This window comes from Tasmannia lanceolata, unplaced genomic scaffold (genome assembly GCF_043159265.1).
Source record: "Tasmannia lanceolata isolate RefF3 unplaced genomic scaffold, GAP_Taslan_0.1 ptg000003l, whole genome shotgun sequence".
NCBI lineage: Eukaryota > Viridiplantae > Streptophyta > Magnoliopsida > Canellales > Winteraceae > Tasmannia > Tasmannia lanceolata.
Window position 1 is genome coordinate 57606367 of NW_027518680.1, and position 110325 is coordinate 57716691.

General features: G+C 38.0%; 4 protein-coding genes and 1 long non-coding RNA gene across 16 annotated transcripts; 1 reads left to right on the forward strand and 4 right to left on the reverse strand.

Moving 5' to 3' along the window:
- Window positions 1–9989: 9989 nt before the first annotated feature.
- On the reverse strand, window positions 9990–65328 carry LOC143856551 (regulatory-associated protein of TOR 1-like). 6 transcript variants are annotated; one of them, XM_077366830.1, is made up of 24 exons: window positions 65209–65328; window positions 63941–64245; window positions 61460–61562; window positions 59288–59370; window positions 59044–59202; window positions 58829–58945; window positions 58204–58364; window positions 45455–45609; window positions 43350–43494; window positions 43189–43267; window positions 42932–43033; window positions 36761–36844; window positions 36555–36662; window positions 35735–36091; window positions 35414–35603; window positions 33999–34625; window positions 26437–26766; window positions 26197–26320; window positions 24178–24302; window positions 23655–23800; window positions 23402–23503; window positions 11124–11209; window positions 10821–10902; window positions 9990–10412 (listed from the first exon to the last, which is right to left on the reverse strand). In XM_077366830.1, exons 2-24 carry the CDS (start codon window positions 64235–64237, stop codon window positions 10071–10073), a joined length of 4104 nt encoding a protein of 1367 aa, XP_077222945.1. In that variant the 5' UTR covers window positions 64238–64245; window positions 65209–65328; the 3' UTR covers window positions 9990–10070. The 6 variants fall into 6 exon arrangements, with proteins under 6 accessions (XP_077222945.1, XP_077222927.1, XP_077222936.1 ...); XM_077366812.1 differs by lacking the exon at window positions 65209–65328 and adding an exon at window positions 65096–65208 and having other exon boundaries at window positions 58204–58361; XM_077366821.1 differs by lacking the exon at window positions 65209–65328 and adding an exon at window positions 65096–65208 and having other exon boundaries at window positions 10821–10884.
- LOC143856593 (uncharacterized) lies at window positions 15668–29340 on the forward strand. The gene is made up of 3 exons (XR_013238288.1): window positions 15668–15791; window positions 23330–23514; window positions 29144–29340. It is a non-coding gene; the product is annotated as an uncharacterized LOC143856593 (long non-coding RNA).
- LOC143858824 (uncharacterized) lies at window positions 51458–56927 on the reverse strand. The gene is made up of 3 exons (XM_077369542.1): window positions 56325–56927; window positions 51593–55611; window positions 51458–51485 (listed from the first exon to the last, which is right to left on the reverse strand). Exons 2-3 carry the CDS (start codon window positions 54406–54408, stop codon window positions 51458–51460), a joined length of 2844 nt encoding a protein of 947 aa, XP_077225657.1. The 5' UTR covers window positions 54409–55611; window positions 56325–56927.
- Window positions 65329–72222: 6894 nt separating the features above from the next.
- LOC143863622 (uncharacterized) lies at window positions 72223–77406 on the reverse strand. Of its 4 annotated transcripts, none has more exons than XR_013240917.1 (6): window positions 77166–77395; window positions 76422–76520; window positions 73091–73266; window positions 72861–72977; window positions 72546–72671; window positions 72223–72377 (listed from the first exon to the last, which is right to left on the reverse strand). XR_013240917.1 is itself a non-coding variant. In XM_077374348.1 (4 exons), the coding sequence occupies exons 3-4, from the start codon at window positions 74640–74642 to the stop codon at window positions 73689–73691; spliced, it is 870 nt and encodes a 289-aa protein (XP_077230463.1). In that variant the 5' UTR covers window position 74643; window positions 76422–76520; window positions 77166–77406; the 3' UTR covers window positions 73273–73688. The 4 variants fall into 4 exon arrangements, 1 of the variants encoding a protein (XP_077230463.1); XR_013240915.1 differs by having other exon boundaries at window positions 73091–73261; window positions 77166–77389; XR_013240920.1 differs by lacking the exon at window positions 73091–73266 and having other exon boundaries at window positions 77166–77392.
- Window positions 77407–79378: 1972 nt separating this feature from the next.
- Window positions 79379–90145, reverse strand: LOC143856600 (uncharacterized). Of its 4 annotated transcripts, none has more exons than XM_077366871.1 (10): window positions 89886–90145; window positions 86205–86290; window positions 84410–85029; window positions 83886–84023; window positions 83466–83558; window positions 83229–83355; window positions 82437–82667; window positions 82189–82313; window positions 80491–81404; window positions 79379–80354 (listed from the first exon to the last, which is right to left on the reverse strand). In XM_077366871.1, the coding sequence occupies exons 1-10, from the start codon at window positions 89892–89894 to the stop codon at window positions 79908–79910; spliced, it is 2790 nt and encodes a 929-aa protein (XP_077222986.1). In that variant the 5' UTR covers window positions 89895–90145; the 3' UTR covers window positions 79379–79907. The 4 variants fall into 4 exon arrangements, with proteins under 4 accessions (XP_077222986.1, XP_077222982.1, XP_077222992.1 ...); XM_077366867.1 differs by having other exon boundaries at window positions 89984–90142; XM_077366877.1 differs by lacking the exon at window positions 89886–90145 and adding an exon at window positions 85211–85403 and having other exon boundaries at window positions 86205–86258.
- Window positions 90146–110325: the final 20180 nt, after the last annotated feature.

Sequence of the window (110325 nt, forward strand, 5' to 3'; positions counted from 1 at the left end):
AGACAATTGCAAACAAAGAGAGGAGTGCAAATAATAAAACACGGGGGCGCTGATATCATCTCCACTAGTAGAAATCCATAAATTGTAAGTAAAGGACACCCTTCCAAAACGTTGGTAGTTCATTGTCACCTTGAAATCCTAAGGAACTGAAATCATCTGAACAAAGGTTTGGTTAAATAAAGGGTACTGATATCGGCACCCCCATGTTTTAGTATAATTGCACAAACTCAGCTACTCTTTTCTTTTTTTAATTGGATTCTGAGAGGCTTTTGGAATTTGTAATAACCTTTAACAGCTGTTTAAATAATAAAAGATAAGATGAGTTAGTGCAATTATCAAAACATGGTAGTAGCCAAAATAAAGATCACTTAATTTCCAAGACAATTTCCTCAACAGCTTGCCTAGAAAAGGTTGCGCAAGAGAGAAACATGCTCATACTCACTTGAGTATTGTCTTCTCATACTCAAGTCACTTGAGTATTGTATTCAATAACTTGCCTACAGATATATATATCCTCATACTTATTGTGTGCCACTATTTAAGTGGCTCTTGTACCATGGATAAAAATATTGTAACCACACAGAATTATTACATTTTCAATGATCCAAAGTCATAGTTTCAAAACTCCCTCGCGTCATAATGGACTCCCATGGATCAACTCACTTTTGCCTTGGCCGTGTTCTTATCTAATTTTGTGTATTGCCCTACAAAATCAATCAAAACTTTGGGAGATGATTTTATCTCCCCATTGTAGGATAATGCGCCCCCCGTTAATGTGATTTAACGTAAAAAAGAAAACGTTAGAGTCTGCCCACAATTCACGTTAAAAGGCGTGTGTATTATCCTTCGGAGGGGGCGAAAAAATCATCTCCCTATATATTACCATTAAATAGAGAAATTGATATGAAGACACACATGAGTCTGGAGATTCCTAACAGCTACCTAATTGGGACTGTTCTACGATAGCAATATGAGGGTTTTTTTTTTTTTTTTGAATGGCTCAATACATGGTTTATTTTATCCTTGGATAGGCTTGCTATCAATCCTATAGGCCCTGTTTGGATTGTAAGAAAAACATTTCTGACGGGAAATTTTTTTCTTGGTTAAAAATTTTCTTACCACAATTTTAAGTTGATATAATATGATTGTTGTTAATTTAGAGGGATATCATTATAAACTGAATAGGGTGGGATCAAGTTATCTTTTTGTGTGTGTGTGTGTGTAAATAAGGTAGGAAATATTCGAAATATTTTTCCTTTTCAAACTTTTCCAAAAAAGTCATGCATTCCAAACACGGCCAGGTTTATTAAGATAAAAGGAAATTGCTAACGTCCATCGCAAAAGGCATTTTGTCACGCCCCAAACTGTATTCTTAGGCCGATGCCCGTAACAGCCACCGCAATGTCCATAGAGTTACCCCCACGAACACGCAAGGCTCAACTTCTAACAATGCACTAATTTACTCTTAGTAGAATCACTTTAAAAGGGTACACCTGTCAGATCATTTACTAACTATTGCGGAAGCTAGATTTACTTAATTAAAATAATATAACATCTCAAATACAAAAGTCATAATAAGTCTTCTAAATACATCAACATCAAATCGCCTCACTACGCTAAATACCAGAGTAGAAAGTTAAAGACTGAAGTAAAATCTCCGAATCAACGGCGTGGCAAATCTCCATTGCTTAGCGGACCTACTAGTGATCCTCATGGTCTGAAAAATGGTAAGCAACAATAATGAGCACAACGGCCCAGCGGATAAACCATAACCGACTAGCTAATACACACACACACACACACACACACACACACACACACACACACACACATATATATATATATATATATATATATATATATATATATATATATATATATATTACGATGCAATGTCTGAATCTTGACTTATGCAAATACTATAAATGACATGCTTTTCATGTTTCAAATCAACAATATTCAAAGAAAGTTATTTGGAAAGTTACTTGTGAAATAAAGTACATTATGAAGTTTTCAAATCCATAACTTGTTTGAAATCATTATCTATGGGTCTGCCAGTCTTCTCTGAGGCCAATGTCACACCTCATTGGCAAACAAGTACCCAAACGAATGAGGCCACACCACATTGACCAACGTTTACGGGACCACAGTCCCAAGTTCGCGCAAATATATAATCAATCGTCCTCACCCCGAAATCCATCAGTGGTAGCCTGCGCAATCCATTGTCTATGGCAAAGGACACAAATAACCAAGCGAAATCCATCGTCTTATAGTAAAGGACACAAAAGTAACCCAGTGAAATCCATCACTGGGGCCCGAGCAACGTTACGAGCTCCGTCTCAACCATGAACTACGTGATCACGTCCAGTGAACAGACTTGCTGGCTTGTAGTTGGTACCAAATCAGCGAAACACAACTCATACTGACAATTCCATACCAAGACTAGGGTAAGTCTCAATTTGAAGATTATAATTAATTTTAGAAAATCTTTAGGTCTCAAGGTACTTAGGGTATCTTTCAACCCCTTTTCAAGGGTATCTTCCAAACTGTATATGTCAAGGGTATCTTTCAACCCGATCATGTGATTTACCCAGGTTATACTCAGCCCAACCAAATTTAACTTTTCTATCCATTTCAAATTTGGATATTGTAATCAAGCTAATGAACATATGTATTTTTGTTTCCAATGTGAAATATTCTTTTCAAGATTTCCTATGCAATTTGCGCTTATAGTACAATATAGTCACTTTAATTCCCTTACAAGTCTTTGTTTCCATCTATATGAAAACTATGTTATTTCTCACTTTGAAAATACAATCAAATTTCAAATGCTTGAGTTTCCAACAGTACATGCACTGTCATAAATGAATCATGTAATTAAATAAAATAATATTTACAAAACATCATAGAGTACATAAATGATCTATTCCACGTGGTGTTACTAAATTCATTTTCTTTTCTAAAATTCAAATGCATTCAACATACTTTATTAAAGGTATAAATCAATTAAAACAAGATTTAATGCCTTGTCATGTAGTTTGCTTATATCATAATTTAATACCCTAATCTAACCATAAGAAAAAGATGTAATACACTAGTGGAGAACGGTCTACCTACCTCAATTTGCACTCCCTCCAAGATGATTCCGATGGCTCTAGGACAATTTTCAAAGTCCCGACTCCTTCCCTTCTTCTCCCTTGAATTAACAAGATCCTCCCCCAAACAGCCTCTCTCTCTCTCTCTCTCTCTCTCTCTCTCTCTGTTCACAACCTCTTAATCTCTTTCTCAACAAAGCAAAGGTAAGGAGCATGAGGTAGTTGACTTCTTTAAATAGGGATGGAGAACTAGTCGTGTGACCCTCCATCTCCCCTTAATGCAAGACATAAGTGCTTTGCACAACTGAAAACCCATTCATTTCCCCTTTTTAATGCAAAACAAAGTCCCCCTCATAAATCACACGTTTTCTCTACTTAAACATGTGCCCCAAGGTCTTCTTCAATATAGGTGAATTTGTCTCATGAAGTTATTCTCAATAAATTAAGAAGTAGGGAGCCACACACATCTATGGTTTTCACAAGACTCTCAAATCATTGAAGAAAGTAAGCATCTATGGTGGTTTTCTATAATTAATGGCTATTGGCTATTTACGGAAGACCATTCACGTTCCAATATGAAATTTAATTTTCCCTCAAACCTTGCCAAAGTGGCACCGAACGTTTCTATGCTTTGAGACTCCATTAAAGATGAAAGCCCTCCCTTTAATGGGTAATTAAGGTTAGTCTTTCTAAATTCTCTCTCTCTCTCTCTCTCTCTCTCTCTCTCTCTCTCTCTCTCTCTCTCTCTCTCTCTCTCTCTCTCTCTCTCTCTCTCTCTCTCTCTCTCTCGTAGTAATTGGTAGGCCTCTCTTCCTATTTCTGCAACTCAAAGAGTAGATGCCCAACGTAGGCTAGAAATCTTGAAATTTTTTATCCAAAATTCAATTTACATATAAGTTTATTTTTTATAACGACACTCCCATACAATAATCTAAAAACTAATGCCCATCTTTTGATAAAGACACTCCTAAAACTTCCTAACTTGGGGCCGGGTATTACGCATTTGCGGCTAGTCTGTCGCATGTCAGACTAGCTGCGAAATGCCTTTTGCGATGGACCCCAGCAATTCCCAAGATAAAATTATTCAGTTAGGCCTTGTTTGGACAACAGGAAAAGCATTTCTTGTAGAAAATTTGTTCCTAGATTTTTTTTTTTTTCTGGGGTTTAGAGGGAAATAATAAGGCTATGACTTATTTAGAAGGATAATATTATAAATTAAGGGAAATGATTTCAGCACTCCAATGTTTTGATAAAGATGCGCGAAGCATCTTGTCGTTTAGTTTTTAAAGGCTAGTAAGAGCTTTTTTGAGAGATGTAATTTCCTTCTGACAGCCATTTAAACACGAAACGACAAGATGTTGCGTGCATGTTATCAAAACATTGAAGTGTTGATATAATTTACCTAAATTAAAGGTCATTGTAAATAAAACTTGTTTCGCGCTGGATCAAGTCAATTTTTTCACGAGTAATCAAACAATGGAAAAACATAGAATTTGTGAAAAGATTTTTTTTTTTCCAAACTTTTTCAGAAAATTTCTACAATCCAAACAGGGTCCAATTCGACTTCGGGAATCAGATTCAGAATTGGAACCAGAATTCAGGAACTTTATTCGATTTCAGGATATTTATTCGATTCTGGGAGTTTTAGGATCCAGTCAAAATGGGGTGTCTACAGTAACGAATGATAGTTACACTTCCTCATTGGCGGGGCTGTGAGGAAGAGTAAAAATTGATCTGGGGATGAAACATAATGAAACAATAACTAGTAATTTGATCAGCGGTGGAGGCACATGTAGCATGAGGAGGCTCATGCTACATGTGCATGAAAAAAATCCTACCTCTCTCTCTCTCTTCATCCTTCCCTTCTTCACTGGTGATTCCAAAGGAGGAACCTGATGAGTTGGTGCAGTTGGTGCGGCCTTCTTGGATTTCTTCGAACTGGCCATTTTGCCTTAAGATTGGAGGGGAGAGAGTTTGATGAACAGACGGAGTTTGATGAACAAATGGAAGGCAAGGTTAAACAAACAATAGAAATGAAAGAGCTGGAATGAAGAAGATGATGAATATAGAGAGAAGGAAATGGTTGAAATGACAGGGGAGCAAAAATGGTGGGACAGTTTTTGTTTAAAAAATTCAGTAATGCCGACGATATCATTAGAAGATGCAACCGTTCCATATTGATGTCCACGTGTCGTGGATCCGACCGTGTATGCATATTGGTTACGACCAAGATTTAAAGAAACCCAAGGGACTTTGGGTTCAAAGGAAAATATCAAATCCAAACCAAACCAGCTGTGTATAGACTAGCTGTGTATAGAGGCGCCACCGTTCCAAAAAGTTTTTAAACACGTGTCAAGCATCAGCATCCATCTGTCTCTGGTTATTTCCGACGGCCAAAATCCAAACGAACCCAAGGTTCTGTCAGTTCAAATACACATTCAGACGAACCAAAAGAAGTCTTGCGCAACACGAATGGGGTGAGATGCATTAATACAGGGGGATTTTCTCTACAAAAAAATACTGAATTAATGAAAAGGAGAATCACGGAAGCACCAACATACGAGGAGTCTATCTTCGTTTTGATAATGTCAGAAGGGTATTGGGGTCCTTTTCCCACCCGTTTTTGAAGAATCACCTGTGTTTGATTATTAATTTAATTGGTACCCAAAATCCATTTTTTCCGTAATTAATGCCCACATTTCGTACTTTTCTCCAATATCTTTTCGCAAAAGGCATTTGACCAGCCACCAAGGATCACTTTTCAGCAGATTTTGTCATCATTCACGAGGTGTTGGTCTCACATGCAACAGACCATCTGAGAAATGCCTTTTGTGATGGATGCTAGAAAATCCCATATCTTTAACCAGTATCATAAATCTTTGGTAAAAGAGAAATTATAATTTTACCAAAATACCGGGAGAAGACAAAGCATTTATCTAAAAATGTAGGGAGAAAGTAATTAAAATGTTGAGAAGTTAGTGCAGTTTTATCATTTTATAAATTTTAACCCAACAAATTGAAATATGTTTATTTTAGGGACTTTTTGGCAATTGTTTTCTAAAAGCAGGACTATTTGAAGAGTTTTTATATGACGTAACCCTTTTTATATGGTGTAAGCCCTTATAGTCACTTATTTTTCAAAAAGTAGTGTACGGACCACATCATAGGATGATCCAAACCGTCCATAGGATGAAACACAATGTAAATAGGTTGTTCTCCTAAAATCATTTCCATAGGATGATCCTAGCCCTCCGATCAATAGAGGTTTCCACAATATGCAGTTCTCTATAGATCGGAGGGTTGGGATCATCCTATGGAAATGATTTCTGGGGAACAACCTATTTACGGTATGTTCCATCCTATGGATGGTTTGGATCATCCTATGATGTGATCCATCTTATTGACGGTTTGGATCATCCTATGATGTGATCCATCTTATTGACGGTTTGGATCATCCTATGATGTGGTCCGTACAATATTTTTTGAAAAATAAGGGACTATAAGGCCTTATGTCGTTTTCAGCTGAGGCCGAGGCCGAAACTGGAACCAAGATTTCAATCTTCGGTCAGGATATCTGCAATTTCTTGAGAGGAGCAAGTAACAAGAGGTCTTTGTGTTAGCCAAAGGGAGCCCAACAAAAGCCACAATCTATTGCTTAAGCACTTGGCAGTAAAATTTGAACCCAAGAAAAGACACTATATCTATTGCTTCACTGCGCACACACTATATCTATTGCTTTCCGCACTAAGGATGTATAAATTGAGCCCAACAAAACACTATCATGTGATTGAACCGATGATAATAAGATAACCCACTCCAATCAACATCAAGGATCCGTTCAGTTGGTTCACTTGACTGGGAAAGGAAATGGAAAGGAAAACCTATGAGATGGGTGTTTAGTTGTCAGGAAACTATGAAGATAATAAACAAACAAACAAAATAATGCATTGAGTTGGAGCATTTTCGAAGTTTTTTTTTCCAAAAGGAATATTTCTAAATTCTTTCAAGACCCATTAAAAAACCTCAAACCCTGATGTCAGTCATAGAACTGGTCAGTGTAATTAGAATAACTTACTATGAACATGCTATGGTAGTCCAGTGCTTCAAGATGGTGCTTGAAACTTGTCTCTTGATAGGACTTGCCATGAAAAGAAATGGGCAACAACTGAAGAGACAAAAAAATGAAGGATTCTACTCATCTGATTTGCAAAATAATAGCTTAAACAAGAATGGTTAGCAAGAATTCATTCAACAAACAGGCCAAGAATCCATTGATTGTGATACCATTTATGCAGTAGTTCATCTACAGCCAACAATGTCTTACATAAGAGATTTCGGCGAAGATTTAGAACAATCCAAGAATCTACTGGTGGTGATGAGATTTCAGCAATATGTCATAATAAATCCAACAAGACTGCGAGGCAATGTTCAGTTCCACTTCAGAGATCCAAAGGCTCGGATAAAGCCTACAAATATCAGTTGTAAAAATGAACACATTGTCTGCTCGAACGGTTAAGGTAGTAGGATCACCAATTCTGTTTGGGCCAAGACATTTTCCAGAGAAGGGTCTCAGTCACAAGCCATTACAATACAGACCTTCCACATCGGGACCAATTTTCAACAGACTATTGCCCCTAAAAACAAACCTCAACCATAACACTGAAACGAAAGCTTCACAATCCTCACAAGATACTATTACACCTTTGTTCTTCTTTGGCTTGAATCATTGGTGGTATATCCACAACATAATATTGAACAGAGGAACATGTTGGGTAGCAAACCCAATTTTGGACTCAAATTACAAAGTGATGGGTGGGTGTGTTCAGAACCTGCAATTGCCAGGCACTAAGAACGAAACCCCCAATTCCAGTCACTTTTACAAATTGAACAAAGAGGAGGGGAGGGACAGGAAATATTTAGAAATCAATATGGAGGGATATACCCTAAACGTGGAAACGTTTTTGAGGGGGGGCATTTTTGTCCCGGAAATAATTTCATTTATTTAATAAAATAAAGATAAGGGGGATAAATTAGTTTCCTAGTTGGAATAGGTTAGGGTTTCTAAAAGATTGCTACTTTAGGACTCTTCATAAGAGTCTATAAATATACAATTAAGCCACATATTTTAGAACTTCAACCGTAAAGAGAAGACGTGTGGAGTTTTAGGAGAGGGGAACGTGTAAAAGCTTGGGGATCCATCTCCTAAAGAGGCATGTAAATCTAATTAAAATACAATTATAATTTATTCTTCTCTCTACGGAGATTCAGATCTCTTCGGAATAAAGATTAGAGTTTGCTTATAGTTATTGAATCAAGTTTTGTGTTATTCTAGTGAAGAATAATTGATTAAGGTCGAGGGAATGGATTTCCTGAAGATCTTCGCGTTCGATCCGTGTTTGATGCCCAAATCAATTGAGGAGATCAACAAGAAATTTATTTAAACTAATTAATATGCTTAAAAGAAGAAGAAAGAAGGGTTTTCGAGTAGAAAACCAGAGAAAACAAGTGCTCTCGTGTGAGTTGGGACAACCCAAATCTCGATGATCGCACGCCCGAATACACATACTGAGAGTTACCGAGAGGGGAAAAATCTCAGAGGCACCCGAATGAGAGGCTCGGACGTCGGAAGGGGGTTCTCGGAGGGCACAGATTTGCCTCGGAGGACTTAGATATTAATCCAAAGCGTTAATTAGTGATTAATATGGACAGTAGGTGACATTACACACTTATTAAAGATCTTGTTCGTGTGAAACGATTCAACCCAACATCACAGGTGAGTAGACATGTTCTACCACAGTTATTTTAATCTTGAATATGAATTATTATGCAAAGTTTGTGCATGTCTTGATTGATATTGACTGTGTTAGTGTACACGAGGGTCAATATTCACAGTATGGTATGACTCCTAGTTCGGATCTACTATTGCACGTATGTGCCGGTTAGACTTTATAGTCACAATTTTGCATCAGGACATAGTATTGTCCAAGTAAGGATGTAATGGTTAATATCCTTTGAGACGAAGTGTTATTGCTTGGTTGCTAGTGTATGAGACTTTTCTAGGCGGTCGAAGGAGGTCACGGATCAAGCCGCAGTTATGGCTCTACGCAGTAATTTCGAGAGCTTCACCCTGCGCAGTATTTTCAGGGGTGTAATCCCGAATGAGATCGTTGGAATTCGGCTTCCTACGAGTTAGTAGGCAGGTTCTGTTGACCACATAGTCTAGCAGTACTAGTCTCATTACACTAGGCATCATGCACGGTTATAGTCACAGTTACAATTCTATTTACAATTATGCATGTTTATGCTAGCTACACAGTTTTGCTAGCTAGATTGCTATGCCAGTTACAATTATTACATAGATTGCCAGTTATTCTGTTTCTATTGATTGATATCTTGTTAGTAGTGTAGACATTTCTATTTCACTGGACGTTGGCTCATTCCACACATTCTATGTTACAGGTAGAGAACAATATGATACTTGTTGAATGGGCTTTGGGTGTGAGCAAGGGCGACAGTTTAGGACTTTATTATTTCCAGTTATTCAGTTAATTAAGACAATAGTTTAGTAGGAATGAACATCTAGTTATTTCATTTGGTTTAATTGATGTAGTCCGTTGGACAAAGAGATTTAGTTTCCGCATTGATTACTCTAATAGTTAATTAATTAATTGGTTATTATTTTTTGTGGTTCTGTTTATAGCATAGTTCCAGTGAGAATGCCTTACATATTCGTGGTTTGATGAATATGTGACGCTGTTATGTGCCTAGACCGGAATTCGGTTAGGGGCGTGACACACACAACCTTATCTTGTGGAGGGTAATGAATATATAAGATACACATTTCACACGGGCTGCCGCTAGCCCATGTTCCGGATAACTAGGAACCAGTGGACACACTGATAAGGACGTTCCCATAACCACATTAGGGAGATTGAGATAGGTGTGTGATTACTATAAAAAATTATCAGGGTGCATTTATCGCGCTTGGGAGCTGTCATCGGCATAGATGGAGACACAAGCATCGGCGGCACCTGCGGCAAGGAGGATTTTATAAGGATGGAAAGAGAGGCAGCTGACAGAGCCAATCTTTTGGGCCATGAAGGTGGGGTAATAGCGGATGAGGCTAAGTTGTTCTGCTGCTAGGTTGAAGACTTTGATGAGTTGCTTGGACGAACCACTTGCGATAACAGGGGCATGGCGGTGAATGGCCAAGGCAGTGAGCGAGCCCCGGTGAGCATCAATAGAGAGATACGACGGATGGCTGAGATTTCTGATATCCAGAAACTGAATATCCCCAGCTTGAGATGCGCTCACAATCTGCATAAGGTTAAACAAAAATAAGACTCATGTCGTACCTTCATTCAACCAAAAGTGCACATGCTGGAAAAAAGATGTGCCATCAAAGATTTAAAAAACCAAGGTATACCAATGGTTTTAACTTTCAACCGAAACCAAAACTACCTGGAACCGAAATTTCAGCTGAATTTTACTTTTTTTTTTCCAAAATTTCAGCCGAAATTTCGGCACAAGTTTGAAATTGTTTTTTTCTTTTTACAGAATTTCGGCAGAAATTTTGGTTTCAGCTATGTCCGAAACCGAAATTTTAAACCTTGGTATACCTTACTTCTTTTTGAAGGCACAGCTAACTGGTTTAGAATAAAAGGAAATTATCCAAACTGTTGACACAAAATCACAAATCCTAATAATAAGTCAAGGTAATGTTACCTTTGCTGGATCTAATCCAGGTTGAAAGCCAATTCCGACAACTCTTTCTACTTTCTTATGTGGCCTGGTTGTAGAAACAGGCCTACAAGTTAAAAATAACACACAAAGGGAGCTTAGAAGCATGCAAAGAAAACTAAATAAGTGCCAAGGTCATGGAAGGCTTTACTCAAGAGGAAGCTACCAAAGAAATGTAAAACAATTTATTGAACATCTTCCAGAAATAACCATTCAAAAAAATAATACTAAAAATAAAAATAAATCTTCCAGAAATAAATGCATTCGCAATGAGATGAAATAGCTTACATGTCAGGAGTACGGATGTCAATTAGCCTGACAGAACCATCGACAAAACCAGCCACAAGCTGACCCCCATGAACTTGAGAAGCAGACTACAAAAAGTAAAGAATTAAGCAAATATTCTATTAAAGGAAACTGTTGCAAATAGAAACAAAAAGCAGTTGACCACAATAATAGAAAGGAATTTATTAAAAAGAGCAGAGGGGACGCTCTAGTGAGAGTAAAACCACACGTTGAGGGGCATTCCTAGACTATGGCCTCTTTCCCTTTTGGAAGACCACCCCTCCAATCTGAAGACTGCAATTACTCTATCGAGTTAGCTTTAAACTACATACTGATATTAGGGAAACAGCAACCGCCAAAAATACAAATAATAACACGTGTATCGAGTGTCCGATTCGGCAAACCTCAAAAATAAGATTCGTGGTTTCTGCTGATTTTAATTCTTATAAATGATAATATGTGTTGAGAGTAGAGAGAAGAAGAAGAAGAAGAAGAAGAGTAAAGTGTGTTAGGTTCTCCTCCTCACACATGAGTTTATATATAAAGGTGAAACATACACAAAAGGCTACTATGCCCTTAAGGCCAATACACTAGCTTCTAACAATATGATTATGGAATGTGAATTTCGGTAGGCTAAGTAAATATAATGTTTTATTTCCATATAAAAACTTACTATTGGGATAGAAAAAATATGTGATCATAAAATTATTGGAGTATTCAGAAAAAAAAATAGATTAAAAAAATCTAGAAGTTTGACCGTGAATCCTAAAGTATTGGAATATGACACGTGTCCAACACGGGTACTTTACATACCCAGAAGAATCAATGTATAAGAGTCCTTCAGGTAAGGAAGCACCTTAAGGTAACAGAGAAATGTAAGAACCCAATGTACTCTCTCTCTCTCTCTCTCTCTCTCTCTCTCTCTCTCTCTCTCTCTCTCTCTCTCAGTAGCGGCAGTGAGAGTGCAACCATTATTGAGGGCCTATGGTCAATTTGTTAACCATAAAGCTTGCTAAACAACAATCGCAGACCTAGAGGAGTAATGGCATGAGGAACCATATGCAATCTTAAGTTCGTAACTTCGTGCAACCAAGCACAATCGATACACAACAGATATGACCTGCAACAAATTGGAGACCCCAACACTATCTTTTCAGAGGATTTCTTTACTAATTCCGACGTAATTGCTACTGATTCATGAGAAGTTGAGAGCCATGATATCATCTGCAAAGAATGAAAACTTTCAAGCCGGTACTGGTTGTACCTACGAAAGGGTAAGATACTGAGGCTACCTCAAAGTGTGAACCTGATAGCCGATAACTGTACCTTTCAAAGCATAAAAACATACCGACGCTATCTTAAAGAGCGACCACCGCCTAACCAATGTAATAATCAGTGCTAGAGCTTCAAGACGAGGATGCGGGTCAAAATGTAGCCAAAGCAAATCGTAGTCGACTTAGCACAATGCGGTCAAGTACTCGGTTAACATGTTCAGCACAATGATGCGAGAGAGTTTTGAAACTATGCCCTGGACACATCAGTTTTTTGTCATTCCAATGCACAGACATTTGGACACTCAATGCACTCCTCGACATAACAAGAAACATGTACATTAAGCATCCTAGATACATGAATTTCCCCGTTGCAAATAAAAAAAGATGTGGCCCATCGTGAAACTGTCATGTTAGCATTTTTAGAAACAAAATTTCTGGGAGTGATATCTGAACTTAAAAATGCTGAACACAAGTCCTGCTCAATGAAGAAGATTTCTGTTATGTTCCTTGCAAAGAAGCTCACCTTCAACATTACACCTGTCCTGTAACATTGTTTAAAATTGCATAGCTCAAATCCATCATATGAAAACAATGTTATCCAGGAACATATTGGAATAAGTTTCTGCAAATTTTTTTGGAGAGGAAGTAGTAGTATCCACTCGGACACAACAGTGGAAGTGTGTTGAATCAAGAACAGACAATAAGTGCCTTTCATATGGACGTTTCATTCTGTCCCCGCTTAGACTACTACCAAAAAGCTCCAATGAAGATTCGCTCAGGTAATCCATCCACGAATGAATAACGCTTCCCTTTTCTTTTTGGAAATTTTATATAATTACATATGTTTTTTAAAGGTTTCATTAAAAACCAACGTTACTTTCTCCATTTTAAACTTTAATCTAGTTTGTTTTCTTTCCTGGTGTCATTTTTATGTAACTAGAGTCCTTTTGATAGAACACCGTTCTATCAGAAGAGAAAATAAAGAAGAGGATGATAGAAAAGGGGAAAATAATGAGTTAATTCGAGGAAACTCAGGCCTCCAATGAGTTAATTCGAGGAAACTCGACCTCCAATATGCAAACTGCACTTAATTTGATTATTCCTTGCTGAATAGCCATACGGCATCTACATTATATAGAAATTAGGGAAAGCAAAATAAGGAAACATAAATCAGCAGAATGTGAAAAGGAAAATAAGGAAACCCTAAATATGGCAATAACCTAAATAAAGAAGACAATCTAAATTAGCAGAATATGAAAAAGGAAAACTGATTCTAACATTCCCTCGCCCTTAATTTTGACCTTGTCCCCAAGGTTGGAGATTGATCTTGTGCAAGACTTCCCAAATTTCTTCTCTTTTCTCCTTTTTTTTTTTTCCTCCCTCCTCCTTGCCTTTTCTTTGTCTTGTAATTAGTCACGATTATGCCTGTTATCATCAAGAGTTGAGGCCACTTCAATTGCAAATTGATCATACAATGCCGTTCATCAAAACTCCTTTGATGTATTTTTTTAGATTTATTCACGGATGGTTTCAGGTGAGGATCTTTTTTATGGTGTTGGAAAGGTTGAGAGGCATGACAGATTTTTTGGCGTCGACGTTGTTGGACTCGAGAATGTTGATAATCATTAACCTCTTTCTTTTGTGGTTTTTTTGCTTTTTCTTCAATATGATTTCTTTCTCTCTTTTTTCTGTTCCGTCTTTTCTTTTTTATTGTGTAAGTCTTCTCAACGACGATCTCGCTGAACTCTTCACTTAGAGGCTCTCCGAACTTCACGCCAGGTGACAGTCGTGTTCGCAGAGGAAGATCCATGATCTTTTGCAACTGCGTCTCAATGTTGTCATGGAATTGCGTCAAATCGTGCCTGATAAACCGCATCGAGTTCTTTTCTGATTTCAGCTTTCAAGGCATCTGTCATGGAATAGATTTGGAGGTCGGTGATGCCGGAAAACTCTTTCTGATGGCGAGTCAGTACCATGCACCAGGAAAGTGCTCTGATACCAAGTTGATAGAACACCGTTCTATCAGAAGAGAAAATAAAGAAGAAGATGATAGAAAAGGGGAAAATAATGAGTTAATTCAAGGAAACTCAGGCCTCCAATGAGTTAATTCGAGGAAACTCGACCTCCAATATGCAAACTGCACTTATTTTGATTATTCATTGCTGAATAGCCATACGGCATCTACATTATATAGAAATTAAGGAAAGCAAAATAAGGAAACATAAATCAGCAGAATGTGAAAAGGAAAATAAGGAAACCCTAAATATGGCAATAACCTAAATAAAGAAGACAATCTAAATTAGCAGACTAGGAAAAAGGAAAACTGATTCTAACACCTTTGTCTATCTATATCACTTAGGATAGTTTTCCTATTTCCCCGTCATTGTATATTATTCAAACTCACTTAAAATGGATATTTGTAACTTGAATTATCCATGATGTAAAGAGGGGAAGAGAAAATTGTAAAGACTGAGCCTATCAAGGTCTGTGATACGTTTAAATTTTAATAAATTTTGTCCGTAGATCACTCTTGATCGACGACCCACAAGTCCGGTCTAAGAATTGAGTCTCTTGGACTGTCGGATAAAGCTTAGGATCCCTCGGATCATCGATCAGACTTATATAGATGACAAATCATGTCATTCGAGTGTCGATCTCCCTTGATCTTTCCATGATCGAGAGATTTAGAAAATCGATGGCTCTTATATTTTCTTTTCTTAAAATCTTTAAATTGTATAACATAAAATTTTCCGTGAAACTCAAGTAAAAGAATTTCCATGGAAATTGTGAATTTGTAGCTTAATTACAAAAATGAGGAAGATATTAATTAGAAAATTATGTATTTTCGTCACTTTAATTGTAGCTTAAATTTGGGGCATTAAATCTTGTCCGTTTGACTTGATTTTGGTCCATTAGATGGGTTTTTCGATTACCTATCCAACGGGCCCAGGATTTCGCGATTTGGACATGATTTGGTAAAGTTATGTTCCATTTATGATATGGGTATGGGTTAATTACGGGATTTGTATATTTAAGATGTTTTCTAGGAAAAGTGGGCCCACTAGTTCGATTTAAAATCTTTAGCCGAGTTAGATTAGTATTCTCTTTTTAAGGAATCCTTACCACATCAAAACTCTCTTTTATTAAACAATAGGAACATGTCATATAAATTAGTGATATAATAAAATAAAGAATTTAAAACGAAGAAGGAAATCTAATACAAAACAAATATATAACTCACGTTTGCATACACTCCCAACACGTGAGAGTAGAGAGAGAGGGAGAGGGAGAGAGGGAAAGGAAAGAAAAAAAAAGGAAAGAAAAGAGAAGAAAAGAAGAAAAAGGAAGAGGAGGAGGAGAAGATTTTTGGGACTTTTCAAAACCCTTGACCATCCAAGTAAGTTTTGTGAAATTTTATGATTTTAGGGTTGTCTTTCTTTTCTAAAACGAAACCCTAATATTTAAAGGGTCTTTAAGAAGTGATTTAAATAAAGAAAATCCTAATTATATATGATAGATTTCTTGCAAATGGATTTTTTTTAATAACTATTTTCTTTCGGATTAAATCTAGAACAAGATATGTAAGTTACGAATATTGTTTTCCTTTCAAATCGAGATTTCTCGGTGATTTTATAATGAGGAAGATTGTTTTCTTTTAGACCATTTATACGAATGAAATTTGAGTTACTTTTGATTTGTTTTCTTCGAAATCAAGTATTATACGTAATATGTAAATTTCGCATGTGTTTTATTCATTCGAAATGAATTCTATGATTGATAAATCAATATTTGTGATTTGTTCTGTCTAAACAAGATCATACGCATGATCTGTAGGTCATATAAAATAATTCTTATTCAAAGTCGGTCATGCGTGTGATCTGTAAGGTATAGAAAATAATTTTTCTTTCGAATTAGTTTATGCGTGTTATCGGTAAGGCATAGATCATTGTTTTACTTTCAAATCAGTTCATGCGTGGTAATTATTGGCCAAAGAACATTATTTTCCTTCAAAACAGTTCACGTGTGCGGCTGCTTTGGTATAGAAAATTATGTTTTCTTCAAAAAACAGCCCACGCGTATGATCTAAATAATGTATATGATGTAAATAATTGGGATCTCTCAAGATCAATCGTCGTAAATGATATTTAGAAAGTCAATAATAGTTTTCTTTCGAGGAACAGCCTGCACGCATGATGTTTTCAAAGTAGAGAATAAATTTATCCCTAAAATAATTTATACGCATAGAACTATAATTAGGAAATAGATTCTTTTAAAAAAACTCAGCACCTTTGTACGCTAATATAATATATTGAATAGTATCTTTTTTAAAAAAAATTAGTTCATGCGTGTTATACTCGATGCTCGCATAACTATTTTCCTTTCAAAGAAAGACCTAGGTATATCTAAAAATTGTTTGTACTAAAAACAACCCCTAACATGATTGTTGCCCAAGTACATATATACATACAGACATATATATATATATATATATATATATATATATATATATATATATATATATATATATATATATATGAGAAAACGGTTCCTACACATATGTGTAGATAAGTTATCTACACACTAGCTTAAAATAGAGTGGGGGCCACATTATTTGGGTGATCCAAACCATTCATTTTTAAGGCCCTCACACACACACACACACACACACACACACACACACACACACACACATATATATATATATATATATATATATATGATGCAAATAATTAAAAATTTGATCAGCATATGAATTCTGTATAGGTATTAATACCCATGAGTGTATCTTTTGGATGTATGAAACTGAAATCTTTGGGAATAGAATTTAAAGAACAAAACCTAAAAGTTACAACTCTCTAACTATCCTAGGGTCAGAGTTCAAGTATAATTTAACGGGAAACTTAGTGTGTGTACATGATTCTTGTTTCATATTTGGTAGCACATTCAACTCTGACATAAAGGACTTCTCACTCTTTCACACCACAAGTAATTAAGGTAGGTGACGATACCCTAAACTTGTACTCTTGAGCAATGATTGATTTATATGCATGCAATGAAAATTCTTAGTTGACATAAATGTTGTTCAATAATATGTATTTCACTCTCTTGTTTTGCCATATTAATATAATGCAATCGATTTAATAATGACATGCCAATGCTCACAAATGATGGAATGCTATTTAGGATTCCTTGTTAAAGGAAAATACTTTGGAAGCAAGAAAATTTATAATGGATATCTTAAGGATATTGAAAATGGATGACATACTAAGAAAAACTGGTAGTGAATAAATGAAATAAATGGCATGTGGAAATATGATTTGGTGGATTGAGCGGAGGAATGAGTCGTCCAGGAATAATGAAATTCCGCGCGGCCATGGGTTTTTAGCGCACCCCATGGTGGCAAATGCATCCTCTTAGACCGTGATGTCAAGAGGCGGAGTGGCCAGTAGGCACGTCGTAAAAAAAGTCCCTCATGCCCCACTACCTGTAGACGAGGGTAGTAGAACGTATTGGGGGCGGGACAACAAGCTAAGAGAGCTTGATTGCCTTGGGTGAGTCATCTCATGCATTAATGATAATAATAATAACAAAACATAAATTTCTCACTTGTAAAATGTTGTTGCCTTGCTAGAATAATGGTTTCAAATTGATTTAGTCCATACTCCATAGCATGTCCCCTATTACCGTTCATGATTTCTTTAGAAATAAATTATGCTACATGTTCACCGATGGAATTAAGTTGTAAGCCTTTAAATTCAAAAGTTGTTTAATTGTGTATGTTTAGGTACCGAATGAGTCTACTTAGTTCGTTGAATTGACCCCTATAAATCCCCACCGATTTTGCTACAATGGATGACATCGAGAATAAATGGGGAGCGTAGGAAGAGTGTGCCAAGTTAGTGGAGTGTCGAGTTTTTTCATTTATATTACTGATGTCAGTTTACTTTTGCTAAACCAGAGAAGCAGGATTTGTACCTGGAGTTGGGGATTCGCGAATCCGAACCGTGATTCGATTCGAATCCCCGATTCTCGGGAACCTCGATTCCCAATTTATGAAAACCCCGATTCCCACTTTATAGGAACCCCGATTCCCAGGCGATTCCCTGCGAATCCCAACTCCCCAGCGACTCTCAGCGATTCCCCGGCGATTCCCCGTCGAATCCCCGTCGACTCTCTGGCAAACCCACGATTCCCGCTTCCCACCATCCCAGGAGCCTTCGATTCCCGCTTTCGAATCCCACTTTCGATTCCCGCCTTGGCAACCTTGTGCTAAACTCTAAGTTTGATTTAGGTCAATATTACTTAGTTCTATGTTATATATCAAGAAAAAAAAAGTATTCCTCATTTTTCATATGAGTTGCATTTAATTCCTGTTTTTTGTAGTGATTCGGGTTTCTATGAAAAATCCGGGTTGTAACAAAATGAAGGGCAAGAATTGAACTCCAACATCCAATATTGTGGTTTGAGTAGTGCTCTTAAAAAAAAATAAAAAAAAAAATAAAAAAAATAAAAAAAAATAAAATATATATATATATATATATATATATATATATGAGAAAACGGTTCCTACACATATGTGTAGAGAGTTCTCTACACACTAGGTTAAAATATAGTGGGGGCCCACATTGTTTGGGTGATCCAAGCCATCCATTTTAAAGGCCCTCACATAGATAGGGTGTCTACAAAAAATCAGATCCATAGGATCATCCCGACCCTACGATTTGTGGAGGTAAAATGGATGTCTTTAAACGTTCACAAATTAGTCCATTTTTTGCCTCCACAGTACGAATGATTAGGATGATCCTATGGATCTGATTTTTTGTGGACACCCTATCTATATGAGGGCCTTAAAAATGAATGGTTTGGATCACCCAAATAATGTGGCCCCCACTGTATTTTAAGCTAGTGTGTAGATAACTTATCTACACATATGTGTAGGAACCGTTTTCTCTCTCTCTCTCTCTCTCTCTATATATATATATATATATATATATATATATATATATATATATTGTGGTTTGAGTAGTGCTATTTTCTTTCACTTTTCTCCCCTGTTTCTTCTCTTCCAAGATCCAATGAATGTTGACACACAGTTCAATAACAAAGACAAAACCTACTTCTGAATATAGCTCCTCGGGAACAAACATTGAAAGAGGATATTTTTATGATTATAATATGGTAGGCTACTATTCGCGTCAATGTTCATTGAACTAACTTTTAGTATGTTATAGCAGCTAGGGACTATAGAAAAATCTCTAGAGCTTTATTGAATAAATTCTTCTCCTTTGCTACTTGATTCCTGCAGAACTCTTCTCCTTTGCTCTACTAGATTCCTGCTAGAAATAGTGAGTTCTCTTTCTGGAATGCATCAAATTGCTAATAATGCCTTGTGAAGGTTGAAATTCCTACTTCAAAGATCATTGAACGAGGAAATTGACAGGGCCATCTCAGAAGAGAGTAATTTCTTCAAATCCGTCGCAAAATTGAGCAATGAAGTAAAGCTACCAATCATTAAGGACGGCTAAAAGCCTTTGGAAAAGTGAGAAAAATGGGCACTTTTCTGAACGTTGCGGCGTGGATAAAAAACAAATAGAAAACCTACTTCCAAATAAAGTTCCTAGGGAAGAGGAATACAAAGAGGATATTTTTAGTCTGAATATTAAGTTCTTGATCGAGGTTACAAGGATTTCCACAAACCCAAAGCAAGAGTGCAAAGATTAAGATTTTCAAATCGAAGATTAAGCAAGTCATGAATGTTTTTTTTGTTTGAATGATGAATAGTATTAATATAAGCGACCAAAGACCGAGAAGGTATGAACAGATAATAGAAGAAAAGCCACAAGAAAAACGAAAAGGAAAAAAAAATCAAGGGAGGATAATCAAACTGCTCCAGCCTTTCCCTGAATACCCCGTCTCTAGCTAGCTTATCCGCTATGCCATTGCAGTCCGTTTCACATGATAAGCATTTAAATGTGCCCCTCCTACTCTATCTTGGATTTAATAATAAAAAAAGCCTCAAATCTCCACGGTATTGAGTGTATCCCGTTAAGCCAGCTTATCACATTCTTTGAAATCTCCTTCTATTCAACCTTTTCCAAACCAACATTGCTAGAAGCTTAATACCATGCTGGATGGCCCGCACTTCCGCCTCCAGAAACTCCTATAGGACCCAAGTAAGTCCCAAATGACATTTCCTTGATTACAGAAATGTGTTCTAAAAGATGATAGCATCATGTCAAGAAACATCAGGGTCTACAAAGAAATAGGAAAATTTTGAGAGGGAAGACATCGAAGAGGAAGATATTGGCTAAGTTTGAGAAAGACTTCAAACAAATTTTGTGCATCTTGAATGAAGGCACTTTAAGCCTTGGAGATAATACCTCCCAGCACACCACGAAGTCTATCAACTAGTACTTTTGCCTGGATCTTATAGAGGATCTTATAAACACTACTGACGAGACTCATGAGGCAAAAAACAGCCACGCTCTCCGCTCCATCCTTTTTAGAGATAAGAGCGTGGATGTGGCATCAATGCATCTACCTAGATTACCACCAGCGTAAAATTACTTAAACAAGTTCATAATATCATTATTGATAACCTTCCAACAAACTTGATAGAAAGCGATGTAGAAAGCATCATGCCCAGAGGCTATATTACTTTCAATGAAAAAAATGACATTTTTGACTTCCTTTGAGAAAGGTCTTTCCAGCCACGTGCCCAAGAATCTTCAGGTAGAAACCTAAACTGTAACTTCTCTGAGTTAGGAAGACTCGCGCCTCCAAAAAGTACAACTATTTAAAGCGCAAAATTACCTTTGAGGAAATAAGAGCCTAATCCTCGACCTTTATGCCATCCGCAACTTGGGAGAGTGAGTTCTGTTGCTACATCTCTTGGAGCTAACAATGCTATGGAAATAGGTTGTATTCCTATCTCCCTCTTTCAGCAATTTTGTAATCGATCTATGGTTCCACTTTAAATCTCCCTGAAAATAATTCGATCGTGCTCTTCTTGAAGTTGGATCCTTTCCAAGGTCTCTCCCAAAGATAGATGTCTCTCTTAATCTCTTCATTAATACCCTCAAGCCAGCTGAGATTCTCTAAGATGAAAGACTTCCTATGCTCTACTTCTCCAGACCTACCAGGCCTAATTTTAAGTTTGGATTAATGAATCTTGAGCTTTCGGGACAGTCTTACATCAGCCATCCCAAAACCCTCAGCCTTCATCCCACCAAGACCTAAGCTTGCAATCAAAGAGGGCTCCTCTAACAACGCCAACTCAAATCAATAAGGGGAGGGCCCCCGCAAGCGCTGGTTAGTATCAAGGAGGGGCTGTTGGGCTGTTGATCTAAGACCGCTTTGGGAAGGAATATCTATAAACCCACAAGTTACTTTTATTTGGGTTCTTCCTTTTATTTTTTTTACTTTAATTTGGCTTCTTTAGTTGTTGGCGTGAGTTTAGAAAGTGTGATTTAGTTGGGAAACTAGCATATTAGTGGGAAATTTTTTTCTATTATGTTTTGTTGAAGGTGGATACTGCACAAACAGTTCTAGAGTTTATTCAATAAATCCCTCCTTTTTTACTCGATTACTACTTAAAATTTGCATTTCTCTTATAGGTTACATCAACTGGGAACCTCATTAAGAAAAAGTAAGCACTTCTCTTATAGATTACATCAACTGGGCAACTCAATGAGAAAAAAGTAAACTCTCAACCTAAGTCAAGATTTCATCATATCTAATTTAGTTTATTTACTCATTATGTCCAAGAACAATCTGTCCAAATAGTGAAAAAACGGGACTAGAATGGATTTTCATTAGCAGGCCTTTTTCCCCTAAAGTTAGTGTCTCATCAACTTTCTCAAGAGAGACGATAAGCAAGCATCCTGTTTTTCACATGAATGCCTAGAGTGTCATTTGGTTTATATGGAACAAGAAATAAAGAATAAAGAAAACAAACTTTGTCATTAATTTTTACTCACTAGAGAATCAAGAGGGAAAACAAGGGAGGAAAAAGAGAATGAAGAAGTTACTTCTCATGATTGAGCTCATAGGCTAAGCTTATTGGTATTAAGATTTTTGGTAAATGGGCCGGGGTATGGATACCACTATGTTTTCTAATTTATCCGACACTTTGAATTTATTGCCGACAGACTTGTCCTGACGTGTCCGATACGACACGCGTGTCCACACGTTGACACTCATTTGGAAACTTTTAAATGTACTGCTAAAAGTGTTAAGACTCAATATAGACGTGCGGACATATTTTTGTACCATGTCAAGTGTGGCATTATGTTTTATTATTGAATATTGTATTTAACTCTTTTATTATTAATTCTTCTTTTACTATGAACTCTCCTTTTAGCTCTTCTTTAACTAATATTTGATGTGATATACTCTCCCCTAAACAAACTCTTTTCCCAATACTATATTCATTGTATCATATTCGTCTCCCTTTCTCGTTGTATATTGGAGACGGAAGAGAACTAGATTAAATTCATGAATACATTATTATTTGATTATCTCACGTTTGTTTTTAAATTATAGTTGATTAATTCTAAGATTTATTAGTTTGTTAAATGAATACAATGTTTATATTGTTAAAAATTATGTAGGAATCAGTAATTTTATATGTATGTATGTGTCACCATTTCTAGATTTTTAGATGCTGCCATATTAGACAACTCGTATCCATGTTGAATCTAGACATAAGAATCCGTACCCACAAATCATGATATATATACTTTCTATTTTAGCCAAGTCCCTGTTTGTAAATTTTGGGGGTTTGCCGTGTCCGACACTCGGTGTCCATGTCGACACTCGACACTCATGTCTCTGTCCACAAATCATATAGCTTAATAGCCTCCAAAATCATCCTATGACCTTCTATCCTTATCATCATGTTCTGCATTCCTAATCATTGAAAAATGGTGACAGGATTTCACAGGAATTTCCATCAGTAATGGAACAATAGAGAGAAAATAGCATATAAATAGGAGGCACACTCACCAATGCTGAAACACTGCTGTCGGATGATGAAGGAATAGAAGCAACAAGCTGCTCTTTATCAAGATCCCAAAGCATGATAGATGACATCTCACCAGAAGAATACTGCTTATACGGTAACAAATAACAAACAATAGATGAATCAGAACATAGTGAAAAATAATGTCAAGATAAGAACAAGGGTTTTTTTTTTTTTTTTGAGAATGCGAAGATAAGAATAGTACACAACTAATATAGCTATCCAAGGAAGACTTACCAAATATCCAGACTGCTGCTGCCAATCCACAACAGCATTTACACTGTGGATACCAGGTCTATGACCTTGAATTGACGAAAATGCGGTTACAAGCTTTTGTTTACCCTTTACAGTGTAATCTTTCCATACTCGAACATTTCCATCACCTTTATAGGATTTTGTATCATTAGGTATCAATGAAAAACAAGACATCATATCTGGAACTGGCTCACTAACATTACTTTAAATTTCAGCCGAATTTTCAGATTTCGGTTGGGTCTGAAATCTGAACATTTTGGATTTCAGCCAAAATTTGGTCATTTTGACCGAAATTGTAAAAATTTCAGCCGAAATGACTGAAATTTGAAGAAAAAAAAAATCGATTTCGTTTTTTTTTTTCAAATTTCAGCAGAATTCCCAACCAAAATCCAAAATTTTCAGATTTCGGACCCAACTGAAATCCGAAATTTTGGACTGAAAATTAAAACAATGCTCACTACAACGACCACAACTGTTTATAAAACATACCAGCAACGGATCTTACATGAAGCAACAAGGAGCAAGCTGTCATCGAGCTCGTTCACAAGACAAAGCTTGGAAATTCCTTTATCAGGAAAATCATGGTTGTCAAAACTGTTTAGCAGTGTAGTTTCCTCATAGTTCCATACCCTGAGGTAAGATACAAATCAAATTTATGGAAAGATTAGTTTGAATACAAATTAGCTGCAATGAATACCAACAGGGAACAAAAGAAATCCCAGCACAACCAGCGGATGGTTTGACGTGGGTCCAGTGGAAAAATGGTGATGGGGAATACTAGGCAGTTGGAAGGATCAGTGGGCCACAAAATTGGAGGCCAAAGGTGGATCGTATTTTTCTGAGTGGGTTCAAAGAATGAGTTCTGAACGTTGTTAGGTTCGATTAACTTTATAATTGATGGGCCTTATTTTCAATTCAACGGAAGGGGGGCTAATGTGTTTTCATGTCATATAGAAACTCAACCAATAGATACATCTATATGCGTACATATACAGGAATACAAATACAATAAAATTACTATTAGATATAATGTGTTACATAAAGAGCACTTTATGATTGGGTGCAAGCCTCATGGCAAAGGTTCAGTATGTGAATCTCCCTTCACCATATATCAAATAGGGAGTTTCCTTCTGTGAATGTGAGAACGTGAGGCATCCGTTTAGACAAGGCTGCTAGATGATGATCCATTTTATTGATATTGGGAAAAAAAATTCCATGATAGAGGATCATGGTTGGCGAATATCAACCACGAACTCTCCGATAATCCATATGAAAGTGTTCAACCACGTTCAGTCAGGCTTATGATCCAAAAATCAGGATGTGAATATTTGGATCTCCGAGGTGCGAGAGCTAGACCAATACGAGGTTCACCATTCATGACGGGATTCAGGGAAGATTTCTGAATGAGTTCTTATCTGTTTTGTATTTTTGTCAAAATACCAAAGACACTTCCAAAGATCTGATGGCTTTAACATGCAGCCTGATTCTTAGAATCCATGGGAACTTTTGATTCATTATCTGCTATTTTTTATTTGGGTTAATGGTAGCATGGCAGGATTCTTTCAGTCCTTGTGGGTCTTGACAAGAGGATCCTATTTCCTGTTTGCTCTTCACACTTGCAGATGAAGCTTTGAATAAATATTAAGGAGAGGGGAGGAATCTGTTCTCTTCAGGGAGTTTTGTTCTACCAACATTTTATTAATATGTGAGTTTCCCTTCACGTCATTAAGATCCTGTGAGATGTACTTCTCCATATCCACAATAGATCAAGCTCAAGTTATTAATAATGTGAGTTTCCCTTCACCTCATTAAGATCCTGTGAGGTGTACTTCTCCATATCCACAATAGATCAAGCTCAAGTTTCAAAGAAGCAAGCAGTGTGTCGTCCAGATGGCATTATAGGTATGGCAGCAAGTTTAGTACTATGACAAACAAATATGGGATGGGAACTCTTTCTTTCACCCAACGAGATGGTCCTGCTCATTCAAATGAGGCACAAAGCTCGGCCACAGGCCCTTACACTTCCGTAGTTTCAACTATATGACCGACTGATAAAACGTGATGATAAGCTAATAATTTCAAGGGACGGTTGAGGACAAAATGTCCCCTTGCATATCTGCCACAACAGATCACAATATGTTCACAAAGAGACAAGATATCACAGAAACATATAAATACTAATCTCATTGCCAAACCAGGAGATACATAAATATTTGATGTTTGAAAACTGAAATCTTTTAGTCATTCACCATCTTTACATGCAGTTGCTGTCCTAGAATGACATAAGGAACTAAATGTTTAAAAACATGCATTTGGATAAAGATCACCCAAGGTAAAACCAAATCAACTCAGGTGAGTCAATGATTGACCCAGGGAGTTCTTAAACAATGACAATAACCCCTCATCTATTAGTGGTATTAAAAAAACATCTCTTCCTGTCATGGCAAAAGACATTTTCATGGCCTACGGTAAATTAAAGACAAACAAGAATACTAAGAGAGAAAATTAACCCCTTTCAAATTACCTGATCCGTTCACTCTCGTCTGCGGCAATTACGATGGGAGAGAACGGTTGTAGCAAAGCTGTTTTTGTACCCGATTCAAACTTTGTATCCCAGATAGCAATTTGATTGCTAAGCTTACTCAAGGCTGAAAAAAGCAAACTCGCAATATTAGCACAAGAAAGAAACGAGATACACGAGATTAATAATAAGGAAAAAAGCATTGAAGGAACAGATATAAGCATAAACTGTTCAAAAACTCACAGGAGTGCTGGCATTTGGCTATTCGATCCAGTGCAAATTTTTCCTTTTCCTCCCTTCTAGATAATATTTCTTCATTATCATCCATTGCAGTAAGGAGTGGCCTAGAAAAATGACCGCAACTCCAATTATATATGGTTGATTGAGGAAGTAAACTACGTTCTGAAACCCCTGAAGATCCAACAGAACCTATAAGTGGATCGGCCAATCCTGAATCTGGAGAATTTAGTTGTTGCGGTCTGAACTCTAAAGACAAAACTCGTCGCATTCCAGTAAGGTAATTTGGTCGAGGGGGGCTAACAGGAGGAGTTCTAAAAGTAAGTGGCAAATGACCTGTAAAAAATTCATCGCACAAATGTTACCAATTAAAAAGAAAATAGAAGATCAAATAAATGAATGCTGCAGATTTACAACAAGCTAAGTGGCACACATTACGGATAATAGGCATTGGATGACACTGAGACTTTATTAAGTTCAAGAGGAAGAATAAGTACAAACCTTTTTAAGAACTTTCCAACGTGGCTTAGAACACGGCAAAGTCAACCCGGTTTTCAATGTGGCACATTTATGGTTGATGCATTCCCGGGAGCATGACACATCAAAGCGAACACATGCCCAAGGAGACTAAGGGGTTTCTTTTTGAAATACCCCAAAACGTTGGGACGTTTTTGACAGGGGTATTTTGTCCCGAAAATATTAAAATTTTATTGAATAAAATAAAAGGGGGATAAATTAGTTTCCTAGTTGTAATAAGTTAGGGTTTCTAAAAGCTTGCTACTTTAGGACTCTTAACAAGAGTCTATAAATACACACTTAAGCCACAAATTTCAGAACTTTAACCCTAAAGAGGAAATGTGTGGAGTTTTGGGAGAGGACAACGAGGAAAAGCTTGGGGATTCATCTCCTAACGAGGTATGTAAACCTAATTAAAACACAATTGTGATTTATTCTACTCTCTACAGAGATTCAGATCTCTTGAGAATAAAGGTTAGAATGTATTTATATTTATTGAATCAAGCTTAGTGTTCTCCGAGTAAAGAACCATTAATTAGGGTTGTGGGAATTGATTTTTCCAAAGATCTTCGAGTTGATTCACGTTTGATGCCCTAATCAATTGAGGAAATTAAGAGATAATTTATTAAGACGTTTAATATGAATAAAAGAAGAAGAGAGAAGGGTTTCCAGGCAGAAAATCAGAGACAACTAGTGTTCTCGCGTGAATTGGGAAAACCCAAATCGTGAGGCTTGGACGCCCGAAGGAGACGTTCGAAGGGGTCCTCGGACGCCCGAAGGCACATACCCGAGGATTGCTGAGAGGGGGAGAAATCTCAGAGACGCCGGAAGAGTTGTTCGGACATCCGAAGGAGTCCTCGGATGCTTGAACACACTATTTAGGGTCGATTTTGGGAATGTCTTCCCGGTCAGTTTTGAGGGCACAGATTTGCCCCGAAGGATCTAGATATTAATCCAAAGTGTTAATCAAGGGTTAATATGGATTGTAGGTGACACTACGCACTGATTAAGGATCTTGATCATGAGAATCAAATTCAACCAAACATCACAGGTGAGTAGACTTGTTCTACCACAGTTATTCTAATCTTGAATATGAATTATTATGCAAATTTGTGCATGCTTTTGATTTATTATGATTAATATTGACTGTAGTGTACACAAGGGTCAATATTCACAGTATGATATGACTCCTAGTTCGGATCTACTATTGCACGTATGTGCCAGTTAGACTTTTATTAGTCACAGTTTAGCATCAAGACATGGTGCTGTCCGAGTGAGGATGCAGTAGTTAGCGTCCTTTGAGACGAAGTGTTTTTGCGTGATCATTAATGTATGAGACTTTTCTAGGCGGTCGAAGAAAGGTCACGGATCAAGCCGCAGTTATGGCTCTACGCAGTATTGTCGAGAGCTTCACCCTACGTAGTATTTTCGTGGGTGTAATCCCGTACGAGATCGTTGGGATTCGGTTTCCTACGAGTTAGTAGACAGGTTCCGTTGACTATGTAGTCTAGCAGTATTAGTCTCACTACACTAGGCATCAGGCACAGTTAAAGGTGACAATTTTGGCTCGGGCTCGGAAGCTCGGCTTGGTAAAAGCTCGGCTCGAGCTCCTTAACGAGCCGGGCCGAGCCGGCTGGCCAGGCTCGTTAAGGATTTAATATACTTAATATATATATATATATATATATATATATATTATATTAATATATACACTAAAAGGGTTGTCCAAGGAGTGAAAGGGGGAGGCAAAATATGTCACTTCTTTTTTCGAACCCCATTTGTTACTTGGACCACCCCCCGTAGTGTAAAAAGAGTAGTCAAATTACACTAGATAGGGCTGTCCAGGGAAGATGAGGGGTGAATATATAACTGCCCTTAATATAACCCGAGCTCGATAAGGCGAGCGAGCCTGGCCGAGCCGAGCTCTTAAGCTTAACGAGCCGAGCCTGGCCAAGCTCAACTCGGCTCGTTTACACCCCTAGGCACAGTTACAGTCACAGTTACAGAAACAATTACATTTATTGCATGTTTATGCCAGTTACACAATTTGCTAGCTAGAGTTTCTATGGCAGTCACAGTTATTACATATATTGCCAGATTGCCAGTTATTCTGTTTCTATTGATTAATATCATATTATTAGTGTAGTCATGTCTATTTCACTGGGAGTTAGCTCATTCCACGCACTCTATGTTGCAGGTGATGGAGAGTAGGACGCTTGTTGCGGGACATCTGAGTAAGCAAGGACGCTAATTTAGGAGTTATTATTTCCAGTTATTTAGTTATTGAGACAACAGTTTTTGTAGGGATGAACATCTAGTTATTTCATTTGGTTTAAATTGATGTAGTCCAGTGGACAAGAGATCTTAGTTTTCACATTTATTTCTCTGATAGTTAAATTAATTGGTTATTATTTTAGTGGCTTTGTTCATTGCATGGTTCCAGCGAGAATGCCTTACATATTCGTAGTTTGATGAATATGTGGCGCTGTTATGTACCTAGACCGGAATTCGGTTTCGGGGTGTGACACTTTTATTGGAGTTTTAGAAGCTAAACTGTTCAGGGATTTACTTTTATAACCCTAGAGGTACTTTAAAAAGAAATTGGTTATTCTTTAAGGGTATTTCAGTCTTCCCGATTTCATTTAGGTGTGTTTTTTTAGTGATATATAGGGGTGAAGGGGCACGAATTGCACTATGTTGGAAATAGGGAACTTAGTTCTCTATCTTTTCTTCTGAATGATGATGAAATTTTATTAGTAATAAGGGAAAACAAACAAACAAACATGACTGAGGAACTCAACAAATGTCACACAAAAGAAGGCAAATAAAGAACATAAGGAACCAAAGATCCTTAAGGGTAGCAGGCGCAGTCTCTAACCCAATGAATACCTTCTCTTCTTTATTTCCATGCTCTAGAAATCCTAATTAGATCATAAATCAGATTTCTTATTATTGGACAGTTCGGACATCATCTTGGGCTGTTTAGAGTGCGTAAATCTTTCTAGTAACTGCATCAATGGTGCACATAAATGGAAGAAGTTCATAGTGAGTAGCCAATTTTGATAATAATCCTCTCTCAAATTTAGTTCATGTCGCTATTCCTGGGTCAATGGGGAGTATGTCAGATGCAATAATTTCTTAGATGCATTACCGTATCATCAATGGTTGGACTTAGTTTGAGGACTCGATGATTATTCGTTCGCCAGACAGATTTTGGAGGATAGGGATCCCATAGAAACTTCTTTTTAGGATGAGATTCTTCTATTATTTGGATAAGGAGTATGTCGGATGGAATAATTCCTTTGATGCATTGCCGTATCCCTAATGGAAGGGCCCACTTTGAGAACTCAATGATTATACGTTCGCCGGCCGAGAAGTGAAGATTTTGGTGGATAGGGATGCCATAGAAACTTCTTTGAGGATGAGATTCTTCTATTACTTGGATGATATTTTCATTTTTCCTCGAATTATTCTCACTTAGATCTTGTAGGTCTTCTGTAGCGCCCCAAACCGAGTTTACGGTCTAGGCACATAACAACGCCACATATTCATCAAACCACGAATATGTAAGGCATTCTCACTGGAACCATGCAATAAACAGAGCTGCTAAAATTAACAAATTAATTATCTATCAGAGTAATCAATGCGGAAACTAAAATATCTTTGTCCAATGGACTACATCAAATAACTAAATTAAATAACTAAATGTTCACTCGAATTTAAAGCTACTGTCTGAATAACTAAAAATAATAAATCCTAAATTGTCGCCCTTGCTCACTTCCAAGCCCGCGAAATCAAGCATCTATTGTTCTCCACCTGTAACATAGAATGCGTGGAATGATCTAATGCTTAGTGAAATAAGGATGTCTACACTAATAACATAACACCAATTAATAAAAACAGAATAATTGGCAATATTTGTAAATTTGTAACTGGCATAGCAATCAAGCTAGCAAACTGTATAACTGGCATAAACATGCATAACTGTCCTGTAATTGTAATTGTATCTTGTAACTGTGCCTGATGCCTAGTGTAGTGAGACTAATACTGCTAGACTACGTAGCCAACGGAACCTACCTACTAACTCGTAGGAAGCCGAATCCCAACGATCTCGTACGGGATTTCACCCTCGAAAATACCGCGAAAGGTGATACCGCGGTTTGATCCGTGACTTTCCTTCGACGGTCTAGAAAAAGTCACGTACACTAGTAACCAAGCCCAACACTTTGTCTCAACGGACATTAACTGTTGCATCCTCACTTGGACAACACCATGTCCTGATGCAAAATCTGGGACTAAGAAGTCCAACTGGCACATACGTGCGTATTAGGGGTGCAACTCGGGTAGGGTTGAGGCCAACCCGACCCAACCCGAGGAACCCATTTTCCCAACCCGACCCGACTCAACCCGATCTGCAATTGGGTCAACCCGACCCAACCCGATTTCCAATTCATGCACATGTTTTTTGTGGGCCCCGTAATTTTTTTTTTGCTCACATTCCTGCACAGGCATCCACCATATAAAAACTCTTTGTAACTGAACTGAAGGATAAATTTATGTTGAAATTTAAGCACATTTCTAGCTTCAATGGGAAATGTGTTAAGTTAAATCGGGTTTTAAGCACATATCGGAATTGAAAATCAGGTTTAGGGTCGGGTTGGGTTGCCCGACACCCCAACCCGACCCAACCCGATTTCCAATTCGGGTTGATTTTTCCCAACCCAACCCAACCGGATTTTAAAAAAAACCCAACCCAACCCAAAATCGGGTTCAACCCGTAGGGTTTGGGTTGAACCTGACCCAAGTTGCACCCCTAGTGCGTATGGTAGATCCGAACTACGAGTCAATACCACACTATGAATATTGACCCTCGTGTACACTAACACAGTCAATATCAATCAAAACATGCATACTTGCATAAGAAATCATATTCAATATTAGAATAACTGTGGTAGAACAAGTCTACTCACCTATGGTACTTGTTTGATTTGTCTCCCACGAAGTAACTCCTTCAATCACTGTGTAGTATCACCTACAGTCCATATTAATCACTAATTAATACCTTGGATTAATATTTAAGTCTTCCGGGGCAGATCTGTGCCCGCAAAACTTATTGGAAAAATCTCCAAAAATCAACCCTTCCCTGTGTGTTCGAGCGTCCAAACCGGGCGTCCGAGCCACCCCCTCGGGCGCCTCTGAGATTTTTTCTCCCTCTCGGGAATTCTCGAGTATGGGTGTTCGAGCGCCCGACCCTTGCCCTTCGGGCGTCCGAACCAAGGAAGCAGGATTCTTCCCTGGGAGCCTTCGATTCCTGTTTTGATTCCCGCTTTCGATTCCCGTTTCGATGCCTGCTCTGGCAACCTTGGTCCGAACATCGCGATTTGGGTTTTCCAAAACCCAAAAGAACACAAGTTTCTTTTAGATTTCTCTATCCGAAAATCCATCTTTAACCATATTAAATATCTTAATACATTATTTCCCAAAACCCAAAAGAACACAAGTTTCTTTTAGATTTCTCTATCCGAAAATCCATCTTTAACCATATTAAATATCTTAATACATTATTTCTCAATCTCCTCAATTGATTAGGGCATCTAACGCGAAAGAACGCGAAGATCTTTGGAAAAAACCAATTTTTCTCACCCTAATCAATGGTTATTTGATCGAAGAACACAAGGCTTGATTAAATCTATATAAACATGATCTCTTCTTTATTCTCAAGAGATCTAAACCTCTGTAGAGAGTAAAATAATCACAATTGTATTTTACATACCTTTCGGAAGACGGATTCCCCAACTTTTCTTCGTTCTCCTCTCCCAAAAGCTCCACAAAGTTTCTCTTTAGGGTTAAAGTTCTAAAGTCTGTAGCTTAAGGGTTTACTTCTAGACTCTTGCTTTTAAGAGTCCTAACTTAGCAAGCTTTTGGAAACCCTAACTTATTCTAACTAGGAAAGTAACTATTTCTAATTTTTATTTAATTATTTTATAATTTAATATTTTGGGACAAAAATACCCTCTCTCCCCAAAATGTTTCCACGTTTGGGAGTTTGGGGTATTTCATCTTCCATATAGATCAGCGCTCGATATGATGTCAGGATTGTTTTCCATGCTCTAGAATTCCTTATTGCAAATTACATCAGACCAGTAATCTTTGGAGAATCCAAACATCATTTCCGGCTCTTTAGACTGTAAAAATCTTTTCCAGAATTGCATCAATGGTATGTATAAATGCAGCAAGTTCATAAGGACTAGCAGACTTTATGAAGCTCAAGTTGTAAAAGAATGGAAAGCACAAAAACAGAGAGACAAAGGGGAATTCTTCTTCTTTATTCTAATCTTTTTTCATTCTTTCTTCTTCATTATTTTCTTCTTGCATGAAACCAGTAAAATTACCACTTTTAGAGGCTTGCAGCACAGCTGCATACTTTGTTTTGTACGACGAAGAGAGGCAAAGAGGTTAGTAAGAGGAGATTTGTGAAAGGGCATAAAAATCTTGGCCGTCCGTATCACCTCCCCTCGCTAAGATCACTTGCCATTTTATGTACATACTAATGTGTGAGCGATACCTGCTGGATGACAGCTTTCCTTTGCCTTTTTTTTTGGCCAAGAATCATTTTTTTTTTGGTAGGTTACAGCTTTTCTTCTAGAGAGGGATAGTTATACATAACTGATACAAATATATGTTAACAGGTACAAATATAAAGTATATGCCTGACTTAAATATAGTAGTATCTTTAGTTTTGAATTTGAGTTCTGAAGCATCCATAGGAAGTACAAGCAATAAGAAAACAATATAATCAGAAGCATGGTTTGAAATTTCAACCGAAATATCGAAATTTCGGCTGAGATTGCGGATTTCGGTTGGGACCAAAACCGAAATTTTGAAAAAATGTGATTATTTTGACTTTGTTTACAAAATTTCGGTGGAAATTACCAAAATTTCAGTACAACAATGAAATTTGCTTTGATTTTTTACCGAATTTCAGTTTCGGATATGTCCGAAACGAAAACCAAAATTTAAATCCATAATCAGAAGCATAGGTGAGAAATTACCTGCATTCATGTCAAACCATGATGACGATCGTGCTAATCCAGAGAGGTTCGGGGTTGGAGATGAATCGGTGGGATCATCCTGCCGAATACTTATACCACCAAACCTCAACGTCTTTGTAACTACTTGTTCAATACCAATAATAGAGAGTACCCGACTGCCCAGACCAGCAATGCGAGGAGATGGATCTTTGGCTAAAGCGTACATAGCAAACACACATTGAGTATATAATGCATTGTCTAGAGCTCCTGGCCTTGAATAGTTATTAATGACCCCATTACTACAGCTTTCTTTTAATAATATTCCAGAATCTGAATGTTGAGATGAGTCATCCGATAATGGGGAGCCGTGCATGATTCCAGAAGATGCAAGTGGGCTACTGCTTGTGACCCTTCCATCTCGACCTAGGGCTGAGTTGCCACTGCCAAGTCTCAATACAGGGCCAATTTGCGAAGGAATGGCAGATCCAGACTGTATGTATTGGCTTGTGTTAGTATAGCCACTACTTGGACTTCTAATATTAGTCAAAGATGGCAATGAAGCGAGTAGAGAGTTAGACTGCGGCTTCCAACATGCAGCGGCAATTGACTTCAGGTGCTTGTTGTGGCCAAAGGCAAAGCGCGCAAGAGCTGTTAAACAAATACACCCATCGCATTCACAATTCACAATTAGAGCACACAGAAGTAAAGAAAAAACTTCCTACAAACGGCATAAAAAATGAATAAAAAAGATTAATTCAATATTAATTATCTTATCTATAATGGGAAAAATGTTTCTACTCCGACGGGCTAGATAAATTGTCTATTCCGTCGACCAAAAATAGAGTGGGCCCACGTTGTTTGGGTGATGCAAACCATTCATTTGTAAATCCCTAACATAGATAGGGTGTGCCCAAAAATCATCCCCATAGGATCATCCCAACCTTCGAATTGTGAAGGTTAAAATGGACGGGTTTAAACCTCCACAAATCGAAGGGTTAGGATGATCCTATGGAGATGAGTTTTTGGGCACACCCTATCTATGACAGGCCCATAAGATGAATGGGTTTGATCACCCAAACAATGTGGGCCCACCCTATTTCTGGTCGACGGACTAGATAACAAATCTATTCCGACAGAGTAGAAAATGTGAGCCCACCATCTATAATTATGGGGAAATAAAATTGAAATATTCAATTTTCAATGAAAATATTCAATGAATAACAGAAATTTCACAGAAACATGAAGATAAAGAGTCAGAGAGATGAATGAACACAGACATTCACACAAACATGGACATTTCAAATTCTGACGGTTAAGCAGAGTCCAGGAAAATGTTACAGTCCCTGCTCCAGACACTTGTCTATATTATTGAGAACACTTGGAAACAATATAAGTTTAATTGTCTGCCTGGAAATTCGACGAATTCTTTCACATACCTACAGAAACTTCAGACCTAACCAGGGGGCTTCCATCCGAAACAACTTTCAGAAGGCTTCTAACAATATTTAACTCAGCTTTACTCTTTTCATCATCATCACAGTCCTCATCACCACCAAGCCCATCTCTGAACAAGTCAGATCCAACATTTATAAGGGTACCAAGAGCAAAAACAGCAGAAGCCCTGACCTGACACAAACCAACTTTATTGCTATAAAGATATAACCACTAAATTGGGACCATTCAAAAAAAAAAACAAAAAAAACACCACTAAATTGGGGAGCTGTAGAGAACTATTCAATCGAAAAGAACGTGTATACCTCAGGTCCGGGTGGTTCAGAGAGTAGTGGGGCAAATATTGCAGGGGCATCTGCTTGCAACCCTACCATTTGTGCTTCTGGGAAATCCTCCCACAGCTTTCCAAGACAGAGGCAAAGCCACTGAAGGAGTAAAGGCTCTGGTAACTGGTCATGTGGATTTGCAAGTTGGAGATGTCTCAAGCACACGTGCATCAAACCCGCTTGGATACAGGCTTCTTTTCCCTGCTGATGTCCATCCAAAATAACTGCCAAAACAAAAGCCGCCATTGCACGCTGTTCTGGGTAAGCATCCATGCTGTCAAGGAAATTGATGAAATATATGTGGCCCCCATCCTTCACCAGATCAACCTGACAAGACTGATTTTTGGCAACACAGATATTAATACTTTTCGTACCAGAATATTGATGAAGGGAAAAAAAGAAAGACGAACTTGCCAATAAAACTAAAGTACATTCCTTTGTTAGTTATGTGATGAAACCATTTGCTTGATCCACAGAAACTAAGTACGATATAGTACAGATCATAAAATTATAATATAGCAGTACACTACAGACAACAAGAAGCTTATACCCAGGTCTGTGATGGCAAAGCAGAGAATGAGCCAAATATAAGACAGCATCCAAAGCCATGGATTTAAATTTAGGTTCCGGTCATTTCGACCAAAATTGATAAGCCATGGCTTCGGTCCCTACCGAAACCATTTTTTTTTTTTAATTTCGGTCATTTCGGCCAAATTTTTTACAATTTCGGTCAAAATGAACATATTTCAGAAGGAATTTAAAACCATGTCCAAAGCAATGCCAGTGTGAAACGGAATACCTTATCCACGGCAAGGATCTTCGTCCATATGAATACAAGAATTTGTCGCAATTCCAACGCTGTCGTCTGCAGCAATTTCACATATGGAAAGATTCCAACTGACAAGGCCTATCAAACAGCAACACTTACAGGTAAGTTGGACAGAATGATGGAACATTAAAAGAATATTTAACAAATATCAGTACAGTGACAATGCAACAAGTTACCAGATCCACAGCCCAAGGTCCCATATCCAAAAACCTTCCTAGAAGTACTAGAGCTCGAAATCTATTAGATTGACTAAGCAAAACCTGAAATAGTGACATTGTAAAATTTAGGGATAAGGAAATCAAAAGTGAATCATAAATTAAGATAAAAGAAAATCCTGAACAGAATGAATCAGAACTAAATAAAGAACATACCACAAGCAATAAATAAAATTATTTTAGAAAACAAATTACACAACCATTTAAAAAGCAAAAGATAAACACTATTACAAGAGACAATGCTGAAGAGCAGCTTCCTAATTGGGCGACGGAAAATACAGTCATATCCTTTGGGGTTTCTCAAGAAGGCTTCGTAAAAGGCATTTATCTTGGTGATCATAGCCTCAAGGGTCACAAAAATATAGTCAGTTTGATATCAAGAAAGCTCTAAAGTCTAAACCACTTTCTCCCCCAAATGACAAGATACTAAAACATGTTCAAAACCGGTGTCTTCTCATAAAGGGTCTTCCACTATCTCTCAAAGTTTCAACCTATGTATAAAATGCTTCCACGGTTGGCAAAATGTGCAGTTTAGGGCAATTGGTATAGGGCTTGAAACAGGGACGGAAACAGACTGTTGACAAATTCCATAGGTGAGATGGATGGCCCATTAGGAAGGCCAAAGGAGGACAGAGGAAATGAAAGAACCCATTGAACATGGTTTAGACTCTTTCTATGGTTAGATTGGGTCGTTAGGATAGCCAAAAGGAGGGCTGAAGGGGGACCAAGCAATCAAACAAAACCATTGAAGAAGAGTTAGAAGATCTTTGGAAAGACAGGGAGTGCAGAAATGAGGAGGTACACTGGTCGTGTTAGCCTCGATATCAGGAACCGTTTCAACACCCTTGGAAGGGGTACTGAGTACTAGCAATGCCTCTCAAGGTGTTGGGCTGTGACTGTCGCTTCCCCATAGTGATAATCTCAAAATGTCAACAGTTAGATTAGCACGATTATGCGAGTTGGCTTCTGCAATCAGTTTTAGAAACTCAAAAGTTTTTTTTTTGTGCTAAATTAATAGTTTTCAATATGGCACGATCATCCTGCAATTGAAGATGAGCAGACTTGCCTGAGAATGTGTGGCCACATCACATGCAAGGTTTTAAGCTACGGTTTTGGTTTCCGTTGTCATGGAAACGGAAACGTTTTGGTTTCGACTTGAAACTACGATGGAAATCAAGTAAAATGGTGGAAATGTATAGAAACATATGTTAATGATAGAATTTATAGATGAAACTTCAGGGCATACTACAATAAGCACAAATACACTTAGAACCCATCACATAAACAAGATAGCCATCCATAATAGTTTAACAACATCGAACACCTATGGACATGCACTGCCACATGTGTCTGATAATTCGGTGTTTATCACATTTCACATGTAATCCAAATAAATATGTATACATAATAGATACACCACATTCTACATGCAATTCATATAAATATAATGTAGCAAAACATAGTATATTGCTAATGAACTTACGGTTTTGGTTTTGATATGCCTTCAATTTTGGCATCATTTTGGTGGTGATGGAAGTGGAAACATCTTGGTCGTTTCATGTCGGTTTCGGTGGAAATTTAAAACCATGATCACATGAAGGGCTTCCTATGTTCATGGCAATGACCAAGGTTTGTTGTCCACAATCCCTACACCATATGTAGGGAATAGGGATGAAAAGGCAGTGAGAGAGGAAGAGATACATTAAGAGAGAGCATACCAAGGATTGACATTGTAGGGAAAAATGATGACTGGGACGAGAACATGGCCAAGGTAAAAGGGAGGTGACTAGAATTTGCTAAATTGTAGCTTTAGATAATGTCCGTTCGGGAGTTCTTCAATCGCCGGCAGACGAACCCCCCATTGGGCCGGGACTCCCCAACAAATCAGTGTGTTTGTGGTTCCAGCCTTGATTGGGTGGCCCCAACGTTCCTTGACTTGGTAGAAAGCGGATACTCAGCTCAGGAAGCTTTCTATTCATCTGGAGTTTTTAACAGCTGCTGTCGAAGGTCTCTGATCTTGATAAGTCAGGGGGAGAGTGGAGGGAGATTTCCATGGTGTCCTCCTAGATCCTTTCCCTGATCCTTTCCCTGATCGGTAGGAAGTCAGGTGGATCTAGATTTGATAACAAGAAGATTTGACTTTCGAAATGGATATACTCGAGGAAGGTGGACACAACCAAACCAAAGATTAGCTGACTGGAGGTGTTTGAAGTGTAGCTATAGCAATTATGAGACTCGTCGCATCTGCAGAAAATGTTCGGGGCAGAAGTCTACTAAAAAGGTTGAAACTGCTAAGTCTTGGATCCCTAAGGAGATCCATACGGAGTACCACATACCTAGAGTGGATGAAAAACCCCCCGTGTTTACTATCCCAAGCGATCTGATCACCAATAGGAAGAAGACTTTAAAAAATTGTTTGATAGGTTCTTTGAGGAATAAGTCTTTTTTGGAAGAAGTTTGGTCTTGGGTGAAGAGGAAATGGGCTTTGCCGCTTTTAAGCAAACCATTTTGCATTAGTCCCTCTTTGGTTCTCTTTTGCTTTGAGTCTCAAAGTCAGGCCACCTCTATTCTTCGGCGGGGAGGTGATGCTTTGGGTGGATACCTAGTTTCTCTCCATCCGTGGTCACCTGCCTTAAATACTGGTGCAAGAACAGTGACACTTAAGTTCTTTAACATCCTGCTCCATGCATAGTCTTTTTCCACGGTGGAGACTCTGGGTCAACATTTTGGTCAAATTCTGGAAACTATGATGTCGGGTAGTCATGACCACTGCCTGGAATTTGCTTCTGTTAAGGTTCTAACCTCCTTGTGGAATTGTTTGCCTGCTTTTATTAATCTTCTAGTAGATTCTAGGGTTTATCCAGTTGGAGTTAATATGGTGGATGAGTCTTTAATGGCTTTTAATAATCCTTTAGCAGAGTTAGAAATTCTGCTCCTTTGGCCCCTTCTCTAGATGTCTCTGCTAACCCTCCGCCGGTGACTGACTCGCCCGTGGTTGGGCCGCTGGAAATCTCTGGGGGTAAATCTGTCATTCCCAGTTCAAAAGAACCGTTGGATAACTCTGTCCCAGAATTTGAATTATCTTCTACTTTGGGAATGGAGAAGCCGGCAGAAGCCCCAAAAAATTTAGCCTCATCATTGAAGGGGAAAGTGGTCAGCCCTGGGGAAGGACCGTGTCAGAAGACCCCAAAAGTTAAACCAAGTATTTTCACTGGAAAAGCTTCCAAGAAAGATATCTCTAACTGTAGTAATCTTCAGCCCAAGTCAGTGGAAAAGGTGGTTAAGAATAAAAATCGTCTCTTCAAGAGCAATAAGTATAAAGGAAATTTAAAAGCATTGAAGGACCCCAATAGTCACATCAATAGGGTTCGTGTCAATCCACCCAAAAAGGGCTCGTCGTTTCAGACAGGTAAAGTCGACCAGAAGGGGAGAGGCGAGTATCCCGACAATTACCTTTTAGCCACTAAAGGAGGTCTTTCTCTTTTTAAAAGAAACCTCTTGGGTTCTCGAAGAAAAGAAGAACCAAGAAAATCTAAGTTAGCCTCCAAATTTAGTCGCCTCCTCAAAGACTTTGATAAGCCTTTCAAGAATCCTTCAGCCTCTATGTCAACCGAGTCTGGTTCTTCATCCAGGAAAAGGAAGCGGTCACATTTGAGATAGATGATCTGCAGTTTCTTAGGGCTCTACAGTATGATGAAGCAATGGCGGAAGAAGTTTGTCCTACGCCTAAGGAAATCTCCATGGGTATCTGGAAGAGACAGTGGAAACAATTTAAGAAGGATGCTTTGGCGAACAAGGATAGCCTTCTAAAGGTTTCAAGTAAGTCCGACCCAAAAGAGGCCTTCGTCAGAATCTATAAACTTTCTTTCTTTAAGGATGCTCTAGAAGAGGAGCGACGAGCCCATCGTCAGCGTTGGGAAGAGGTTAGAGCGGCAAAGATTGAGCGATTGGAAAAACTGATGGATTACTCAGAGGATGTACCTCAGGAGTCATGGGATTCCTTGGATCGGGAGGTAAGTTTGGAAGTTCAAACTCGGATAGGAGAGGATTTGGAAAGACAAGACGCGGATTTAAGGCTGATAGATTTTCTGGAATCAGAAGAGCAAAGTGTCATTCCCACTGATGAAATGGGTGAATTGTTGGCTATTGGGAATGTTTTCGGAATAGGTTTCGATGATGATTTGGAAGCCACAAAAAATCTATTTCAGTCAATGGCCATTAGGGATTTGAAGGAATTAAGAAAGGTTGGTAATGAGAAGAAAGATGAGGAAAAAGGGGCCGAGGGTAGTAACCCTAATTGAAAGGCCTTTCGGCCCAATTTTATTTTTTTCGCTAGGGGATGAAGGACAAGAGAAGAGGGATAAAGGAAATAGAAGAAGAAGGAATCTGCAATTGATAAGATAGAGAAGTGTTGGAAAAAGGGAGATACAACTCTTTTTATTGATGTAAAGCACTGAGAATGGATTTGCCGTTATCCAGAAATTGTCACTTTCCATAGCCATAGCTTAAGAGATTCGTTCTTTCACTTGGGCTATCCTATCTGGATTCTTTTGGGGTGCTTTATCTTTTGGGTAGTTTCTTTTACCTTGTCGTGGAGCTCCTGGATGCAGTTCTAGTAGGTTCTGATGTTTTCACCAATTTGAAGGTGGTTTTAGGTAGTGTCTGATCATTCGTTTAGATTGAAGTCTCCAGAGGTTTTGTTTAGGAGGTCTATATCTATTTGAGAAAAAAAGGGATATGAGTGATAGTTCTAATCTGGTTATAGAAGTTCTGAAGAATGCATTCAGTAGAAAACAGAAACGGAATGCTTGGGTTCCATTGTAATTTTGGATATTTTGTGTAATTTAAACTGGTCTCGGGTACGCCCGTTCCAATTCACCTTAATATTTTGTACGGCAGGCTGGTACAGCAGGCTGGGACTCCTGGTATCGAATGCTATCTGAATATTAATGAAATATGTCACTTTTCAAAAAAAGGAGAGGAAGAGATACATCATTACTGTTATCCATAGGAATTTTGAATTATATATTTTGTTTTTGTAAAGAAATGGAAACTAATATCCACCCCAATCAGTGGCAGACAAAAATGACAACCGAAAGGAGCTACATGGGTATGTGTGTATACCATGTGTATGTGTGTATACGCGAACAAATACATACATAAATATATAAGGTGCATAGGACCAAATTTATAGTGTGTAAAACTTACAGCCCTATATAAATATATAAATTAAAGAAATATAAGTTCATGAATGAAATATCCTTGAAATATTGAAAACGGGTAAAAATACAGTAAGGCCTACTAGTTCTACGATCCAAAAAATTCCTCTATTGAGCCCTAGTATTCAACAGTCAAATATGTGATTTTTTTGTGGCATTTTGATCATACAAAAGCCCCAATCTATCCTGAGATAAATTTTTGAAAAAAAAAGATGGGTTCAATGGGGAACAAATATAAAGCACACTTCTCACACAAGTAAACTGCAACTTAAGAGGCAGTAAAATCATGCCCTAGAAGTCAAATTCAAACATCTCATAGAAAAAATGATCTGGCATAAATTTAAAAGTAATAAGAGGACGACCACAAAAAAAAAGAACTAAAAGGATGAAAATGGCATCGATATAGAAGCAATCTACAATCTTACCTGAAAAGTTATTGATTTTTTCGATGCTACATGAAAAGCTATGATTTGTGGACACGGACACGAGTGTCTCCGTGTCGGACACGGCAAAACCCCAAACTTTAGAAACAGGGACACGGCTAAAATAGAAAGCATATGTAATCATGATTTGTGGATATAGATTCGTGTGTCCAGTTTCGGCATGGATACGAGTTGTCTAAATGAGGCAAAAACAATATTCAATAAAAAAAACAGAATGTCACACTTGACATGGTACAAAAACATGTCCACACACCCACATTAAGTCTAAAACTTCCAGCAATAGAAGTAAAAGTGTCCAAAGGAGTGTCGACACATGTGGACACGCGTGTCGTGTCGGACACGTGTGTCGGCAATAAATTCGAAGTGTCGGCCAAATCATAGATGAAAAGCTATAGGTACTACGAAGTACCATAGGCACAGAGTCAAGATAACAAGAATCCATAGGATACTGTTACAAATAAGAGTCTCACCTGCAGAACTATGGGCAATTGCTCTGGTGGCTTTTTGTGTTCAGATCCATGGTCAAGCCATACTTCAAACGCTGTTAGCTGTTCCGTGAAAAAAGGGCTTGGCTGAAAATGAAAATCAGAAGATAGGAAATTGAAAAGATGTAAGAGAGGGGAGAGATATGGACATCATTTCTTACTAATTAACCATGAATGTTGAATCATTCCCAATCAAAATATAGAAGTCTTAGTATATAATGTAAGCTAAGTGTATAGAAAACCTGGAACTCAGCATCAGGTTTGACAGTCAATGATTGAATCTGAGAAAGGCAGATTTCTGAAGCCATGTCCCATGCATCCCTATAAAAGAAAATGCTATAAAATGGGATAAAAAAAAGCAGAATTATGACAAATATATTCAGATAAATGAACAGATGGCTACCACATATGATGCTGATGAGTTGAAGGCAACACCGGAAATGAAACTGGTGAACAATTTGCAGCTCGCATAATTCGCTCAGCAAGTAAGAAATTACGGAACAGACTAGCAACCAACAGATCCTGCCTGAACAATCTCTGAAACAAATCTGAAAGACCCATGTCCATGTCAGCGACAAATTGACCAAAATTAGAGAAGGGAAGGGAAATAATATAAATTCCCTACCACTTCCCCCGAATGAAAAAACACAAAGTTTAGCATCTGCCCGCACCACCCTCCATCCTAACCTCGGATAAATAATAATAATTTTCATTATTTTGTTGTCCACAGAGTTAAACAATATTAGTGTTTATATTGTTGGTTTACTGTTTCGTCTTCCCTGGCCGACTTCTTGCCTCTTGCTTTCAAAGCTCTGTTCCATTAAACAGAATGAAACGTTTGAAAATTCTCAAGCAACTGAAATTTAAAATGTTTTTTTAATGGAAAATTTGATTTTGAAGTAAAAACCAAACTTTATGAATCTAGGAGTTGAAGTATGATTAATTGTTTTTGTCTACGAATTCCACCACAATGCAGAAGAAATTGCTAGATTCTGGAAAAAAATTAGAAAAAATGAGTTGCCCAACGGAATTTCAAGAAAATGCACTTGATGGATGTCTCAAGAATTTAGCAGAGGATATCATTCAAATAAAAAAAGAATTTAGCAAAGGTTTTGAATATCATGCTAGTTTCATCAACAATTGACTTCAAAACATCACCAATTATCAAATAATTCTTGGGTTCAATTCTGGGTTCTTCACACCACTTTGCCTTCCATTTCTAGAAACCAAAACTGCATACATCCTACCCACACACCATCTTCTTTAAACCCCCTCAGCAAAATTTCTTCTTAACATTGTCACAATCCTTTCATGTCTAATTTGATTTTGCAGTAGATTGACCAATCTAATTTTCACAGGATCTGATTTTTCTTCCCAATAAAGTAATATAAATATATGCTTACAGTTATGGCCATGGTTTTAAATTTCGACCAAAATCCAAAATTTTGGATTTCGGTAGAGACCGAAACCGCAATCCACAATACACGAAACGTTACATAATTTCGGTCGAAATTTCAGGAGGAATTTAAAACCAAAAATCTCGATTTTGTTACTTATTTAATAATCCCCCGAAATTTTGTATTAATAAAATATTATTTTAAATGATTTTGTCGTATTTCGGCTGAAATTTCGGGTTCCGGTGAGGACTGAAACGCATTCTGAAACCGAAATTTGAAACCATGGTTATGGCTAAACTTTATCTAAACATTCCCTTAACAATCAAGTAAAATTTTCTTTCTATGCAATTCACATGGAAAAACCAGAAACTGATATATTACCTAGGAAGGAGTCGATAAGGGAAAGGAAAGAATTAGTTTAAAAGTTACTATTATCTAACTGAGGTTAGAAAGGAGGGCTAATTTGAGGATAAATGGTTAACTAGGAAGGGTTTGCAATTAGTGGATAGGGGGGATTTATCATTTTCCCAGATAAGAATAGCTGATTCAAAACAACTGCAGACAAGTTGGCTTCGGCCTGTAGATGAACTGGAAGCCATGTCTCATCAGTACGCGTATGAGTGTCAGAATCCGACACGGGTATCGAGTGTCGGATTCGGCAAACCTCAAAAAGAAAGATTCGTTGATTCGCCAAAATATTTTAATTAATTCTGAAATTTTAATTATAATAAATAATATATTAAAAATTTTAGTAAATTGAGTAAATATAATGTTTTATTTTATTCATGGAAAAAAAATAATGTTTTACTTTCATATAAAAGCTTACTATAAAGATGGATAAAACTTATAGCATGCAGTAATTGTAAAGTTGTGATAGCAGTATTCAGACAAAAGAAAACAATTAAAAGAGACCTAGAAGTGTCTCCGTCAATCCTAAAGTATTGGAATCCGAGACGTGTCCGACACGGATTCTTTGTCCATTCAGAAGAATCCTTGTAACATGGACTGGAAGGTGCTATTTCCCAACCATGAGGTCGTGGGTTCAATCCTAGCTTACCTGCCAGAGAAAAACAGTTGTAGACAAGTAATAGGGTTTAAAACAGTTATTTACCATGTGGAAGGACATTCCAGGCAATTGTATCAGTCACTGCAGTGAAAATCCAATTCAGCTCCCCCAGAAGTGTTTTCCGGTCATTTTGGTGCCCAGGAATTTTGTCTACATCAGCAGGATCAAGGGAATCACGAAGTAATGAACGAGTGCAAAACCTGAGAAACATACAGACAATTAATCAAAAGGCCAGCAAGCAGGTATTAAAGACCTTAAGAAAGAAAAGATACAAATATTATAACAGCCAAGGACCATAGATGATCATTACTACCAACCATCTCATCAACTCGAATTATGTCAATAAAATCAGTCTTGAGCAACCGACAAAGTATCCAACAGAGACAAGTAATACACATCAATACTGAAAATTCAAGGAAGTTTTCTCAGAACATACGAATGCAGTGTGCAAAAACATAAACCGGTTGAAGTTGGTAGCTTAAAAGAAACAAGAACGTCGAATAAATAGAGATTTTCATATAGTATTGACACGATCTCACTTGACCATTATCGGTTAGGTGTAAAAATGAAATGACCCAAACACCAGCCCCCAAATCCTCACCTTATTCCATTGAATTGCCTGAGACACGCAAAGGAACAAGCGTTTCTCATGATAATTTGGCGTTGATTATCATGAAAACACTTCCAAAATCAAACCCAATTGGGTCAGTTGCCGTAACATGCCTCCAAAATTGAGTGTGATACACTAAACTAGGGATTTACGGAACAATTTAGGCACTAACTAGTGGGTCGAACCGGAGAAGTAACAACACCAACATAATGTCTAAAAGGATTAAACTGACTTTTATACTAAAAGGGAATAAATGACTGAAATATGTATGATAAATTGTATAAGACTACTTTCTAATTCCCGCAAAAAGTTGATATGTTCCCAAGAATATTCACAACTTTTTCATTGAACATACATGGTGATCTGTAATGAGTCTTTTGTCGAACATACCGGCAATTTAACTGTAACCATGGATTTAAATTTCGGTTTCGGTTTCGGTGCCAAAACCGAATTTTCAGCCGAAAACCGGTTATAAAAAAACTATTATTTTATTATTTAGGAAATTTCGGAAATAATAAAATATTAAAAAAATCCATTTCTAGAAATTTAGGCCGAAAATTCAATTTCGGACAAAATTTGTGAAATCCGGTTTCGGTCCCAAGAATTTCGGATTTCGGCCGAAATTTAAAACCATGACTCACTGTGACTAGAAACATGTAATAGAAAATTCAAAATTCACTCACCAAAAAAAAAGAAAGAAAATTCAAAATTCTGATCTGTCCACCTTTCCCCTGACTAAGTGGAACTGTGGAAGTCAATCACGATAACATGACATTATGGATTCAGTGACAACTTGACAATACTTGGTTGTCACAAAAAAAAAATTAGATCCAATGTAATGTGCATCTTTTGTAAGAAACATCTAAACCATGGTTTTAAATTTCCCTTTCATTTCAAAAATAATAATTATCATTTCAAAAAATTTCCCCAAAATTTCCCTAAAACGTCCAAAATGTTTCCATTTCCATCCCCACCAAAACGAAATCTCAATGAATACCTTCCACGTCATTATTTCCATCGAAATTCCCGAAATTTGACCAAAATGGTTGCAACAACAAAAAACTGGAAAGATGTTATGATATGCATTTCATTTCATTAATATAGAGAATGATGTTTGGTAGGCAACCTCATTGAAATTGAATTGCACAGTAAAGTAATCTTGAATTGCACAGCAAAGTAACTGCAATAGATATCAAATCAGCATGGGACCAATAATACCTCGTAACTGTAACGACCCGATTTCCGTCGAGCCGCTACAAGCAAAAGAAAAACCCGCTGAAAAATACCATAATTTTTTTTTTTTTTATAAACTAAATTATTACATTTTTAAACTTGCCACAACCGCAAATCTTATTCAAATTTGAAACCCAAGTAAAAGTCGTAGTCTGAAATTAAACATAAGTCTTGCAAAATAAAATAAAATTTAAAGACAATGACATAGCACGTCATCGGAACCCAAGAACCAAACTCCACTACGCTCTCCTCTCCCCTTTCTCCTTCTAGGTCTCCTCATCAGCAAAGGCAGCATTCCCAATATTTTCGTTTCCTGTGGTTTAAACAACGTAAGCAAGATTTTCCAGTAACTAAGCTCAAGTACATCAAACAATAATGGTGAGAGGTAATGTAGAAGATCCCATGAAGAATATGCTGTTAAATGAAATATGAAACTATAAAGAAATAATATAAACCATAATGAAATAATTAAAGGAACTCACATCTTTAATGTATAAACTCTATAAATGACAATTCTATAAATGACATGCGACGGCTACACCCCGGGCTCATCTGGCATTTTCCCCTCTTTGTTTTATTCTTTCATTTATTTCCGTCCAGGTACCCTGCCTCACGACTTATCCACTACCCCCGTCTAAAGGTAGTGGCGGTTTTGGACTTTTGATTACGGATGACAGACATCATGTCAAGCCGCCTTAGGGATTATTTTCCCTTCGGTAAGATTATCAACACAAGGCTGCGCACTCTGATCGTGTTGACTTTTGACCATTTTGGTCCAAGGACGACACAACGGCCTCCCTTATATCCCCAACTATATGCCCATGACAAAGCAGAATAAAGCATAAAGTAATCCATTTTTTTGACTTTTGATAAACATCATGCAAAGCTAACTAGAATCAATCCAACATTAACAAGCCCATATTGAGAGATATACAAGAATAGTATACTGTCACTTGCCTTACACTTTTGCCGGATGAGAGAACCCACGAAGTCCTAAATAAGGATAAAGGATCACTCAACCTGAAAGTGAGACCAACACCCGATCACACTTGATTCACACCATATTACTATATCTAGCTTATAGAGGTTTTGGGGTGTTAAATATTCTTTCATTTTGGGGTTTTAAGTCATTGCTGAAATTTCAGATTCAATGAGTTAAATTTCATATTTAATGAGTTCATAAAAGTGCTGAAATTTTCGTTTTAAAAGGGTTCATAAGTGCTGAATTTTTTTTTTGTTTTAAAAGGGTTCATAAAGGTGCTGAAATTTCAGTTTAAGTTGCTGAAATTTCAGTTTTAAAATGGTTTATAAGTTGCTGAAATTTCAGTTTTAAAATGGTTTATAAGTTGCTGAAATTTCAGTTTTAAAATGGTTTATAAGTTGCTGAAATTTCAGTTTAAAAGGTAAGTTTAAGTTGCTGAAATTTCAATTTTAAAAGGGTTTATAAGTTGCTGAAATTTCAGTTTTAAAATGGTTTATAAGTTGCTGAAATTTCAGTTTAAAATGCTGAAATTTCAGTTTAAAAGGTAATATCTTCGTTTTAAAAGGATTCATGAAGTTGCTGAAATTTCAGTTTTAAAAGAGTTTATAAGTTGCTGAAATTTCAGTTTTAAAAAGGTTTATAAGTTGCTGAAATTTCAGTTTTAAAAGATAATATCTTAACGTTTTAAATCTTGATCAGAGGTAATATCCTAACGTTTTAAATCTTGATCAAAGGGTACAACACTATGATCCATTTTTTTAGGTTAAGCAATATAGGGTACTTACTTGGAGTGGATTGAAGTTGGAATGGTTGGATCACCCACCTTCTTCACTTCTCCTCCTCTCCTTCTTCTTCTATTTCTCACTTTTTCTTTGCAAGGGAGAAATGAGCACACATTCTATTTGAAAGGAAAAAGAATGGCCAACTCAATTGGTTTCTTTCTTCCTCTTCTTTTTTTTTTATATTTTTATTTTGATGGTTAGATTCCTCCTCTTAGGTGTCATTTTTATATTTGTTGCAATAATAGGTAGTTGTTGAGTTTTTGTTTAATAGGTAGTTGTTGGTTGTTGAGTTTTGTTTAATATGTAGTTGTTGGTTGTTGAGTTTTGTTTAATATGTAGTTGTTGGTTGTTGAGTTTTGTTTAATATGTAGTTGTTGGTTGTTGAGTTTTGTTTAATAGTTAGTTGTTGGTTGTTGAGTTTTGTTTAATATGTAGTTGTTGGTTGTTGAGTTTTGTTTTGTTTTTATATTTGTTGCTAAAACAAGGACCCTTGATTCTTAGATCATTAGATCCAAGATGGATTGATGATCTAGGCCATTGATTTGACAATAAGGATAAAAATTTAGATTTTACAAAAATCATAAGGGAGATTGAAAAAGGTGGTCTTTACATTCTACCCCCCTTGTAAAGGAATTTCGTCCCCGAAATTCAACTCCCACAAGTATAGATTTAAAATCCTAGAGGTAAAACTGGAAAAATCCTTTTATCTACAAGCATAACTTGCAAAAGACAAAGACAAATCAATCTACTCTAAAATTTATTTTATTTTATTACCTTAGAAGAGTTCCGGAAATTTTTTCTGAACTTCCGACTCACGCTCCCAAGTAGCCTCTTCGACGCCGTGGTGACGCCAAAGCACTTTGACTAAGGGAATTGTCTTGTTCCTTAGGACTCTCTCCTTGTGCTCCAAAATGCGCACTGGCCCCTCGGAAAAGGACCAATCTCCCTGCAGCTCTACTTCGTCATCCACAAGAATGTGAGAAGGGTCGGGATGGTATAAGCGAAGCATGGACACATGAAATACATTATGCATCCGATCAAGGTTTGGAGGCAACTCCAGCTCATATGCTCGAGTTCCGACTCGCTTAGAGATACGATAAGGTCCGATGTAACGAGGGCTTAATTTTCCTTTTCTTCCGAATCTCATCACTGCCTTGAAAGGTGAGATCTTTACAAACACTTTATCTCCCACAGCGAACTCGAGCTCTCTACGCCGCTGATCAGCATAGCTTTTCTGCCTACTCTGTGCTACCTTCAATCTGTCTCTGATTAAAGTCACCATCTCTGCAGCCTCTTGTACAATTTTTGGCCCAAGCAAGTGCTTCTCTCCGGCTTCTACCCAACACAACGGGGTTCTGCAAGGACGACCATACAATGCTTCGAAGGGGGCCATCTGAATGCTCTGCTGATAACTATTGTTATAGGTGAACTCAGCCAAGGGCAAGTGCTGCTCCCAGTCTCCTCCAAAATCAAGAATGCAGGCTCTCAATAGATCTTCTATAATCTGATTTACCCTCTCCGTCTGGCCATCAGTTTGAGGGTGATAGGCAGTGCTAAAGTTCAACTTCGAACCCAAGGCCCCATGCAATTTACGCCAAAAGTTGGAGGTAAATCTGGTGTCTCTATCTGATACAATAGATGAAGGCACACCATGCAATCTGATGATTTGCTCAACATAAACCTCTGCCATCTTGTCCAAAGTCCAAGTCTTCTTCATGGGAATGAAGTGTGCGGACTTGGTAAGACGGTCTACTATCACCCAGATGCTATCAAATCCACGCTTAGATCTTGGCAATCCCATGACAAAATCCATGGACAGACTGTCCCACTTCCATTCAGGGATTTCCAAAGGTTCAAGAGTACCCCCAGGTTTCTGGTGCTCGATTTTAACCTTCTGACAAGTCAAGCATTTAGAAACATAATCAGCCACATCTCTTTTCATTCCACTCCACCAGAAGTTCCTCTTCAAGTCTTGATACATCTTAGTGCTACCCGGATGGATGGTGTAGCGAGACTTATGAGCCTCATCTAAGATGCTCTTCCTGAGATCTTCCTTAGCCGGTACACAAATCCGACCTTTAAGATAAAGACAATCATCTGGTCGAATAGATAATTCTGGCCTGGAATCTATAACAGTCCGCAACTGAATAATCTCAGTATCAGCAACTTGAGCTGATCTGATCGACTCTAACAAGTCCGACTGTACTCGTAAGTTGGCTATGAACGAACTTTCACCAATCTCACAAGTCCCCAGTGATAGATCCCTAAATTGTTCCAGAAGTCTCCATTCCTCCATCATCAAGCAAGCCATTGAAGTACGACCCTGCCTGCTAAGGGCATCTGCCACAACATTGGCCTTCCCAGGATGGTAGCTCAAGTTGAAATCATAATCTTTCAGGAACTCGAGCCACCTCCTCTGGCGCATGTTTAATTCCTTCTGATCAAAGAGGTACTTGAGGCTTTTGTGATCTGTGAATATTTCAAATTTTACCCCATACAAATAATGCCGCCAGATTTTGAGCGCAAATACCACCACTGCTAGCTCCACATCATGAGTGGGATAGTTTACTTCATGCCTCTTCAATTGACGTGACCCATAGGCGATCACCCTACCTGTCTGCATGAGTACACAACCCAATCCCTTGATGGAAGCATCACTGTACACAACATACTCCCCTCCTTCAGAAGGAAGAATGAGAACTGGCGCAGAAGTTAACTTCTTCTTCAACTCCTGAAAACTTTGCTCACATTCATCATTCCAGACAAACTTTGCATTTTTTCTAGTCAACTTTGTCAAGGGACCCGCCAATGTAGAGAAACCTTCCACAAACCTTCTGTAATACCCTGCCAAGCCCAAGAAGCTCCTGATCTCAGTCGCATTGGTGGGTTGCTTCCACAATGTAACTGCCTCAATTTTTGCTGGGTCGACTGAGATACCATCTTTAGAGACCACGTGACCTAAAAATGTCACGCTCTCTAACCAAAATTCGCACTTGGAGAACTTGGCAAACAATTGATTATGTCTTAAAGTCTCAAGTACTTGCCTCAAATGATTTACATGATCATCCCTGGACTTCGAATAGATGAGGATATCATCAATAAATACTACTACGAACAGATCTAAGAAGGGCTTGAAGATTCTGTTCATCACATCCATGAATATTGCCGGGGCATTTGTCAACCCAAACGACATCACTACAAATTCAAAATGGCCATAACGGGTCCTGAATGCAGTCTTAGGAATGTCATCATCCCTGACTCGCAGTTGATGATACCCTGATCTGAGGTCAATCTTGGAAAAGTAGCAGGCTCCTTGCAGCTGGTCAAAGAGATCGTCAATCCTCGGTAAGGGATATCGATTCTTAATGGTGACTTTGTTCAGCTGTCGATAATCAATACATAGACGGAGGCTACCATCCTTCTTCTTAACAAATAAAACAGGAGCACCCCACGGCGAAGAACTTGGCCTGATGAATCCCTTCTCAAGTAATTCAGACAATTGCTCCTTCAGTTCCTTTAGCTCAGCAGGGGCCATCCTATATGGTGCCTTGGATATAGGCTTGGTCCCTAACTCGAGGTCGATGGTGAAGTCAACCTCTCTGTGGGGAGGTAGATCAGTGAGGTCCTCGGGAAAGACATCGAGAAACTCCCTCACTACAGGAATATGTGCCGCTGAAAGTTCAAGTTTATCATCTTCTTTTTTTACATAAGCGAGATAGCATTCGCAACCCTTGCTTATCAATTTCTGAGCCTTGAGCGCTGCAATTATTCTGATCTTCTTAGGGCATTTCACACCCTCAAATACAAACTCCTCCTCTCCAGGAATACTAAATTTGACCAACTTATGGAAGCAATCAACACTGGCGTGATAAGATGCCAGCCAATCCATGCCGAGAATGACCTTGAAGTCATTCATATCCAATAAGACAAGGTCTCCCAGAAGCTCCCTATCCCTTATCTTAATTACACAACCCTTACATACTAAATCTGTAACTACTACATCCCCTATAGGCGTAACAACTCTTAAAGAATTCAGCAAAGGTACAGGGATTAGATTTAATTCTTGAGCAAAGACAGGAGATATGAAGGATAGAGTAGAGCCAGAATCAATCAAAATATGAGCAGGCACATGGTTAATAAAGAGCTGACCTTCGATAACCGCATCTGAAGCCTCTGCATCCTGCTGGCTTAGGGCAAAGACTCGATTCACTGGTGTCTGAGGTGCATTTCTTCCCTGGTTCTGGGTACGGTTCTGGTTTTCCCTCCACAGGATTTGCTGCTGTGCAAGTGGGGGTCGAGGCTGATTCTGCTGCTGCTGCAGATTTCCCATTGTCTTGCCATTCTGATTCACATAGGGCGGCACAAATTTCTGATCCCTCCCTGTTGTTCTAAACTCCTGGCGCTTGATCCTAGGACAATTTCTCTGCTTGTGCGAAGGATCTCCGCAATTAAAACAAACATTCATAGTCCTCCAGCACTGACCACTATGAGCTTTTTCACAAATAGGGCATACTGCTCTAGATGGAGTACCACTATCTGTCCTTTGCTTCTTAGGGGGAGGCATCTGACTTCTATTTGCAGAAAACTGAACTCGCGTCGCCTGCACTAACTTTTCACTGCGCTCTGCAACTTCAGCCATCTCACAGGCTTCTACCAAAGTCTGAGGTCTCAGATTGATGATGTTCGCCATGATAGAAGGGCGAAGACCATCGATAAATTTCCTTACCTTGTCTTCCTCGGTAGCGGCGTACCCGGGTGCATACCTCGACAATTGTCTAAATTTGGCCCCATACTGGGCCACAGTCAATACTCCCTGACTCAACGACGCAAACTTAGATGCCAATGCGTTCTTCACATGAGCTGGGAAATACTGATTATTAAATCGTACCTTGAATTGAGCCCATGACTCATCCTTCGCTGCAGGATAACTTTGCTCAACCGATCCCCACCATACACCAGCGTCAGCTTTCAGCAAGAAGGTGGCAAGACGAATCCTCTGAGCATTGGAGCAATCCATGACGGCGAAGATACGCTCAACTTCTACTATCCAATGGTCCGCCGCCAAGGGATCCCCTGCCCCGGAGAATTCAGGAGGGTGATAATCCCTAAACTGCCGATGAAGTAAGGAGGAGTCTACTACTGCCCTCAGCTCCTGACCTGCTACTGCCCTCATCTCCTGACGTCCTGCAAGTGACGCCGCAATGTTCTGAAGCGCAGCCTGATTGGCTTCCTGAGCCTGTGCTAAGGCAACTTGATTGGCGGCTTGCGTCTGAGCCTGTCCTCTCAAGAGCTCTGCAATCATAACCAACGGGTCCTGACCTTGACCTTCCTCATTCTGGTCATTTGCTGAGCTAGCATTCCCTCTTCTATGGTATGTCTTGTTTGGTTGCATCTGTAAGATGAACAAACCAAATTAATTGTATACATAAACAAGGAGTATTCCTTGTAAGCTTCTTGCTAATAGCATAGTATTTTAGACTCTTATATCTTGTCCTACTACCCCTTTCCTAGACGTACCCAAACTCACAACCCAAGTTTTTCGAAAACCTAGGGCTCTGATACCAAAACTGTAACGACCCGATTTCCGTCGAGCCGCTACAAGCAAAAGAAAAACCCGCTGAAAAATACCATAATTTTTTTTTTTTTTATAAACTAAATTATTACATTTTTAAACTTGCCACAACCGCAAATCTTATTCAAATTTGAAACCCAAGTAAAAGTCGTAGTCTGAAATTAAACATAAGTCTTGCAAAATAAAATAAAATTTAAAGACAATGACATAGCACGTCATCGGAACCCAAGAACCAAACTCCACTACGCTCTCCTCTCCCCTTTCTCCTTCTAGGTCTCCTCATCAGCAAAGGCAGCATTCCCAATATTTTCGTTTCCTGTGGTTTAAACAACGTAAGCAAGATTTTCCAGTAACTAAGCTCAAGTACATCAAACAATAATGGTGAGAGGTAATGTAGAAGATCCCATGAAGAATATGCTGTTAAATGAAATATGAAACTATAAAGAAATAATATAAACCATAATGAAATAATTAAAGGAACTCACATCTTTAATGTATAAACTCTATAAATGACAATTCTATAAATGACATGCGACGGCTACACCCCGGGCTCATCTGGCATTTTCCCCTCTTTGTTTTATTCTTTCATTTATTTCCGTCCAGGTACCCTGCCTCACGACTTATCCACTACCCCCGTCTAAAGGTAGTGGCGGTTTTGGACTTTTGATTACGGATGACAGACATCATGTCAAGCCGCCTTAGGGATTATTTTCCCTTCGGTAAGATTATCAACACAAGGCTGCGCACTCTGATCGTGTTGACTTTTGACCATTTTGGTCCAAGGACGACACAACGGCCTCCCTTATATCCCCAACTATATGCCCATGACAAAGCAGAATAAAGCATAAAGTAATCCATTTTTTTGACTTTTGATAAACATCATGCAAAGCTAACTAGAATCAATCCAACATTAACAAGCCCATATTGAGAGATATACAAGAATAGTATACTGTCACTTGCCTTACACTTTTGCCGGATGAGAGAACCCACGAAGTCCTAAATAAGGATAAAGGATCACTCAACCTGAAAGTGAGACCAACACCCGATCACACTTGATTCACACCATATTACTATATCTAGCTTATAGAGGTTTTGGGGTGTTAAATATTCTTTCATTTTGGGGTTTTAAGTCATTGCTGAAATTTCAGATTCAATGAGTTAAATTTCATATTTAATGAGTTCATAAAAGTGCTGAAATTTTCGTTTTAAAAGGGTTCATAAGTGCTGAATTTTTTTTTTGTTTTAAAAGGGTTCATAAAGGTGCTGAAATTTCAGTTTAAGTTGCTGAAATTTCAGTTTTAAAATGGTTTATAAGTTGCTGAAATTTCAGTTTTAAAATGGTTTATAAGTTGCTGAAATTTCAGTTTAAAAGGTAAGTTTAAGTTGCTGAAATTTCAATTTTAAAAGGGTTTATAAGTTGCTGAAATTTCAGTTTTAAAATGGTTTATAAGTTGCTGAAATTTCAGTTTAAAATGCTGAAATTTCAGTTTAAAAGGTAATATCTTCGTTTTAAAAGGATTCATGAAGTTGCTGAAATTTCAGTTTTAAAAGAGTTTATAAGTTGCTGAAATTTCAGTTTTAAAAAGGTTTATAAGTTGCTGAAATTTCAGTTTTAAAAGATAATATCTTAACGTTTTAAATCTTGATCAGAGGTAATATCCTAACGTTTTAAATCTTGATCAAAGGGTACAACACTATGATCCATTTTTTTAGGTTAAGCAATATAGGGTACTTACTTGGAGTGGATTGAAGTTGGAATGGTTGGATCACCCACCTTCTTCACTTCTCCTCCTCTCCTTCTTCTTCTATTTCTCACTTTTTCTTTGCAAGGGAGAAATGAGCACACATTCTATTTGAAAGGAAAAAGAATGGCCAACTCAATTGGTTTCTTTCTTCCTCTTCTTTTTTTTTTATATTTTTATTTTGATGGTTAGATTCCTCCTCTTAGGTGTCATTTTTATATTTGTTGCAATAATAGGTAGTTGTTGAGTTTTTGTTTAATAGGTAGTTGTTGGTTGTTGAGTTTTGTTTAATATGTAGTTGTTGGTTGTTGAGTTTTGTTTAATATGTAGTTGTTGGTTGTTGAGTTTTGTTTAATATGTAGTTGTTGGTTGTTGAGTTTTGTTTAATAGTTAGTTGTTGGTTGTTGAGTTTTGTTTAATATGTAGTTGTTGGTTGTTGAGTTTTGTTTTGTTTTTATATTTGTTGCTAAAACAAGGACCCTTGATTCTTAGATCATTAGATCCAAGATGGATTGATGATCTAGGCCATTGATTTGACAATAAGGATAAAAATTTAGATTTTACAAAAATCATAAGGGAGATTGAAAAAGGTGGTCTTTACAGTAACTGTGTGGTATTGACATACTGTTGGGCTCCTTGGAGGAGGAGACTGGCCATTGTACTTTCTTATACTTCATTACAGTGTACTTGTTTATTGACTTTATTGTTCCAAACATGTGTGTAACTGCATGTGAGATTGGCATGGGACTAATAACGCCTCGTAACTCTATGTGGTATTGACATAGTGTAGGGGTCCTTGGAGGGGAGACAGGTCATTGTACCTTGTTATACTTCATTACATTGTAATTCTTTATTGACTTTATAGTTCCACACATGTGAGACAACACATGTCACCAGGTGTTCGATATGATTAGCAATTATGGATGTCTTTCTTAATTATGTGATGGTTTTTTTTTTTTTTTTTTGAATGGTACTTATGTGATGGTTTCTAAGTACGTATTTATCCTTATTCTAGCATTTCCCAATAAGCAGTGATTAAAGGCATAATAAAAACCATGATTAGCACTTATCATGCTTGCGAATCCATGCAGTCCGCCGGTTTGGTGGGAGTTATGAGGCTGCTTATATTCATGTGGGATCCCACTGCATTAATAACCAGTACTTTTTTTCTGAATGGCATTTTACTTCAACTTATATTGATACAAAAAACTTGCTTATCTTGATATAGAAAGTTCATTTTTTTGTTATTTATTCATTCTAGTAGTATCCATTAGATATATCACCACACTCTTACAGATAACTAAACCCATGTGATTTGAGCTCGCATTCATGCAAAATATCAAAAAGGGTCACAATGGAATTTACCACATGTTTCATTTCGCTATAACACGGAAAAAGTGCTGCAGTCATTTGACTCATTTTACGAAAATGAGGTTGACACTTTTATTTCATTCCATTAACCTTGGAAAAGGTGTCAAGTATTTCAAAAGGAGCAACTGGTTAGTTGATACTAACTGCCAATTAGAATGAAATACCAATAGGCAATATCCAACAAAGTGGTAGTAAGAAACAAGCCAACTTGCAAGTTGAAAGTAATGCTAACACACCATGATACTGCGCAACCGTGGGATACACGTAGTTTTTAACCCAAAAATTAATTAGGAACTTCACGGAAATTGGATATACAAAATTTGCTACCATGGGAAGAGTTGTTCATTATTGTGACAGAGAATAAGAAGAAGCGAGAAACTCTTCATCAAAATGAAAAGGTAAAATATTGCATAGTAAGAACTCATGGAAGAAATTAACAGTTAACAAGTAAACAAATAAATAACAAGAACAATAAATAACAAGAACAACAAAAGGTATATACCACCGTAATGCCATTTTGATTGGCGTTGTGAGGCATGCTGTGAAAACATCAGCAGGAAATTCAGCACTCTGAGGAAGAGTTTCGTGTGCTTCACAGGCAGCAAGCAGAATGCAATCCTTCATTGAAGATGTGGAGGAACCAGAAGAATTCCACTCTTGCTGCTAAAATAAGGAAAGAAATTGTTTAGAAGAGTGGAAGTATGATAACAAAAACTTATGGAAAAATAAAATTTGATAACCAGCATTAATTTATGTCAACCTATGTCACAAATATCGTTCTCGGGAATTTCTTGGCATGGGAAAATCTCGGGATACATTAACTTTATTTTTATTTTTTGGGGTTTATATCAGGAAAAAATGATAAGATAAAATTAATTAAAAAATAAAAATATATAAATTAAGAAAAGAACATAAAATATAAAATATCGGATAAATATCCTGATATTATCACGGTAAATAAAAAATTGCTGTATTTTTTAAATTCTCGGGATTTTGTCGTCTTATCAAAATATCACGAAATATCACGATAAAATCGATATATTTTGAAAATATCGGAGATATTTGTGACATACATGTCGACTCAGTGAAGCATATAACCGAAATAGTTGCAGGATATTGATGCAAACCTCCATAAATGCACTGACAATCATCCCTGCAGCAGAGCAGTCAAATACATATATGGATGGTGTCTTCAACCAGGAATGAAGGTCGCTGACTGGCAATGGAATGTACTGTGTATAACTCTGTGATTAATGGCAAATAATTAGTACCAGAAAACAAAAAATCTGAAGTAAATAATACAACATAACAATAGCAGATCAACTTTAGGGAAGCCAAGGACCTTATTGAAAACCCAAATTTCACCATTAGCAGTTGGCTTTGGTACTCCATGCCCGTTGTAATGAAAGAGCACTCTCTCTGATCTAGCATATTTGCGGCAGGTATTACAAAGCTTCTTTACGTCATCCACGGTAGGGTCAGGTTGAAGCTTATATTTAGCCTGTATCCATTTCAAAGGTTGAACTTCATCATAAGGATTGAATGTACTCAAATTTCAGATCGCTACAATTCAACGGTTGGCTTACCCTAGGTTGCCATCGTTCGTATTGAGCTTGCAACGCTTTACCAATTGTTTCAAGTGCCTTCGGAGGTTGAATGGAGAATGGATCTGCGGACAAGGGATGGAAGTAAATCTAAAGTACAAAAATATATCCTTTTAGGAAGAAAACCAGAAGCTTATTAACAAAATGGTGCTACCATTCAAACAAGAAAACAAAATGGTGCTAACAATTATTAGAGCGAAAATACATAGCTTTCAAGCAACATAAATGATAAGGAAACTTATGGGGTCGTTCTTCGAGGAGATGGAAATCCTTGGATAAGCTGTTCCTCGGATTGTCTGCTCTTCTTCGATAAGTTTCGGACTGTTCAAAAAGTCGACAAATTGGATGATTAGGACTATCTAATGAAGAAGATTATGGGTGTGAGGTTATAGAAATCCTTGGATAAGCTGTTCCTCGGATTGTCTACTCTGCTTGGATACGTTTCGGACTGTTCAAAAAATCGACAAATTGGATGATTAGGACTATCTAATGGAGAAAATTATGGGTGTGAGGTTCATTAATTAATAGGGAAACCTGCATGAACGGATTGGATACACTCGACCCCAGTTGTCTTTTTGCAGCCAGTATTTCTCTTTGGAAAATAAGCACTGACACCGTATCTCCTCGCATTAACTAACTAACTCGGGGGGGGGGGGGGGGGGGCATCATCTGAACAATGATCAGGTTCACTTGATAATGCTCGCAAATGTTAGCAATCCAATTTGGGGGGAAACACTAAAAAAACCCTATTTCTGTAGAACAGCTAGGATCTTCAGATCGGCAAGGAACCTGCAATCCTAATCATCATACACATCCCATTTGTGTGGGGTAGGGGGAGCTACTAAAAGTGAAGGTTTTGTTACGATGGTTGGCTCACCAAATCATCGGCCCATAACATCCTATATGTGATTGTGTATCATGTCTACTGGGAGGATTGTGTGTGGTGGTGGGTTGGGGGGCTGCTATAAGTGATGTTTGTGTTGTTAATAACGGGATAGAACATATTGTTCGGATGAAAGATGCAAAATAGAGAGATGTTGATCATTAAATACTTCAATAATAAGGAAATGTTTACCAACTAGAGGAATAAATATGACCTCAACCGATATGACAAGCAAGAGAGTGGAATGGCCAATAAAGGGGGTGAATATGTCAGCTCCATTGTGTGTCTACGTGCGCGCACGCGTGTTGTTCCTATTATATTTTTTTAATGGTGGTGTGTTGTTCCTATTATGCATGTACCATTTGGATGATCCCGCATTCCCAAGCAACTGAAAAAAATACAATTTAATAATTTGTACTCACACAATTCATCACTTATAACTTCTTAAGTTTTATCCGTTAGTTCCCTTGTTTGCTTTTTCCAAAATTTTCTGAATGTCAAAATTTCTCTGAAATTTCTATCAACTACTTGGTTAAATGCATTAAGCCATTTGACTTGCCCAGGTACTTGTTTGACTCATCCCTGCCAACTCACCTATCCCATTGGGCACGAGCTAAGTTGCATAGTTATCAATTTCATGTTAAAGGGAGTTGCATTTTTCTCCTGGGTTGAAATGTTCCAGTGTTAAGTATCAAAACGAAGCAAAAAAATGCCCCTAGGTATAGAATAGAGCCAAAGAGGAAACCATTGAGAGAAAGCACAAATGACCAAAAAAGATTGTCTTCAACACGGGTTTAGGGTTTAGGGGGATAAAAGAAAACCTAAATACGACAAAAATATGGTTTTGACGAATTTTAACCATCCCATTTGATTGGAAGAAGTAAAATGGCGAACAGCCCCCTCATTTCCCTTGAAATATAACAAAAAATGGGAAATTTTTGGAAAAATAAATAGAAAATATTGTAAAAATAAATTCACTGCAATTTGGTCAGTTCATACTGTAACAGAGTGTTCCGAACGAAATTTCCAACCAAGTAGTTCTGTGGAAATTTCTGTTCCAAATTCGTTTCTTGACCAAATTTTGAAAAAAGTCCGTTTTGGGACAAAACATGATTGGCAACTAAGGCCGAATGTAAATTTGTCTTTAGAACATCGGTGTCATTAAGCAGTTATCAGCAACAAACATGAGTATTACCAAACAAAAAAGTTTGTATGAAAGAAATTGAAACAAAAAAGACCCCTGGGAACTAAGAGTTCAGAGTGAATCTTACCTATCCAACACTCCATTCGAGCACAAGGAGAGATTTTTATTACATCCGGTGGATCAACACTTATGTTTAAACATAAAACAAGTGCAACACACCCAGTCTTCATCTGCCAAAAAAAATTATGAGTCACTGATGTAGGACCGAGAAGAGAAATAGAAGAAAGGGGAGAAAGAGAAGAAGTAGAGAAGAGAGGGAAGAAGAGTAGGATAAGAATAGAAGAAGAATAGGGGAAGAAGAGAAAAAGAGGAGAGGAGAACTAGAATTAGAAGAAGAGAATTAGAGGGGAGAAGAAGAGAGGAACTAAAAATTCCATGGAAAATAATTAACTTTCCTAATTCTAAATAACATAGAAAATAAAATCCTAGAAACTAATAACATGGAAATAAAAATACTAGGAACTAAATAATATGGAAATAAATCCTAATATCTGTGTCAGTCACACATACATAGAAGTTGAAATATCACACAAACAAATCTAAAGCATCACTTTTTGCATGAGTAACCTAATAAAACAATCCAAAATAAAAGGCTAACGAGATTGGCAATTTAGATGAAATAATAATAATAATAATAATGAAGAGAACATAACAACAATGAGAACAAAAGGTCATATCATCACTTCGGGTAGGCTCATGGCAGATGAAAATGCATCATATGACCGGAAGAAACACAACAAAATAATTTAATTTAATGCTTATTTTGGAATTATTTGAGAATCCAATAAAAATAGTATAATTTAAAGCGGTGTCAGGAACATATCATATTAAACTAACAAAGCCACGAATGGATTGTTGAATTCTTCGACAATCCATGTCAGCATATAATCATAATGGATAAAGGTTCTTACTATTACATAACATTACAATGGTTCTGGGCGATCAAACTCCATGGACAAGGAAGAAAATGTTTCTAAGAGAGTTTTGGTGCAATTCATTTTCTAGTAACATGTTTAACGAGGCAGCAATGAAACTTTTTCAGCTTCAACCTTTCTATCAACGAAGCCCTACTGGCTACTAGAGAGGTGTAACAGCTCTTCATGAAGAAGGGGATTCCCAAGAGAGTTTCAGGTGTGCTAAACTTCTAGGCATAAGTATAAAGAGGCAATAGTGACCCTTTTTTGACTTGGAAGGGCTCATCGGCCTATCAACCCTCCACATCCTAAGAATGTCAAAACTCCGAAAGATGGTGGGAGATCAAAGAAATAAACGTTGCATGGACATGGAACATTCGCAGACTCACAGAGTCTCCAACACGTTCATTATATCAAACTAAATGTGCAAGGGCAATGACATGAGAATTTTAGGCGCGTTTGTTTCTTCGCATAGGTCCAATGAGACATAACAATGACCCATTCTTGTTTGACTTGCATCGGTCTATATACTTTCCTCTCCTTCCAATCCCCATTCCCCACTACCACTACCCACACCACATGCACAAAGAATCTCTTATTGTTTGGCTCATCATTAAAGCCTGTATTCACACAAGGAAGAAATAAATCATGTGTGTTATCCATGTAAGTTTTTTTTACTTTTTAAACATTTTTGCAGGTTGGAAGAAGAGATAGCGTGCATTTTCCAATCTATTGCAATTTTTCTTATCATGTATCTTCCTTTTTAAGTGGGGTGACTCAGGCACGAACCTTCTAGTGGCCCATCTCAATACAAAATCAATGAAGGCCTTCGCAAGATAGTGAAAGATCAAGATCTTCATGCTTTTTTCTTTCATCTATGATTTGACAGCATATCTTCCATGTTCAAATGAAGCATATCTTCTCTGTTTGACTACTGATTGGTCGTAAGTTTAAGAAGATCTTGATCTTGATGTTCAAATGAAGCATATCTTCATGCTTTGTCATTCCAATGAATTGTTAGGACTGGTACTTCTCTAGGTGCAAAAGCTGAACCTCAATGGCAGGTTCTTAATTGCATTCATCAGCTTCAATCAAGCCAATTTATGATGGGAAAGAATTTGACCAATCAAAATCATCACGCAAATCAGGAGCCTTCATCTGCTTCAATGACAGTTGGCATTTTTAGGAGAGCTGATAAGATTATTGAGTATTTGAATCCATAGGTTCAGTTAGCTTATTCCTAAGCGACACACATTTAAAACAAACATTGCTACTAAGCTCTCAAATTTGGCATCAACAAAACAATTCCCATTCAACATTTGGCTACAAATGCATCCATCATGGGACAAAAGAACAATCTCATGAAAATTTCAGCATTGTCCTATCAACAGAAAAAACGAGATATTGTTTTTTAATGGTAAAAAACAAGATACCATTTAACCATTCAAAAAAAATACAAGATACCATTTCTCTAGTTTCATTTTCTTTCTAAGCTAAAGGATAGAGCGGTGTATGATAACGGGAACATGGAAAGCAATGTATATTTGAATTTTGATTACCAAAGCCCACACATAATATAAAAAATAATAGTAAAGGAAAAAAAGGGGAAACAGGAACTGAAAAGGTTTGCTTACCCGATCTTTAGGCCGCCATTTTGAGACGAACCCACTCTCAGATGGAGCGGATGGCATACAAGCCTCGAAAGCATCGTGTCGTAGCTCACACAAGACGACGGTTTGTGGCAAATACGCAATGCTCGTCACCGTCGTCACATTATTGCTGTCACCACTGCTTGCAATGGTGGTGGACTCTAATTCCTTTTTATGGCTATCAAAATCACCATCGTCGCGACTGGAGTACTCATCAAGGTGATTCGACACCGACACCGAAGATCGTGAGAATCGCGTCGCCATTAGATCTCCCAATGCCATCCACACCTCTAAAGAATCAAATCACTCAAAATTTGTTTGACAATGAGATATTTTCTTAACTTGTAAACCAACCATTTCTGGAGGTTAAGTCAACATAACATCACACATAAATAACATGCTCACCTAAAAACATTGCCAATCTAAAGAAATAAGACAATAACAAAATAATGTTATCCTCACTACTGTATTTTGATGATCGCACTCCTCACTTTATTAAAAGTACAGTATGGCCCACAGATGATCCAAACCGTCCATGTGATGGAACACAACATAAATAGGTTGTGCCTCAAAAAATCATTTCCACAGGATGATCCTAACCCTCCGATCTATAAGGTTTCCATAATATCAAGTTCTTCTACAGATCGGAGGGTTAGGATCAACCTATGGAAATGCTTTTTGGGGCACAACCTATTTAACCTGTGGCCCATCTAATGGACGGTTTGGATCATCCTATGATGCGGGCCATACCATACTTTTAATAAAGTAAGGAGTGCAATCATCAAAATACAGTATTGCTGATAACATTTCCCTTAATAAATTGTAGATGAATTAATGCATATATTTGCACAAAAAAAAAAAAATCCAGAACCATCCCTGAAACATAGGCTGCCTATTTTGCCATTTTTTGTAGGTTTTTCTCAAAATAAAAAACCCACTTGAACAAAAAAAAGAAGCATAAGCATAACCTCATTTACACAATCTCTAACATAGAACCCTAACCATTCATATTCAGTAAAATGAAAAACACACAGCATTCTGCTTCTACTCAAATACCCAAATCAAAAACAGCAAAATCAAAACCACACATTGTCTTTGCTTATATAATCAAATCTCAATTAAGAAAATAAAAATGCATACCATCTCTGTTCATAGTATCTAACAAAAATCAAACCAAGAAGAAAAATTAGAAATAAAAGACAGAACTGAGATTTTACTCTCTATCTGATAGATCATTATTCGCAATGACTTACCAAATTGGAAAGGTAGAAGTTGAAACACGAGTTTAAGGCTTTTTGAAGTTTAAAGTGGTTCGAATTATCCTACAGTGGGTGCGAATTTATCATTGTCCTATATTTTCCCCTTTTTTACTTCGGAGAGCCTACTCTAGTGTATTTATTATGACGGCTCTTTTATAATATAATGGGCTGTCTCAAGTGAAAAATGGGGAGAATATATCATTTTCTTATATATATTAGAGAGATGATTTTTTCGCCCCCACTCTAGGATAATGTGCCCGATTTTAACCGATTTGCATTAAAGTCTGCCCACAATTCACGTGACAAGGGGGGCGCATTATCCTACAGGATGGCGAAAAAATAATCTACCTAACATATTATTGTTACAAAGAGAAATTGATAAGAAGACAAACATGCGTCTAAAGATTCCTAACAGCGACCCGATTGAGACTGTTCTATGATAGCAGTACGTGATTTTTTGAGAAACAAATAACGTCTTAAGATTGTTAGTGCAAATAAGGAAAAACTATAAAATAAAAACTGCAATAATATGGAATTTGAGAAAAAGTGAAAAGACCGAACTGATATAGATAATCCTCAATATCTGCAGAGCTGTTGTACGTCCTCGAACGCTTCGCTTAAGACGTTATTCGGCCTTATTCCGGTGCAAGGATCTGACGACCGAACTGTCTCCAGGAACACCAACTAAGTGTTGGTGCGCACATACGAAACACTTTGAAGGCAAAGCTTCGAGTCTCTTTGATTAAGCAAATCGGGCTCTACAATCCTTTAGTGGAACGTAATCTCACAAGATTGAACTGTGGACCAATATCACACAGAACTTTGAGGCTTCTTGTGTGGACCTTAATCTCACACAGAAATGGTGGAACAGATCACACAAAAAATATGGGACACACCATTTGGTTGGCTTTTCCTTTCTCACACCACAACAATGGTAGATAACTTTTCTCTCTTCTCTATATAGAAAAGCTGTACTTTTTCTCTCTTTATAGAAGCAAGCCAAGAGTCTCTTCATCTTCTGGAATCACCCTTAATGAGAGCACTCAAAGCACACCACTAAATGAGAAAACCAAAGAGTCACATTAAATGGAACATGAAGAGTCTCACAAAGAGTCAAAGCTTATCATGAATCTATTAATGTAAACCATTAAATATATTCATTAGTCTAACTCATTCACTTATCCAAGTAATGACCTTTGGAGTTTCAAGGAATGTGAAAAGCTACCTTAAAAGCCCCAGCCCAATCTTTATTTAAAACTTTAATTTGGATACAAAATCCAACACATATATAGTTTCATATATATATATATAGGATATAATACATAAATTGTATATTGTACCGTGTTATTCTAGTTAAAATTGAGTTAGGTCATTTGGGTTCAAGAGGGGCCGTTTGGATACATGGATTTTATAATCTAGTATTGTAAAATCCAGGATTTTACAAACTAAAACGTGGATTCTATAAGCTAAAACTGGATTTTACAATCCTAGATTATAAATCCATGTTTTAGCTAGCTTAAAAAATCTAGGGTATGAACTTCTAGCTCAATGGGTAAAGTCCATGTTATTCAACCATGAGGTTGGAGGTTCAATCTTAGCTTCCCTACCAAAATAAAACCTTAAAAAATCCAGCTCATAACATCGAGGATTTTATAATCGTTGATTATAAAATATACAAACAGCCCCAAGTTTCACTGCAAAGATTTGTCAGGCGAATAAAGACAATAAAGAAGTTTCCTTCAACTGATATCTATGTCGGTATTTTAGCATTATCACTAAAACACAAGCAATGCACATTGGAGTGTTTGAGAAGAGATGGATTCTTGTATCTGAGGAGAATACACCTAACTTTTGTGGGGATTCAGCCCTGAAAATGCTGGAGATAGAAATCCTTGGATAAGTTGCTTCTAGGGTTATATATTGGTGATAGTTTTCAATATATGAAAAGTATTGTTACGTGTATCAGAGCAATTCGGTCCAAAGGTGCCTTGACTGCGAAGTTTGCTACACCGTTTTCTGGCGGACGGCCGATCTAGCCGTCCGCCGGGCCTCCTACAATCTCCCACGCCGGACCTCCATCTCTCACCAAACGGCCATGTGCTCTCTGTGTTCTTTTCCCTATTCCCCTTCATTCTAATCTTAGACATGGTGATTCTCTTGGTTCCGCATAGGAAATGGTCATGCTCTCTCTGTCATGGCGGATGAGAATAGTTTCTCTTGGGTTTCATAATCCCAACTCCCATCTTTTATAAACCTTCTTACTATTGCCCTATGTTTTAAAAGTTACGTGTTGTCGCCTAATTTGTCATTAAAATCTTCCGCTGTTTGTTGCCGCATGTCATTCATTGCCGCCCATCTCTTTGTTTTTTTTTTTTAATCTTTGTTGCCTATTCCGGCATTTGTCCATAGTGACCCTTGTCATGCCCATTCCGGCATTGGTCCATAGTGACCCATCTCTTGCCCATTCCGGCATTGATCCATAGTGACTCATTCTTACTCACCCATTGAGGCTTGAGTATCATCTAGTCCTATTGAGGCTATGATTTATTGGCTTTTACGCCCTCGTCGTGACTCATCAACAAGCGGCATCTTCTTCGTCAACCATCATCAATGATCATTGGTAGGCAACATCACTCTTCATCAACGGATCTTCATCATAGACTTTTGGAAGTGTGCATCAAATCGGTTGATTTTGATTACATTTGTAATTTGGGGAATTCTATTATATTGGGGAATTTTTATTATTATTGTCAAACGTATATTGATTTTCAATCAATATACATTTGAGGGGGCATGTTAGAATATGTGGGATCCAACGGTTGGATTGGATTAAGATCTCACCGTTGGATCATCTTGGAGGTAGATTGGGTAAGTGGCTAAATGAAGCAACTAGATAAATTAGCCAAGTGGATTAGAAGAGGCAAGCAAGAGAGATTAGGAAAGTAGATTTGATTAGGTTAGATTAGAATATTCTAGTGTTATCTCTTTCCATAGTTGTCTTGATTTATTTCTATGTTTATTATGTAAGTGCTCTATAAAAGCACCAATGGATTCTCTTTGTAAGCATCCAAGATTAATATAATTCTCTCAAATTTTACAGTCCCTTAGTTCTTGTGAACAGAAAAATGAGGAGATAGTGTAAACTTTGATGTGAATGTCGCTATCTTTAAGATGAATTTGAGCCTTTGTGGAATGAATATCCATATTGATATAATCACTCACGGGATACAACAGCCCAACACTATTAGAGAATAAAATCAAATCGTAGATTGATTGGGGTGGATTTTAGATTGATTCTCAATCTAAAATCCAACTCAATCAATCTAAAATCCACCCCAATCAATCTACGAGTTGATTTTATTCTCTAATAAACACATTATTGATCTCTTCACAATCTGTACAATCAGAGAGAGTTGAACCACACAAATAGAACACCTCTAATTGCCAACTTCAAGAATAGAGAAACAATGGAATAAAACAAATGGCCACAATTTATCGTACACGTGTCCTACATTTTTGTTGATCGGACCGTTGATCTGATAATCCATTACTAGGAGCCAAGTGGGTCCATCCCTTGGAAAATTTTTAAGGGCTGTATGGATGTAAGGACGTTTTTATTAGAAATTTCGTCTCTATGGGGTTTTTTTTCCAAACTAAAAAATTTTTTCCTTGTTCTGAAAGGAATTGCAAACCTACTGGCCCTTAAAATTTTATTCTCCATGGAATTATTTTTCTATAAAAAATTTATTTTCTATAATTTTCTTCTCCCTAGATCCAAAGCCCCAACAAGGATAGCAAGCCAGGGTTTATTTTATCATTGGGGCTGTTTGAACGCATCGATTTTATAATCTAGTATTATAAAATCCCGGATTTTACAATCCCGGATCTTGTGTAAAAAAAGTAAGAAATTTTAGAAATATTTTTCCTTTCCAAAATTTCTAGAAAATTCCTGGAATCCAAACAGGGCTTTAATTTAAGCATTTTATAGCACCAGCAAAATCCGAAAGAAAGAGAGAGATTTCTCTCATCAGATGTTGATACATTTTTAACAGCTAACTAAGTAACTAGACAATTGCAAAGAGAGTGAGGAGTGCAAATAGTAAAACAAGAGGTGCTAATATCATCTCCATTAGTAGGAATCTATAAATTGTAAGTAAAGAGCACCCTTCCAAAACTTTGGTAGTTCATTGTCATCTTGAAATCCCAAGAAACTGAAATCACGAGAACAAAGGTCTGGGTTAAATAAAGGGTACTGATATTGGCACCACCATGTTTTAATATAATTTCACAAATTCAGCTGGTATTTTCTATTTTAATTGGATCCTGAGAGGCTTTTGGAATTTGTAATAACCTTTTTTTTAAATAACCTTTAACAGATGTTTAAATAATAAAATACAAGATGAGTTAGTGCAATTATCAAAACATGGTAGTAGCTTAAATAAAGGTCACTTAATTTCCAAGACAATGTTCTCAACCTCAACAAGTTGCCTATAGAAGGATACGCAAGAGACAAACATGCTCATACTCACTTGAGGAGTTTTTATATGGTGGCCGACCGTCAAACAACAATGGCAGAGAGAGAAAAAAGATCCTCCCCTTGATTTTTTTATCCTAGTCAAACTCCATTTTTTTACTTTTACCTTTATCAAAAATCAACGTGGTTAGTTTTTTTTTTTTCTCTCTCTGCCTTTACATATAAAGGACGGCCACCATATAATTTCTCCTCACTTGAGTATTGTATTCTCATACTTGAGTATGATATTCAAGAACTTGCCTACAGATATATATCCTCATACTCATTGAGTGCCACTATTTAAGTGGCTCTTGTACCATGGATAAAAAAAAAAAATGTAAGCACACAAAATTATTACATTTTCAATGATCCAAAGTCATAGTTTCAAAACTCCCTCGCGTCATCGTGGACTCCCCTTAATCAACTAACTTTTGCCTTGGCCGTGTTCTTATCGAATTTCGTGTCTTGCCCTACAAAATCAATCAAAACTTCTTAGACTCCTGATTTATGATGGCGTTAACCGGGTACTCAACTGAGTCATGCCAAGTAGACTGAGATTTACTTTGGCAGCATTTTGACTGGCATCTGCATTTTTAAACACTGATCCAAACCATTTATCTGTTATGCCCTGTTTTGAATAGGTCATGCATCAAAATCTACACTCATTGGCTAATTCTTATCCTCCATTTATCTGTTATGCCCTGTTTTGAATAGGTCATGCATCAAAATCTACACTCATTGGCTAATTCTTACCCTTCATTTTTTACACAATTACTTCTTTGTTTTTTCACCATCGTCCAGTTGGTGTGGATCACTGAGCAAGTGGCTCCATGACTTATCCATACTAAACCCTAGAAAATAAATGGTTCAGATAACATTACTCAAGCCTACAAACAGTAATCCTTTATCTTCTCTTTCATCCAAAATCTTACACTTCTCACATTCTCTCTTTTTTCACCATCAAAGAAAAAAAAAATCCCTACTCTCTTTTCCCAAGTGTCAAAATGTCTTTTATCTTTTCCCTCTCTCACATATAAAGTATAATAATACCTAAAATAGAGTAGGTTAAAACCAAAGTCTCATTTTCTCTTTCTCTTCTAGTCAAACTAGGATGCACAGGAGAAAAGCCCATATCCTACTCTCTTTGTTTTCTAAAACAAGGTAACCTATAGAGAGTCCCCTCTTTAGTCAAACTAGGATGGGCACACTCAAGTTCTAAAACAAGAAACACAATCTCAGAAAGAGTATAGAACTAACAGAAAGCATAATAGGAAGCTAGAAGATAGAAAGAAGAGAGCAATAGATTCTAGGACTTTAAATTAGAAAAGGAAGGAATGATCTATGGTTTCAAAGAGTGAGAATTTACATGGTGGCCGCCCTTTACATATAAAGGGTGGAGAGAGAAAATATCAACCCCCTTGATTTTTATCAAGGGGAAAGTAAAAAAAAGAGGTTTGACCTGGATCAAAAATCAAGGGGGAGAGTTTTTTCTCTCCCTACCCTTGTTGTTTGACGGTCGGCCACCATATAAAGCCCATGAGTGTGTACTTTGTTGGATTGAAAAGAATTCCCCTTGTTGTTTGATGAACTGTTTTCTGATAACAAGTAATTTTTCTTTTTCCTTTTACAAGGATGACTTTGAGGAATGATAAATTGAAGGGTGCTCTTGCAAAAAACTTGGGGTACAACTTGGGTTGGGTTGGGTTGGGTTGAGCTTTTGCTGAAAAATGAATTGGAATCAACCTGAACCTGACCTGATTTTAAGGTAAAGCTCAACCCGAATTCCAAAAAATCGACTCGAGTTGCACCCCTACAAAAAACCAGTTACAAGGGTGTGTTAGACTTTATTTAATTCTAAATTAATGCGGAACATACCTCCGGCCATGGCGATTAGAAACAAAGATCACGACTCCCTCGAACCTCAACGAACCACGAATACGATCTCCACTGCGCATGAACAAGAGAAGAGAGATCTTCTAATTTGTAGAAAACCTTAGGACTCGATCGATGGAATCGCAAGGACAATTTTCCTCTTAGATTAGGGACCCTCTTTATGATGGAACTTTAGCTATAATCGTATGAGTGTTGTTCCCATCAAACGTAACCCATAATTATAGATTTTGACTGTCCTTCCACACTTCAAACACCTTAGTGTTTTAGAGTTTCAAAACACTTGGGATTTATCCCTAATGCTCTGTTCTCTCGTCGGGAAAGGAAAGGAAAGGGAAGTGAAGGGAAGTAAACTGATGTGGCAGAAAGGAAAGTGAAGGAAAAGAAACCTGACAGAAACCTGTCAGATGAGCGTTTCGTTGCACAGAAACCTGACAGAAACCTCACAGAAACTACAGAAATATGCGTTTCGTTGCAGGGAAACTCAATAGAAACCTATTAAATAGAAACTGTGACAAACTCATATGAGAAAATTAAAGTTGTCTTATATAATGATATGGAAAGTCTTTTTGAGGCTGCTCTGAAGCTTTTGTGACATTCTCTCTCAGCTTCCCAGTCCATTCTCCCAGAACCTTTATAAGAATTGAAAGATGGCGTCTACCTTCCAAAGGACTGGAAGAAACACTGAAGGGATGCCACTGCAGCCAAGATAGCTCCCTTACTCTAATGAAAATAAAACTGAGAGCATTGTAACTCAGATCTGAGACATTGAAATAGTAGTCAGAAGACATAAAAGCCCAGTAAATTGCTTAACAGAAAATCCCACAATATTACTATAAAAGAGAAAAAAGTTTGAATGAGAAAATATGCTACTTAACAGAAAATTTTCTACTTTCATAAGAATTAAATATTGGGGAAGTAGTAGTACTTCTTGGCTTTGAAAGAACCAGTTCTACTGTTCCACATGGCAGGATTGTCGCTGAAACTATATCAACTGTTTTGCGTGATTGGCAAAACCTCAAAAAGCGATCAAGTAGGTAAAGGAAGATCCCTCCTGGAATCAAAACAGGGCCTTAGTCGGTGTGACTATTGCAAGTTTGCCTATCCACAGTCAGCCCACCAGATGGACGGTTCAAACTATACTGTTGGAATGATATTCATCTAAATTAAGCATAATCATACCATTTTCTTCTAAATTGTGTAAAGAAAAAAATTTCCGTCATAATGGGTTTTGCCAACTTACAGTGAGGGACAAGATCCCAGTAATAATCCCTGTTTTAACAGCAAGACCCAAATAAGGGCCATGAAAATACAACATGTTTGCTGAAGGTGGGTTCAGACCTTGTTCCAAATGCCCAATCTGTTGCAAAAAATCATGGAGTGAGTCAGTGAGATAAAGATGAAAAAAATAAGAGTTGGGTTCACTGAAAAGTGCATTGTTGCAAAGGAGATAGCTTAATTATCTGTTCTTACAGTTTTGATGCCATGATTCTGAAAAGTGCATTAAGCAATATGATTAAATTGGAATGTCATAGTTCAATCATGGAAGTGTTCAACTTCTTCAAGCCTCCTGTTTGAGATAACTGCCTCACCAACTGGACGTTCCTCCATCGTATGATGAAGCACAGTCTGAGAAACAAAGTTCTGTACTGACAGAGAGCTATTCATATTCAGAAGTCAAAACATAATAAAAATTTTAAACTAAAATTTAAAGATATAGCTAGTTGGGCTTTCTGTCTGAATTGACGAATACAGATTACTTTTTTCTCAATGATCTTAGACTTGATTACATCCATTCAATAGAAAAAACAATTTTAGCAACTCTTTGAATATCTTGTAAAATGAAAGATTTTTCTATTAACAAGGAAAGATAGATAACAAAAAGACCAACCCAAGTCCTTACATCTATAAGTCCAAGCCAACTAACAAAAATAGTACATAAACATGTTCACCAAAAAAAACAGACAAGCCAACCAAAAAAAAGATCATGTCCAAATGAAGTCCACTTCCAGAACCATCCAACAACCACATGTTTATGTACGTCCACATCCACATCCACATCCACAATCACTCAGAATTCAAGCTTTTCCATCTTCCTCCACATGTAGCGCTCCCTCCTTTCTACTGTGTACTTCATAAAAGCACGAACCTCCGTAGGGTTACGGTTGAGGTACTCATAAGCCCTCTCCAAGATGTCCTCCTCGAATCCTTCTAACCCAAACACGGCATCATGAAGCTCGTCATTGTCAAAAGGTTCCTTCGATAGATCTTTGATTGCATCTGCAACCTTCTCCAAAGTTGAAGTAAACCCTTCCATCAAATTCATATATTTTGCTGCACTACGCTTCGTCCCCCTCTGACCTTCATCGCTTCTTGCAAAATCTCTAACCGGAGATGAAGTTCTAGGCCCAGGTCCCCTACTGCTCTCACCCACCATAGGAGACTCTGGAATTGTTTCAGTCTCAGGGGTATCGTCAATCCCCAAGTCATCTATATGCGGAGCTGAACTCTGCACCTCCTGACTACGGGCAACGCCATCCCTACTCCAGCCACCCGTGGCATAGTCTTCGCCAAAAATGTGACGAAAATCATCTATCAAAACATGTTTCTCTGTAAAATATTTCTTATGTTCAGGGTGAACCTACAAGAAATTCGGAAAAATAGTTATAAATATTACGAGTCAGAGTAATTAACAAATGAAACAAAGATATCACTTTGTACTCACAGCGACCCAAGCATTGTAGACATCTTCCGTCACTTCGATCTTCTTATTGACGTCATCCCAGCCAAATCCGCTTGTGTTTATTATAGTGTTGATGGCAACAAATTTCTTTTTTATATGCTCTTTCGTCATATCTTTCCCATATCGACTATTCATTGTTCTGCTTGCCGCCGTGTATGCGATATCTTTAAAGCCATTGGGTATCTTGTGCCCTTCAGATACTTGTTCCAATAACGCATCCACCAACACCTTATCCATCTCAGTATTCCAGTAATGGTTCCTACCCACGCGACTTGCAGCCATCCTATATGAATTGAAACAATAACGAGAAAGTCATGAGACCATACAATAACGAGAAACTCATAAGACCATACAATAACGAGAAACTCATGAGACCATACAATAACGAGAAACTCATGTTACCATACATAAAACTCATGAGACCATAGAATACGAGTTTAATACGAGTTTATTGTTTTTTAAAAACAAGGTACAAACAAGCCATAAAAAAAAAAAAGACAATACATAAATCAACGTTGAAAGTCATTCCACATATTCGTGGTCAATTCATTTCTAATCCTAGTCCCCTCTCGTGCATCATCGGCCCTACTAAGTGGAACATATGGGACAGGCTCTTCTTCCTCAGGCGGGACCACTGCTCGTAACTCTAGATCTACGTCATCAAGAAGATCATCATCTGCCATCTCCCTCCGAATGAAATTGTGGACACAACAACAAGCTAGAACAATATCAATCTGTTTTTCGTATGGGTACATCGGTTCCTCGTTTAAAATTCTAAAGCGCTTCTTGAGGACGCCGAATGCACGTTCAACTACATTCCGGAGCGATGAATGTCTGTGATTAAAGAGTTCCTCTGCCGTTCGTGGTCTTCGACCCCTGATTTCATTTAAATGATACGCTATGCCTCGGTGCGGTGTTATAAAACTACGAAGTAAAGGATAGCCACCATCGTCGAGATAAAACTTCCCTACAACGAAGAAAGTATTGTCTCAGTATCGCCATTGTCTATTCATAACCGACATAATAAGTAGAACGAAAGGTAAAGGATACCTGGAAGGCAAGGAAGCCCATTAGGTCGTGATGTTGCATTTCCTAATATCCTTGAGTCGGATGCCGATCCTTCCCACCCAGCCAAAATGTAATTGAACTTTAAATCGAAGTCACAAACTGCCAACACATTTTGAGAAGGATAACATTTTCGATTAATAAACCGAGGCTTATATTCGGCTCTCATTTTAGCAGGAATATGAGTTCCGTCTATTGCACCAATGCAATCCTAGCATAGAAAGGTTAAAATATATCAGTCGGTCTCTTGAAATAAGGCCATAATCTTAGTATTTGAGGTTACCTTGAAATAAGGCCAGAATCTTGGATTAGTGCGAATGACTTCTGGTATCTCACTCGTCGGAGGTTTTATAAACTCGGATTTCAAGCTTAGAATAGTTTTCAAGACCTTGTTGAAATAACGAGAAACCGTGGAACCTGATCGTTGTGTGAAGGCTCTAATTGACCGGTTTCGTTGATTGTGAGATACAATATGTATGAACATTGCAATCTGCTCGTCAATGTTACAATGTATTGTATCTTTAAGTTCGCCGGTGCTTCTAAGCAGTCGAACAAATCGTCCGAAGCACCTGACGTTCATCCTAAGTAAGTGCTTGCAATGTTCGTCTGACGTCACGGCACGCGTAATAAATTCCCGACCTGTGAAGTAGTTGTTTTCGTATGGAGCTCTTCGTAGGTATTCGTCGTAATACTGTTGGAAGAATACGAGTGCAGTGGTTGCTGCGCTCACTATTGTCGCAACAGCACTCACAATCAACTTTGCCCTCTTTGTGGGGCGACCATCCTCGGTTCTAAGTCTCCTATCGTCCATCTAACAACAAGTGGATAGTACTCAAAAACAAATCATGAGTTAACAATAACAATTAAAACGTAAACAGTCAAAACCCAATTAAAATATGAATCATGAGTTAACAATTATGTGGATCATCATGAACAATTCACATACAAAAAAAAGAAAAAGAAAAGAAGACGATGAGAATTTAGGATCAACATTACCTTGGGTATAGATCTACAGAATAGGAGCAGAAATTAGATTTTCTTGTGTAGCAAAACCAGGTGAGCTCAGCTTCTTAAATACCCAAACTCATCTCAGATCTAACAACAATTGAAAATGGGAAAAAAAATCGATTATTATAAAGAAAATAAGAGACGAATAATAATCAGAAAAATCAAACAGTAAAATCAACATCAAGAACATGGATGTAGCAATAAAAAAAAAAGGAAAAAAATGATCATTTCATCTTTGAGAACCTTACAAACATTCATAGAAGATAGAAAATCCTACAGATAGAAACAAAAAATCGAAAAGAGAATAACCTTTTTAGCATCTTAACTGACAGAAAAAGATCTAAAAAATTAGTCCTCCTATGCAAGCCAAAAAAGTTGGTAAGTATCAAGAGCTTTACAAGTGCAAAAAATAAGGGATAAAACCAAAAACCCTTTACAGCATATTGAATCTAGTAAATAGATGCCTCTTTCTCTCTGTAATACCAGAAACAGAAAATGTGGAGAACCTCATCGAGCTCCAGATTATCTTTCTCTTATCTCGAACAAACCCTCAGCAAATCAAACAATAGAGAGCAACTTGAATGAAGAAACTTCCAGTCCATAGATTAAATAAGAAACGAGTAAGAAACCCCATATAAAATCAAGAAAAAAATCAAGATTTCACGACATCACGAAGGCTATGGAGAGAGAGAGAGAGAGAGAGAGAGAGAGAGAGAGAGAGAGAGAGAGTACCTGGTTTGGGAATGGCTGAAATGGAGGATGTGGAGAGACGATGGAGGCGACGATCAGCTTCTTCTTCTTCTCTCGCGGAAAGGTAAGGGAAAGCTAGGGTTTCCGATAGTTTATATCGGAAACTCAGGTGAAGAGAAGTTGAGGAAACCCATTTTCCACGTAATAACTTCTATTTTCCACGTTTGAAAAAACGTTTCCGAGGAAAGTCAAAAGAACACGTTATTTTTTTGTTTTCCTGGAAAATAAGGCTGGTTTCCGCAGAAACCAGCGGAAGAGAACAGAGCATAAGACTCCTTTGTAAATAAAACAGAAGGGAAACCAACGTTTTATCCTAAGTGGGTCCCGCCAATGTAGGCCACACACTGAAACGCCAACAGGGCGCCCTTATTGGTTCATTGTAAAAACAAAAGGTGCATTTACTGTTCATTTAATGTTGTATTTGTCAACGCCTTTTCCATATTTTTCTAATCCACTGTCTCGAGATGACCAATGGTGGCTGCCCTAGTAACTGGTTTTTGCAAGGGCGCCCTTCAGACAATCATTCCTCTAACATTTTTATTATTAAAAGTGGGGATTTGCCAGGGGACCATCGCACAAGGCATTTCATGGGCCAGCTGTTGCATATCAGATGAATTAAATTAATAAGACAAAATATATTGAAAAGCGAGCCTATGTGTCTGCTCTCTCATGCAACAGCCGGCCCACAAAATGCCTTCTGCGATGGTCTCTAGCAAATCCCTTAAAAGTATATATATCAACACCACATGACAGGATCAAATGGGACGAGAGGTTCCAAAGATAATATTCCTCGGGTGATGATAAATTCGCACCCCCTGTTGGATAATTCACACCGCTTTCAACGAGATTTTGACATAAAAAAGCATTAAAGTCTGCAACAATTCACGTTATAAGGAGGGCGAGTTATCCTAAAGGGGGGTGCGAATTTACCATCTCCCTATTCCCCCAATTTCTAAGTACATCTTTTGTGCAGTAGTTTGAGAGCTTCTTGCCATTTCGTCCCTCAAGTGATGAGATCATATATATAATATTATGATCCTTTCCAAATAGCCTATCTTTTTCCTTGAAGATAAGATTATTTCTCTCATTTTCAGACCTGTGAAATAAGGTACAGAGCTCCAAAGAACTTGTCCTGCCTTGCCAAAAGGTCCACCACTCCAATGAAAGATGATGCTCTTGATTGATCTTTCAAACACCCATGATATAGCAAATCTACTGATGGCTGAGTGCCATAGTCGATGAGCTAAGGGATGATGGCACATGAAATGATCTAAGGACTCCTCTTCCTTGCATATAACACAAGCTGGCAAGGTGAAATTTCCTTCTCTTGAGATGGTTACATGTGTTTTTTTTTTTTTCTGCCACTGTCCAAGCAAATTCACTCACCCTTGGTTACACTGCTGATTTCCATAGCTTTGAGAAGCCGAGATCCTTCATATCCTAACTGGTCATGTTGTGAAAAAACAGAACCAACACAGAAAGAACCTTGAGCATCAGGGGTCTGCTTATTTCCATTACAATATATGTAGAGAGAAAGCGGAATGCTAAATTAAAGGGCGCCCTTGCAAAAACCAGCCTCAAGGGCACCCCTGTTGGTTCCACGCACAGTTGTAAATTTCGTTTCGTTCTGGATTTCGGCCTAAATTGACCGAAATTCAACAGGAATTGACTGGAATTTACTGAAATTTACAGAAATTTGACGAAATTTAGCGAAAAGTTTCGAACGAAATTATCCGAAATTTCGTTTCGGTGGCCAAGACGAAATGGCCACCGAAACGAAATTTACAACTATGGTTCCACGTCATCAAAATGCTCTCTGGTGACATGGATCCAATGGGGACTCCCTTCATTACAATAAAAAACCCATTTTAGCATCAGCAGCCATGATATTTCTTCTTTGTTAAAAAAAAAAGCAATTAGAAAAATAAAAATAAAAACAGTATAAAGACAGATATGCATGCTGCAAGTCCTACTGATTTGTACAAACCAACCAAAGGGGTTTTAAATAAAGGAATAGGAGTATGATGAAGTTATAGTATGGTAGGAAAATACTAAAAAAATGGTACCTGTTGGGCTCCCACATAGACCTGATTGGGCCATTGATCTGATCCTCGGCGAGGAGCATGGCCTTGACAATGAAAGAGAAGGAAAATGAAACAAGCAGAAGAAAAGAAACAAGAACTCTACATGGAAGCTTATATAACAGCTCAAAAATGAGCAACATCTTTGCATTTCATCTTAGAACAAGCATCCAATTACACACAAACATGTACTCTTCTAACTAACAAGGGAAGTGTTGTCTGTTTGCTTCCCACAATTCACTCTACACTGTTGATTTCCCTAAAAAAAACCTGAAACTAAAACTTGATCTTGATTTATACAAGCTACTGTATGTATATGTTCTTACTGAATCAAATTGTCAGCTGTACATCCTCAAGGCAGCTATCTTGCTGTAGGAGCTCCTTGGAGAGGACTTTGATCCAATTCTCCCCGGTCCCCATTTTTCATATATTGCGGCCTTGAAAGACTAAGAACCAGGGGCTCCCGATTCACGCAGAGCTTTTTTCCAGTACTACGGCTCTTACCCGGTATCCAAAGATTCTCCAACCTCCTGAGCTTCGGCCTCAATGTTCACCGGGAAAAGTTCAAAGCAACCATTATCACTTCTCGAGTGAAACGGCAGCTCAGAACTACTTGCTAGCCTTTGTTCGTGTCCTAGGGCGCTCAACAGTCCCTCCTCTGACTCCTTTCGTCTTCCTTTGCTTCCATATTCTTGCGTTTTCTAACTGCACTTATCTCAGATAGGTCTCCAACCTGTTTACCAGGGGTTGTAACCTTGTGTTGCTCAGAACTGCTTCTTAGCCTTTGTCCCTGTCCTGGGGCGCTCGACAGTCCTAGGCCTTCCTCCTCTGACCCGATTTTGATAATGTTTTCTTCTTCCTTCCCTTCAGTTGCCTCCATGTTCTTGCGTTTTTGAACTGCTCTTATCTCAGATGGGTCTCCAACCTCACCAACTTTGACTCGGCTCCGTGATCGATGATCACAGCCATTCGCACTAACAACATCTCTGGATGAGTTGCATACATTCTTCTCCTTCCCTAACAAATGGGTAGTGGAATTACTTCTCGTAAAATCTGCTGGTCGAAGGGATATGCTCTGGGGAACTGAAACCTGTAAACAACACTTGACATAATGTGATTCGCAAATATAATAGCTTGTGCAAACAGATAATATGTAAGGACATGTTACTGAGATAAGTTGCCTGAATTTAAGGCCAAATCATAGGCCAAAAAGTGCGGTAGCTTACCTGATGACCTTCCAATGGTACTTTTGGTGAATCAGAAGATTTTAAGGTCTTCTGAGCGGGCGAATAGAAGCCCCCACAAGATACTTTAGATGAGGCACATTCAAGGCTTTTAGAGTCTTTCTTCAAGAGCATGAGGACTTCAGTGTGAACTTTTGGAGATTTTACCTCTTGCTGGGCTGCCTTAAAACCATCCAAATTAGGTGGTTTAGAGAAACCTGGGGGAACACGCGGAATCCTAGGGTCAACTAGTTCCTTTTTAACAAATTTCTGAAGGTCTCTGTCATAAGAAGACTTATTTGCCACTGGTTTAGAAAACCCAGGCGGAACATCAGGAATGGCGTGAGCAGCCTTCACCATTCTATTGAACTTTGCTGGAGAACCTAAAATCAAAGGGCTACTTGATTCCAATTTGCTTACCCAAACTGGGGACCTGGGCAAAGGCACAACACTGCTTTCAATTTCTTTTCCTTTAAATGAGTTGGAGGGAGCATTTGGAGTAGAGTTTGAGACTTGATCGCTTTTGGAAAATCCCCCCGGCTTGATGATCAAAGGACACCCAAAATTGGCCACTCTATTTTGAACAGATGAATAACTGCGGGCATTCAAATGCAGAGAAGCACTCAACCCGGTCCCACTTGCCTGATGAATGGGTCTTCGCATGACTTTATCAGTTCTTCCAACATCAACACCACCAATCATATCAATTTCCATATCCACCTTGTTGTTATCATCATTGGAGGTCATAATCATTCGAGTAGGATTGCTATCCTCAAGTGAAATAAGATCATTTTTCTGCAAGTTCCCCGTGTAAGAATCAGGAATATGAGAAGATATAAGTCTGTGTTGATCGTAAACAAATTGGGCATTGTTCACACGGCGGAATACTCCCCACAGATACATCTTCGAATTTAATTCTGTCACAATTTATACCATTCACAAGCATAAAAACACAGTTAACACACCGAAAAATGTACTATGATAAATAAAGCATAATGGCAAAGTTACGCTCTACAGTTTGCATGAGTGGAAAAGGACAAACATTAACAGAGAATAAATGAGTTTCAGCAAAACACAATAAAAACAACACGTATATAGTAACACAGCAAGTCTGGTTACACATTCTGCTGATTAATGGGTTAAGGAGCTAAAATGGGGATGGAGAAAATCACACATACACATGATGGCAACGAAAAGGGCATTTTCTTGATAAAATCACACACACACACACACACACAAAAGAAATTTCAGTGTGCCCTCTGCTGATGTCATGGTGATGACATCATCAATATGGCCAACATATGAAGTATTTATTTTATCTGTGGTAAACTCTTAGGCCCTGTTCGGAGTGCAGGAATTTTTTGGAAAAGTTTGGAGAGGAAAAATATTTCCAAAAGTTCCTACTATTTCATACACGAAAAAGATATCTTGAACCAGCCCTATTCAATTTTTTACTTAGAGGTATCTTCAACTTATGATAATATCCCTCCAAATTGACCATAATCATATCATTTCCCTCTACATCGTGGAAAGAAAAAAAATTCTATGAAAATATTTTCTGTCAGAAATATTTCTATTGCAATCCAAACAGGTCCTTAGTGAGGATGGAGGATTTGCTGAGATGTTTGAGAGTCCTATGGGCCTACTGAAATGGCATTAAATTCCTAACAGATAGATATAGGCTGTAAAAGAACAACTCACTTTGGGAATCCATGGGCAGTTGTTTAGATTTAAATATAAGCAGTTCTGCACCACCCAAGCAACTTTGCAGAGCTAAATCCTGCATCTCAATCAACTCCAGGAGACGAAAGTACCTCATTTTGGAACTTAAGAAAAAGGAGGCTTTAGAATTGACTACATGTTTTAACTATTAAATGAAGTTCAAAAAAAAAAAAAAAAACTATTAAATGAAGTTCAAAATGTGCTCCAGTCAAGTTGTAAAATCTAACCTGTCAAGTTCAGCAGGAAAAAAATAAAGTGCAATGTCATAAGCAGTGGGAGAACATTTGTGGAACCTTTGCGGCCATATATCACTACGAGGCCGTAGTTTAAATTGCAAATTTTCAGGCATATTTTTTGAAGCTTCGTAAGCCATATTAGATACTCTTCTTGGAGGATGACCTTGAATTCCATCGTAGAAGTCACCATGAAAATCCATACCATAAATCTCAAAGCTTCCCCTAAGGAACAAAAACCAAATTAGCAAAACCTTATACAATTCATCCAAATTAGGTACTAGATAATACAATTCATACCATTCAAAAAAAAAAGATAATACAACTCATCCTTAATTGAGGATTAGGTTGTCATAGATATGCGCTAAAACATCAAAACTAAAGTTTTGTCTATTCTAGCATTCTTTATTGTAACCATTACACTGATCATGAGCATGGCCTCTAGATCAGTAAGGCATGTTTGGGAGTTCCAGCCACAGAGAGAAGCTAAACAATTGATTTTTATAAGTGTCAATCTTATAGACGTAATGTTCGTTCGGGATGGATGTAAGACCATGTGGGTTGCCTCATATGGCCCACCAGATCAACGGTCCAGTTGTGAATACATGCCCTGTGATGGACCTAAGGTTGACTGTTGGGATTCAATCCTAATGGTGACTGCCAGGTAGTCAAACACTAGATAATATATGAAGCCTATTTTAACTTTATAGTTTCACTCTGATAAGATGATGAGCAAATCAGAAATGCATAATAGGATGTCATCGTAAGGCAAGGAGATTGACTTACTTCCAAAGGGCATAGGGAGAAGGATGATTTGGAAGCTTGTCTTCAGAAAATTTGGGCAACATCAGTGGCAGAACATTTTCTTGAACGTCAGAGTTCCCGAGTTGAGTGTCAACAAAAAGGTTTGTACCTACCAAAAATCATTGTCCGCCAAATTAGAATATTTAATAAGGGATAACACAATTTAACAACCAAGGCATCATCAACATGTTGAAATTTATAAAAGAGAGCCTGCCACACCTTTTGGTAGGTACTCCACGGGTATCAGTGACGCTTGCAATGATTTACCATCTGGTTTTTTCATTTCCTTATTTAAAGCAGTGATTTCCCTGCCTGATAGATGGTATGCATATGGTAAGACTTTTCCTAAACACGCATGAAGACAAAAAAAAAACCTGACACCCTTTGCAGAAATTTTCTGGTAAAGTTTGGAAATGAAAAATATTTCTAAAATTTCCTACACACAGAAAAAGATAACTTGAACCAACCCTATTCAACTTTACTTGAGAGGGACATTCACTTTTCTTTTTCTTTTTTTAATAATAATATCGCTCTAAATTAGCCATAATCATATTATTTCCCTCTACATTGTGGAAAATCTTTCCTTCAGAAATGTTTCCTTGCAATCCAAACCGGGCCTAAAAGGTGAAGCCACCATACCTGAAGCTTTATCCACTTCTGCACTCCCCTTCTTGTCATTAGATTGCAGTGGTGTAACATTTGCTTTATCAACAGTCGCTTCCTTGGCAGCATATTCCTTGTTGGGTGCACCACCAACCTCTTTTCCTTGGAAAACACCTGATAAGAATATTTAAGTATGACATGTATACAATAACACTTCCTAAACACGCACCAGAGAACGAAGACAAACATGCTTGACACCTTTAGGCCCTGTTTGTATTGCAGAAATATTCTGGAAATTTTTTTTTTTTTTTTGAACGGTTATATTCTGGAAAAGTTTGGAAACGAAAAATACTTCTAAAATTTTCTACTTTTTTTACTCTCGTAAAAAGATAATTGAACTAACTCTATTCAATTTTACTCGAGGGATCTTCAATTTATGATAATATCACTCTAAATGAACCATAATCATATTATTTCCCTCTAAATTGTGGAAAACTTTTCCTTCAGAAACGTTTTCCTTGCAATCCAAACAGAGGGCCTAAAAGGTGAAGCCACCATACCTAAAGCTTTATCCACTCCTGCACTCCCCTTCTTGTCATTAGATCGCAGTGGTGTACCATTGGCATTGTGTTCTGGCCCAGTAGGTCTGTCGCATTGAGACGGAGGACGGCGTATTTTAGCATCAGCACATTGCTCCATTGGTTGAGACAGGACCTTAGATATCCCGGGTTTATCTATCCCTGGCTTTGCGCTTGTTAAAGTAGCAGGCTTAAATTGCACATGTGATGGTGATTTCTGATCATCCATCGGTTGGGAGTTTCTATAAAATGATAATAGCGGTTTACTTTTTGGTTTTACAATGGTGACATGCTTAGCAAGTTCAGAATGTTTGCACTTAGAGTTCATAAGGGGTGACTTCGATTTGGTGCCTGATGCGAGAAAAATTGCTTCTTCGGCAGGAATAAACTTTACTTTGGTTTTCTTTTTACTCATCTTCACAGCCGGCGGTGATCTTCGAAAACTGTTTTCCTGACCACTTTTCTCAGAAAAAGGCGACATCGAACCTGTAGGTTGACCGTCATTTGCATTGGACATTGGTGAAACTGCTTCGCCTCTGGATCGGCATGCTTCACAAATCCATATTTCTGGAACATGCCTAATATTATTTCGCATGCAATATCTGGAAAGAAGAAAAAGTAAACTGTTGAGAGAAAGATTTAGAGAAGAGAAAGGTGAGTTAGGGATGTCTCCCCCTCACTAATTTATTTATATACTGAAATAACGGTACAATTACTAGAATGCCCATAGGCTTATTCTAACACTCCCCCTCAAGCTGGAATGTATAAGTTATACATTCCTACCTTGCTACAAATGTCACTCAGCTTTGCTTTATTCAATGGTTTTGTGAACATATTAGCCAATTGTTCTGTAGAACGAGTAAATATAGCACATATCTCCCCTTTCTGGATTCTCTGACGAATAAAATGACAGTCGACTTTGATATGCTTTGTTCGCTCATGGAAGACTGGATTTGTCGCAATATAGATGGTTGCCCTGTTGTCACAACATAACTGTGAAGGCGAAGGAAACACAAAGCCAATCTCAGATAGGAGTGATCTCAACCAAATAATCTCAGTAGTAGTATGTGCCATGGCCTTGTATTCTGCCTCTGCACTTGATTTTGCAATGACGTCTTTTTTTTACTTTTCCATGAAACCAGGTTACCTCCCACAAAGGTACAATACCCGGTAGTCGATCTCCTATCAGCAGGAGATCCAGCCCAATCAGCATCTGAGAACCCCTCAATTTGCGTATGACCATGCCAAGGGGAGGGGGGCCTACTAGAGGGGGGCGGGAGGCCTAGAGAGGGGGGCGTGGAGGTGGGGTGTGGGGTAGGGTTAGGGTTAGGGCGAGATGGAGATGAGGAAGGGGTTAGGGATAGGGTTAGGTTTAGGGTTGGAGAGAGAGAGAGAGAGAGAGGGTTAGGGTTGTGGGATGGAGAAGATGGAGGCTAAGGGGTTTCCCTAGGGATCAGAAGCCCTAGGGCTCTGATATCATGTTGAGAGAAAGATTTAGAGAAGAGAAAAGTGAGTTAGGGTTGTCTCCCCCTCACTAGTTTATTTATATACTGAAATAACGGTACAATTACTAGAATGTCCATAGGCTTATTCTAACAGAAACGATATAAGTTTTTAGAAAGGTGAAAAGATATAAGTTTTTCAAGAGCATAACATATATTATAAACAAAATATGCCCTTTTATTGAGTAAGAAATCTTGTTACAGTTAATTCAATTTGCAAACCTTAGAACAATCAAGAAAAAAGTTACGTTTGAAGAAACATAGAGGGGCCATACACATGCTCAGAAGCTTGATTGCACTGAGAACATGTTGCAAGTGAGTAAGAAAGACCAATATCACCACATATGTCACACAGTTTATCCTGCACAGAAAATAAACACATAAAAGAGAATGCGTAAAAGACCTCCAATTATTGTAACAACATGAAATCATTAGATGGAATCTAAAGCAAGTAAGAAGCACAAAGATGCAAAGTTAAAACCAGAAGACCTATTACAGTTCAAATAAAATGTCAATGAAATACTTCAAATCTGACAACCTTAAGTTAGCTAGTATATCAGCAGTCAACACACAAAGTTGGAAGTAACTATAAGACGATAGCACATAATTCAATAAGTTAACACTGGCTTCAGAATGTTCAATTGGAGGAATCCATACTTTAACAAGAGATTTTCAATTATATATATAAAACAGGAGCAGAGTACAGCATGAAACCAAAGCATGCCACCCATAATTAAATGGTCCCAATGGTAGGCGATCCATTGGCCATTAGGATTAAGGTCTGATACAATTTCGTTGGGCACTATTTGTTTCACTGGCTTATGAATTAAAAAGATTTAGACGAATAGATGAATAGATGCTTGATAACTTAGATTCATGATTACTTTAGTATTTCCAGATGAATATTTTAAGCCAAATATAGGGGCCTCATTCAAAAGGGAACTCGACCACTGGCATGAATTCCTTCTCACTAATCACTATTGAGTATTAAGTGAGAGGAACAATCCACTAGATTAATTCACTGCATGCATTCGAGGACGTCAGGATACTTTGGCTTCATGAATAACAATATTTTGTATTTCTTAAAAGGGAAAGAAGAATAGACTAAGATGCAAGATTGGATAAAATCCTCAACTGTCCACATGTCCAGAAAAAAACATTACGTTTCCAAGAATTATTCAAATCAATCATTTTCTTCTATCGCATCATCGACATGGTCACTATTACTAGAGTAAAAAACACGACAGCCATGCACTCAGCTCACTTGTAATATTTCTATATGCTTTTTTCTCTCAAAGAATTTGGTTATAATCACAGAAATATGAAAAAGAACGTAGAAAACCGCGAAAAAAATTCTAGGACAAAGCTAATCCAACAATTATATGAAAATTGGATGTCACACAAAATGATGGTATTTAAGGCAGAGTATCTACACTATATAATGGGACCACTTGGTTGGCCCAAGGTTATTTAAGACTATAAATGTGAAGTTAGCCATTACTTCAAGATGAGGGCATTCTATCCCAGAAGAGTTGACCTGATACACCTTACCAGAATGGAGTTGCACAGAGAAAGAATGGACAACTCCTTTCCATCATTCGTTCCCTCCTTATGGAATCTCAAACCCCACAGTTCTTATTTAGGGTGAGGTAGCTCTCACAACTACACATCTGACAAATTGCCACTTTTCTGATGTCTTAAACAACAAATCACCTTACCAATGTCCAAGGTAAACCACCAGACTATTCCTTGCTTCACGTCTTTGGCTGTGTCCATTTTTTGTATTACTGTAACACATCACATATTTCACACTATATAGAAGGAAGTAGTCTTAGTGTCAACATGAGGGTCAGCAGAGGTGATGCCTACTCCTTCCAATGAGAACCAAGAGAACATTTTTCTCAAATCAGTCCATTCCCAACCTTGGACAGATAAAGAAAAACTAGATGCGCAAATGATCACCTCATCAACCGTTATCTGTGGAAAAGAACCAGTTTCATTTATTTCCCTCCACATTCTTTTATCATATATTCTTCTTCTTTCTTTAAACGGATATATCCTTCATTTTCATAATATACCTCTTCAAGAATTAAAGAAAAGCAAAAAGATTCAGGCATCACAGCAAATGGAATCCTAAAATAAAGATCTGGTAGCAAATTACACAGGTGCAAATTCAATTACACTGACTGATTGTGATTTTAACCTGATCAATCTTTACTATAAGTAAATGCAGAAGAACAAGAAAATCAAATGGTGGACCAGGTGATGCCAATGTAAGGTACTTGATGAAGTTTGACAACAAAGAATGGAATAAAGAATAAAATAAAAAAAGGAAAGAAATTCCATTTAACGGAATTGAAACATCCAAAAAATTGTTCCAATTACTTTAAAATTAAAACATCCAACGAATTGTTCGGAAGAATCTTGATTGAATTTCTCTACATGAAGAAATAATCCAACTGAATCCTAAGCTTCCTCAAACAAATAGGAATCAAAGATTCTCAACAAGGACTTTGGGGAGTGACGGCTGCAAAGCATAGGACAAGAGAGAGAGAGAGAGAGAGAGTCACGCCCCCAACCCAAGATATGAGCCCTGATATAGCATAAAAAAATTTGACTTGGTAGGAAACATTGGGACCCATAATAAGTAACGGTTCAGAAAACGGAGCCGAAAGTAACGGGTTTCCAGATTTTAGACATGGCGAAGTGATAGTTCCTGCATTGGAGAGGATGGATTGAGATTACTCTCCGGGGTTGATTGGATGAGTCAACGGGTTGGCAACTACACATGTGCATTGACCATGTTGATCAAGTCGGGATGAGTCAGAACCAAGATGATTCTATGACTCAAGTCAGGATGGGTCAGAACCTAAGATATAAAGCTCTCTTCAAAACTTTGGGGAGTGGCGGCTGAGAGAGAGAGAGAGAGAGAGAGAGAGAGAGAGAGAGAGAGAGAGAGAGAGAGAGAGAGAGAGAGAGAGAGAGAGAGATTTCTCTTGGTGTTTTTTCTTGGGTTTCCTCTCGGTTTACTCTCGTGTAAGAACTTGGTTGGGAAGCAAGGAAAGGGTTGCTGGTTTGTGGCTTTCGGGTCAAATCCATTGTAATCCTTGTATATTGTTTTCTCATAGTGAAGATCGTGTTCTCACCCGTAGCCACACGCAAATCTCGGTGTTCATCTTGTGCTTTTGTTTATTACTACTTTTCTGTTTATTTGTGCATGATCGTTCAGATTTGTCCGGCGGATTTTCTCAACAACACACAAACACACAAAAGAGAGAGAGAGAGAGAGAGAGAGAGAGAGAGGAAAAAGAAATTAAAAAAAATCCCCTAGACTTCCCAAATAAAACAAGAATACATGATACCAAAAAAGATAATTGAGAAAATAAGAAAAATGTCAACTCAGCAGTTACAGAGCAAGAAGAGAAAGCCCCCAACGACAAAAACAAACAAAGAAAAACAAAATGTATGTAAAGCAAAATCATCAATCGTACAATAAAGAAATCTAAGATATGGAAAATAACCAAAACCCATGTTACCAAAAAAAAAAAAAAAAAAACTTAAATAGAAACTAACAGCAGAAATAAGATAAAAAAAACTAAGAGAATAAAAACAAGGCCCAAATTGATAAAACCCATTCTACCAAAAAAAAAAAAAAAAAAACTCAAATTCTTTCAAATGAAAATCAAGAACATGAACTGAGGGTTTTTTAAGAAATGAGTTTCTCATTTTTTTTAACATAATAAATGACCATAAAAAAAATCAAATACTGTCAAATGAAAAGCAAGAAGAAGAACTGAGGGTTTTTAACAAGTGGGTTTCTCATTTTTCAACATATAAATGACCATAAAAAAAAATCAAACTGTGTCGAATGAAAAGCAAGAACATGAACAGAGGGTTTTTTTATTATTCAAGAATAAAAAATGAACAGAGGGTTTTTACCATGTGTGTTCACTTACTTTTCTCATTTTCTATATTATTTCCCCCTGTAATCATCAACCCACTAACAACTTCGAAAATGAAATGAGTTCCCAGATGGACAAAAGAACCAACCGACCTTCAAAAACTTCATCTGTATATCTTCTCTTTCATTTTCTTTCTTCCTTGATCACTAGTACAATACTACATTCTCTCTTACTCTCCACTCTCTGTGTAACAGGGGTGACCTACTGTGTAGTATGGAAACCAAGAGGTTCCAAGACAAAGAAGCACAAACTCAAGAGCTTTTTGCATTGGCAAAGCCTTGATATAACATGAAAAAAATTGACCTGGTCAGAACATTGGGAAACCAGAGTAATATTTGAGTGGGTCCCATCTGTCCCATTAACTGCCTGATGTGGCTTCAGATTTTTTCATTACAATAAGGGAAATGAAATTCTCCCCTGACGGATAAAATCCCCCCTAGCCCAAAGTACTATTGGGTGGGTCCATCTGTCCCATTAACTGCATAGTGGCTTCAGATTTTTTTTCATTACAATAAGGGAAATGATACCCCCCCTCACGGATCCCCCTTTAACATTATTGTTAACTTTCAAAGGTGAGGAAAAACAGTAAATAGGGTGAAGGTATCCTCAAGTAGCTAAGCATTCTCACATAAAACGTTAAGTCTGTGTGTGTTTGTGGGTGGGTAAGGGGATATCATTCCCCTTGCAATAAATGTAGGGAAATTATTTAAGCGCTCCAAATCATGCGCTCCAAATTATTATTTAAAGGGCTGTCAGAGGAATATTACGGTTGTTAGGAAAACGTTAACGGGGGCGTGGAATATCATTCCCCTTACAATAAATGTAGGAAAATGATTTAAGCGCTCCAATGTTTTCATAAACATGCGCTCCCGTGTTTATTGGTGTATTATTTAAAGGGCTGTCAGAGGAATATTACGGTTCTCAAAAGCTCTTAAAGCCCTCTAAACACTACACGACAAACATGGGACCGCTGAATTGGATCGTTGGAATCATTTCCCTAAATGTATTTAGCCCCCATTTCTTCCTCCGTCCGACTCTCTTACTTGAGGCCCAGTATTTAAAGTACAGTGAGACCACTTTAAAGGATGATTTAAACCGTCTGATCTATAGGATAATGCATTGCCAACATAGCAGTCATTACAACTTAGTTGGCCTGGGTGGAGTGTCCAATTTTCTTTTGTAATAAATACATGGAAGACTTTTCTACAACTACCTCATTTATTAGTCTTAGAAAGTTGTGGTATAATACGATGAGTTTCATTGACGTGTCAAGAAAATTGAGTTTCATTAACTAAGTCTAGTAACTTGTGTTTCTTTTAAGTCTAGTAAGTTTTTTATGCAGAACGTGCGGCGTGGATCAAATCTTTTATTTATTATTTTTGTCATTTTATTTGTAGTATTTTTTAGGGCATCAAATCATGTTCTTTTGGCATGACTTTGGTATTTTTAGAAAGGTTTTTCGATTACCTATCTAAAGAACCCAAGATTATGCGATTTAGACTTGATTTGGCTAATTAAGTTATAGGCAGTTTTAGGATATGGTAAGTGTCTAATACGAGATTACTATTTTGGGATTATCTTAGAGATATTTTTTCCTTTTGTTTATGTTGCTTTAGATAGAAGATGAAGAATAATTGTTAGGTAAGTATTTAGGGTTGCTATTCTTAGGTTTTGGATCTTTATATTATGTAATGGCATAAGGAAAGAAAGATAGATCTGAATAAAGTTTATTTTTGGGACATCTTGTGAAGAGAGCATTGGCTCTTTCACGTGGGTGAAGGAGCTTCGCTCCTTTCACGTGTTACATTGGAGTTTTCCTCCAAAACTGTGGCATGGGTTTTCAAACCCCCACGAGATTATTTTAGTTGCTGCTTGTGTTGATCTCTATCCTTTGTTGTTGCTCCACGCTCCTTGCGTCAGTTGGTATTAGAGCACAAGGGATCTCCGACGAATGCACAACGGGATGAAGAAGTCGTTGCACCTAACGTCGGCCAACCTGATCTAATACGGGATTACTATTTTAGGATTATCTTAGAGATATTTCTTCCTTTTGTTTATGTTGCTTTAGATAGAAGATGAAGAATAATTGTTAGGTAAATATTTATGGTTGATATTCTTAGGTTTTGGATATTTATATTATGTAATGGCATGAGGAAAGAAAGATAGATCTGAATAAAGTTTATTTTTGGGACAACTTGTGAAGAGAGCTTTGGCTCTTTCACGTGGGTGAAGGAGCTTCGCTCCTTTCACGTGTTATATTGGAGTTTTCCTCCAAAACCGTGGCATGGGTTTTCAAACCCCCATGGGATTATTTTAGTTGCTGCTTGTGTTGATCTCTATCTTTTGTTGTTGCTCCATGCTCCCTATGTCAGTTGGTATCAGAGCACAAGGGATCTCCAACGAATGCACAACGGGATAAAGAAGTCGCTGCACCTAACGTCGGCCAGCCTAATTTAGCCGCGGTGAACAAAGAACTCCAACAACTGGTGAAGACTATCACACAGTTAGCACTACTCGAAGCCCGCATCCATGAGAAGACGACCATGGATCTGAGAGTGCCTTCGAGAGCCCTTTTCATGGCGCTATACTTCATGTAAGGGATCATTATATAAGAAAAGAGCTTCATGTAAGGTATCAAGAAAAGATGAAAAAAGAAAGGAAGAATGGAAGGTTGTTGCAACGCCGAAAATCAGATTTGGAGGACGATAGCCTAAACTCGAGGTCGAGTTTTCTTCAAGCAGGGGTGAATGATGCAGAACGTGCAGCGTTGATCAAATCTTTTATTTTTTTATTTTCTATTTTTGTCATTTTATTTGTAGTATTTTTATAGGGCATCAAATCTTGTTCTTTTGGCATGATCTTGGTGTTTTTAGAAAGGTTTTTCGATTACCTATCTAAAGAGCCCAAGATTACGCGATTTGGACTTGATTTGGCTAATTAAGTTATGAGGAGTTTTAGGAAATGGTAAGTGTCTAATACAAGATTACTATTTTAGGATTATCTTAGAGATATTTCTTCCTTCTGTTTATGTTGCTTTAGATAGAAGATGAAGAATAATTGTTGGGTAAGTATTTAGGGTTGCTATTCTTAGGTTTTTTATCTTTATATTATGTAATGGCATGAGGAAAGAAGGATAAATCTGAATAAAGTTTATTTTTGGGACATCTTGTGAAGAGAGCATTGGCTCTTTCACGTAGGTGAAGGAGCTTCGCTCCTTTCACGTGTTATATTGGAGTTTTCCTCCAAAACTGCGGCATGGGTTTTCAAACCCCCACGAGATTATTTTAGTTGCTGCTTGTGTTGATCTCTACCTTTTGTTGTTGCTCCACGCTCCCTGCGTCAGTTTTGGTGTTGAGAATTGTAGTAATTAATATTGTATAGAAATTACTTTCTGAGGATTTTATAAAATGTATTTCACGAGATGGAGAAGAGGATTTGGACAAAATTTAGATTAATTATAATATATCAGTTTGGTTGAGCATTTCCTTTCCTTCTTCTCTCTTAAGCACCTGTATTAAGGGGTGTTTGGTTGCACGGCATCTCGCTCCCCCCCCCCTCTTAAAAATTGATTTTTTTTTAAATATAACATTCAAAACTACAAATCTACCCTTTGCCCCCCTTCAAGTTTTACAATTTTCATTAGAAAGGGGCAGATGTCCTTATAGCAATTCTTATGCACGTTTGAGTCCATAACGGTTTTGAAATGGAAAATAGCATCGATTCTATTTTTAAGGGATTTGTTTCCTTCTGGGACACGATTCATGCACGATTTTGGTCTCCTCCATCTCGATTTAGGGGTTCTTCCATCCATCTTCATCTCATTATCTCTCTCTCTCTCTCTCTCTCTCTCTCTCTGTGTGTGTGTGTGTGTCGTTTGTATTTGAAAATTGATTTGAGTCCCAACTCCCAAACCATTGGAGTTGGATTGTTGGAGTAAGTAATGAAGTCTATTTGTTTTGGATTTTGAGAACTGATTACAAGTCCCAAACCAATTGGAGTTGGAGTATGATTCATGAATGACAATCGGTTCTCAAAATCTCAAACCCTTCACGGCTTCACATGATTCTCATATGGGCTATCCTTTTTCCTTTTGTATGGCTCTGTTTGTTGAGAGAATTTTGTTTTCTTTAGTAAGGGAAGGGATTTGAATTAGTAATTTGGGTTTTTTTTTATTTCCATTCATCCTCCATGGTCATGTTGGGTTTTTTTCTCGATGACTTGATTTTTAAGGTTTTAATTTTCAGTTTCTATTAACATGTTATGTGTTTGGAATTTATGTTAGGGTTTTAAAGTGGAATTCTTCTGAATTAAAATTATAAACAAAATTTATATTTTATTTATCTTTTCTGGTGGTGTGAATTTTGAAGTTCTTGTTTTCTTTTCGATTTAATATGATTATTTTTTATTGGAGTTTCCAGCTAGTTGGATTTTTTTTGGGGGGCTTGAAGTTTTGAGTTACTGGTACTTTTTTTTATTAAAAAATTGTCGTTCTATATTTGTTCGTGTGTAGAATTTGGTGGGTCGTCTTTCTAGTTTTTTCTTTTTTGGGGATCTGTTGAAGTAAAAAAATTGGGTGAGATTTGAGTAATACGCACGATTGGTTCTAAAAAGTTAAAGTCCAAAAGAAATAGGGCCCGCCAAGCCCATTCTAAGAAATTATTGTGGAACGTGAACACTAATATTTTTTAGTATTATTTAATTAGTATTAATCATTAAATTTATGGTCCATCGAAACTGACACGAAACGATCGAAATGTTTTCATTTTCATCCCCACCGAAACGCATGCCAAAACCGGAACTTGTACCGAAACCAAAATCGTAAGTGGATTAATACTAATTGAGAGTCGATCCACCACTACCATGATGGACCCGAAGTATCCTACCTTACGTAATGCAGATCTCAAGTCCATCGAGATGCTTGCCCAGAAAGCAACGATAGTTGACCCCCTTACGTTTAGGGGGCTTTGAACTTCTTCACTTACTAATAGGGCGTTTAGGGTTGGGCTCTAAACATCCCCTATCATGTAAGTTTGCTTGCTGGCTCCGCTGCTAGTAGATAGTGAAGTAAACTTCTTCCTTTCTATTGGAACCCCTACATACCTTCTTACATTAGTATTCAAGGCAATTTAATTTCCTAAGGCCTTGCTGGTTTAAGATTATGACAACCAATTATTGGACTCAAAAAACATAATTTTGAGTCCAATAATCAGTTTGGCACCCACAATCGGTTGCCATAATCTTAAATGAATAGGGCCCAAGACTTATCCAATAGAAACACCATTGTCAAGTTTGCATTTACATTTCTCTTCCTGTATATGGACTTGTAGTATGCAATCAATTTACTTCCATGATAAAAAGGGCGACCCAATGAACGAGTGAGATTTGTCTAATTTTCTTTTCTTCATTGGATATGATCAGTTCTGATTCAGGTTCAATATTGTCAACGATAGACTCAAGAAAGAAGGTTATCTCTCACTTTCTGCATCATCTCTTGAGTGCATCAAGGTATGCCTTATTTTATGGGATTTTTCTATTTTTTACCTTTAGCAATTATGGCTTATTAGTTATTAGTCCATTGGCATGTATTTAACACCTTCTCTCCATGCCTTTCATTTGTTTGTCTGTTTGCATTTGATTCATCTGAATTATATATTTGAATCACCAAAAACACAGGTTTCTTTCTATTTCCGAGTTATTTTGTAATTATATTTTGTAATATGGGTTGATGTATTTAATCTTGTAATATATTCCAACGTAAACGGAATGCATAAAAGAAGGGCAAAATCTTATAATATATTTTAACAAATATGTAAATTAGATTTTAGACTTATGGGACATTTTTTTAAGGGATTCAAGCCTGGTTGCCAATTGAATTCATGGAGAACCCTAATCAAAATCATGACCTTACTCATGAGGTAGCACCATCTTACACAAAGTAAGCTCATGTGGATGTTGATGTAGCAAATTTCCTTACAGTTTCAAGATTAAGAAGGCAGATTTTTTATTATCATACTAATGAAAGGGACCAAATTCGAAGAATATATTTACAAAGAGGCCCTTGTTAACCTAAGAATAATGATTTTTCTGAAAAGAAATTTGGAACAGTCTTGCATCATTTCAGTTCTGTTTGGTTTAAGAAGTATGATGATCGGTTATATAGAATAGAAAAAGATGCTGTATTTTGTTTGTGTTACTATCTTTTTAAACCGAAAATTGGATATCAAGGAGGGGGTGTTTTTATTACTGAAGGATTTAAAAATTAGAAAAAAGACAAATTAGACAATCATGTTGGTTGTTATAATAGCACGTACAACAAAGTCCGACTTAAATGTGACAATTTGATGAAACAAAATCGAAGCATTCAAACGATGATGAAAAAGTAATCATATCGTGATCGAGATGAATACCGAACTTGTTTAAATGCATCGGTTGACTGCATTCGATTTTTACAACAACAATGATTAGCTCTTCGAGGTAATGATGAATCTTATAACTCTAGTAATAAAAAAAATTTGTTGGCATTATTGCAGTTTCTTGCTCAGTATAATGGAGATATTAATCACGTGGTGTTACAAAAAGCTCCTGAAAATCTTAATTTAACAGCACTTGACATGCAGAAGGATATAGTGAATGCAGCAGCAGTTGAAACGATGAATATTATAATAATGATCTTGGGGATGCATGATTCGTTATTTTGGTTGATGTATCTCATGATCTATTAACAAATGAGCAAGTTGTTGTAGTATTACATTATGTGGATCAACGTGGATGTGCGATTGAATATTTCTTAGGTATCACTCATGTTACTGACACGACCGCCATAACACTCAAAGTGACGATCGAGTTAACAACTAAACATGGATTAAGCATTACAAGATTGCGAGGGCAAGAATATGATGGAGCAAGTAATATGTGAACTTAGTGGTCTGAAAACATTAATTTTGCAAGAGAATAGATCTGCTTATTATGTTCATTGCTTTGTACATCAACTTCAATTGACTGTAGTTACAGTTGCAAAAAAATCATACCGAAGTTGCAATTTTATTTAACTTAGTTATAAGTGTTATCAATGTTGTTGGAGCATCATGCAAGCGTCACGACATTCTTAGTGAAAAAAGAACTGCAGTAACTATTGAAGCGTTTACAAATAATTAACTTTCTAGTGGTCGTTGTTTGAATCAAAAGACTAGTCTTAGATGACCTTGTGATTCTTGTTGGAGTTCCCATTATGGTTTGCTTATCACTTTGATCGTCTTATTTTCATCTGTAATTGATGTAATTGAAATTGTTAAGGAAGATGGTTTGAACTCAGAGCAAAGAGGGGAAGCAAATATCTTGTTAGATTCACTCCACAGATATGATTTCGTATTTATCCTACAATTGATGAAAGCTTTGTTAGGGATCATGAATGAATCATCTCAATCACTCCAACGAAAAGATCAAGATATCATCAATGCAATGAGATTAATAATTATTTCCAAGCAGCAGTTACAAAACATGAGAGAAAATAAGTGAAATTCTTTTTTGGAAGAAGTTTTCATATTTTATGATAAGCATGATATTGATGTTCCAAAAATGGATGATATATTCGTTCCTCGATGTCGTTCGCAATGAAAAGTTATTCAAATGATAAATCAACATCATTATCGCGTGGAACTTTATTGTTCAGTTATAGATATGCAACTTTAAGAGCTTAACAATAGTTTTGATGAGACAAATACCAAGTTGCTAGTTTACATTTCATGCTCAAATCCAAGTAATTCATTCATTGCTTTTGATAAGCAAAAGCCGATTCGGCTTGCCCATTTTTATTCGGATGATTTTTCAGAAGGATATCTAATTATTCCCGACAATCAACTCAAGACGTTTATTTTCCACATGCGCTCTGAGAAATAATTTTCATCACTAAATGGGATTGGAAAACTTGCTGAAAAGATAGTTGAAACAAAAAAGAATATTATGTATCTATTAGTTTACACGTTGGCGACTTTGGTGCTAACCCTACCAGTTGCAACTGCTACTATTGAGAGAGCATTTTCTGCAATGATTATTGTAAAGAACCGACTACGCAATAGGATGGGAAATCAATAGATGAATGATAATTTAGTTACGTTTATTGAGAAGGACGTATTTAAGACAATTAACAATCATGCTGCGGTTTCAAAATATGAAAACCCACAGAGGACAATTGAGTAAACTCTCTGTCATCAGAAACAAATAAGTATAAATTATTTTTTAAATTAAAAATAGATAACTGAAATACAAATAGGCAACCCAAGAGGGGGGTGAATTGGTTAATTAAAAACTTTTGGCTTTAATTAGTGGATTATTAAAATCAATTTACAAGTTCAAGCAATTTATATCTAACCCTTGTTCAAGTAAAAGGATAATACAATTAGGGTTTAGATATTACTTATCATTCATATTTTCTAGCCCTTGTTCAATAAAACATAAACACAAGTTAGGGTTAGAATTTACCAATCACCACATGCAAGAAGAGGGCAATCAAGAGAATATGAGACACCAAGATTCATAGTGGTTCAATCTTTCAACAAGACCTACTCCACTCTTCCAAGTTCAGCTCCTTGGGTACTCCACTAATATTGAGATTCTATACGCCAAATCTCCAAACGTTACAAGTACTCCTCCGCCTCCAAGGGAACAAACCCTCTAGCTCCGGATTCACCTTTCTTATCGGGTCGAATTGGAGACCCTCTTACACTCAAGCTTCTCCTTCAAAGGCCGAAGCGAAAACCCTCTTCACAAAGTTGATTCTCCTTTCTTACCGGGCCGAATCGAAGATCCTCAATACAAATGAAGAACAACAAATGAAAAACACTCTTAGCCTCTTGATTAGACTTGATACAAAAGTGCTAGCTCACAATCTCTCCAAAGAATTGATAAAATGTAGAAGCCCTATGGAGATCCTCTTGATAAATGTAGATTTACAAAATCAAAGCTCAAAGAGGAAGAACCTTTGATGTGAAAGTGTAAGCTCAAATAGATTGAAAAATAATCTTACAAAAGGTCATTTAGTTATGTTTGGATAGGGTATAAATAGCCCATGAAGAAATATGACTATTTGGGGGTAAAACCGTAAAGATCTGGGTTGAAAAAGTCGCCCCGCAAGCCTCAACGGCTACTTTTCAAGACCGTCGCGGTCGCGGTTGCCCTCCCTATCAGGAGCTCTCTTTTTTATTTTGAAATTTCTATTGTCGCGGTCAACCGAGCTTATCGTGGTCGCCTGCCGAGAGCAACCTGGACTTTTTTATTTTTGTCCAAATCCCTATCCGTGGTCGCCCTGCCCTATGGCGGTCGACCGGCCCGACCATGCTGGATTGCCTCCGGATTTTAGAAGCACATCCGCGGTCGCCCTGGAGGACCCGGTCGACCTGCCCGCTATGTTTCGGCAAGTGCTGGATTTCCAGCCAGTTTGCCGCAGTCGCCCGGTCGACCGGCCCTGCTTTGAAATCTCAGTTTTAAATATAAAATTTCAAGAACTTGGGCCATGGTCTTTGGGCTTTTGTCCAAGGTTTTCAAACACCTTTTGGGGAGTGTAGATGGTTTCTAAAGATATCAAATTTGTTTATGAAAATCATTTTGAAAACCTTTGAAAGTGAAAATACAATTTAACAAGAGGACTCCAAATACAATATAAAAATAATATAACCTTGAGTCTTCTTGGATTGCTTGGCTCCTCCGCACTTTCTTTGACAACTCTGACTTGCGAGAGAACTCTTCAATTTTCTTCGGGTCTTGTGACTTCCTCCATTCTCTGAATCATGTTGAGAGGTACATGAGGTGGTCACCAAGGTTGGTTCATCTCCAAGCTTCTACTGGCACTTTGCTAGGCAACTTGTGGGATCTTCAACTTGAGCTCTTTGACTTGAATCATCTTCCAAAGATGATGTCTTCAATGTATGTGCAAGCTCTGTGGTTCATTTGCATCTGGATCCGCAAGCCATGTGTTGTATTGAGTTGTGTAATGACGATATGACATGTCAAGTTTCTATCTAAGACACAACACTTAAAGACAACACATTAGTCCATAAAGACTAATCAATTTAGTTTTGCTAGCATCAAAATAACAAGGAAAAATGTGAACGTATGAACCCTTGGGAACCCTTGGGCTTACAATAACTTTTTTTATAATTACTTTTTTGATATGGAGGTAAGGTGATGTCCCCCTCATTGTTATCTTTTTTTAATAAATAAAATTTAAGGTGCCAGCTTGGGTTCCTACATAAATTCTGGGTATTTTTTTTTAATTTTTTTTTGTAAAAAAATTTTCTGCCCCTGTAGCAAATTCCTAGCTCTGCCTCTAGTTATACGAGGGTTGTGTGATTTTTTGTTGCCACGTCAGTAAAATACTATGGTTACATGTAGAGTTTCGATGTACCACGAGAATGCTTGGCTTGTCTCCTTATCACCTCCTTGTCTGCTAGGGTGCAACTTGGGTCGGGTTGAGGCCAACCCGAACTCGACTCAAGGAACCATTTATTCAACCTGAACCCTACCTGACCTATTTCCAACCTGATGAGGTTCAACCTGACCCGACCCAAGGAATCCTTTTTCCAACCTGAACCTGATCCGACCCAAGTTCAACCAGACCCAACCTGAGTTTTTAAGCTTAAAAAAAATTGATCAAAAAATTTGGGTTGCCCAAGCCCTTAACTCGAACCGGACCCGAACTCAACCCAACCCGACCTAACTTTTTTTTTTTTTTTTCGGGTTAAACCGGACCCGAATTGCACCCCTATTGTCTGCCCAGATAACATATATATACCAGCAAAATACTAGCAAGTCTTGAGGTTGATCTATCTCTTCTCAATTTCTACAGTTGTAATGTAGCCAAACACTGCTATTACTCTACGAGGTAACAACAAGGAGGCTATTTGGCTTGTCTACTCCCTATTGACTACTTAAGTTCTGATTCACCATCACTCTACGAGGTAGCTATCTCCTTCAATCAAACTAACACCAGAGTTTTCTCCATAGATAGAGGGTTAGGATCATCCTATGGAGATAATTTACGGAGTACATCCTATTTATGTTGTGGCCCAACAAAGGAACGATTTAGATCATCCTTTGAGGAGGGTTCTACTGTCCTTTCTAAAATATGCTGGGCTTCATGCTCATGCGATATCGGCCAATTATTATCAAGGCTACTGATAATCACACTACCATGTTTTAAAAAGACTACTTATATTCACACTACCATGTTTTGATAATGGGGAAGCAGGGCGGAAGCACATATAGCATGAGGGGGCCATGCACGTAATAAAAGACAAGTTGAGTTCACCTCAATTATCAAAACATGGTAGTGTGAATATCAGTATAACCTAATATAAATTTGTAAGGCCGATCAATGAGATCACCATTGGGCAATAATGAATGGTTCATATAATATCAGGAACATCTACATCAAAGTGGCCTAGGGTGCCCCTCATTCCCATGTATCATTCTCTTCTCATTTAAGACCCATGGCCTAGAAGTCATTATCACTACCTTATATGGTTAAGAAGTCAGAGGAGTTACCTTTTCCTCTGCTTGGCCATTAAAATGATGTCCTACCACAGGAGATGGTCGCTTTCAAGAAGAGAATAAAAGGGTTCAGCCCTTCTAAATTTAGAAATTGTCCTTTTCTTTTTCTTCTTCTTGTGATTTTTGAATCCCTAATAGGCAAAAGAGAAATGATCCTGCGCGTATGAAAAAGTAAAGTGGGCACACTTTATTTTATAAGGAGAGTACGCGTGAAACCCATTATTTAAAGTATAGTGGGGCCCACTTCAATGGATGATCCAAACCGTCCCTATAGAAGTTTTTCTAGGGTATGTTAAATTGGAAAGAATAGACTTGGTGACTGGTGAGTGGAGGAATAAGTCGTCAAAAAGAGGAGACAATTATTAGATTTACCTCGAACTTACCTTGGAGAATAGTGTTAAGTAATAGTTGGTTTCAACCTCAGTAATACTTAGCTACACCGACGGCTTAAAATACAGTGGGCTCACATTGTTTGGGTGATCCAAACCATTCATTTGATAGGCCCTCACATTGATAGGTTGTGCCAAAAAAATCAGCTCCATATGATCATCCCAACCCTTCAAACTGTGGAGGCAAAAATGGACAGATTTGTGAAGGTTTTTACACGTCCATTTTTGCCTCCACAAATCGTAGGGTTGGGATGATCCTATGGAGCTGATTTTTTGGGAACAACATATCTATGTGAGGGCCCTTCAAATGAATGGTTTGCATCACCCAAACAATGTGAAGCCCACTGTATTTTAGGCCGTCAGTGTAGCACTTAGCTACATGAGTGTGTAGCTACACTTTTCTCAATAAATCCAAGCAAAATTCTACATTTTTTCTCAATAAATCCAAGCAAAATTCTACATTTTTTTGTGGTATTTGGCTTGGATATGAAAGGGAGGGCGTAGGAGTAATACATTAATAGACATGTAATGATTAATTAGGAGACATCCTTGGGAGTCTCCAAGGATTTCAATGCTATATTGGCAACCAAACAAGGAGTTTTGCTGAAATGACATCCAAATGCCAAGCAAAACCCCTAAGGCATCCTGGCTTTTGTGGAGCCAAACACACCTAGGAGGGTTGAGGGGTACAGCCCATTTACGTTGTGGCCCAACAAATGAACAATTTAGATTCATTTGTTGTATGTGGGCTCCACTATACTTTTGAAGAAGAAAAAATACTAGACTTCCAGCATAAGATATCAAAAAATAGGCTACTTATGCCCACAACTTTGATAAAGACTACTAATATTCGCACTATCATGATTTGGTAATGGAGAGAAGTCATTTTGTCCTTTCTTGTTCAATTGCCTGAGATTGTAAAAGCATTTGAGAGCTGGTTAAATAATAAAAGACAGGGTGAATTCACCCCATTATCAAAACATGGTAGTGTGAATATCAGTAACCTAATATCATTCTCTTCTGTTTTTTTTTTTTAAAACCAATGGCCAAGAAGTCATTATCACTACCTTAATATAGTTAAGAAGTCAAAGGGACATTGAAAAACATATCTCTGTAGAATGAGAAAGTGTGTCCCAAGAAAGGATATGACATTTTCAAGAAGGTAATGAAATTTCAGCCTTCTAAATTTAGAATTCCTTTTGAAGGATAATTTCTAGAAAGGATTTTAAATCAAGTTTTCTAAGCCCAACTTCCAGGAAGCAACCTTTTGAACTTTGAAGGATAATTTCTAGAGTTGGCATATTATTAGAAAGAATTTTAAATGAAGTTTTCTCATCACTAGCACTTTTAGAAGGATAATAGGAAGCAACTTCCAGGAAGCCACCTTTTATGTAGATGGAGCTAAATAATGGAACTTTAAAATGGAATTATTCTTGGGCAGTTATAAATTCAGCCCCCCCCCCCCCCCCCCCCCCCCAAAAAAAAAAAAAAAAAAACAAAAACAAAAACAAAACAAAAAAGAAAGAAAGAAGAATACACCCCCCTTTATCGGAAATACGGTGGGGGGTGTATTCTTCTTTCAAGGGGGTGAATTTATTACTGCCCTTATTCTTCCCTAATTCCACAATTATTCTTCCCTAACTTCCAAAAAAACATTTCTTGAGGAAAAATTTTCCTAGGAAATTTTTTTTATTTCCACAATTTAGAGAGAAATGATAAATTTTAGGGATGTCATTATAAATTAAAGGTCCATGTGAATTAAAGTTGAACCGTGCTGAATCAAGTCACTCATTTTCATGCGTAATCAAGCAATGGAAAAACATGGAATTTGGATTAAAAAAATCTTTTCCAAACATTTCCCAAAAATTCCTGCAACCCAAATAGGACCTAAGTAAGTAGGTTTTAAATTATGACAATGAAAGAATGGGATGGATAAACGGGTCTCAAACCTACTTTTCTGAGAAATATTTGTCACCCCGAAAGATAAAAAACAGTCACCCCCAAGCATATTTATCACCACTGTGGCCACTCTCTAATGTAACAGATGCTTCGCGAAATACCTTCTGCGATGGTCCCTAGAAAATCCCTAGAAAATGAAGCCCAAAGAGAAAAGAGAATACCTTTTTCTTTCCCATGCCACCCCCCTTGAAGTGTAACAAAGTAGTCATATGTACACTATAGAGGGCTGGAACATGGAAGATGATCTAAACCATCCTGTCTAAGGAGGTTTCTCTATAGACCAAGGGTCAGGATCATCCTACGGAGATAATTTTTCGCAGTACAGCCTATTTATGTTGTAGCCCAACAAATGAACGGTTTGGATCATCCTTTGAAGAAGGCTACTGATATTCACACTACCATGTTTTGACAAAGACCAATGATATTCATGGTGTGTTGGTCTTTTACTCCGCCACATTGTCATTATGGAAGAAGTTCCTCCAAGGCGTCATGGAGCCAAGTTTAGTTCGTTTGAGAGGTGGTTAAATAATAAAAGACAAGGTGAGTTCATCCCGTTTATCAAAACATGGTAGTGGGAATATCAATAGCCTAATATGAATTTGTAAGGCCAATCAATGAGATAACCATTGAAACCCCACCCATTCTCATTTTTCATTCTCTTCTCATTTAAGACCAATGGGCTAGAAGTCATTATCATTGCCTTATATAGTTAGCAAGTCAGAGGTATTACCTATTCCTCTGTTTGGCCATTGAAAAACATATCCTGGTAGAACGAAAAAAGTGTGTCCTGGACCTGGACCTAGATGTCGTTTCGAAGAAGATAATGAAAATTCAGGCCTTCTAAATATAGAAATTTTCCTTTTCTTTTGTTGTTATTTTTCTGGGATTCTTGAATCCCCAATTGTATGGGTGACAATTAGAGAAAAGTACAGTGAGGCCCACTCTAATTTACATTTGAGTGCATGTGAAGCCCAATAATTAAAGTAAAGTGGGCCCAATTCAATAATTATCTAAAGCATCCAACTTAGTGCGTGTTTGGCGTACCGTTTAAAACACCGTTTGGCGTTTGAAACACCGTTTTGGGGCCAAACAGCCGTTTGGGAGTGTCTGGGTGCGCAGCCACCGTTTGAAACGCCGTTTGAAACACCGTTTTGAACCCTCAAAACGGCGTTTTGTAAACGGAGGGGGGGGGGGGGAGGTCCGTTTGCAAAACGCCGTTTTGAACGGAGTTTTTGGGCTACGGGTTTTTACATGTTTGCCCTCACCAAAACCCTTTTTTACGTATATGCGTGCGATTTTATGCGTTACGTCAAATATAAAAAAAGTGGGGGTGTTAATATCATTCTTGAGGACACAAATTTGTTAAATTGTTAATATTTAATTCAAAACAAGGGGCTGCTGATATCATTATATGATCTCTTAATTTTGATTTTTTAAAGACAAAAGAATTAAAAGAAACCCTAGTTTCTTACTTTCTTCATCTACTTTGCAAAGTTGCAAACCCTCTCACGCCTCATTGCCTCAGCGCCTCCACTCGTCCGTCAAATCCGGCCGTTGAAAAGAAGAAGGAGAAGAACCCCAAAGGTATAGCCATTTTTTTTTTGGCAATGATGTTAAATTTTAATAGTGTTTGAATGAGATCCTAATGACCTTTTAATATTGGGCCTAATGAGAGAGTAGTTGAGTTACATTGAAGCCAACCAAACAATGCCCTTTTTGGTCATTTTACCACTAAAACTCCGTTTTGGGGCATTTGCAACTAAACACATGTAGACACCCCATTTTGATAAGGCCCTAAAGTCCCCAAAATTGAATAACCACTTCAAAAAAAAAATCAAATAAAATTCCCAAATTTCGAGGTGAGAAATAAACCCAAAATTTTTGAAAAAAATATTGTTGTTGCCTAGCCCATTGAACATTTTTCACAACCCAGGAAAACCCAAGATCGCATTTGTACCCTGGAGTCGCCGACGTTGGTCCTCGTACCCATGTTCCTGAAATTTGCGAAAATTGTGAAATGCCTGTGAGTTTTGATATTACCACTCCTCTATTTGTACCCCTAAGCTCCAAATGATAATGTCCCTTGGATCAAATCAGAAGATTAGGATCAAGTATAGAGAAGGGAATTTTCACCTTGTTCTCTACTTGGACCACCCTATAGGGTAAGGAGAGTAGCCAAATGCACTAGGTAGGAGGGCTGTCCATGGAGGATGGGGGGAGGAAAATTCATCATTTCTCTTTAAATAAGCCGGCGGGCTAGGGTTTCCAGGGGAAAAAAAAAAGAAAGAGGGAAGGGAGGGAGTCGCTGGCCACCCAACCGGATCCCGGCCACCACCTCCGGCAAGACGACTCCCCGGCAGCCGCCACCAAACCCACCCCCAAATCCACTTCCCGGCCACCCAACCGGATTCCGGCCACCACCACTGCCTCCACCATCCCTCCCCGTCGGCACCACCACCATCCTCACCACCACCGAGCCACCACCTCCATTAAACCCCCTCCTCTTCACCACCACTGCCAGCCGAACCCATCTCCACCCTCTCTTACATCCACCTCCACTAACCACCAACATCAGCCACCTCCATCTTCCCCAAAACCCACTTCGAAAATCAAATCCCCAAACCCATTTCCTCTTCCATTTCCACCTCTTCACAGCCAACTCCCACCTCCCTCCACCACACTCCAACCTCCGACCAAGCCGCCACCATCTCGGCCTCTTCATCATCTCCAACCATCAAGCTCCACCATCGACCTCCACCCGAGCCACCATCTCCAACCACCTTCTCCGGCATCTCCACAAAACCTGCAAATCCCAACCACCCAAACCCACAGCCACTATCAACCACCCAAACCCACAGCCACTATCTCCCAAACCACCACCACCAGCTACAGCCGCAACTCCGGCCGGCCACTGCACCTCTACCATCTTTGCAAACCGAAAATCCACCTCCATCTCCCACCTCATTCTCCTCATTTCTTTTCTCTTCTCCTTCTTCTCCGGCGAGCTTGCCGGAATCCGGCAAGCCTCTCCACAACCCACCAACCCACCGAAATCCAAGCCACCATCTCCCTCATTCTATCCCCTCCATTTTCCACCTTCAAACCCCTCTCCACCCCCATCTCTACCCAAAACCCATCTCCAAACCCACTTCGAAAAACCCAAGATCCGGCCGGCCCATTCTCAGCCACCATCCCCCATCTCCTACACCATCAAAACCCCATTAAAATCCATCTCTGCAACTTCTTCCTCCATCTTCTCCACCCCCTCTACACCACCCACCTCCGTCGGCAGCAACCTCCACCACATCAAAACCCATTTCTTCTCCTCCACCTTCATCTCCATCCACACCACCACCCCCTCCTCCGGCCGTACCTCCCCCTTCGCCTCCACCAGCCGCCATCCATAAGCCCCCATTTCTTCTCCTCTCCCTTATCATCTCCGACCACCTCGTTTTTGCGAGAAACTGCAGATGTTTCTCATTTGTATTTAAAAAATAGAAATAAAAAAAATACATATATACAGAGAGAGAGAGAGAGAGAGAGAGAGAGAGAGAGAGAGAGAGAGAGAGGGTCAGTGGTTCATCTTCGTCTGGTCACCAACCAGATTTTTGTTTCGCAAGTCATGCCTTCGACATTGCAGGAATTGGTTTCCTGTTAAAGAACTCCGGCAAAGGCGATCCAAGGTCGTTCCTACTCGGTAATCCCTTTCCTTGTCCTCTAATTTCATTGGTAAAATGCTTTGATTTCTAGTTAAAAAGCATAAACTCAGCTTGTTTCCTCTGTTCCAAGTGATTTCCTATCTGAACATTTATAGAAACTGTGATACTCTTTGAGGGAAATGCTAATAAATGTCATTGGTTAATTGCATAGGCAAAGGCAGCAAAATCTTAATACCCACTTCACATTCTTGATTTCTTGCACCGCTTAAGTTAAATGGTTTTACACGATCTGTTATGCATCTTATGACCAATTGTGTTGCCTGTGGACTTTGGAAGCAAAATGCGCGAGCTATTAAGTCAAGGTATTATTGCAAGGGATGATTTGTTGGCCTCCATTTCCTTATAGCAAGGCTTTTACTTGTGTTGTGGTTGGAGTTGGAAGGTGCCCTGTTTGGATTTGCCAATTCGGAAATTCACTATTTGGGCTTATTTGGGCTAGCGGAATTCAGGAGGACTTCACTTTAGCGTAGGGCATATAGGGGTTTTGGATGTAATCCCTTGTTGTAGCTTTTCATCTTGATTTGTGTTCCTCAATGTGAATATTCGAACTATACAGATATGGGGTATTTTCTTGGGGTACTCTTTGCATCTCGACATCCTGTCGATTTTGGGAACGCCTCGTCGGGTCAAGGCTATGACGGAACGTATCTTGAGCCAACCCCTTCCCTTCCTGCCTTAGAGTCTTCGCAGGTTAAGGGATTTCTTCCTCTTTAGAGTCAGTCCTAGAGAGTTTAGGAGTCGGTTTTACCATCCTAGGGTGTCTGTCCTACCCCTGTAGAGTTTAGGATTCTGTCCTATCCCTTCATAAAATTTAGGATTCCGTCCTTCCATCTTTCAGAGTCAGTCTTCAACATAGGAGTCAGTCCTTCAATCTTTTAGGGGTCTGTCCTATCATCATAGGGGTTAGGATTCTGTCCATCCCCTCATCAAGTCATGTGATTTTCATCCGCTCCTGCAAGGTATAGGATGCTGTCCAACCCTTGCAGAGTCGTGATTCTGTTCATTCCCCCCGCAAAGCATAGGATGCTGTCCAACCTTTGCGGGATATCAGAAGTCTGTCCTCCCCTTGTGATGATAGGATTCTGTCCTCTTGTGTCGAAAAAAATCAAAAAACATCTGAAAAATCAAAAATCTCAAAAATCTCGAGTCATTAGAGTGTAGTTAGGAAAATCTGGTCCGAACTATGGATGGCTTGATCCCTAGCTGAGGGGTACGTAGGCAGCTCAGGCGTACTGCTGGCATCCTGAGTCCAGTCACCATTTCTTTTTTACACTATTTTCACCATCTTTTTACATCATCCTTTTACACCATTTCTTTTTTACACTATTTTCACCATCTTTTTACATCACCCTTTCACTTTTTTTTACATCATCATTTTTACACCCTTTCACCATTTTTTAAATCACCATTTTACAAATATTTCTCATCTTTTCGTCCACCCAAGTTCAGTCAAACATTTTTAATAAATATTTTCAAACATTTCAAAACAAAAGCAAAAATGGGCAAGGATGGTGATTGCCCGGTCACTCGGAGCCCTCTTTTCATTCAATTTTCGGTTTTCATCGTGATTTTCGGTTTCCATCGGTTTTCTGATGTTTTATCGGGTTTTGGGACGGGCGATGACGTAGCGTGGCCCCTTTACAGGGATTGCCCTCGCTGAGCCCAACGATAGGTTATGACGATCGCGAGACTTGTCCGATCTTCAGCAAATTAGGATCGCTGGGCTTGATTCTTTTTGAATCGCCCTCTGAGCCTATCGTGTGTTCCATCTTCTTTCCCCTGGCATTTTGGTTCTCATGTGCCGTTGATTTTCCGATTTCTTTCTTTTCTTACACCTTTTAGCTTGCTGTGCGCCTATCTTAGATTTCTTATGCATTCTAGTTTGTTTGTTCTTCTAGCGTGCGATCGATTGCCATTTTCTTAGTCTTATCTCTTGCATAGGCTCGCATGCTAGTGTGTTTACCTTACTGTTTTGATTGCTTAGCTATAGCGTTTATCCATTCGTCTTAGTTTGATTATCTGTCTAAACTTAGATATTTGCTTTCTTATCTCATTATATCTGTCATTATCTGTTTAGCTGTAGCTATGCATGCGATTGTTTATTGCTTTCTTAGATGTGATGAGTTAGGATTAGATGCGATGAGTTAGGATTTGGATGTTCACTTTCTTTGCCCATCCCCGGGTCATGCATGCTTAGATAGACGTTATCTCGGGGATGATGGTTCCCATTTCACATGATTTTTGCCCAAAACTCTTCAAAGTTAGTAATAAATGGCATAAGAGACCAGGTGCTCGCACTTGGGCGAATTGGGGGCGCCTAACCCCTTCCCCATTCGTCATCAGGCACGGACCTTTTATATCTCTGGTTATCTGTTGCGACAGAGCACAGCATGGGATCCAGGGCCCACTTCCTTGGATGGCGACTCTTTCTTTGTTTAAGGTGCGTCTCGAATCCGGGCTAGTCCCCGAATCGAGAGGTATCTCACTTGACATCGCCGCTCATGCTGTGAGGGGCACTCTTTCGAGAGTTCCTTGGCGGAGCTCTCCTTCACGTGGATGATCCTGAGACTCGCGTGGGGGCACGTCCCCCCGCCCCTCTCGGATCGGGGTCCACAACACACAATACCTCCGTTTGCCGTTTAAAACGCCATTTTGATCTGGCCAACCAAACATGAACATGCCGTTTTGCAAAACGGAGTTTTAAACGCTATTTCAAACGGTACGCCAAACACACCCTTATAGAGGTTTCTAGGTCCGTTTGGGTGCGCATAGACTTGGAGAGTGGTGGAATAAGTAGTCAACACTGAGGAGACCACCATTAGA

What these genes read in the sequence shown, in the direction of transcription:
- LOC143863622 (XM_077374348.1), bottom strand. Translation starts at nt 74,642, where the DNA reads ATGGCTGCAAGTCGCGTGGGTAGGAACCATTACTGGAATACTGAGATG. An exon ending in TCTACAATGCTTGGGTCGCT is followed by an intron (nt 74,259 to 74,342) that starts GTGAGTACAAAG and finishes AATTTCTTGTAG; the next exon opens with GTTCACCCTGAACATAAGAA.
- LOC143856600 (XM_077366867.1), bottom strand. An exon ending in AGAAGTGGATAAAGCTTCAG is followed by an intron (nt 83,559 to 83,885) that starts GTATGGTGGCTT and finishes ACCATCTATCAG; the next exon opens with GCAGGGAAATCACTGCTTTA. An exon ending in TCTCCCTATGCCCTTTGGAA is followed by an intron (nt 82,668 to 83,228) that starts GTAAGTCAATCT and finishes TTTGTTCCTTAG; the next exon opens with GGGAAGCTTTGAGATTTATG.
- LOC143856551 (XM_077366806.1), bottom strand. An exon ending in CTTGCTCCTTGTTGCTTCAT is followed by an intron (nt 23,801 to 24,177) that starts GTAAGATCCGTT and finishes AATCCTATAAAG; the next exon opens with GTGATGGAAATGTTCGAGTA. An exon ending in AGCAGCAGTCTGGATATTTG is followed by an intron (nt 23,504 to 23,654) that starts GTAAGTCTTCCT and finishes CCGTATAAGCAG; the next exon opens with TATTCTTCTGGTGAGATGTC.
- LOC143858824 (XM_077369542.1), bottom strand. Translation starts at nt 54,408, where the DNA reads ATGCAACCAAACAAGACATACCATAGAAGAGGGAATGCTAGCTCAGCA. An exon ending in GGGTCACGTCAATTGAAGAG is followed by an intron (nt 51,486 to 51,592) that starts GCATGAAGTAAA and finishes AAATATTCACAG; the next exon opens with ATCACAAAAGCCTCAAGTAC.